Source organism: Balaenoptera acutorostrata, chromosome 9, assembly GCF_949987535.1.
Source record: "Balaenoptera acutorostrata chromosome 9, mBalAcu1.1, whole genome shotgun sequence".
Lineage (NCBI taxonomy): Eukaryota > Metazoa > Chordata > Mammalia > Artiodactyla > Balaenopteridae > Balaenoptera > Balaenoptera acutorostrata.
Genome location: NC_080072.1, coordinates 72,602,572 through 72,746,750, shown reverse-complemented (window position 1 = coordinate 72,746,750; position 144,179 = coordinate 72,602,572). Strand labels below are relative to the sequence as shown.

At 38.8% G+C, this 144,179-nt stretch overlaps 5 protein-coding genes across 7 annotated transcripts in view; 4 read left to right on the top strand and 1 right to left on the bottom strand.

Annotated features, from left to right (window-relative positions):
- LOC130708880 (lysine-specific demethylase 4D-like) overlaps positions 1-206 on the top strand; it is a 1,566-nt gene extending 1,360 nt beyond the window's left edge. Inside the window, exon 1 of the mRNA XM_057553275.1 lies at positions 1-206. This exon is cut by the window's left edge and continues 1,360 nt beyond it. Coding sequence (XP_057409258.1) covers positions 1-206 — 206 coding nt within the window.
- A 15,493-nt stretch (positions 207-15,699) lies between these two features.
- On the top strand, positions 15,700-16,623 carry LOC130708879 (lysine-specific demethylase 4D-like). Its single transcript, XM_057553273.1, is given in 1 exon segment — positions 15,700-16,623. A coding segment is annotated over 1 exon segment (921 nt). The 5' UTR covers positions 15,700-15,702.
- Positions 16,624-44,339: 27,716 nt separating this feature from the next.
- Positions 44,340-45,905, top strand: LOC130708878 (lysine-specific demethylase 4D-like). Its single transcript, XM_057553272.1, has one exon. The coding sequence runs from the start codon at positions 44,340-44,342 to the stop codon at positions 45,903-45,905; it is 1,566 nt and encodes a 521-aa protein (XP_057409255.1).
- Positions 45,906-67,498: 21,593 nt separating this feature from the next.
- On the bottom strand, positions 67,499-73,343 carry ANKRD49 (ankyrin repeat domain 49). The gene is made up of 4 exons (XM_007189815.2): positions 73,278-73,343; positions 71,406-71,526; positions 70,431-70,785; positions 67,499-69,013 (listed from the first exon to the last, which is right to left on the bottom strand). The coding sequence occupies exons 3-4, from the start codon at positions 70,686-70,688 to the stop codon at positions 68,552-68,554; spliced, it is 720 nt and encodes a 239-aa protein (XP_007189877.1). The 5' UTR covers positions 70,689-70,785; positions 71,406-71,526; positions 73,278-73,343; the 3' UTR covers positions 67,499-68,551.
- A 115-nt stretch (positions 73,344-73,458) lies between these two features.
- Positions 73,459-142,384, top strand: MRE11 (MRE11 homolog, double strand break repair nuclease). 3 transcript variants are annotated; one of them, XM_007189812.3, is made up of 20 exons: positions 73,459-73,562; positions 74,293-74,410; positions 77,214-77,346; positions 82,218-82,378; positions 89,163-89,250; positions 90,571-90,712; positions 93,364-93,478; positions 97,791-97,976; positions 98,780-98,951; positions 100,570-100,650; positions 104,462-104,588; positions 107,169-107,269; positions 108,497-108,670; positions 114,431-114,487; positions 125,330-125,549; positions 126,451-126,534; positions 133,037-133,095; positions 134,951-135,018; positions 139,018-139,096; positions 141,555-142,380. In XM_007189812.3, exons 2-20 carry the CDS (start codon positions 74,391-74,393, stop codon positions 141,609-141,611), a joined length of 2,124 nt encoding a protein of 707 aa, XP_007189874.1. In that variant the 5' UTR covers positions 73,459-73,562; positions 74,293-74,390; the 3' UTR covers positions 141,612-142,380. The 3 variants fall into 3 exon arrangements, with proteins under 3 accessions (XP_007189874.1, XP_057409412.1, XP_007189876.1); XM_057553429.1 differs by lacking the exons at positions 133,037-133,095; positions 134,951-135,018; positions 139,018-139,096 and having other exon boundaries at positions 141,555-142,384; XM_007189814.2 differs by lacking the exons at positions 133,037-133,095; positions 134,951-135,018; positions 139,018-139,096; positions 141,555-142,380 and adding an exon at positions 126,642-126,921.
- Positions 142,385-144,179: the final 1,795 nt, after the last annotated feature.

Here is a 144,179-nt window from a genome sequence, read left to right as displayed (position 1 = left end):
CTCGTCGTCGTCCTTGGGAACAGGGCGCTCAGGAGCCAGCTGCTCCCCCCAGGGCTAAGAGGAGGCTTTCGTTAGACACAGATCAGGACCCAGAGGCTCAGCCCCTGCCTGTGGATGCACCCTCGCCGGACAGCGCCGCCCCGCTCAGCCCTGGGCTCCAGCATCCCGCCACGGCTTCTGGCTGTGGTTGTGGCCCCGTCCCCTAAGCCCAGGGGATGCCTTTCTACCCCACTGCTCCTGCGTGGGGATCCTTTGAGACTGGTCATATTTCCATTTCAGAGCTTTGGGTATTTGCAGGTCACTAGTCTTGCATGAGAGTGCCTCCTGTGCTGCCGCTGGATGTGCTCGGTCAGTGGTGTTTACCAAATTCTCCAAAGTTTGTTCTTCCTTCCAGACCCTGGAATCCTTGGACACTGCTAACTCCTGTGTCACAAACTGAGGTTTCATGCACTGGACACTCTAGTGTCTCTGGGAACTAGGTCCTGCTGAGGTCGCCAGAGCCCAATCTACCTCACACTCCCATCCTGTGGGCCAGCTCTGGATGCTGCTTAACTTCTAAAGAACCCTGGGCTTTGATTACTCTCCAGTCTCTCTCCTTTTCCTCTTCCCCCTTCTCTTCCCACTTTTCTTGCCAAACTAGGTCCTTTTGACCAATTAGGTCAGTAGAGACTCAGATAATAATTGATAATCTTTCTGAGTCTTTGATGTATTGAAAATGTGTTCTCTGCCAGTATGGTAACTAGAATGTTAAAATCTGAGTTTATTAAATATATTAAAGGTAACCAGAATGTTAAAATCTGACTTTATTTTTTGTGTTGTTCAGTCAGTCAACTGACAGGTGGTCGTTTTTTCTGCACTTTTCTTAATAATTATACCAAAACATTTCAAGCAAATCTTATTTTTATGAGCTGGTTGCTTTGTGTGATGTTGGTGAGTGAGTTTGGGGTTGATTGTTGGGTTCCAGCTGGCGGGCTCGGTTAGGGGGTTTGGTTTGCAGGCTTATCTGAAGGATGACTTGGTGGGAATCACCTGGCACTTGGCTGATCCAAGTTGCTAGGAGGGATGAGCAAACATAGGACAAAAAGTGCCGGCCTGTGAAAATCTTCTCTCCAAGTCTCCACTGCCTTCTCAATGCTGTATGTATATTTCACATGGTTAAGTCATTGATACATCCCAATAAACAAATCCACCAATAAAGGAACAAGACAATTTCAAGTGGGCATATGTTCTGTGAAGAGATGAAAGGGGATGGGATGAGAGTGCCGAATGGGCAGTGTGGTTCAGTGGTCAGGGAATACTTCATAGAGCAGGAGACCTTTCTGAGTCCCAAATGACAAGAAGGAACGTCCAGAGCTGATTTCCACTAGGATGAAACAGCAAGTGTAACAGCCCTAACATAGAGCTTGGTGTTTTTGTGTGTAGAGAGAGGAAGCTCATTTGTGTCTGGGGCACTGAGAAGGGTGAGGCAGGGTCCAGGGTATGCAGGACCCTGTAGCTCATGTGAAATATTTGAGTTTTTTTCAACTTGAAATGAGAAGGCATTGGAAGTTTAAAACAGCACTTGACATGATATACTTTACATATTTAACTAATCACCTTAATTGTTCTGTGGACCCCTTGGGGGCAGGAGAAGTAGTTAGAACATCTAAGTAATGCAGGTGAGAATTGATGGTTACTGACTTAGGCCATAGTGTTGAAGATGCACAGAAGTGGCCAAACTCAGAATAAATTCTGGAAATTGAAAATGATAGTTTGGATGCAGAAGGGAACATTTTAGAGAATCAAACCACATCTCTCTTCTCTCCAGCTCTCCCCTACAGAAGTTCAGTAAGATTCTGGAATTTTGAAGCACCACGTAAAACTAAAGGCAGGAGTAATGAAAAAGTAAGGCTTGTTTGAAGGTCTGATTGAGGAGTAGCAAAAGCCCATGTCTCATCCCTATCACCATGCAGCGAGGCAACTGTGTGGTAGTATATTCTGTGGGAAACTGAAGCTGAGAGACTGAACTCAGGATCCGCAGTGGAGGATGGCAGTGAGATGCTTGGCCTGAAAGATGATTAAGCCCTGTATTGAGATAGTGGAACCGCATGATGGAAGCAGACTGGAATTACTGGGAAGGCAGCAGTCCTGGAGAGCAACTGGACCATAGTAGATCTCATATGAGCAAGGAGTAAACATTCACGTGATAAGTAACTGAGATCTTGAGGGCTTTTTGTCCATTCATTTAGGTCAGTTGTGGATATGGCAGTGCAGAGAAATAAGGGAACTCTGAAAAGTCTCTATGAAGACAGTATTCTGGCTCATATTGCTATTTTAAATTTTAGAAACTGAAATTTTCCTTGTTATATTTCAGGGATATCACAATCTCTTCCCGGCAGATACACGCTCCAAATAACCTAGGCTAACAAAATTGGGGGTTTTGAAGGTCATAAAAGAAAAATAAATTTCAGAAAATATTTCTTCCACTATACTCCTTATGTTTTCAGTCACCTTTATACTTGAAACAAAATTTCCTTTGCCCAATAAAGAGAAGCAATGTGAAAAATACAGTTTAGTTTTACCAGTATACTGGTTCCTAAATTAGTCTTCTTGACCTAAGTAGGCATTTCTCAACAGAAGATATACAAATGGCCAACAGGCCCATGAAAAGATGCTCAACATCGCTAATTATTAGAGAAATGCAAATCAAAACCACAGAGGGGTATCACCTCACACCTGTCAAAATGGCCATCATCAAAAAGTGTACAAATAATAAATGCTGGAGAGGGTGTGGATGAAAGGGAACCCTCTTACATTTTCGGTGGGAATGCAAATTGGTTCAGCCACTATGGAAAACTGTATGGAGGTTGCTTAAAAAAACTAAAAATAGAGCTACCATATGATCCAACAATCCCATTCCTAGGCGTATATCCGGAAAAGACGAAAACTCTAATTCGAAAAGATACATGCACCCTAGTGTTCACAGCAGCCCTATTAACAATAACCAAGACATGGAAACAAACAAAGTGCCCATCAACAGATGATTAGTTTAAGAAGAAGTGGTATATACCTACCATGGAATATTACTCAACCACAAAAAGATGAAATATTGCCACTTGCAGCAGCATAGATGGACCTAGAGAATATCATACTAAGTGAAGTAAGACAGAAAAAGACAAATATATCACTTATCTGTGTAATCTAAAAAACAATACAAGTGAATCTATATACAGAACAGAAACAGACTCACAGACATAGAAAACAAACTTGTGGTTAGCTAAGGGGAAAGGGAACAGGGGAGGGATAAATTAGGGGTATGGGATTAACAGATACACACGACTGTACAGAAAACAGATAAGCAACAAGGATTTGCCCAAAAAAACAAAACAAACAAAAACAAAACAAAAAAAACCTCAAGGATTTTCTATATAGCACAGGGAACTGTATTCAATATCTTGAAATAACCTATTGTGAAAAATAATCTGAAAAAATATGTATATAACAATCACTTTTCTGTACACCTGCGACTAACACAATATTGCAAATCAACTATACTTCCATTAAAAAAAAATTAGTCTTCTTGAAAGGATCAGGAGCTGGGGGTGGTAATGAAGGGGGTTCATCAAGAAATTCTATTGAAAATTCTATTTTATTTCAAGTCAACCGGCACACTCAATTTGGATACTCACAACCTGGACCACTCTTCTCAGGAAAAGATGCCCAGATCCAGCTGTTCTTCCATGTCCAGTAAGTTGTTGCTATACTTAATCTTGGAAAAGCACGGGACATTGACAATGACAATTACATAAAGGCAAGGATAGAGCCACGTTTGTTCTCACTGCCACGATCTCCTCTAGGCCTCTCTCCACTTCTGAGAAATAACAATCTGGAGTCCAGTGTATATTCATCAAGTTTGTAGACAAAAGGCTACGAAACCGAAAGTAGTATGTCGTGTGGTTTTAACAACTTACCCCACCATCACCTTTTAAAAAAGTCAATATTACAGTTACAAGATCTAAAGACTTTCCTATCTATAGTCCCTAGTTAGTTCAGCAAAGTCCACTAGATCTGTGGAATTTATTTTATTTTATTCGTTCTGCTGCTGATGGACAATAGGGTTATTTCCAAATCTTTATTCTTTCAAACAATGCTTTACAGAACAGCTTTGTATATAGGATTACTGGGTTATGTTTATGTTCACTTTTAACTTTTTAGGAAAAGCCAGCTTGCCCTCCAATTTCCACCTCTATTGGCAGTGTGGGAGAGTTCTGCTTTCTCCATATCTCGACCCACTTTTTTATATTGTCAGACCTAATCAAAATGGGCAGAGAACAGCTTCTCTGATTGCTAGTGATCCTGCACATCTTATTGTATTTATTGGCCATTTGGATTTCCTCTTTTCTGAATTACCTCTTCTGAAGCTCTGCCTACTTTTTTTGGTTTGACTATTTTTTGTTGTTGTTATGTGGAAGTTATGTGATATTCAGGATACTAATTGTCTATTTCATGTATGATGACAAACTTCTCCTAGACTGTAATTCCTTTTAATTTTTTACGTCATTGTATGAGTCAGGATTCTTCAGAGTAATAGAACCGATAGGAGATATATGTATAGCTCTTAGTAGAGGAACTCACTCATTTGGCTATGGAGGCTGAGGAATCCCACAATCTGTCAGGTGGGCTGTCTGCAAGATGGAGAATGGGGAATATGGTTGAGTCTGGGTTCGAAAGCCTGGGAACCAGGAGTGCCCATGTCAGATGTCCCAAAGCAAGAGAAGACGGATGCGTCTGCTCAAGCAGAGAGAGTAAATTCACCCCTACTCTGCTCTTTTGTTGAATATGGGCTCTCAGTGATTTGGGTGATCCCACCTGCAGTGGTGAAGGCGCTCTTTACTCAGTCTAATGATGCAAGTGCTAATCTCTTCCCTGAAGAGCCACGCAGAACACACAGAAATGATGCTTTACCAGCTATCTGGGCATCTCTTAGCCCAGTCTACATGTGAAATTAACCATCACAGTCATTAGTTTGGAATCATTTAAATATATCAGACGTTCCCATCATGGTGCTTTTGGTTCTTTAAGCCATTGTTCCACCCTGAGTTCATAAAGACATTCTTCAATATTTTCTCTTAAAATTCTGTATTTTATCCATCTGTAATGCACCTCAAATTTATTTATGTAAGTGGTATGAGGTCAAGCTCCAATTCCACTCCGTGCACAAAATAGTGCCAATGCCACTACCACATATTGAATAGCCCATCCTTCCCCATTGGTTTGGTATGCTACCTCCATCATAGGCAGACTCCCACATATCCATGTGTCTGTGTCTGGCCTCTCTATTCTGTACGCAGATACATTTGTCCATTGCAGCTCAAATACCACAGTTCGGTAGAGGAGAAGTCACCCCTCTATGTTCTTCTTTTTTTTTTTTTTTTTTGTTCTTCTTTTAAGGAATCATCTTGGAGATTCTTGCTTGAATACTTCCCTACTTACTAGATCTGTCACCTTGAGCAAGTTTCTTAATATCTCCTTGATGCGGTTTCCTCATATGAGAAATAGGGTTCATAGGATTTCCCTTATAGGGTCATTATGAAGATAAGGCATAAATAAATTATTCTATGCAGAGTGCATTGCACAGTGTCTGGCATTAGATAGTCACCATATATTAGCTATTTTTAATAATATTTGTTCTGTTAGAGGTACAGAGAAACTTCTGTGGATCAAAAACAATGAAAAAGAGAGAGAAAAGACAAATCAAAGAGTGAGAACAGATATCGTGTTACTCATAGCCAGTAAAGAAGTAATAAGCAGAACATATAACTACTACCAAGACAGACAACCCAGCAGAAAAATGGACAAAATACTTGATGAGGCACTTCCTGAAGGAGCACCTCCAATCAGCCAATAATCATCAGAAAATTGGTTCACTCCTATTAGGAACCAAGTAAATGCAAATCATTATGAGCTACCCCTATGCCCTCACCTGATCGGCTAAAACTAAAAAGGCAGAAAATCACCAAAGGTTTGCAAAAGTGAAGGGTGATGAGCACCCTTGCATGCAGCTAGTGCGTAAACTGGTAAAATGTGTTGAAATAATTTGGCAAGTTGAAGTTTACATATTCTATGGCCAGTATACACGTCAGAGAAGTTTCAGAGCAACGCTGTTTGTAAGAGACCAAAAGTGGAAACAACCCAAAGCCCCATCAACAGTAGAAAGTTTATATGGTTGAATACTTTACAGCCCTGAAACAGAAAATTCCAGCTGCATGTAACGGTGTAAATGATGAAAAAATACACCAAAAATACACTAAAGTACATAAATACAGTTGTGTTTCTTCAAGGTTATATAAAGTTTTCAAAAATGGACAGAGTTTTAATTTTATAATGTTTACCAAAATTACTACGTGAATAGTTAGGATAAGGTCAGTGTAGGAGGCAGAAGGGGCTGTAATCTGGGAAAAAGAGCACAAGTCAGGCAGCCAGGTGCCTGGCAATGTTGCATTTCTTGACCTGAGTAGTGGTTCCACTTCTGTTCACTCTATAGTGATTTGCTGAAGTGTACATATATGCTTTACAGATTTCTGTGAACAGTTTTTATTTCATAATTTAAAATATTTTTAAAAGTGCTCTAAAAAATTGTCACATAGTGGTTCATAGAATCATTTGGTTTATAGTGTGTTGTATTGTAGACTGTTTCCAAAACTCAGATTATGTTTCTAATCTTTTTCATTCTAATATTATTTATTGATGCCTTCTACTGTTTATTTATTATTTACCATATTATATTTAGTAATACCTAATTTTTGGACAGTTTTAGACTTACAAAAATTTGAGCACGTGGATCAGGGAGTATTGACCCGACTCCACTCACATGTCCCCCTATTAGTAACATCTTACTTCCCATGGTGTATTGATTACAATTAATGAACCAATGTCAACATGTTATTGTCTACTAAAGGCTGTCATTTGTTCAGATTTCCTTGCCTTTTACCCAACGTCCTTTTTCTGTTCAAAGATCTCATCTAAAATGTCAAATTACATTTAGTTTTCATGTCTCCTTAGGTTTCTCTTGGCTGTAACAGATTCTCAGACTTTCCTCGTTTTTGACCAAAAGTTTGTATAGAAACCTGACAGTTTGGGGGAATACTGGTCAGGTATATTGTAGGATGCCCCTCTATTGGAATTTGATGCTTTTCTTATGATTATCTTGGGTTTCTGTATGTTTTTGGAGGAAGATTACGGAGGGAATTTTATCACATTTTAATCACATCATATCAAGGACATATACTATCAAAGTAATTTATGACTTTTTTTTTTTTTGGCCACGTCTCGCAGTTTGTGGGATCTTAGTTCCCTAGCCAGGGATCGAACCTGGGCCCTAGGCAGTGAAAGCTCGGAGTCCTAACCACTGTACTGCTGGGGAATTCCCAGTTTATGACTCTTGATGTTGACCTGGTAAAAATGGTGTTTGGCAGGGTCCTCCTCTATAAAATCACTGCCCCTCCCCGACTCCCATCCCCGATTGCCACTCTGCACCTGCTTCTCACGCTCAGGGAGCACTCCTTTCCTGTAGCAGGGAGGACTATATAATTTATTAACCAGTTCTTTATTTTTTACGTAACAGACTTCTATTTTATTAATCATTTATATTTTTGTATATGGTTGTTTCCCTTTTGTTTTTTGAATTGTTCTATCATTTTTATCTTTTTTTTCTTTCAAATAATTCGGAGGTATTTTGGTTTAGTTCTTACTAACTACTTGCGTACAACTAAAAATCAATAGATTTTTAGCTCTTATATGGATATTGTTGTATATGTTATGTGGATATTCATTTTTAAATAAATATGGTTGTGTTTAGTTTTTTGATTATTGACTTTCAATTTTAATTTCATGATTGAAATAAAAGATTGATCAAGATGGTACTCAATATGTTGATTCTATGGAATTTTTATTGAGATTTATTATGTGGTCTTACAGTGGTAAATTTTTGTAAATGTTTTATATGTGTTGAAAAACATTTTGCTATGTGGTTGCTGCAGGTAATATAATCAAACTTGTTAAATTTATTGTTTAAACTTTTATAACATTATTAATTTTCTTCTCTCCATGTCTATCAGTTTCTGGGAGAACGGTGTTTGAAAAAACAAACCTCCCACCATGATTGCAAATATGTCAGTTTTACCTTATAATTCTCAGTCTTTGTGTTCTATATCTCAGTGCTGTGTGTCTAGGTGCGTAAAGTGCATCACTGTAATCTTTCCCGTGAGATTTTCTTTTTGATAACTATAAGCTGTCCTTCTTTTACCTTATAAATACATTCGATATTAATTGCTGCTAGACCAGGTTTCTTTTGTTTAATATTTGCTTGGTTTGACTTTCCCACTCCTTTTATTTTCAACCTCTTAGCTCGCTGTAAGGTTGGTTTAAAAAATCAAAAGGGCTCAGACAAAGTGGGCTGACCAAGCAGAGCAATTACCCATGATTGGTGCTGATCAAATTATACCTTTGCCCCGGTAGAAAGCCAGAGCCATCAGGATATGGGTCTGCATTTGGAGGCCAGCTGCCCAGAGAACACTGTCTCTCTCTCTGGGTCCTTGAATATCTCCAACTGGAATCAGGATTTTGTTGGTAGAAGGTAGGTCACTTTATTTCTGTAATTTGTGCTTATGAGCAAAAGAGTTATTTTCCTACCAGAAGTTTTAAAAAATGACACTATTTATGCATAGAGAGAGAGAGAGAGAGAGAGAGAGAGAGAGGGAACTATACATTGGGATATCCTTTTGAGTTTTTTTGTTTTTTTGTTTTTTTACAATTCAGTAGCATTTAATACGTTCACAGCGTTGTGCAACCATCAACATTCTCTAGTTCCAGAACATTTTCATCATCCCAAAAGGAAACCCACACCCATTAGCAGTCACTCCCTATTCCCCCCAGCCCCTGGCAACCAATAATCTACTTTCTGTTCCTGTGAATTTGCCTATTCTGGACATTTCACTTAGATGCAATCATACAATGTGTGGTCTTTGTGTTTGGCTTTCGCTCAGCACAATGTTTCTAAAGTTCATCCATGTTGTAGCAGGTATTTAGTACTTAATTCATCTTTATGGCCAAATAATATTCCATTGTGTTGATAGTCCGCATTTTGTGTATCCATTCAGCTGTTTATGAGCACTTGGGCTGTTTTCACATTTTGGTGATTGTGAACAGAAGCACATGTACCTTTACATCTGCATCTTGTTGTCATCTGTGGGCCCCTCTGAGGGCAGCTCTCTGCGAATGTTGGGCTGTGAGCAGGTCTTCCGGCATCTACCACACCTCCCAACCCACCTCAGCCCAGGGGACCTTTGTGTGGTCTGGGGGGGCTTGGACTCATCAGTCACCACCTCAAACAGAGAGGATCCACTGGAGTTATTTTGTTTCCTCTCAGGGGCTAGGCATTTACAACTCAGACACCAGAATCTGCTCCTTTGTCTCTGTTTTCTGCTAATACATCCGTAAGGCAGAGAACAAGACTGGTCTGGTTGCTGCCACGATGAGAGGCTGGACGAGCCAGGGACGACGGAAGACACTAGAAGATGGGGGACATGAGGGAACAAAGGTGACAGTTCGAAAATATGAGCCTACATACTTTCATTTTTACTTATTCTCTTGATGACAACTTGTACACATGATTGGAGGGTGGGACAACGTGGGACATGGAAGCCACGGCCCAGGAAAATGCGGAGGGGAGATCGGGAGGGGCCCTCTTCCCCCTCCTCAGGGCCAGTCTGCCCAGGCCCTGATACGAAGCAGGAAGGGGGGAGGCAGTGTGTGTATGTGGAGCAGGGGGGAAATCCTGCTTAGACAAGCAGACCCAGGTGGTCCTTCTTTACCAAGGGAGATGGGCAAATTGTGATCGCCAGTTCTGGAAAAGGTAGCCAGTGGGCCTTGGCAGGGGAAATCTCTCCCCAAATCCACAAAAATCCACATGGAGGGAATCCTCCATAAGCCTGTGGATCAATGAACAAACTACATCAAGGTAGGATTTTAATGGCCTGGGATCCTTTGATCCATCGAGTCCTCTAGTTACAGAAAAGAAACCCTCCGCTCTCCTCTCTGACCCACCCTGCCCTTTGCTAGAGTCTAAATCGGCTGTTCCAGTGAACACAAGCAGCCCCACACAACTCATCGCATTTGGGATTCAGCATTTACTGAGATGTCCTGGATGAGCTGCTCTCAGATTCCCAGATTTCACTTCTTTTTTTTTTTTTTTTCACACACACACACACACACTGTATTTTATTTTTACAAGAGATAAATAGACTGACATCAAGCATTGTACATGGATGACCACAACAAAAGCAACAATGATTGCAATTACCAAACACGAAACACACTCATACTATGTCATAATATTGACATTCAGTCCAGTAATCCTCCACTGTAGCAGCTCCTTTACTTTGCAGTGAAAATTGATTTGTATATTCTTTGCCTCTGAGTCCTTGTAGGATTTTTTTTTTAATTCAAACAGAAAGTCACAAAAATTATACTTATCCTCATCAGTTCACTCAGTCCCATGTAATTAATTTTTTTTTTCATCTTGATCTTTTGTTAGCACTTTTATGAGTTCATCAGTTTTTCATTAGAGTTCTGAAAATGCTTATTCATTCAGTTCAGCAGTACAGTCAGTTACCAGAAACCTGTACTTGTCAGAGTCTTTTCCATGAATTTCTTGAAGATGAAACCCTTTTATAGGAACATATTTGCAAAAGCATCAGAGTACACCCAGAACTGTCTGTAAATGACAAAAGACTTAAAAATGACCACGGTTAAAGATTTGATGAAAGTTCATAATAATGTAGTTGACAAGAAAATTAGTTATTTCTGAGATATACATTTTAAATAACTAGGATTATGACTTATAACATTATACCAGAAGATATAAGATTTTTAGAAATTTCATGTAATGTCTGAAACATTTATGTTAACATATTTCCATACAAATAACCCAATAAAAGTTTAGTATTAGTTGTTTTGTTCGTTTGTTTTTTTATACTGCAGGTTCTTATTAGTCATCAATTTTACACACATCAGTGTATACATGTCAATCCCAATCGCCCAATTCAGCACACCACCATCCCCACCCCACTGCAGTTTTCCCCCCTTGGTGTCCATATGTTTGTTCTCTACATCTGTGTCTCAACTTCTGCCCTGCAAACCGGCTCATCTGTACCATTTCTCTAGGTTCCACATACATGCGTTAATATACGATATTTGTTTTTCTCTTTCTGACTTACTTCACTCTGTATGACAGTCTCTAGATCCATCCACTTCTCAACAAATGACTCAATTTCGTTCCTTTTTATGGCTGAGTAATATTCCATTGTATATATGTACCACTACTTCTTTATCCATTCGTCTGTTGATGGGCATTTAGGTTGCTTCCATGACCTGGCTAATGTAAATAGTGCTGCAATGAACATTCGGGTTCTTGTGTCTTTTTGAATTATGGTTTTCTCTGAGTATATGCCCAGTAGTGGGATTGCTGGGTCATATGGTAATTCTATTTTTAGTTTTTTAAGGAACCTCCATATTGTTCTCCATAGTGGCTGTATCAATTTACATTCCCACCAACAGTGCAAGAGGGTTCCCTTTTCTCCACACCCTCTCCAGCATTTGTCGTTTGTAGATTTTCTGATGATGCCCATTCTAACTGGTGTGAGGTGATACCTCATTGTAGTTTTGATTTGCATTTCTCTAATAATTAGTGATGTTGAGCATCTTTTCATGTGCTACGTGGCCATCTGTAGGTCTTCTTTGGAGAAATGTCTATTTAGGTCTTCTGCCCATTTTTGGATTGGGGTGTTTTTTTCTTTAATATTGAGCTGAATGAGCTGTTTATATATTTTGGAGATTAATCCTTTGTCCGTTGATTCGTTTGCAAATATTTTCTCCCATTCTGAGGGTTGTCTTTTCGTCTTGTTTATGGTTTCCTTTGCTGTGCAAAAGCTTTGAAGTTTCATTAGGTCCCATTTGTTTATTTTTGTTTTTATTTCCATTACTCTAGGAGGTGGATCAAAAAAGATTTTGCTGTGATTTATGTCAAAGAGTGTTCTTCCTATGTTTTCCTCTAAGAGTTTTATAGTGTCCACTCTTACAGTTAGGTCTCTAATCCATTTTGAGTTTATTTTTGTGTATGGTGTTAGGGAGTATTCTAATTTCATTCTTTTACATGTAGCTGTCCAGTTTTCCCAGAACCACTTACTGAAGAGACTGTCTTTTCTCCATTGTATATCTTTGCCTCCTTTGTCATAGATTAGTTGACCATAGGTGCGTGGGTTTATCTCTGGGCTTTCTATCTTGTTCCATTGATCTATGTTTCTGTTTTTGTGCCAGTACCATGTTGTCATGATTACTGTAGCTTTGGCCTTTTTTTTTTTTTCCTTTAAAGCATAAAGGTGAAAAGGATGACATTTTATATCAGAAAGCAACATTTTTTCCCTGGTAAAATTCTCATTTATTTATGCATTTAAAGTACAAGCATTGCATGCATATCATTTTTAGATTTCTTCACTGGGGCCATGTATTTCTGTTATTAAATGAATTAAAACCTTTTTACTCTTTTTTTTTTTTTGAAGATATATTCTCTTTATTATAGTTACTCATCACTATCATATGTGCCTTCTGGGTCACTTTGGTAGTTCATGTTACATTTTTCCACTTGTAAATTATTTTTATCATTTTACATGATGGGGAAGAAAATACACAGATGTGTATCCATTCAGAAAAATAATTCATAATGCACAGATTATAAGAGCAGACAGAATTGAAATTAAAATTCCTTATAGAATACAGATACAGATTTCCTTTTTTTTTTTATTGGAGTATAATTGCTTTACAATGGTGTGTTAGTTTCTGCTTTATAACAAAGTGAATCAGTTATACATATACATATGTCCCCATATCTATTCCCTCTTGCATCTCCCTCCCTCCCACCCTCCCTATCCCACCCCTCTAGGTGGTCACAAAGCTCTGAGCTGATCTCCCTGTGCTATGCAGCTGCTGCCCACTAGCTATCTATTTTATGTTTGGTAGTGTATATATGTCCATGCCACTCTCTCACCTTGTCCCAGCCCCCCCTTCCCCCTCCCCATATCCTCAAGTCCATTCTCTAGTAGGTCTGCATCTTTATTCCCATCTTGCCCCTAGGTTCTTCATGACCATTTTTTTTTTTTTAGATTCCATATATATGTGTTAGCATACGGTAGTTGTTTTTCTCTTTCTGACTTACTTCACTCAGTATGACAGTCTCTAGGTCCATCCACCTCACTACAAATAACTCAATTTCATTCCTTTTTATGGCTGAGTAATATTCCATTGTATATATGTGCCACATCTTCTTTATCCATTCATCTGTTGATGGACACTTTGGTTGCTTCCATGTCCTGGCTATTGTAAATAGAGCTGCAATGAACATTTTGGTACATGACTCGTTTTGAATTATGGTTTTCTCAGGGTATATGCCCAGTAGTGGGATTGCTGGGTCGTATGGTAGTTCTATTTTTAGTTTTTTAAGGAACCTCCATACAGTACTCCATAATGGCTGTATCAATTTACATTCTCACCAACATTGCAAGAGGGTTCCCTTTTCTCCACACCCTCTCCAGCATTTATTGCTTGTAGATTTTTTGATGATGGCCATTCTGACCGGTGTGAGATGATATCTCATTGTAGTTTTGATTTGCATTTCTCTAATGATTAACGATGTTGAGCATTCTTTCCTGTGTCTGTTGGCAATCTGTATATCTTCTTTGGAGAAATGTCTATTTAGGTCTTCTGCCCATTTTTGGATTGGGTTGTTTGTTTTTTTAATGTTGAGCTGCATGAGCTGCTTGTAAATTTTGGAGATTAATCCTTTGTCAGTTGCCTCATTTGCAAATATTTTCTCGTATTCTGAGTGAACGCTATATTTCTAATAATTTGTCTATCAATGAAAAGTAATGATTAGATTTTAATTAGAATGTTTCAAGTATTTACACATTAAGGATAATGCTTGTTAAGGATGTGTACATTTGTGTTCTGTACTTTTTTCCTGCTTTTGTTTACATAGGCACTCTTTCTATAATGGTAGATTTTTATCTGTGTTCCCTTATTTTATTATAATGTGATTTGCTTGTCCTTTTCTCTCTTTTCTCTTATGCTTATGTTTTTACACTTTTAGTGGTCTACAAATTGCATTTTGGTTTCAGTCATCATTTCTATTGGGTGTTATGTTTTCTTTTGTAATTGTTTCAGCTTATATCATTGTTTTCCTTTCACTAATTTATCTTTTGGGTTAAGCCATCCAATTTCTTGAGTTGAGTGCTTAACTCCTTTATTTTCAAGCTTGCTTAATGTCCTTACACTTCAGTTAGATAGTCCTCTTTTTCTGTCTTATGATTTGCCCTAATTTTTTATTTTTACATTTCAGCTTTATTGCTGTATAATTGACGTGGAAAATTGTAAAATATTCAGTGAACTTTGTAGTGATTTGATATATATTGTGAAATGATTCCCCCCATCTAGTTAATTAAAACAGTTACTTCATAGATTTACTTTTTTTGGTAAGAACATTTAAATCCTACCCTTCTAGAAAATTTCAACTATATATCACAGTGTTATCAACTATAATCACCATGGTTAACATTAGCTCCTGAGACTTTCTTCACTGTGTACCCTTTTACCCTCCTTTCCCTGCCCTCCCCTGCAACCACTTTTCTACTGTGGTTCTGTAAGTTTTACTTTTTTTTTTTTTTTTAAGATTCCACATATAAGTGATGCCATGCCATATTTGTCTTTCTCTGTCTTATTTCACTGGGCATAGTACCCTCCAAGACCATCCATGTTGTTGCAAAGGGCAAAATTTCATTGTTTTTATGGCTGAGTATTATTCCATTGTATATATATACCACATCTTCTGTAACCATTCAAGCATCGCTGGACATGTTCGTTGTTTCCATATATTATCCATTGTGAATAATACCTCAGAGAATGAGGGAGGACAGATATCTCCTTGATATTCTGTTTTTATTTCCTTTGGATATATACCCAGAAGTGAGACTGCAGCATCATATGTTGCTTATATTTAAAATTTTTGAGGAACTGCCATACTGTTTTCCATAGTATGCACCATAGCTGCACCAGTTTACATGCCTACCAAAAGAGTGTACTTTTTGCCCTTAAATTCAAACTTTGAAATTAAGATTGCTATACAATTTTCTTTAACTTGATGTTAAATCACTTTGTTTTGTCATCCACTTATTTTCAATATTTTGTACTTTCTGTAGGTTTGGCTTGGAAACTTCCATGAAGAGACTTTCTGCTACAGTGAGGTGAGAAGCCACCCATGCACTCAAGCCTGGGAAACTGGAGAGGCCTCAGGCACTTATATCCCTAACAGAGGAAACTCACAGAGCTGCAGGCTGAGGCAGGACTTGGCTCAGAGAGCCCTCTCCTCTATGAAATACTCTATTACCTTTGGCTCCAAAATGCTGACAAGAGCGGAGTCCTTCTGGTGGATTGACAAGCCTGGAGAAGATACCACCTCGTTTGTTTAAAAGTTCAAGTCTGAGTTCCTGCCTCTCAGATATATCTAAACTTCTTTAAAAATAAAGAAAGTATAGGGAAGGGGTTACTCCCCAGCATTCTCAGGTATCCAAAGCATACCTAAGAAGCTGGGAGTCCGTTGCTTATTCTATTGCCGCCATGCAGTCTAAGCACTTTGGTAGCCAGAACCCAAGTTGGAAGATTATGATCTTCCACCCAACCGTGGAAGAATTTGAAGATTTCAACAAATATATTGTTTACATGGCGTCGCAAGGTGCACACTGAGCTGGCCTAGCCAAGGTAATTCGACCGAAAGGATGGAAAGCCGGACAGACGTACAATGATGTCGATGACATCTTAATAGCCACTCCCCTCCAGCAGGTGACTTCTGGGCAGGCAGGTGTGTTTACTCAATACCACAAAAAGAAAAAAGCCATGACCGTGGGTGAATACCACCACTTAGCAAAGAGTGAAAAATATCGGACTCCAGCACACTTTGATTTTAAGGACCTGGAGCGAAAATATTGGAAAACACGCCTCTATGATTCACCAGTATATGGTGCGGACGTGAGTGGCTCCTTATTCGATCAAAACACGGAGCAGTGGAACCTTGGACACCTGGGAACCATTCAGGACCTGCTGGAGCAGGAGTGCGGAGTGGTCATCGAAGGCGTCAACACCCCGTACCTGTACTTCGGCATGTGGAAGACCGCCTTCGCCTGGCACACGGAGGACATGGACCTTTACAGCATCAACTACCTGCACTTCGGGGAGCCCAAGACGTGGTACGCGGTGCCCCTGGAGCACGGCCGGCGCCTGGAACGCCTGGCCAGGGAGCTTTTCCCGGGCAGCGTGCGGGGCTGTGAGGCCTTCCTGCGGCACAAGGTGGCTCTCATCTCGCCCACGGTCCTCAAGGACAACGGCATCCCCTTCGATCGGGTCACTCAGGAGGCTGGAGAGTTCATGGTGACCTTTCCCTATGGCTACCACTCTGGCTTCAACCATGGCTTCAACTGCGCGGAAGCCATCAATTTCGCCTCCCCGCGCTGGACCGATTATGGCAAAGTGGCCTGGGAATAGGGCTCTGCATGACTTTTGGAAAAATCTGGGTCAGAATAAGGGAGATTTCAGGTGAGCACCCTTAGGAGATTAAAAGTCGGTGGCTGGGTGGGGGCTCTAAAGGGGACCTATAATTACCAGCTGGGAAGGGAGTTGGAGGGTAGAATAGTAGCATTAAGACCAGAGATTTATAAGGTACTGAAACTGTGTGTGTGTGTTTGTGTGTGTGTGTGTGTGTGTGTGTGTGTGTTGCCTCCTGTTTTCCTGAAGCAATATGGAATGAAGACATTGTTTTCTTGGAGCAGGCTTGGAGATGGAAGAATAAGATGAGTGTGGCCATGAAGAGGTGAGGAAGATGAGCTTTGTCTCTGGCATGCACTGCAGAGAAGAAAGGAGACTTGGGGAGGTCTGCATTGTCACCAGACTGTGAGGCCACCTTCCCTGGCCTCTCTCCAGAGCTGCAGAAGCTTTCCTTCCTCATCATGGCAGAGAGGGTGACTCCCAGGAGAACCTGACTCTGCCCATTATGAAATTTTGTCCTTGGTATGGGAAATTCCAGAAAGGCTATTACTCTGGATAGTAATAATGATTCTCTATTCAGTACTCCTTCCCTATCGCCTCCCCTGCAGCCTCTTCTTTTTCTTTTAATGGTGAAGTAAATAAATGTGATGCTGTTGATGTGGTTTTGTGTTTTCCCTCCATCCACAAACTCAGTCCATCCATGCACCCACTCTGTATGCATAGGTGCAAAGTTGAATCTGAAGCATGTTGTCTTTCGTAAAGCAAACTTTTCCGCAGTCACTGCTTTGACCTTTCCGACAGTTACTTAGAGGGGAGAACTGGACTTAGAGTCAGCAGAAATGGCATTCAAACCTGCGCTTTGCTACTTTCTAGTCGTGGGACCTTCAGCAAAAAAATCATTGATTTTCTCTGAGCCAGAATTACAGTGCGAGAGTTTTGTGAAGATACTGGGGATGTAAATGTGACAGGCATGTAGGAGGTGCTCAGTTAATTTGATGTGCATTCATACACTCTCCTGGCCTCTAGGGCCAGCCCAAGGCCAAGGACATCCGCTCATATTCTTTCTCTGATGCTCAGTTCTTCTGTTGTTTTCCTCACCACCCCCCAGGCTTACACGTTACTTTTCTTTAATTAATAGACTTTATTTTTTCAGAGTAGTTCACAACAAAATTAAGTGGAAAATACAGAGGATTCCCACATACTCCTTCCCAGGCTCCTCCACCATCATCCACAGCAGAAAGGAACATTTGTTACAATCGATGAACCTGCCCTGACACCTCATTATCACCCAGAGTCCGTAATTTAATTTATGGTTCACTCTTGGTGTTGTACAGTCTATGGATTTGACCAATGTATAATGACGTGTATCTACACTTATAATACCATACAGAATAGTTTCATTGCCTAAAACTCCTCTGTGCTCTGCCTATTCATCTCCCCTTCCCCCCTCCCTCGACAACCCCTGATCATTTTACTGCTTCCATAGTTTTGTTTTTCCAAATGACTTCTTTCACGTAATAATATGCCTTTAACTTTCCTCCACGTTTAGTGGTTTTATAGCTCATTTCCTTCTGTTGCTGAATAATTTTCCATTGTATGGTGTACCACCCTTTATTTATCCACTCACCTGCTGAAGGACATCTTGGATGCTTCCAAGTTTTTCTGCAATTATGAATAAAACTACTATAAACATTTGTGTGCAGGTTTTGGTGTGGATGTAAGTTTTCAGCTCATCTGAGTAAATACCAAAGAGTGCAATCTCTGGATTGTATGGTGAGACTATATTTAGTTTTGTAAGAAACTGCCAATTATTCTTACCGGTAGAAAACTGATCTTTTTTTTTTTTTTTTTGCTCCTGATCTACCTCATGTTTGCACAAAAGGTCACACATACCCATTTGCAAATTCCACTCCTTGGGGTATTTCTCCTTGTTACAGTGTTACAAAGGCAAGGTAAAGATTTCACAATCAGTCAAGAGCCAGAGGACCCAGCCTATTCAGACTCCTACACCAACTTGTTTAGTAGTCCTTCAACAAATCAGGTTTCGATGGCTCTCCACTTGCCAGTTTAGGCAAAATGAGCTCTTACCCACATTGCACCTCTGAGAGAGTTTGCACATAACAAGTTCAGATCCGGGCAAACATAATTTGTGCTAACTAAATATTACCTATTATCACTATTACTTAGGACCCAAAGTTGTAAGATGAACATTAGAACCTGTATTTAAACGTAACTTGTAGAGGTTGGAGTTCGGGTCTTGGGACTCCTCTAAGATTTATAAAAAGCATCAGTTATGGATTTGTCTGACTACCTGGCCACAATGAATTATTCAAAGAGATTAACCATTACACCAATTCAGTTTCCGTGTGAGTAAGGACTCCTTTCCAGATATTTAGAAATAACTTCACCATGATATTTATGTCGTTAGATGGTGACCATATATGGGTTTGTTTTTTTTTTGTTTTTTTTAATAAATTTATTTATTACTTTATTTTATTTTTGGCTGCATTGGGTCTTCGTTGCTGCACGTGGACTTTCTCTAGTTGTGGCGATCGGGGGGCTACTCTTCGTTGTGGTGTGCGGGCCTCTCATTGCAGTGGCTTCTCTTGTTGCAGAGCATGGGCTCTAGGCGTGCAGGCTTCAGTAGTTGCAGCACGCAGGCTCAGTAGCTGTGGCTCGCGGGCTGTAGAGCGCTGGCTCAGTAGCCGTGGCGCATGGGCTCAGTTGCTCCACGGCAGTGGGATCTTCCCGGACCAGGGCCCGAACCCGTGTCCCCTGCATTGGCAGGCAGACTCTCAACTACTGCGCCACCAGGGAAGCCCCATATATGGGTTTTGAAGTTGCTTTTTCCCCCAATGTTTGTGTTACCTTTCATCACTTTAAATAGGAAACCACAAACAGATGCTAGGAATTGGCTACCGAGATAAGTGGAATGGACGCTGAGCTGAGTTGAACAGATCCTGGTGAGGAACAGCCCTTGCCCATCCCGCTCTGCTCACCAGCCTCTCAAACTGAAATGCCTCACAAGCTCCTTGTCATTGACCTGCAGTGATTACAGGGTAATAATGAGACCCTTCTCACGGTTCCTCAGCAAGTGGCGGGTGTTAGGGGGATAAGCAATTTCAGGGAGGACAGAGGAAGGGCACAACTGAGCCCTGTTGGACATGGGTAACATGATGGAGGTGCCACTCTATGAAAATGCAACATTTGTGTGGCCAGGTTTCTGGATTTTTCTAGGATCCTGGCATCCAGTATCCTCGTGCCCTAAATGTTCAGGCCCCTCTACCTAACACAGAGCTACGTCTAGGCCTGTAGACTTCAGAGAGCAGCTTTTCTCTGTCCCATCTCTCAGAGAGCCTCTTCTCAAAAGATTCACATGGTGCCTATATATTTCAGGGCCCGTTCACTCACTCACTTATTCATTCATTCATTCAGCACGTGTTTACTAAGCACTTACCGTGTACCAGGCACTGTTTGTGGAATTGGGGCACAACAGTGAAAAAGGCAAAGTTTCAGTTCTCCTGGATCTTATATTCCCATTATAAAGAGACACATAACAAGTCAAGCAGTCATAAGGGCTAGGAGAAAAAATAAAGCAGAGTAAGGGGTTAGAGAGTGACAAGACTGCTATGTCGGAGAGGGTGGTCTCTTGGGAGTGTGGTCTTCGAGTGTGCCCTGTGGACAAGGGAGTGAGAGCATCATTCTAGGCAGAGGGACAACACATGCAAATACCTGCGGTGGGGGCAGCCTTAAGGTGCTCACAGATTAGCAACGTGGCTGGAGAGCAGGACAGAGGCGGCGGGAGCTGAGGCGGGGGGAAGGCACAGTATGTCATAACTCAGTTAATGCAAACTCCTCCCACTGAGTGATCGGGGCCATTGGTGTTTTAGGTGAGCTGGGGATGGAGGAATTTGGGGGCCACAGAGTCTTTGAAAGCACTGATAATTCACAGCCATCCCTGGAAATGGCTCTATCTTTCCTCCCAGAGGCAAATCCTGAGAGCAGAAGGTCTGTAGGTTCTGGTTTCCTGCTGTATCAGCTGACATGTCACGTTTCTGACTCGTATTGAATTAGGTGGGACTTTAACAGACCCAGCAGATCACTGGCATTCATTAAATTGACAACAGCCATCCCAGCTACTTATGAGCAACTCCAAATCAATGCAGTCAATATTTTGGAATTGTGCTGAGGCCCATATTCAAATAATGTGGAGAGCAGTGAACGAAGCTCCTCAGGAGACTTCAGGAGAAATTCTCTGGAAAAACGGCTACCAGGTGAGAGATCAGGTGTCAGAGTTGAACGGGCTATAGATTTAGAATTTGAGGCTATGCGCGGGAAATCCTGGCTCCAGATAAGGATAATTTTTAGGAAAGAGCTAGGATTAAGAATTTGCAAAGAAAGAGCTCAGGATCCATTCCCTGGGAATGTCAAGGGTCTATTGCATAAGTTTCTTTTTCCGGAGAAACTCCTTAGTAACCAGGTGACCTAACCTCACCTCTCCTGTGGTATATCACCTTGACTGTACTTACACATGACCGTCTAGGACCCTGAGAACTTTATTAACCTATGGTTTAGCTCATGGATTGAACCAGATTAATACAGTTGATAATTACCTTTCTTGGCTTTCTCTGTTTAGTGAAGACTCAATGAAAATTGTCGACTAAGTGAATGACTTGAAACCACCAATAGAAATGAAACAAGAGCTAGCATCATAAGAAACACCTAAAATAAATAAATAATTCCTATTATAGTATAATTGCTTCCATGTTAAATGTCTTTTAAAATAAGATATACAGTTCTAAGATGGGGGTTGAAATAACTTACAGAGCCAGAGAATAAACTCTGTTTCTCTTTTCTGATATGAGATCTTCATTCATTGACACAACAAATATTGTTAAGCCCCCTCACCGTGCCAGTCTAGTACTACATGCTAAGGGAACATACTATGAAGTTTATGACCTGCTTGGAAACAGACAGGCAATTAGGCAGTTTCACCACGCCACAGCTTCTTCCCAGCTACCATAACCATAGGCAGGCTCTCCCCCAAACTGCTGGTTTTAGAGCCTGTGAAGAAAGGTATCTTTTACTGGGAACAGTCAGCCTCAAGTTCAGGGCCAAAGCCTCTTGGGGCTCTCAGACGTGTTTCAGTCTGTTCTCGGGCTCATGGCAGCTCTCTTGTTCACTTTTCTCAATCGTACCTGACAAATGGGCACAAGTCACATTTTGGGGAGAATGATGGCTGTTCCAGGTATTCTTTTCTTACCAGGGCTGCAGGGGGATGGGACTGGCTTTGAATGCCCCCACTGGCTGCTTCACTCTAGGAATGAGTGTGGCTTATTGTCAAATCCCCCCCTTCCTCCGCCCATGACATTGACATTCCTTGGCTCTTTTAGGGAGCCGGGTCATTTCAATCCCATTTCTTGTGTTTCATTCCGATTTCCCACTCTCTCCCCCCTTGCTATGGACCGAATGTGTCTTCCTAAAATTCATATGTTGACACCTTAATCTCCAATTAGGGATTTGCAGGTGGGGCCATTGGGAAGTCATTAGATCATGAGGGTTGAGCCCTCATGAATGAGATTATTGCCCTTCTAAAAAGAGAGATGATTATTCTCTTCACCATGTGAGGATGCAGCAAGAAGGTGGCTGTCTGTAAAGCAGGAAGAGAGCCCTCACCAAGAAGCTGACCATGCTGGCACCCTAGGCTTGGACTTCGGCCTTCAGAACCGTGAAAAAAAAATGTTGTTCAATCCCCCCAGTTTATGGTACCTTGTGATAGCAGCCCAAATGGATAAAGACACCCTCGTAACTGCTTGTCTACAGTTCACACTGGCTACTCTAGGAGAAAGGTAAAAACAAGTAGGCTAGAGACAGGAAACGTGGTTATCATATTATGAGTGTCTACAATGTGCCAAGAACCCTGACTCCCAATTTGTATACATCGTTCACTTTTCTTTCCAAGAGCTCAGTCTGTAGAGTCGGGCAGATGGAGATTGGAAGCCCAGCTCTGCCTTTTGCTAGGGCGACGGGCAAGTGACTCGGCACTCCTAGGCCCCTGCTCCTGGGAGAGCCAGTGGGGCCCAGCACACACCCTGTGTCCAAACACCAGGGCTGCGCTCATAAAACCGTGTGACCTCAGCGGGCTGCTTCTGGACATGATAATAACAGTACTCACAGCAATAGGATGGTTGTGAAGCTCAACTGACTTAATATAAGTAAGAGACTTAGAGTAGTAACCAGCTTGAAGTAAAAATAAGCTATTATTTCACATCTAGTTGAAGATTTTGTTTAAAAAAGTGTGATTTCAGCACAGTGTTCGACAAGAAGCACACAACAAAGTCTAGCTATTATTGAAGTTATTATTATTACTTATTTTGTATTACTTTAATAATATTATTCATTACTATTATTACTTTCAGACTTAGAGGTGACAGACCTGGGGTTGTCCCTGCTAAAGTACTTGAAAGGAGAATGAAAAAGGAAATGGCTATAGCTTTTTCTTCTTCCTTTTTTTTAACTTTTTATTTTATATTGGAGTATAGGTGAACAGCAATGTTGTGTTAGTTTCAGGTGCACAGCAAAGTGATTCATTTATACATATACATGTATCTACTCTTTTTCAAATTCTTTTCCCATTAAGTTGTTAGGTAATATTGAGCAGAGTTCCCTGTGCTATGCAGTAGGTCCTTGTTGGTTATCCATTTTAAATATAGCAGTGTGTACATGTTAATCCCAAACTCCCTAACTATCCCTTCCCATCTTCCTGCGAATAACAGTAAGTTTTTTCTGTAAGTCTGTCTATTTCTGTTTTGTAAATATGTTCATGTGTATCATTTTTTTTAGATTCCACATATAAGCGATATCATAAAATACTTGTCTTTGTCTGACTTACTTCACTCAGTATGACAAACTCTAGGTCCATCCATGTTGCTGCAAATGGCATTATTTCATTCTTTTTAATGGCTGAGTAATATTCCATTGTATATATGTACCACTTCTTCTTTAGCCATTCCCCTGTCGATGGACATTTACGTTGCTTCCATGTCTTGGCTATTGTAAACAGTGTTGCAATGAACATTGGGGTGCATGTATCCTTTCAGACCATGTTTTTCTCCGGATATATGCCCAGTACTGTGATTGTGGGATCATATGGTAGCTCTATTTTTAGTTTTTTAAGGAACCTCCATACTGTTCTCCACAGTGGCTATACCAATTTACTTTCCCACCAACAGTGTAGGAGAGTTCCCTTTCCTTCATACCCTCTTCAGCCTTTATTAATTGTGGATTTTTTGATGATAGCCTTTCTGACTGGTGTGATGTAATATCTCACTGCAGTTTTGATTTGCATTTCTCTAATAATTAGCGATGTTGAACATCTTTTCCTGTGCCTCTTGGAAAAGGCTGTAGATTCTTATCACTCAAAGTGAGGCCGGGATCCACAGCACGGACATCGCCTTTGACTTTGGTGGAGTTCAGGAGCTCAGACTTCGGCCGCAGACCTACCACTCAGAATCTGCATTTTAAACTAGATCCCAGGTGAGTCAGGGGCATGTTCAAGGTGGACAGGCACCGCTGCAGTGCGCTGGTCCTCAACCCACTGGAATCACACTTGAAACACACTGATGTCTAGACCCTCCCCCCATCCCCTCACCACCCCAAAATTTCGGCTGCATTGGCTGCAGTACAAATGTTACAACTGCTGTGCAGTCATGGTTGACACCCACCTATCTAACTTTTGGTCCATGGGGAGTCAGGCTGCAGGGGTGGATGGGAGTTTAGATTCTTCAGCAAGCGCCAGTGAGAAGGTTTGTTTTTTTCCTCGTCAGGCCCAGTGGAAGGATGGAGGGACACGGAGAGAACACATTCTTCTCTCCCACCCTCGGCATTCCCCATCTTCATTCCAACTATGGACACGTGACAAGGCTCTGTGCAGGCTTCTTGGCCAATGTTTCTGTGTCTCTGGTTGTGGGTCACAGTGTCCAGGCTGGGCTGGCTGGCAGTCTCTCTGTCAGGCCCGTGTACCTGGGCCTTGGCTTTTGGGCGCTGGGAGTTTGTATTTCCTTGAGATGGGGTTCATCTCCTTCCTTCATCCACTCCTGCCCACTGCTCACCTTTCCTGTGAGACCCTTGACCCCTGGTAGAAAATTCCCTTTCCCACCCGGCTCAGGCCGGTTATCTAAGTGACTGTTGCTGTGAGGGGGGAGGCTCATGCCCCATCGTAATGCCAAGGAGTCTCCTGGGGGCCAGTGTACTATTATTTTGTGGGAATGAGGGTCATGGGGTTGTCATTTTCTGAATTTTCCAGAGAAGCTAACAACTTGGGATTGTATGAAAAAAAAAAAATGTAAATGTTGACAGCTAGTTAAAAAAACACTTCCAAGTCCTGGTAGCCAAATAAAACATTTCTAGAGCTCAGACTTGCCCCCTGTTCTAAACAGCCCATTGGGATTGCAGAGAGTCCACAAGCCATGGAGGCTAATCCAAATGATCTCGCTGGACCTTTGGAGCTGCTAGAAAAGGGGAGACACCCGGCGTCCCCTAAGCCACGTGGCCAAGGGTCTTTAATCCAGTGACTTGTTAGTTTGGTAGCCCCTCTGCTGAAGGCACACCTTCCAGAGGCCTAAGCATGGCTGTTTCTGACACTCACCATCTAAGACCTCTGGATGTCCTCCTAGGGGGACAGGGGACCTCTCTGCCTGACCTGGGCCCAGATATGGTAGGACTTGTGCAGGGCAGTCGTATTTCCCTAGGACAGCAGAACGGAAGGAAAGAAAGGACGGTTTACACTCTCCAATCTTCTCCCTGCCCTCTTTTCTGCCCTCCCTGAATGACAGACAGCCCCAGCGTTTGACACAGCCCCTTGTTTAACGCTGCCACGTCTCTGCTAGTGACCGAATGTTTCTCCCTCATTATTTTCTTTATACAAGATGACGTGACTTGTGTCTGTTGCTAATACTAGATCTGTAACAGATGCCCTCATTGTTGGGCCCTGGGTCCATGTGGAGCAGATTAATAAAGCAAAGACAAAGGCCTCAAATACTCAGTGACTTGAAGAGCAGAATTTGTTGCAAGGGACAGGGGCCTTACACTGTGTTGGGCAAGGTGAGGGGACAGGCCTGGGAGAGACCAGGAATTGAGACCACAGTCTAAACACCATTGGAATTGTAGGCAGAGCTCTTGGGGTAAACGGGCAGGGAGCATAAAGCATCAAGAAGAGGCATCTTCATGAGGAGACAGACAGTAATGTGGTTAAAATGACAGGTCATCTAGTCACCACTGGTGGACAAAATTAGGAGCTGGGGAACCAGGTAGCAAGTCTAGGGAGACAGTAGATGGTTCAGTGAACATGGCCAAAGTCGTGGTTCTTTTGGCTCCTTTCCATTTTTCTCAATAAAGCCTTTTAAGACAGATCAGAGGAGGGTGGTTACCTACCATGTACCTCCTGGGTCTTAGCATGGACCACTGGGACTTTCTTTGCCGCTCCCTCATCTTCTTATTGCACGATAATTTGTGTTTGTGTTTTATCTTTAATTTATTTTATTGAAGTATGTTGATTTATCAATACAATGTTGTGTTAATTTCTGCTGTACAGAAAGGTGATTCAGTTTTATATATATATATATATATATATATATATATATATATATATATATATACACACATTCTTTTTCATGTTCTTTTCCATTATGGTTTATCCCAGGGTATTGAATATAGATCCCTGTGCTATACAGTAGGACCTTGCTGTTGATCCATTCTATACATAATAGTTAGCATCTGCTAATCCCAAACTCCCAATCCATCCTTCCCTCACCCTGTGTTGTGTTTTTCAATATCTGCTGATCGTGGTTTTTTTTTCCATATTTTTATTTAGTTGCCTGAACCTTGGTGAAGTTCCTGCTGCACAGAGAGGCGGAGATCGCATCTGACTGTCTCGCCTGCTACGTGGACCCACACACAGCAGGCTTTGTCCTAATGAGCACTTTCTGCCCACAGTGATCCCAGCGCTAGTGCCTCGGAAGGCTACCTGAGACTTGGTCAAGGCCAGTGGATCAAGGGTTTTTTTGGTCTCTGGAGGGTTGTGCTGCAAAGGTTCTGTGCTATCTTGATTAGGAATTGGATTGTCAAGGTGAATCCTGCAGCTAACCTGTTTATAATCTGAATTTAATCTTTCTGAGAAGAACACCAGAGCCCTAAAAAAATACCTGTCTTGTACATTCCAGATTTTTGTAATTGCATTTTTTTCCCCCTAAAGGAAAGACTGGCCACCTACCTATAGTGAAACTATATGGAAGAAACAAACTAGCGTTTGTTCAGTTTTGCTATAGGTTAAGTGCTTCACATTATTTAGTTCATTTCATTCTCATGTCAAAAATGTGAGGTAGGTATTATTATTCCCATTTTACAAATGAGGGATTTAAGGCTCAGAGAGCTCCAAAAGCTGATAAATGGCAGAGCTTAGATTTAAATCAAAGTCTCCTGATACCCAGACCTCTGCTTTTTCCATTTATATGCACTTCTGGAGTTCTTTTGAAATTGCCAGATGCTGTTCTATTCAGACTAAGACAGACACATATAGACAAAGATAGGACTGAATGTTTTCCTTAATATATTTTGCAGTGATAAAAATAAACAGCAATTATTTTAAATTCATAAGTAGTTATAATGGAATAGATACATAGGCAAATAGATTTCTGAAATAAATGTTTAAAGTTCCGTGTTGAAAATCAAGATGACCTGGTAGAAAGCTGAGATTGTGAGTTCCAGGACAGCTGAGACCATGTTTTATACACTCTGTGTCTCCAGCAATTAGCACTGAGCCTAGCCCACAGTGGGGAGGAAGGCACTCAGTGTTTGCTGAATGAATAAATAAGTGTCTCCTCTATCCACATCAATATTTGGAAAAGAAGAGACCATCTACTTAAGTTAAATGGTCCTCCTTCACCCACTGAACAGACTGTTCTCTTCAACATTACTGCCACAAACTGAATGTTTGTCTCCCTCCAAAGTTTATGCGTTGAAACTTATGTGATGGTATTTGGAAGTGGAGCTTTTGGGAGGTGATTAGGTCATGAGAGTAGATCCCTCATGAAAGGGATTAGTGCCTCTAGAAAGAGACCACAGAGAGCTTGCTTGCCCCTTCTGCCATATGGGTATACAGCAAAAAGACGGCCATCTATGAACCAGGAAGTTGGTTCGCACCAGACACTGACTCTGCTGGCCCCTCCATCTTTGACTTCCTGGCCTCCAGAACAGTGAGAAATAAATGCTTGTTTCTAAGCCACTATGATATTTTGTTATATCATCCTGAAAGGACTATGAAAATACTGAATAATATTAACAGGGGTTAGGCAAGAGAGCCAAGCCAAGCAGTTTATCCATATCTGGAGAAAGTGGATTTTGGTCACCTTGCTTCATCAGAACCTCCATTTCCTGTTTGTATTATAAAATGACTCAGTGCCTTGGTGATCTAGGAACAGATAGTGAAAATGAAATACTCCTGTAACTTTTTTAAAAATGTATATTTACGAAACCTACAGTGGTTTCCAAACTTCAACTGAATTTAATACTATTTGCTTTGAAAAAGAATTTCATTTTTTCTCTTGTAAGATAGTTTTTCTGTATAAAATTTTAAATACACAAAAATAAAACAAAATAATTGTACTTACTTATCGTGCAAAGGCAATTACTGAGCTTCCCTCAGTCTTTTATTATCCTTTGCGTATGTTGACACACTGTGATCATACCGTGCATAAGTTTTTTATTCTACTTTTCTAATTATTCTTTCTATTAGAAACATACTGATAGAACTTCATTTTCCTTTTTTCCAGCAAAGTAAAATAAACTTTCATAATACAAAGGCAATATATGTTTTTTCCAGTTAAATAAAACAATACAGATGAAAGAAACACAGATTATTCAAAATGCAGAAAATTTAAAATGTGGAAGTTTAAAACAGAATGCTCTGCTTTCTCCCATTGAGTGTCGAATACATTTTAAAAGGGAACACGCAATCAGCAAGAAACAAAAGGCCAGGGAAGCTCCTTTTGATGCCCTGTCTAAATATATAACATTCACTCATGTCTGCGTGTCTGCCATCTGAATAAACTCCTTTTGGGGCCCAGAGTTGAGCTGAATTAAAGTTGGTAGGGGAGGCTTAGGAGTTGCTTATAGAACCAGTCTCCAAGGTTCACTAGATCATCACTGGAAATTTGCTGGTATTTAGAAAATGTGTTTATTGTATCTTCTCTTAGGGATAGCGGGGTCTGTAATTGGAGAACAAGACTCTCATTAGTCACTTGGGGAATGGTAGTCCAATGATCACTATCCTCCTAAGAAGAGCAGTTGGGTAACTTAGGGCTTTGGATTTGTTCCCTGGTGTGTGCAGCTTTGGGGTGAGAGCTGGATTTCTGAGCCTCACTGTCAGAGATCCTACTTCTCTGCTGAGTCTCAGAGTACCAGTCGCTCTAATAAATGATTAGGAAAAGAATGTTGATCTAAAGAGGCATCAAATTTTTACCTGTCCAAGGTATCCACATCTCAGTGGGTCTCAGTTATATCACCTTTCTGAGATCTTGGGTAAGATAAAGGGATGGGTACCAGATGCTTCCACCAACTCCAGGCCAAGTATGAAGAGCAGCTTCTCTCTTTCCTGGGAAATGGGTCAGTCATGTTATCATTTGCCATTGCGATATTGGACATTTGTTTAAAAATGAGCTATATAGGTTGGCTCTGATGAAGTTAGAAGAACTATATATATTTTATATCTATATCATCTATTAAATATTCATTTAGTACTGTTTCTGTGCTATGTATTTTTCTAAGCTCTTTGTATCCTCAATTTCATCACATCTAAGATGCCACTGATTATAAGCTACACCATGATTTTTCATACCACTGAGGCAACTAAACTATGCTATGCTATTGACAGTAAATTGCACCTCAATTTCAGACATGTTAAAATGTGAAAAATGCATGTCTCAGAATCAATGAAACATGGTATATTAATGCACATTGTCATAATTAAAACAACTCTAGGAGGTAGGTTCTATCCTTATCCTCATTTTGTAGATGAGAAAACTGAGGCATAGACAGGTTCCACAATGTGCCCAGGATCACACTGCATTTGCACCCAGACAGTCGAACTCCAGGGCCCAACTCATAACCACTACACTCTTCTCCCTGCAGATAAGGAAAGCCGAAAACAAATGTTTCAGAAAAGTTACTTTAAATACTTCTCTGCATGAGGAGACTCAAAGTTATACCTGTCCGCAGTTGTCCCCTAACATCTGGACCAATATTGCAAAGCTGAGCAATCCGGAAGTGCTCAGGAGTTCTATGGAGCGTATGTCTGTTTTAGTGCAAGCTCCTGGGGTGAGAGCATGCCTGTGGACACATGGCTCCTTCTATGAGGACTGCGGTTGTCTAGCGTTACTTCTAGACACCATCGAGGGTGTAGCTTTGCTAGAAAGAAGACAGTTCTGTCCACAGTTTCAGGAGAGCGTGATTCAGTCTCCTGTTGGCTTGGATGTCAACCACCACTTTTGACTCTGAGGCCTTCTGCTTCTCACTTGAGGGTTGAGCCTGGTATGCTTTCTTAGGGTAGTCATGATTAGGAAAATAAATCAGACATCCTCACCCAAATAGGAGCTACTCCTCAGCCTCCTTGCCTCTCCTCATAATCCAAATGGGGTTAATTTCCTCCTTACCTGTCAATTTCATACAAGCGTTTGACAATCAACAGAGAGGAGTGACAAAGAAGTAGCTTCAGGGACCTAGAAATTTAATCATTATTCCAGTATACAAGCCACAGTTTCACCATATCTCATTATTAAGTATGATTTTACCAATTGCTACTGTCTTTCCAGAGCTACTTCTCCCCAGAGTAGCTTCAGGGACCCTTCCCTGCCCTCATAGCACATAGCTCTCTTAAAGAGCACTTCTCACACTGTATCGGAACTCCTTGTCTGTCTGTCTGTCTGTCTTCCCTACCTACTTCAACTTCTGAGGTACAGAGTTCTGTATCTGTCTTGCCCTGGGCTAGAGGTGACACAGCATGAAGTCTACGTTACAGAACTCACTCGTGGTGTGGAAGTTCCCCAGCGTTGCCCTTCCCTGTCTAAGGCAGAGCATCAGTTAACTTCTGCTTTCTTTTCTGGTTACCCATGGAGCCCTGCGAGGTGCTGGCATGAGAGCAGGGACCAAGTCTAACCTCGTTCCTCCCTGAACACTCGGCATGTAGCCAGTGCTCATGGTAGATGTTTTAAAAACATTTTGAAAATGAATGAATGAACTAGAGCCATGAGACTCCAAATGAAATTTCACGGAAGGGTTTTTTTCCCTTTCTTTTTTTCATTTCTTTACTCAATGTATTGAATACTCACTGTATAGCAGGCACGATGTTTATATGAGGGGGAAGGTAGCAATTAGATACAGGGGAAATACTGGGATTAATAGGCACGATCAGGGAATTCCCTGGTGTCCAGTGATTAGGACTCCGTGCTTCCACTGTAGGGGTACTGGGTTCGATCCCTGGTCAGGGAACTGAGATCCCACAAGCTGCAAAAAAAACCCGGCACAATCAGAAAGGGCCCTTAATGTCACGTAGGGCAGGAGGAGGGCAAGTGGTGAGTGAGGACACGCTTGTTAGGAAGATGGATGACTTGAGGAACTAATGTTTAGCTGGATTGTGTTTAAAAAAAAAAAAAAAAAAAGCTAAAGAAGACATGAAGAGATGGGATTACAAGGTGAGAATTCCAGGCCAAGGGAAGTATTTTATGATGCAAAGTCTCAGGGACAAGAGAGAGCACTGTCTGTGGTAGAAACAGCAAGAAGTTAAATAGCACTGCTCAGAGCATAGACGGCCAGGTGGCACAGGCCAGAGGTGAGGCCCAAGAGGGAGGGATCAGATCTCAGTGGTTTTGGGGGTCAGGTAGGGAGCAGGGTTTCATCCTAAGGCAAATGGGGAGTGATTGACGGGCTGTAAGAGTAAGATGATGTTCTCAGATTTATTTTAGGAAGTCACTGCAGCTGCAGAATTGATTGGCTGGGATGAAGGGATGAAAAACTCGGTATGAGAGATGATGTGGTGCGGACTGCAGGGCTGGAGAAGGGTCGAGTTTGACTCATGTCTTCAAACACCTTGGAACAGAATCAACCAAAACCCTGAAATCCAAGTAGAATGTCATTTTATTCCACATCAGCCATTATTCTTCCCCTTCAGGTCTTTGCTCACAGGTACCGACAGATGTTGGATTAGCATGGGTGTGAGTGCAGAGGTGTAAGAGGATCTGGTTTGAAACCTCGTCCCCAGGAGAAGAGAGTCAGTGGCAAAGAAAAGGGACCAGAGGTGATCCAATGGAGACAGTGAATTATCGCTCATAAAGATGCTGTGAAATATAGGCTTCCCCTGGAATGAGCTGTCAGTAAAAACTTGAATTAGATCAAGGTACTCCCATGACGTACTGTGTTCTAGAATCTTGGGGTGAGGACCTTTGTAATTTGCAAAAGTGAACTCAATATCATCATATAATTTTTCTTTGGAAAGCAGGCAAACAAAAAGGAGCTCTCTTGTTTGTACTATAAACTAAAAGGAACTAAATTAGACAAAATCGCCCTGGCTGTGAGATTTGTAAATGTTCTGTGTTATGTGAGTGATGGTCACAGACAGGGGTCTGGGGAAAAACTAGAATTTGCCAGAGGGGGTGGGGGAGTAGTGGCAGAGATAGTTATGCTTATCAAAGGAGAGGGGGGTAGGGATCAAGATAGTTTGAAAAACAGTGAATGAAAATCATATAAATGCTTTAGTCATAAAAACTGAGAATTTATTTTTATATTCTGCATTTTTTCAAACACAACATAATTATCAAATTTGACATCTATTACTGCAGAGTCTGTGGTAGCCAATGGGACCCAGATACTAAGAAGGGACCACCCTGTCCCGCGAAGTAAATGATCTAGTAGAGAAGAGAGACAGAGGAGTGATTAATACCCCTACATGACAAGCAGCATAATAGAGCATGTATAAAGAACATGAGAAAGAGAGGGATTGATTTCTAGTTGTTTAATTGTGTTTAGAGTTGACAACATGATTCGACATTGGGGAACATGTATAATCCTAGATAGTTATATAAATATTAAAAAATCCCATGAAAACCATAATCCTCACAGCCTCCCATGGAGGACATGGCAGAGGTGTACAAGGGTAAGGATGACCTGGCAGAGGGACAAGTACCTCGTGACCAGGGTCATCAACTCCAGATCAAAGGGGACTCCAAATCTAGTTGTTACTGTGACATCACACTGTATGTGTCTTGTTTATTTTTTTAATTAAGAAATAAATTTAGGTTTCATTTCAGGGGCCAAACATAGTCAAACTTTTCAGGTATTGAAGCCTCCAAGGAATTGGTTCTTAAGCTCTAAAATGTGCTCTTCTGACAATTTCTCTCCTATTATATAGGCTCACCTCATGGATTTGCTGTGACTTAGAGGAAAGGCCAGGCTTAGGAAGCAGACGGGCCTGGCTCAAGTCTGGCTCAGGACTCACTGATTATGCCATCTTGGACAAGCATCTGAACGCTCTGGTCCAGTTCCCCACGTGGCACACTGAGGATGTAAGATTAAATAATAAGATGTGAGTGAAGGCACCCTAGGAGGCACTCTGCTTCTGTCTCAACCACCACTCCAGTCCAAGCTACCATCTCTCATCTGGATCTTTCTACATGTTTTTCTTCATTCATTCTGGGACACTCCAGTCTGCCCATTTCTGCCCAGAAAGCAAATGTGATTGTGTCTCGACCATTGAAAGATCAAAAGCCTCAACATGATTTATATAATATTTCTTTCCAACTGCAGGACATGAGCCATTAGTGGGTCATAGAAACAACTTTGTGGGTTACCAGCAGCATATTTTTTAAAGGGGAACAAAATAGAACACAACAGAAACACTAGATTGCAATGTCAATTTTAAACATAAAGATTATTACATGAAGCTTGCTTTCTCAATATGGGTCTGGGTTTTAGTATTTTCTGAGAGATGAAATAAGTGCACCTGTGAAACAAAAATAAGACAATGTTGAGGAGCAGAAAAGGAAGCTATGTACACTTGAAAAAGCTAAGGGGACAGAAATGAGCTGTTAAAATTAGAAGTTTGATAGGAGAAATGAAAAAGACAATAGAAGCAGGTTTACAAGATAAAGATGAGAAAAAATTTCAGAAGGTAAAGCACAGTGATAAAGGGAGAGAAAATTGGAAGAAGAAAAGTCACATAAATTGGAGGTCCGGTCCATGAGTTCTGATATCCAAATACAGGAGTTAATGTACAGAGGGAAAAACTAGAGGAAGTTGTCAAAGAAGTAACTAAAAGGTTTTCGTAAAACTAAAGAACCAGAATTTTAAGACGGAAAAAATTTAAGAGCACTGGGACAAAGAAAAACTCCTATAAACTATTAGAGAGGAACACAGCACACTAGGCCTAGAAATCATACTTACATCTCCCTTATTCCTCGTACCACACTCACAAAACAATAAAACAAGTTAATAAAACAAACCCAAAACCCCAGTTAGAATTAAAGGTATAATTAAAATCAAAATTAAAAGTACAATTAACATATAAAAAGGAAAAACCCCATAAGATAATATTTATCTGTCTCTGGATGGGCAAATAACTTTCTAACGTTCTAAACATAAAGGCCATGAAAGGCATTACAAAGGAAAAGGCCAACTCAACATTTTAATATATTAAACTGAAATATATGTGAAAAACATTTAAAATTAAAATTAAATATAAATTAAAGAAATAGCAAACTGGGAAAACTCTATGAACGGATTAAACAAAGGGTTTAATATGGAAAATATTCACATGACAAGTAAAATGTTCATATACTGTGTAAAATATAAAGAATAGTCACATAATATATAAAATGTTCATGTAAGTAGATGAGAAAAAACACTAGAACCATATTGGAGAAAAATGGGCAAAGGTTATGAACCAATACAAATGGCTAGCATTCATTGAAGAAAAACAAGTCAATCTTAGTTGTAATCTAAGAAGTATAAATTAAAACTTGAGCTACACTTTTTCACCAAAATTTTTCACAATAATTTTCTTACCAAATTATTAAAGATTTTTTTTCAGAGCAAAGTTAATGGTGAGGATGTAAAGTGATATGTTTCTGGAAAGTTTTGGCAATACATGTTAAGGATTTTAAATGTTTAACTCTTGCAATGCAGTAATTCCATATCTAGTTATCTAATCCAAGGAATTTCATTATTTCACTAATATTTTACCAAATATACTGATCTAGGTACTGAAATATAGGATATTTATAAGGGATTAGTAAAACTTGTGGAAAAGTAAAAACCAAAATAACTGTCCAATAATAGGGGGAAAGTTGAGTCACATATCTCCATCCAATAGAATTTATTTAGCCATCAAATATGATGGTTATAATTATTTTCAATAATCGGTAAGTAGACTTTCTAATGTGAGAAGAAATTTATTAAACACAGCATTTAGATATTGGCTGTCAGAGGAAACAATGGCTAACGTCTGAGGCATTCTGTCAACAATCCTCATTTGAAAGAATAGCTTTGAAATATGCACGGAACATGAAATACAAGAAGGCTTTCCTGCTGTCCTGAAATTGTTGAGCAATCTGTACAATAAGCAATCTGGACAATGGCCACAGTGAGAGGACTTATTAAACTTACTTCACTTCTTACCTTCCCCAGTTTAAAACACACACACACACACACACACACACACACACACACACACACACACACACACACACACACACACACCCCAGGAAAGCTTAGTGGAATTATTTTTGAAAGACTCCTAATATCCAGAAATCCATCAAGTCTAATCATTCTGATAAAAATTCTTTTCTTCAATTGTCAGAATTGTCAAGTTTCCTTAGAGGAAGAATTTCTGTGTTACTGGGGATACCAAGAATAAGGGTAAAATGGAAGAGTAACTGAAATGTAAGGGTGCTTATTCTCAGCTAGTACCCGTGGCTCCAATTGAAAGAAACACGGAGGCGGTTTCACAGTAAAAGCAACCATCTGAGACCCGGAGAGAAGACATTTGTCTGGAGCACTGAAGGAGCACCGTAATTGTACCCAGCAAATTCTGAGAAGTTTTGATTTGAGCACAGAGTTACACTTACAGAATCAGAGTGTTTCCTTTGGATGCTCAATATCTGAAGATTAATGTGTATCTAGATTATTTATTTTATATAGATGCTAGCCCGGCCGCACACCTCCTAGGATCCTTAGAAATGTAAAAAGGAAATAATTTAGTTTATAAAACAAATACAGGGGACTTCCCTGGCACCCAGTGGTTGGGACTCTGTGCTTCCACTGCAGGGGGATGGGTTTGATCCCTGGTCAGGGAACGAAGATCCCACATGCCACGTGGCAAAGCCAACAAAAAGAAAAACAAAAGCAAATACTCAACTCAAGGCTTCTTTTAGTTGTCTATTAAGAATTCAATAAGAAATGAGGGCCTCTGTGATATTCATAATCAGCATTTTAGGGTTTATTAGGGGAAAGACCCTTAGCATGGTATTTAAATTTTTGACATTAATTTTCCTTGTAAATTGTTTCACTCTTCTCTTTTCATTTCTCTAGAGGAAGTTTTCATATAGAATGAAAAATTTGATTATATATTTATATAGTTTTAAATAAAATCCTTATAGAAGAATTTTTAAGATTAAAAATTACAGTGAGATGGGGAGATTATCACATGATACAGGTGACGGGTACTTGTAGATCCTCAGGGTCTAGCTTGAGTGGTGACAGCTCTAAGGAGGAGAGGTAGGCAAGCTGGATCCTTGGGTCCTTATAGAAGGAAGGAGAGCACAGGAAGCCTCCCTGGGGTAACCAGGTGTCCCTGGGGCCTCACAGTAGACTGTCGTGGGATCCCCTGACATCACCGACTATATGTCTAGGGAGACGGAGCTGTAATAGCCAACGGTAACTAGGATACTGTATTCCCATCCTTAGAAAAAAAGATTTCTAAAGGACGAAGTTAATTTCAGGAGAGAGATGATCAATTTGTACTAAACAAGTTGGTTTTCAGGGGCTCAGTGGCCAGTCAAGAAGGAAAAGCAAATCACAAGCGCAGGAGAAAGTCAGTGCTATTAGAGAAAGCTATGGCAATAAATAATATCTTTAAAGAGAGAGAGTGTGATACTAAAGAAAGCCATGAACAGAAAAGGGAGATTGAAAGGGAGAAATCAAAAGAGTTAAAAGAGAGATGAGAATTGAGCTTTGAAATAAGACTGCATTTGTATAGTGGAAAAAGAAGTGGAACCAAGGAGAAAGAAAAGAACGGAGAAGACTATCAGTACCCTAGAGGTCAGAGACATTTTAGGAGGAAGGAGGTGTTCCATCAATCAATGATGTAGAGAGATAAAGTGTAACCCCTGGAGGCGCACTTGGGAGACAATGTGATGATTGACAGAGATCAATTTCAGTGGAGAAGTGGGGTCAGAATCAGAAGACGAGAGAGATGAGGAAATGTTTTTGTAAAGGTAGATTATTTTTGTTTCTGTTTTGACATGTTCGGTATTGAAAGGAAGGTAAGAGACAGGATGTAACTTAAATCAGGAAACAGACTGATGACTGATGATTTAAGTCTTTACAGAGGCGATAGTGATCATTTAATTGACCGTAGTTTTGGAATTCACGGGAGGTGTCAATTTAAGGAGTTTCTATGGCAAGATTAGCTCTGGAGAGCTCTGGAGAGAAGGTAAGAGACAGGATGTAACTTAAATCAGGAAACAGACTGATGACTGATGATTTAAGTCTTTACAGAGGCGATAGTGATCATTTAATTGACCGTAGTTTGGAATTCACGGGAGGTGTCAATTTAAGGAGTTTATATGGCAAGATTAGCTCTGGAGAGGGGGAGTATCTTCTCTTCCCCTGAGATAGGAGGGTAGGGAGAAAGATGGGGTGTAACCAAGAGGAGAGAGACTGCAGTGTGTGCCAAATGATTTTAGTTACTTATTTTTTTTATTTTTTTTTATTTTTTTATTTTTTATAGCTACTTTATTTATTTATTTATTTATTTTTGGCTGTGTTGGGTCTTCGGTTCGTGCGAGGGCCCTCTCCGGTTACGGCAAGTGGGGGCCACTCTTCATCGCGGTGCGCAGGCCTTTCACTATCGCGGCCCCTCCCGTTGCGGGGCACAGGCTCCAGACGCGCAGGCTCAGTAGTTGTGGCTCACGGGCCCCGCTGCTCCGTGGCATGTGGGATCTTCCCAGACCAGGGCTCGAACCCGTGTCCCCTGCATTAGCAGGCAGATTCTCAACCACTGCGCCACCAGGGAAGCCCGTTACTTATTTTTTTAATAAAAATTTTTGGAGTGTGCACCATATAGAGTACCAAGATCCCCTGGAAAATTTGATGATGAACAAGACCTAGACAATGCTCTCAAAGTAGTTTTATATGGAAGATAAGACAAGCACAAAAGTAACTCTAGAGATTGAGAACACAAGCTATGAAGTTAAATATAAATTTTTCTACACCTGTTTCTTCCTCCATAAAATGGGAATAATGATAGTACCAGCTATGTTTCAAGCATCCCATTCTCTTTCTAGCTTACATTTCCTAGTGTTCTAATAGAAGTATTTGACCTAATGGAGACATTCAGCCCATGAATCAGGCACTGTTTCATTCTCCATCATTGCCCTCATGTTCTCATTTCCTTTTTCACCCAGGATAAATTTACTGGTCCATCATTTTAATCACTCTTATCCCTCCATCCAATCCATCAAGACACTTGTTCCTCTCTCCTTGAGATGCACATGGCTGGAAAACCCTAACCCTGATGAAACCTTACTATTTGCTTTCTTCCCATCTTTTGGGTCCCCTTGTCAATGGTGGACAGTTACACAGAGTCATACAATATGAGTTCAGGAAACACATCAAGACCAAGGCACACATCGGCTCTGCATTTCCTCAGCGTCTACATGGAGAGGCTGCCCATGTTGAGGAGGGTTTTGTTCTAGTGGAGGCCCCTTCCCCAGTGCTCTTCCTTCATATAGGGCTTTGAAGACAGCAACCTTATTAGGAAAGGGAGCTTCAGACTGCTTGAGGAATTAAGCGGCCTAGATATCATGCCAGCCATTTACAGGAGCTGTCCGGGAAAGCCAGCAGCCCTGTATGTTAGGAGGCACCTGGGGACCTTGGGCCCTTTTGGATGCTATAGCCCTCCAGTCATGGAAGGAGTCTAGGCTAGCCTATTGCTCAGGCATCTTAGGACGAACATCTAGGGTCATGTTTGAACAATGCTTCTCCTTCATAACAATCTATCCCCAAGACCCTTGAGTGCTCATCAGCTGTTTCTGGAATAGGAAGAGAGAGATTATTTGACTTCCACCCAATCTTTAGAGGCTAAGTGAACTGCATTTGTCACACTCCCTCAAGGATGAACTAGATTGTCAACCACTTCCCCGCTCCACCATTTATTACCAACAAATTCTATAGAAACCTCGAGATTGTTTCTTTTATCCTTTGACATTAAAGTTGGAAAAAGAGAAGAGAGTTTTAATCCTCCCTTACCTACCTTCTGCCTGTTCCATGGTGCATGAGGCTCCAGGGCAGAGGTACACAGAGCTACTACCGCTCACTCAAAGGGCCCCTGCCACCACTATTCGGGTCTGCAGCAAACATTCCTTTGATGCACTCTTACAAAAGCTACCAGCAGGGGTCACAGAGAGCAAGCCCTTCCTTGGCTATTTTTTTGTCCCTGATCCCAGATCCAAAGGAGAAATGTTTTATGTTGAAGCCCAATTGTGCTGACCTCTTTGGGGAGAGGGGTGGTAGAGGATTGGGCCCCAGCCCCAGCTTCCTCTTGTCTTGAATGGACCCCAGATAAGATATAGGGACCTCTGGCACCTCTTGCAGACCATAGGAGATGTGGGGAGTTTCTATTACTTGGAACAATGGCAGGCAAGCTGATCTTTCGAAGTCTTATTGGGGAGACTACAGGGTGAGGAAGATGAAATGCCTTTGTTCTCTAAAGGCATTTGATCTCTTCCTCACCGATTTCTTTAGCATGGTTTTCTTCTCCTCTCCCTGGTTCTTGTGCTGACCCAATACTAGTGGTGTTTAATGCCCTGACAACTGTGCTAGCTCCTCCCATTCTGGCAGCTTTCCCAGGGAAATCCCTCTGGACCTAAAAGGACCCTGAAATTTGTATAATATTTAGATCTCATTTATTTTCTTGTAAGAAATCTTAAAGGAAAAATTTCAGGTAAAATACCTGTGTTTTGTGGGCTGATAACTTTAAAAAGGAGGCCTTTTAGTAGACAGTTGGAAGAGGCAGTTGGATTCCACTGTGATGCAATCAGGAATGTTGGAGTTACCATGGGGCTGATGTCAGTATATCTGGAAGAGATACATGGGTACTGACCATCAGTTCAAGTTTCATTTGGAAACGTTTTGTTGAGAGAGTACCTGTTTTCCTGGAAGGAAAATCGTCTCTACTTTTATCCAAAGCAAGACAATCAGAGGAGAGTTCCCTGAAAAGGTGATGTTTGGGCTGAGGCTTGAGAGTTGCCTGGGTGCAAAGACCATCAGACAAGAGTATACCGGCCTTTTTTGAGACACAGCCAGGAATGTGTTTGGAATGAGAGAGCAAGGAGCAGGGTCGAAAGGGGTGAGGTCAAGAGGTGATGGTGGGCCAGATCACTTAGGGACTTTTTGGACATTCGGAGGATTCTAAGTGGGGTGCAATAGGGGCGCCTGAAGTTTGAGGACAGGGGAAAGTGAGAGAGAATATTTGAATGGTGGAAATTAGGGGAGCTTAAGAGGATTAGGAAACAGTAATAAGGGAGCACTTGAAATTGGGTTAATGAGATAGTTTGCTTTGGTTATTTTTGTGTTTTCTTATTTGTACACATATATTTTCTGTCCTAAATCATAACTATTACATTTGCTCTACACAGTTCAAGTGGAAAGTGGAGTGTACATGGTGAGATTTATTTTTCACATTGTTTTCAATATGTTTTTTTCTTTTCACACACACACACTGTATTTTATTTTTATAAGGGATAAATAAACTGACACCAAGCATTGTAAATGGATGACCACAACAAAAGCAACGATTGCAATTACCCAACACGAAACTCACTCATACTATGTCATAATATTGACATTCAGTCCAGTAATCCTCCACTGTAACAACTCCTTTACTTTGCAGTGGAAATTGATTTGTATATTTTTTGCCTCTGAGTCCTTGTGGGATTTCTTTTTTTTTTTATTCAAACAGAAAGTCACAAAAATGAAATCATCCTCATAAGTTGACTCAGTCCCACCTAATTAATTTTTTTTTCATCTTGATCTTTTGTTAGCACTTTTATGAATTCATCAGTTTTCCATTAGTGTTCTGAACATGCTTATTCATTCAGTTCAGCAGTATAGTCAGTTACCAGAAACCTGTACTTGTCAGAGTCTTTTCCATGAATTTCTTGAAGATGAAACCCTTTTATAGGAACATTTTGGCAAAAGCATCAGAGTACACCCAGAACTGTCTGTAAATGACAAAAGACTTGAAAATGAGCACGGTTAAAGATTGGATGAAAGTTCATAATAATGCAATTGACAAGGAAATTTTGTTATTTCTGAGATCTACATTTTAAAGTAATAACTAGAATTATGACTTATAACATTAGATCAGAAGATATAAGATTTCTGGAAATTTCATGTAATGTCTGAAACCTTTATATTAACATATTTCCATACAAATAACCCAAAAAAAGTTTAGTATTAGTTGTTTTTTGTTTGTTTGTTTGTTTTTTTATACTGCAGGTTCTAATTAGTCATCAATTTTATACACATCAGTGCATACATGTCAATCCCAATCGCCCAATTCAGCACACCACCACCCACACCCCACCGCGGTTTTTCCCCCTTGGTGTCCATACGCTTGTTCTCTACATCTGTGTCTCAACTTCTGCCCTGCAAACCGGTTCATCTGTACCATTTCTCTAGATTCCACATACATGCGTTAATATATGATATTTGTTTTTCTCTTTCTGACTTACTTCACTCTGTATGACAGTCTCTAGATCCATCCACGTCTCAACAAATGCCTCAATTTCGTTCCTTTTTATGGCTGAGTGATATTCTATTGTATATATGTACCACCACTTCTTTATCCATTTGTCTGTCGATGGGCATTGAGGTTGCTTCTGTGACCTGGCTATTGTAAATAGTGCTGCAATGAACATTGGGGTGCATGTATTTTTTCAATTATGGTTTTCTCTGTGTATATGCCCAGTAGTGGGATTGCTGGATCATATGGTAATTCTATTTTTAGCTTCTTAAGGAACCTCTATACTCTTCTCCATAGTGGCTCTATCTATTTACATTCCCACCAACAGTGCAAGCGGGTTCCCTTTTCTCCACACCCTCTCCAGCATTTGTTGTTTGTAGATTTTCTAATGATGCCTATTCTAACTGGTGTGAGGTGATACCTCATTGTAGTTTTGATTTGCATTTCTCTAATAATTAGTGATATTGAGCAGCTTTTCATGCTGATGCATCTCTTTTTCCTAACTTTAATGAGAATGTTACTTTTATTTCACTGTTAAGAATGATCATTGCTATTTTTTACCTTGAAATTCTTTATCTTACAAAAAAAAGTTTCTCTTGATGCTTTGCAAGTAAGAGTTTTAAAATCATGAATGGATTTTCCATTTCATCAAATGCTTTTTTGGTACCTATAAGATGATGATATTTTTCATTTACTTTGTTAATATTCTGAATTATATCATTAAATTTTCCAATGTTCAATCATACTTGCTTTCGATTTGGTCATGATGTATTATTCTTTTACTATATTGCTGCATTTCATTGGATAACATTCCATTTTATGCTTTCCTCTATGCTTATAAACAAAAATGGCCTGTAGCTTTATTTTTTATTGTCCTTTTTTCGTTTGGCTATCAGAGAGCAGAATAGCCTCATCTGAGTAGTTTTCTAACTTTTTCTATACTCTGAAGCAATTTGCACAATAAGAGTTAACTGTTTCTTGAAAGTTTTCTAGATTCACATGCAAAATGCTGTGTCTCCTGGACTCTCAGGGGTCATACTTTGAACCAGCTTCTTATACTGGGGTGTTATTCAAGCTTTCTGGTGTTTCTTGCATCCATTTTGGATAAGTTTCCTCTCCAGAAATTTATTCTTTTCTCTTATCTTTTGAAAATGTTGCTGTCAAGTTTCTCCTAAGATTCTCTTTTGAGCTTTTAAAAATTCTTTTGTGCACTATTTCATTCCTAGTGGTTTATTTTCCCCTTCTTTCTTATGCTCAGTTATGCCCATGCTTTATTGCTATCATTAATTTCTTCCAAGAATATTTTTGGTCATCAGTGTTCTGTCTTGTATGTGTTTTCTTTCATTAATTTTGTCTTTATTCTTTGTTATTTTTTTACGCCTACCCCTTCTTTCTCTTCTTCTATTTTATCGTTCCTTCAATTAATGTTTAGTTCATATATTTTCAATCACCCTTCTTTTTCCTTTTGGTACAATGAAAGATATCATTCTGTTTTAATGCTTTTCACCCTAAACTATAATTTTAAATTTATTTAAGTAATTTAAATAAATTTTAAAAAATTTATTTCATAGAAATTTGTGAAAATCATCATAACTTGAAGAATTATGACAATGAGTCGCTCTGATGGCTGTGTAACCAGTACCTGGGTTCAGAACAGAATATTCACATTATTCTAGAGACTTCCTCACACCCCCACTCACAACCTCTCTCTTTCACAAAGGTAACCACTACTCTGACTTCTAACATAGATTACGTTGCCTCCTTTTTATGTTTATATAAATAGAAGCATAGAATAGGTATTCTTTTAAGTCTAGATAATTTTGCTCAATATTATGTTTATAGAGTTATTTCTATATTTTCATGTAGTTCTTGTTTATCTTCATTGCTGTATTGTATTCCATTGTGTCAATATACTAAAATGTACTTATCCATTCTAATGTTGACTGGCATTTCAGTTGTTTCCAGTGTTTGGCTACTGAAATCATGTTTTTCTGAACGTTCTTGGACTTGACTTTCATTGCACAGACATACACATATCCTAGGCATGAATCATAGCACATGGGTAAGTTCAATTTTAGTGGATACTGTCCAAATAGTTTTTCAAAGTGAAGGTAATGATTTCCATTCTCCTTACCAGAGTACAAGAATTTCCATTGTTCACAACAACACCATTTCTTGTATTGTCAATCTTATGAAATTTTAGCCTTTATTTGAATATGCAATTAAAGTCCATGGTGGTGTTTTACTTGTAGTTCCCTAGTAACTATTTCCAAACATTAGTTTTCAACCTGTCTCTATTCTTTTCTTTTTTTAGGTTTTGTTTTCAATTCTGCCCTGAAGACATTACATTTGGGATACCCAGCCAGGGCTGGGTGATTCACTAGATCTCAAGAGGACAGAGCCAAGTGTCAACCAAGGACATCACAGACTTGCAGGCTCAGCCGGCATCAGTCCTGAGCAAGGCTTCTGCCCAGCGTGGAGTCCCCTGGAGAATCAGCAAGCCTTAGAAATATTATCAACTCATTGCATTAAAGTCTACTGGGGGTTCCTGCTGATATACTCCAACCCATTTTTGAAAAAGTAGTGTTTTCCAGCATCCTCACCTGCCCAGAACATACATCAGAACTTGGGAGTTGCCTGCTTATTAATGAAAGCTATGAAGTCTAAGTCCAACTGGGCCCGGAACCCAAGTTGTAGAATAATGGTATTTCATCCAACCAAAGAAGAGTTTAATGATTTCGATAAATACATTGCTTATATGGAATCCCAAGGTGCACACCGAGCAGGCGTGGCGAAGATCATTCCACCCAAGGACTGGAAAGCCAGACAGACCTATGATGATATCAATGACATCTTAATAGCTGCTCCCCTCCAGCAGGTGACTTCTGGGCAGGCAGGTGTGTTTACTCAATACCACAAAAAGAAGAAAGCCATGACCGTGGGTGAGTACCAACACTTAGCAAATAGTGCAAAATACCGGACTCCAGCACACTTTGATTTTAAGGAGCTGGAGCGAAAATATTGGAAAACACGCCTCCATGATTCACCAGTATATGGTGCGGACGTGAGTGGCTCCTTATTCGATCAAAACACGGAGCAGTGGAACCTTGGACACCTGGGAACCATTCAGGACCTGCTGGAGCAGGAGTGCGGAGTGGTCATCGAAGGCGTCAACACCCCCTTCCTGTACTTCGGCATGTGGAAGACCGCCTTCGCCTGGCACACGGAGGACATGGACCTTTACAGCATCAACTACCTGCACTTCGGGGAGCCCAAGACGTGGTACGCGGTGCCCCCGGAGCACGGCCGGCGCCTGGAACGCCTGGCCAGGGAGCTGTTCCCGGGCAGCGCGCGGGGCTGTGAGGCCTTCCTGCGGCACAAGATGGCTCTCATCTCGCCCACGGTCCTCAAGGACAATGGCATCCCCTTCGATCAGGTCACTCAGGAGGCTGGAGAGTTCATGGTGACCTTTCCCTATGGCTACCACTCTGGCTTCAACCATGGCTTCAACTGCGCGGAAGCCATCAATTTCGCCTCCCCGCGCTGGATCGATTATGGCAAAGTGGCCTCGCAGTGCAGCTGCGGGGAGGCCCGGGTCGCCTTCTCCATGGACGCCTTCGTGCGCATCCTGCAACCGGAGCGCTACGAGCTGTGGAAACGCGGGCAGGACCGGACCGTGGTGGACCACACGCAGCCCACGGCGCCGGACAGCCAGATCCTGAACGCCTGGAGGGAGGTCCGAGCGCCCGCGGGAGCCGCTCTCGGCCAGAGGCACCACCTGCCCCGCCGCGCTCTGCGCCCCCCTAGGGCTGTAGCCGCGGGCGGTGGGACCAGCCACCGAGTCCCTGTGCGTGCTGTGTCCCGGCGCCCCTCGGCGACCCGGGGTTCTTGCTCTGCTGCCCAGTTCAGGGATGCGGCCACCAGCACCTCCCGGGAGCCCAGTCCGACCCAGCCGCCGACCCCAGGTCCATCCGCCCCGGATCGCCACCCAGCTGGAAGATGTGGCCCTCGTCGTCGTCCTTGGGAACAGGGCGCTCAGGAGCCAGCTGCTCCCCCCAGGGCTAAGAGGAGGCTTTCGTTAGACACAGATCAGGACCCAGAGGCTCAGCCCCTGCCTGTGGATGCACCCTCGCCGGACAGCGCCGCCCCGCTCAGCCCTGGGCTCCAGCATCCCGCCACGGCTTCTGGCTGTGGTTGTGGCCCCGTCCCCTAAGCCCAGGGGATGCCTTTCTACCCCACTGCTCCTGCGTGGGGATCCTTTGAGACTGGTCATATTTCCATTTCAGAGCTTTGGGTATTTGCAGGTCACTAGTCTTGCATGAGAGTGCCTCCTGTGCTGCCGCTGGATGTGCTCGGTCAGTGGTGTTTACCAAATTCTCCAAAGTTTGTTCTTCCTTCCAGACCCTGGAATCCTTGGACACTGCTAACTCCTGTGTCACAAACTGAGGTTTCATGCACTGGACACTCTAGTGTCTCTGGGAACTAGGTCCTGCTGAGGTCGCCAGAGCCCAATCTACCTCACACTCCCATCCTGTGGGCCAGCTCTGGATGCTGCTTAACTTCTAAAGAACCCTGGGCTTTGATTACTCTCCAGTCTCTCTCCTTTTCCTCTTCCCCCTTCTCTTCCCACTTTTCTTGCCAAACTAGGTCCTTTTGACCAATTAGGTCAGTAGAGACTCAGATAATAATTGATAATCTTTCTGAGTCTTTGATGTATTGAAAATGTGTTCTCTGCCAGTATGGTAACTAGAATGTTAAAATCTGAGTTTATTAAATATATTAAAGGTAACCAGAATGTTAAAATCTGACTTTATTTTTTGTGTTGTTCAGTCAGTCAACTGAGAGGTGGTCGTTTTTTCTGCACTTTTCTTAATAATTATACCAAAACATTTCAACCAAAACTTATTTTTATGAGCTTCTTCCATTGTGTGATGTTGGTGAGTGAGTTTGGGGTTGATGTTGGGTTCCAGCTGGCTGGCTGGGTTGGGGTATTTGGTTTGCAGCCCGATCTGAAGGATGACTTGGTGGGAATCACCTGGCACTTGGCTGATCCAAGTTGCTAGGAGAGATGAGCAAACAGAGGACAAAAATGCCAGCCTGTGAAAATCTTCTCTCCAAGTCTCCACTGCCTTCTCAATGCTGTATGTATATTTCACATGGTTAAGTCATTGACACATCCCAATAAACCAATCCACAAATAAAGGAACAAGACAATTTCAAGTGGGCATATGTTCTGTGAAGAGATTAAAGGGGATGGGATGCTAGTGCAGAATGGGCAGTGTGGTTTGGTGGGCAGGGCACACTTCATAGAGCAGGAGACCTTTCTGAGTCCCAAATGACAAGAAGGAACGTCCAGAGCTGATTTCCACTAGGATGAAACAGCAAGTGTAACAGCCCTAACATAGAGCTTGGTGTTATTGTGTGGAGAGAGAGGAAGCTCATTTGTGTCTGGGGCACTGAGAAGGGAGAGGCAGGGTCCAGGGTATGCAGGACCTTGCAGCTCATGTGAAATATTTGAGTTTTTTTCAACTTGAAATGAGAAGGCATTGGAAGTTTAAAACAGCACTTGACATGATATACTTTACATATTTAACTAATCACCTTAATTGTTCTGTGGACCCCTTGGGGGCAGGAGAAGTAGTTAGAACATCTAAGTAATGCAGGTGAGAATTGATGGTTACTGACTTAGGCCATAGTGTTGAAGATGCACAGAAGTGGCCAAACTCAGAATAAATTTTGGAAATTGAAAATGATAGTTTGGATGCAGAAGGAAACATTTCAGAGAATCAAACCACATCTCTCTTCCCTCCAGCTCTCCCCTACAGAAGTTCAGTAAGATTCTGGAATTTGAAGCACCATGTAAAATTAAAGGCAGGAGTAATGAAAAAGTTAGGCTTGTTTGAAGTTCTGATTGAGGAGTAGCAAAAGCCCACATCTCATCCCTATCACCATGCAGCTAGGCAACTGTGTGGTAGTATATTCTGTGGGAAACTGAAGCTGAGAGACTGAACTCAGGATCCTCAGTGGAGGGTGGCAGTGAGATGCTTGGCCTGAAAGATGATTAAGCCCTGTATTCAGACGGTGGAACCACATGATGGAAGCAGATTGGAATTACTGGGAAGGCAGCAGCCCTGGAGAGCAACTAGACCATAGTAGATCTCATATGAGCAAGGAGTAAACTTTCATGTGATAAGTAACTGAGATCTTGAGGGCTTTTGCTCCTTTCATTTAGGTCAGTTGTTGATATGGCAGTGCAGACAAATAAGGGAACTCTGAAAAATCTCTATGAAGACAGTAGCCTGGCTCATATTGCTATTTTAAATTTTAGAATCTGAAATTTTCCTTGTTATATTTCAGGGATAGAACAACCTCTTCCTGGCAGATACACGCTCCAAATAGCCTAGGATAACAAAATTGGGGGTTTTGAAGGCCAAGAAACAAAAATAAATTTCAGAAAATATTTCTTCCACTATACTCCTTATGTTTTCACTCACTTTTATACTTGAAACAAAATTTCCTTTGCCCAATAAAGAGAAGCAATATTAAAAATACAGTTTAGTTTTACCAGTATACTGGTTCCTAAATTAGTCTTCTTGACCTAAGTAGGCATTTCTCAAAAGAAGATATACAAATGGCCAACAGACCCATGAAAAGATGCTCAACATCGCTAATTATTAGAGAAAGGCAAATCAAAACCACAAAGAGGTATCACCTCACACCTGTCAGAATGGCCATCATCAAAAAGTGTACAAATAATAAATGCTGGAGAGGGTGTGGATGAAAGGGAACCCTCTTACACTTTCGGTGGGAATGCAAATTGGTTCAGGCACTATGGAAAACTGTATGGAGGTTGCTTTAAAAAACTAAAAATAGAGCTACCATATGGTCCAACAATCCCATTCCTAGGCGTATATCCGGAAAAGACGAAAAGTCTAATTCGAAAAGATACATGCACCCCAGTGTTCACAGCAGCCCTATTTACAATAGCCAAGACATGGAAACAAGCCAAGTGCCCATCAACAGATGATTGGTTTAAGAAGTGGTATATACATACCATGGAATATTACTCAGCCACAAAAAGATGAAATATTGCCACTTGCAGCAGCATAGATGGACCTACAGAATATCATACTAAGTGAAGTAAGCAAGACAGAAAAAGACAAATATATCACTTATATGTGTAATCTAAAAAACAATACAAGTGAATCTATATACAAAACAGAAACAGAGTCACAGACATAGAAAACAAACTTGTGGTTAGCTAAGGGGAAAGGGAGCAGGGGAGGGATAAATTAGGGGTATGGGATTAACAGATACGACTGTACAGAAAACAGATAAGCAACAAAGATTTGCACAAAAAAACAAAACAAACAAAAACAAAACAAAAAAAATCCAAGGATTTGCTATATAGCACAGGGAACTGTATTCAATTTCTTGTAATAACCTATTATGAAAAATAATCTGAAAAAATATATATATAACAGTCACTTTTCTGTACACCTGCGACTAACACAATATTGCAAATGAACTATACTTCCATTAAAAAAAAATTAGTCTTCTTGAAAGGATCAGGAGCCGGGGGTGGTAATGAAGGGGGTTCATCAAGCAATTGTATTGAAAATTCTATTTTATTTCAAGTCACTCAATTTGGATACTCAGAATCTGGACCACTCTTCTCAAGAAAAGATGCCCAGATCCAGCTGTTCTTCCATGTCCAGTAAGTTGTTGCTATACTTAATCTTGGAAAAGCAAGGGACATTGACAATGACAATTACATAAAGGCAAGGATAGAGCCACCTTTGTTCTCACTGCCACGATCTACCCTAGGCCTCTCTCCACTTCTGAGAAATAACAATCACGAGTCCAGTGTATATTCATCTAGTTTGTAGACAAAAGGCTACGAAACCGAAATTAGTATGTTACCCCCACCATCACCTTTTAAAAAAATCAATATTACAGTTACAAGATCTAAAGACTTTCCTATCTATAGTCCCTAGTTATTTCAGCAAAGTCCACTAGATCTGTGTAATTTGTTTTATTTTATTCGTTCTGCTGCTGATGGACAATAGGGTTATTTGCAAATCTTTGTTATTTCAAAGTATGCTTTACAGAACAGCTTTGTATATAGGATACCTGGGTTGTATTTTTGTTCACTTTTAACTTTTTAGGAAAAGCCAGCTTGCCCTCCAATTTCCAGCTCTATTGGCAGTGTGGGAGACTTTTGGTTTCTCCATATCTTGACCCACTTTTTATATTGTCAGACCTAATCAAAATGGGCAGAGAACAGCTTCTCTGATTGCTAGTGATCCTGCACATCTTATTGTATTTATTGGCCATTTGGATTTCCTCTTTTCTGAATTACCTCTTCTGAAGCTCTGCCTACTTTTTTTGGTTTGACTATTTTTTGTTGTTGTTATGTAGAAGTTATGTGATATTCAGGATACTAATTCATTGTCTATTTCATGTATGATGACAAACTTCTCCTAGACTGTAATTTCTTTTAATTTTTTATGTCATTGCATTAGTCAGGGTTCTTCAGACTAATAGAACCGATAGGAGATATATGGATAGCTCTTATTAGAGGAACTCATTCATTTGGCTATGGAGGCTGAGGAATCCCACAATCTGTCAGGTGGGCTGTCTGCAAGATGGAGAATGGGGAATATGGTTGAGTCTGGGTTCGAAAGCCTGGGAACCAGGAGTGCCCATGTCAGATGTCCCAAAGCAAGAGAAGACGGATGCGTCTGCTCAAGCAGAGAGAGTAAATTCACCCCTACTCTGCTCTTTTGTTGAATATGGGCTCTCAGTGGTTTGGGTGATCCCACCTGCAGTGGTGAAGGCGCTCTTTACTCAGTCTAATGATGCAAGTGCTAATCTCTTCCCTGAAGAGCCATGCAAAACACACAGAAATGATGCTTTACCAGCTATCTGGGCATCTCTTAGCCCAGTGTACATGTGACATTAACCAGCACAGTCATTAGTTTGGAATCATTTAAATATATCAGACATTCCCATCATGGTGCTTTTGGTTCTTTAAGCCATTGTTCCACCCTGAGTTCATAAAGACATTCTTCAATATTTTCTCTTAAAATTCTGTGTTTTATCCATTTGTAATGCACCTCAAATTTATTTATGTAAGTAGTATGAGGTCAAGCTCCAATTCCACCCCCCCCCCAATATAGTGCCAATGCCACTACCACATATTGAATAGCCCATCCTTCCCCATTGGTTTGGTATGCTACCTCCATCATAGGCAGACTCCCACATATCCATGTGTCTGTGTCTGGCCTCTCTATTCTGTACGCAGATACATTTGTCCATTGCAGCTCAAATACCAGAGTTTGGTAGAGGAGAAGTCACCCCTCTTTGTTCTTCTTTTAAGGAATCATCTTGGAGATTCTTGTTTGAATAATTCTCTACTTACTAGATCTGTTCCCTTGAGCAAGTTTCTTAATATCTCCTTGATGCGGTTTCCTCATATGAGAAATAAGGTTCATAGGATTTCCCTTATAGGGTCATTATGAAGATAAGGCGTAAATAAATTATTCTATGCAGAGTGCATTGAATAGTGTCTGGCATTAGATAGTCACCATATATTAGCTGTTTTTTTTTTTTTTTTTTTTTTTTTTTTTTTAATGAGGATCTTGAATCAGATGCGTATGTTTGATTGATTGATTGATTGATTGATTTTTAGCTGTGTTGGGTCTTCGTTTCTGTGCGAGGGCTTTCTCCAGTTGTGGCAAGCGGGGGCCACTCTTCATCGCGATGCGCGGGCCTCTCACCGTCGCGGCCTCTCTCGTTGCGGAGCACAGGCTCCAGACGCGCAGGCTCAGCAGTTGTGGCTCACGGGCCCAGCCGCTCTGCGGCATGTGGGATCTTCCCAGGCCAGGGCTCGAACCCGTGTCCCCTGCATCAGCAGGCAGACTCTCAACCACTGCGCCACCTGGGAAGCCATATTAGCTGTTTTTAATAATATTTGTTCTGTTAGAGGTACAGAGAAACTTCTGTGGATCAAAAACAATGAAAAAGAGAGGGAAAAGACAAATCAAAGAGTGAGAACAGATATCGTGTTACTCATACCCAGTAAAGAACTAATAAGCAGAACATGTAACTACTACCAAGATAGACAACCCAGCAGAAAAATGGACAAAATACTTGATGAGGCACTTCCTGAAGGAGCACCTCCAATCAGCCAATAATCATCAGAAAAATTGGTTCACCTCTATTAGGAACCAAGTAAATGCAAATCATTATGAGGTACCCCTGTGCCCTCACCTGAACGGCTAAAACTAAAAAGGCAGAAAATCACCAAAGGTCTGCAAAAGTGAAGGCCGATGATCACCCTTGCATGCAGCTAGTGCGTAAACTGGTAAAATGTGTTGAAAACATTTGGCAAGTTGCAGTTTACATATTCTATGGCCAGTATACACGTCAGAGAATTTTCAGAGCAACGCTGTTTGTAAGAGGCCAAAAGTGGAAACAACCCAAAGCCCCACCAACAGTAGAAAGTTTATATAGTTGAATACTTTACAGCCCTGAATCAGAAAAGTCCAGCTGCATGCAACGGTGTAAATGATGAAAAAATACACCAAAAATACACTAAAGTACATAAATACAGTTGTGTTTCTTCAAGGTTATATGAAGTTTTCAAAAATGGACAGAGTTTTAATTTTATAATGTTTACCAAAATTACTACGTGAATAGTTAGGATAAGGTCAGTGTAGGAGGCAGAAGGGGCTGTAATCTGGGAAAAAGAGCACAAGTCAGGCAGCCAGGTGCCTGGCAATGTTGCATTTCTTGACCTGGGTAGTGGCTCCACTTCTGTTCACTCTATAGTCATTTGTTGAACTGTACATATATGCTCTACAGATGTCTGTGAACACTTTATATTTCATAATTTAAAATATTTTTTAAAGTGCTCTAAAAAATTAAGTCACATAGTGGTTCATAGAATTATTTGGTTTGTAGTGTGTTGTATTGTAGACTGTTTCCAAAATTCAGATTACGTTTCTAATCTTTTTCATTCTAATATTGTTTATTGATGCCTTCTCCTGTTTATTTGTTATCTACAATATTATATTTAGTAATACGTAAGTTTTTGGACAGTTTTAGACTTACAAAACATTGAGCACGTGGATCAGGGAGTGTTGACCCGACCCCACTCACATGTCCCCCTATTAGTAACATCTTACTTCCCATGGTATATTGATTACAATTAATGAACCAATGTCAATATGTTATTGTCTACTAAAGGCTATCATTGGTTCAGATTTCCTCGCCTTTTACCCAACGTCCTTTTTCTGTTCCAAGATCTCATCTAAAATATCAAATTACATTTAGTTTTCATGTCTCCTTAGGTTTCTCTTGGCTGTAACAGATTCTCAGGCTTTCCTCGTTTTTGACCAAAAGTTTGTATAGAAACCTGACAGTTTGGGGAAATACTGGTCCGGTATATTGTAGGATGCCCCTCTATTGGAATTTGATGCTTTTCTTATGATTATCTTAGGTTTCTGTATTTTTTTGGAGGAAGATTACAGAGGGAATTTTATCACATTTTAATCACATCATATCAAGGACATATACTATCAAAGTAATTTATGACTTTTTTTTTTTGGCCACGTCTCGCAGTTTGTGGGATCTTAGTTCCCTAGCCAGGGATCGAACCTGGGCCCTAGGCAGTGAAAGCTCGGAGTCCTAACCACTGGACTGCTGGGGAATTCCCAGTTTATGACTCTTGATGTTGACCTGGTTAAAATGGTGTTTGGCAGGGTCCTCCTCTATAAAATCACTGCCCCTCCCCGACTCCCATCCCCGATTGCCACTCTGCACCTGCTTTTCATGCTCAGAGAGCACTCCCTTCCTTTAGCAGGGAGGACTATATAATTTATTAACGAGTTCTTTATTTTATTTTTTACGTAACAGACTTCTAGTTTATTAATCATTTATATTTTTGTATATGGTTGTTTCCCTTTTGTTTTTTGAATTGTTCTATCATTTTTATCTTTTTTTTCTGTCAAATAATTCTGACGTATTTTGGTTTAGTTCTTACTAACTACTTGCGTACAACAAAAAATCAATACATTTTTAGCTCTTATATGGAAATTGTTGTAGATGTTATGTGGATAATCATTTTTAAATAAATATGGTTGTGTTCAGTTTTTTGATTATTGACTTTCAATTTTATTTTATGATTGAAATAAAAGATTGATCAAGATGGTACTCAATATGTTGATTCTATGGAATTTTTATTGAGATTTATTATGTGGTCTTACAGTGGTAAATTTTTGTAAATGTTTTATATGCGTTGAAAAACATTTTGCTATGTGGTCGCTGCAGGTAATATAATCAAAGTTGTTAAATTTATTGTTTAAACTTTTGTAACATTAAATTTTCTTCCGTCCTCATCTATCAGTTTCTGAGAGAACAGTGTTTGAAAAAAAAAATCTCCCACCATGATTGCAAATATGTCAGTTTTACCTTATAATTCTCAGTCTTTGTGTTCTATGTCTCATTGCTGTGTGTCTAGGTGCGTAAAGTGCAGCACTGTAATCTTTCCCATGAGTTTTTCTTTTTGATAACTATAGGCTGTCCTTCTTATACCTTATAAATACATTCGATATTAATTGCTGCTAGACCAGGTTTCTTTTGTTTAATATTTGCTTGGTTTGACTTTCCCACTCCTTTTATTTTCAACCTCTTAGCTCGCTGTAAGATTGGTTTAAAAAATCAAAAGGGCGCAGACAAAGTGGGTGACCAAGCAGAGCAATTACCGTTGATTGGTGCTTATCAAATTATACCTTTGCCCCGGTAGAAAGCCAGAGCCATCAGGACATAGGTCTGCATTTGGAGGCCAGCTGCCCAGAGAACACTGTCTCTCTCTCTGGGTCCTTGAATATCTCCAACTGGAATCAGGATTTTGTTGGTAGAAGGTAGGTCACTTTATTTCTGTAATTTGTGCTTATGAGCAAAAAAGTTATTTTCCTACCAGAAGTTTTAAAAAATGACACTATTTATGCATATATATAGAGACAGAGCGAGAGAGAGGGAACTATACATTGGGATATCCTTTCCTTGAGTTTTTATTTTTAAACTATTTTCCAACTTAAGTTATTTTTTTCTTAATATTTTCTTGGTAAAAATCACAAAGATTTTCAGGAAAAAGCACCTCATTGAGTGAACTGAGATCTAATGGGAACGAGAGGGTTTCTAGAACTGGGTAAGGAGTGTGTCAAATGGAAGGGACTTGAAAAATATGTGGGATCAAATAAGAGATTTTGATTGGATATGAGGGTATTAGAATTGGGGTGGTACCGATTGAACTGAAATTGCTCTGGGACATATATAGCCAGACGTTGAGCACAGCCTGTTTCATTCAGAAGCTGAATCCTTCAAGGAAACCATTTTCTGGGTCCTAGTGTATCATCATTTGGAATTAAGATTTTAGACTAGCAGAAGGCAAGCACATTTTTGGCCTTTTTTTTTTTTTCCTTTAAAGCATAAAGATGAAAAGGATGATATTTTATATCAGAAAGCAACTTTTTTTCCCTGGTAAAGTTCTCATTTATTTATGCATTTAAAGTACAAGCATTGCATGCATATCATTTTTATATTTCTTCATTGGGGCCATGTATTTCTGTTATTAAAGGGATTAAAACCTTTTTACTCTTTCACTTTATAATTGATTGTTAACTGGTGTATGGGATCTATAGATTTAGCATGCTAATCAGTGTCTAGAAACTTGGTTGAACCCTATAATTCTTTTTTTTTAAAATATCTTTATTGGAGTATAATTGCTTTACAATCGTGTGTTCATTTCTGCTTTATAACAAAGTGAATCAGTTATACATATACACATGTCCCCATATCTATTCCCTGTTGCATCTGCCTCCCTCCCACCCTTCCTATCCCACCCCTCTAGGTGGTCACAAAGCAACGAACTGATCTCCCTGTGCTATGCGGCTGCTTCCCACTAGCTATCTATTTTACTTTTGGTAGCATATATATGTCCATGCCACTCTCTCACTTTGTCCCAGCTTACCCTTCCCCCTCCCCGTATCCTCAAGTCCATTCTCAGTACGTCTGCATCTTTATTCCCATCTTGCCCCTAGGTTCTTCATGACCATTTTTTTTTTTTTTAGATTCCATATATATGTGTTAGCATACGGTATTTGTTTATCTCTTTCTGACTTACTTCACTCTGTATGACAGTCTCTAGGTCCATCCACCTCACTACAAATAACTCAATTTCATTCCTTTCTATGGCTGAGTAATATTCCATTGTATATATGTGCCACATCTTCTTTATCCATTCATCTGTTGATGAACACTTCAGTTGCTTCCCTTTCCTGGCTATTGTAAATAGAGCTGCAATGAACATTTTGGTACATGACTCTTTTTGAATTATGGTTTTCCCATTAGTGGGATTGCTGGGTCATATGGGAGTTCTATTTTTAGTTTTTTAAGGAACCTCCATACTGTTCTCCATAGTGGCTGTATCAATTTACATTTCCACCAACAGTACAAGAGGGTTCCCTTTTCTCCACACCCTCTCCAGCATTTATTGTTTGTAGATTTTTTGATGATGGCCATTCTGACCGGTGTGAGATGATATCTTATTGTAGTTTTAATTTGCATTTCTCTAATGATTAACAGTGTTGAGCATTCTTTCATGTGTCTGTTGGCAATCTGTATATCTTCTTTGGAGAAATGTCTGTTTAGGTTTTCTGCCCATTTTTGGATTGGGTTGTTTGTTTTTTTAATGTGGAGCTGCATGAGCTGCTTGTAAATTTTGGAGATTAATCCTTTGTCAGTTGCTTCATTTGCAACTATTTTCTCGCATTCTGAGTGAACCCTATATTTCTAATAATTTGCCTATCAATGCAAATTAATGATTAGATTTTAATTAGAATGTTTCAAGTATTTACACATTAAGGGTAATGCTTGTTAAGGATGTGTACATTTGTGTTCTGTACTTTTTTCCTGCTTTTGTTTACATAGGCACTCTTTCTATAATGGTAGATTGTTATGTGTCCCCTATTTTATTATAACATGATTTGCTTGTATTTTTCTCTCTTTTCTCTTATGCTTATACATTTACACTTTTAATGGTCTACAAATTGCATTTTGGTTTCTACAGACCAAGAAAACTGCAGACCAATATTACTGATGAACTTAGCTGCAAAAATCCTCAACAAAATACTAGCAAACAGAATCTAGCAGCACATTAAAAGGATCATACACCATGATCAAGTGGGGCTTATCCCAGGAATGCATTGATTCTTCAATATATGCAAATCAATCAATGTGATAAACCATATTAACAAACTGAAGGAGAAAAACCATATGATCATCTCAATAGATGCAGAAAAAGCTTTTGACAAAATTCAACTCTCATTTATGATAAAAACCCACCAGAAAGTAGGCATAGAGGGAACTTACCTCAACATAATAAAGGCCATATATGACAAACCCACAGCCAACATCGTTCTCAATGGTGAAAAACTGAAACCATTTCCACTAAGATCAGGAACAAGACAAGGTTGCCCACTCTCACCACTATTACTCAACATAGTTTTGGAAGTTTTAGCCACAGCAATCAGAGAAGAAAAAGAAATAAAAGGAATCCAAATTGGAAAAGAAGTAAAACTGTCACTGTTTGCAGATGACATGATATTATACACAGAGAATCCCAAAGATGCTACCAGAAAACTACTAGAGCTAATCAATGAATTTGATAAAGTAGCAGGACATAAAATTAATGCACAGAAATCCCTTGCATTCCTATACACTAATGATGAAAAATCTGACAGAGAAATTAAGGAAACTCCCATTTACCATTGCAACAAAAAGAATAAAATACCTAGGAATAAACCTACCTAAGGAGGTAAAAGACCTGTACTCAGAAAACTATAAGACACTGATGAAAGAAATTAAAGATGATACAAACAGATGGAGAGATATACCATGTTCTTGGATTGGAAGAATCAGCATTGTGAAAATGACTAAATTACCCAAAGCAATCTACAGATTCAATGCAATCCTTATCAAACTACCATTGGCATTTTTCACAGAACTAGAACAAAAAATTTCATAATTTGTATGGAAACACAAAAGAGCCTGAAGAGCCAAAGCAATCTTGAGAAAGAAAAACAGAGCTGGAGGAATCAGGCTCCCGGACTTCAGACTATACTACAAAGCTACAGTAATCAAGACAGTATGGTGCTGGCACAAAAACAGAAATATAGATCAATGGAACAGGATAGAAAGCCCAGAGATAAACCCACACACGTATGGTCACCTTATCTTTGATAAAGGAGGCAAGAACATACACTGGAGAAAAGACAGCCTTTTCAATAAATTGTGCTGGGAAAACTGGACAGCTACATGTAAAAGAATGAAATTAGAACACTCCCTAACACCATACACAAAAATAAACTCAAAATGGATTAAAGACCTAAATGTAAGGCCAGACATTATAAAACTCTTAGAGGAAAACATAGGCAGAACACTCTATGACATACATCACAGCAAGATCCTTTTTAACCCACCTTCTAGAGAAATGGAAATAAAAACAAAAATAAACAAATGGGACCTAGTGAAACTTAAAAACTTTTGCACAGCAAAGGAAACCATAAATAAGACGAAAAGACAACCCTCAGAATGAGAGAAAATAGTTGCAAATGAAGCAACTGACAAAGGATTAATCTCCAAAATATACAGGCCGCTCATGAAGCTCAATATCAAAAAAAAAAACCCAATCCAAAAATGTGCAGAAGATCTAAATAGACATTTCTCCAAAGAAGATATACAGATTGCCAACAAACACATGAAAGGATGCTCAACATCACTAATCATTAGAGAAATGCAAATCAAAACTACAATGAGGTATCACCTCACAACCGTCAGAATGGCCATCATCAAAATATCTACAAACAATAAATGCTGGAGAGGGTGTGGAGAAAAGGGAACCCTTTGCCCTCTTGGTGGGATAAATTGATACAGCCACTATGGAGAATAGTATGTAGCTTCCTTAAAAAACTAGAAATAGAACTACCATACGGCCCAGCAATCCCACTACTGGGCATATACCCTGAGAAAACCGTAATTCAAAATGAGTCATGTACCACAATGTTCATTGCAGCTCTATTTACAATAGCCAGGAAAGGGAAGCAACTGAAGTGTTCATCAACAGATGAATGGATAAAGAAGATGTGGCACATATCTACAATGGAATATTACTCAGCCATAAAAAAAAAGAAATTAAGTTATTTGTAGTGAGGTGGATGGACCTAGAGACTGTCATACAGAGTGAAGTAAGTCAGAAAGAGAAAAACAAATACCGTATGCTAACACATATATATGAAAAAAAAAGGGGGGGTTTCTGAAGAACCTAGGGTCAGGACAGGAATAAAGACACAGACATAGAGAACGGACTTGAGGATATGGGGAGGGGGAAGGGTAAGCTAGGATGAAGTGAGAGAGTGACATGGACATATATACACTACCAAATGTAAAATAGATAGCTAGTGGGAAGCAGCCACATAGCACAGGGAGATCAGCTCGGTGTTTTGTGTCCACCGAGAGGCGTGGGATAGAGAGGGTGGGAGGGAGATGAAGAGGGAGGAGATATGGGGATATATGTTTATGTATAGCTGATTTACTTGGTTATACAGCAGAAACTAACACGCCGTTGTAAAGCAATTATACTCCAATAAAGATGTTAAAAAAAAATGGGTGTGTTCATTCTGCAGAATTAATTGATTTATGCACTTTTGTAGAGGTTTGCTATACCTCTACAAAATTATACAAAAATTAAGCATATTTTAGTTAGGAAAAAATTAGTCTGAAAATATTTTTACTCAGAAAAACCCAATGTGGTTTAGTTTGATCAAATAATAAAGAATCATGCAATTATTGTTTTTCTTTTATCTCCAATACCAAAAACCTTGGAGATAATTTAATTGTTAATTGTGGTAACTCTATTAACTTAGGTGGTATATTTCCTTCTTTCTCCTAAATGGCTTTTGGTTTTCTATTTCCAATTAGTGCATGCATGCCACTAATTATACACCATCTCAAATCTTCTTGGGAGTAAATATTGATAAAAGTAAGTATAAAATGTACTGTTTTATCCATGAATTGTGGTTACCACTTTTTTATTTTTTTATTCCAAAAAACTAAAAATGAACAACAAAAACATAGTGGCTTATCCTTTTTCATTTTAGTTAAATGAAAAAGACCAAAATATCCACTAGATGGAGGCAAAACCCAAGACTAAATTTTTCTGGTAATAAGTTAAAAATTATTTTTAATGTAAAAACATGAAGTCTTTATCAAAGAAATAAAACTTAATATATTGCCAAAGTTTATATATTACTTTGTGTTACTTAATGGTATATCAGTAAAATTCTGAGTGGATAAATTTTACATTCTGTATTTAAGCCTAGAGACATCAAACACGTCTCCAGAAGTCATCTCAGTCTTTCTTCTGCTTAGTAATAAGGCAATTAAATAAACAATGGGATATTTAATGTTATTGTTTATTCTTCAGAGAAGTAGATGCTATAAACACTTTGGTATGCTATTCTAGATTCTAACAGTCCTCATCTAAATTATTTTAAAAGCCAACAGAATCCTTCTTATTCTAAGTAAACCATCTTCTCAAATTTGTTGAATGCTGTCAAATAGACTAATTATTTTAGGGCAAATATTTTGTTTACTACTGTATCATTTAATGGAGAAACTTCTCCTTGCAATTACAAAGGGCTTTTTGCTTGGAATTTTAAAAATTCCAGTGAATTGGCGAAATGTATATTTTTTGGATAACTCATAAGACTTTGCAGGTCCCCAGGAAGATATACCCCTAGAATTTGGGGAGGAGGTCCTCATATTCCTCATTGCTAGTGAAAATAACAAAAGGATGAAATTAATCATCTCTGGCTGACTACTTTTAAAAATCAACCTTAAGTATAACTTATGCATAAAAACTGCATTCCAGGGACTTCCCTGGTGGTGCAGTGGTTAAGAATCCGCCTGCCAGTGCAGGGGACATGGGTTCAAGCCCTGGTCCGGGAAGATCCCACATGCCGCAGAGCAACTAAGCCAGTGCGCCACAACTACTGAGCCTGCACTCCAGAGCCTGTGAGCCACAACTACTGAGCCCGTGTGCCACAACTACTGAAGCCCGCGCCCCTAGAGCCAGTGCTCTGCAGCAAGAGAAGCCACCGCAGTGAGAAGCCCCCGCAGTGAGAAGCCCACGCACCGCAACAAAGAGTAGTCCCTGCTTGCAGCAATGATGACCCAATGCAGCCCCCCCAAAAATTAATTTTAAAAACCTGCATTCCATTTAAAGTATAGAATCAACGACTTTGGACAGCTTTATATACCTGCAAAACCACCACCACAATCAAGATACAGAACATTTCCACCACTTTCAAGAGACTCTTCCTGACCCTTTGCAATCAAACTTCTGTCTCTCACCAGGCAACCACTGCTCTGAGGTATATAAATTAGTTAATTTTTTGCCCAAATGGCTATTCAGTTTTTCCAGCACTAATTCTTTAAGAGAACTTCCCATTGCATTCCTCAGAATCTTTGTCAAAAATCAAGTGACTAGTGTATATCTGGATCTATTTCTAGACTCTGTTCTATTGTTCTATATTTCTATCCACCAATACCATACTGTCTTGATACTGCTCTTTCATAACTTTTTTTTTTTTTTGGCCGTGCCGCGCGGCATGAGTGATCTTAGTTCCCCAACCAGGGATCAAACGGGTGCCCCCTGCAGTGGAAGCTCAGAGTCTTAACCACTGGACTGCCAGGGAAGTCCCTGCTTTTTATAATTTTGAAATTAGGTTGTATAAATCCCCCAACTTTTTTTTAAATTGCTTTGGCTGTTTGCTCGTTTCCGCAGCACATATACCTGCCACCTATCAAGCTTTGGCTCTTATGATTTTCAACTAATGGAATTTTTGCCCATTTATGTTTTCATGCCACAAAATGCAACTTCCTCCTAATAACAGTGATTTCTGTGTCCTCAAACACTACAATAAATAAACTACATAAAAATAATATTAAAGAAAATGGAATTTTTGTTGTTATGATTATTTGATAGCCTAACTGGTGTTACGTAGATATTAACATTCATAGGTGAAAATCTATAACATTTGAACAAAGCTTTCTGGAAACAGTTCAAAGAAAATAAACTAAATGTGCACCAAGCAATGTCTTCTTTAATCAACTTTACAAATAGATATCGGATCAAAGGTGGTGGAATCACAAAGACAGGTTTGAAAGTTATCTCCCACTCTCACTGACTGCATGACAATTAACCTCCATAAGCCCACTTTCCTGTTTATACAATGACATCTTATATCATAGGGTTACTGTGAAGCTCACATGAGATAATGTATGTGAGCATCTACAGCACATCTGGCACCCAATAAACAGGTGTTAGCTATTATCACAGTGGTTCAGGGTAGCACATTTTGGATATATAAAAACTTTCATAAAGAAGATCAGATGAGACTATTCCATTTGTGCATTACATAAAAAATGACTGGGGAAGGCTGATAAACAGATACAGAATTTTTTTTTTTTTTTTACATTATGACTTTGATATATTTTACCTTGGGATTCATTTTTAAAGTGAAAGTCATCTCTGTTGGTTCGCGATCTCACGAGTTTCCTGGGCGAAATCTAAGATTGGCCCCCACGCATGGAGGATGAGGAGAGACCAAAGAAAGAGGCAGACAGCTCCAGCTCAATAGGTGGCAGGTTTAATAAGCAAGGGAACTTATATAGGAAGCTTGTCTACGGAGGTTGCAAGATGAATAGATCTCCATACCTGCCTGCCAGAATCTTAAAATTTTACATAGAGGCCTTAACTGGGTTCAGTCATGTATTCAGTCCAGATGGTCTCAACAACACATTGCTCTCTCAAGGTCACGTCCTTGAAAGGGCTCCCATGGTGGGAACAGTAGGAAGAACATACATTCCAAGGACAAGAGAGGGGGTGAAGAGCTTTCATTGCCCGGGTCCACATCCTCTCGATGACCTCCTCCAACAATTGCCAAAATAAATTATACTGCATGATTTTTATATTTAATAACAAACTAAAAGAGTTCTAGATTGGTAATGATATTAAGAGATTGTCTTCTATTTCCACAGTTATTGACACTTGGAAGCTGCCAGCTCCCTCCCCATTTCCCTCTTCTCTACAGAGGAGGTTGGCTTCTCTTAACACAATTTCTTTTAGATGGGAAAAGATTGTGCATCAATTTCATTGCATTTTACCCAAGAATGCAATAAAAATTTTACATTTATAATGGTGCAACCTATTAAAAATCAGGCTTTGGTTATGATCTCCCTTAATACCCAGAAGTTAGAATTTCTCTAAATTCTCTAGAATTTCTCATCTCAGTTAAGGGATAAATTTCCTAGAGGCCAAATCTGGGAACAGGAGTGAGTTTTTCTGACACATGAAACTCAGTATGAAAGAGTTCTCTTTTTCTAATTGTATGTTTTAGCCCAATTTTTGAAAGTGTTTGAAAGATCTCATTAACAAAATACTAAACATTTCAAATAGAATCAACGATTATCTAATTTTTGAATGTACGCTGATGAATATTTGGAATGCCTAAACAAAATCTAAGGAAAACACACAATATGAATAAAATTTACCTGCATGCTAATAAAACAGCTCTGTGACTAGCCAAATTCTGAAATCTCCTGCCTTAGAGACTTCTGATGACATACAGCAGGAAACACTTGGCAATGTCTGGAGACATTATCGATGGTCACAACTGGGAAGGGGGGAGGGGGAGACGGAGGGGGAGGTGCTGCTGTCATCTAGTGAGTAGAGCCAAGAATGCTGCTAAACACCGGATAATACACAGGATGCCCCCCAAAACACAGAATTATCTGGCCCCAATGTCAATAGAGTGAGGAACCGTGACACACAATTACTTTTCTAGATGGACTCCAGAACCACTTCATTGTCCAAGGGTGCAGACTGAAATCAAAAGAATGGATGAAAGGATCCTAATACCCTTTTCTTCCTTTTGATTCTTCTTGAAAGCTTTGCATATCTTCAAATAAGAAATACACAAAAGCACATGGAAGCAAATCTGAACTCGAGTGCTTTTTCTAGTACGTGTCATGAAGGATCTGATTCATATATTAAATCTTAATATTTTTACAGCAGAGCTATGTCTTGCTCCTAGATTTGGTTCCTTTAATTGGGATATATTTTCTTCATGAGTTATTATATTTGGGTTTAGAAAAACCTTATAGACACCTGATTTTTTAATAATGGCAGGCTCACCTTTTTTTTTTTTATTATTGCTAAAAATTGCCTTGTTTAAGCAGCTGTGTCTGGAAAAGGAACTCCAATGACTACACAGGAGACAGTGCATCTTATGAACTCACATTAATTCTCCAATGATGTTTTCCTAATTTTCAAGTACTGTCTAGCAGAGATGAAATGTTGAATATATTATAGTAGAAAGGGAAGGGACAAAACAAATTAGGTAGTAGTTTGCTTTTAGATTTTATAAGCTATTTCTTTCATTAAGCACATTTTCAGGCCTACAAATTTCTGCAACTCTGAGATCCACTGGCAGATGGGGCCATGTCATTAAATTCATGGTGACCACTATTAGATGTTCCTGAGTTTCAATTGAATAATTATAGTGATTAAGCAAATATGAGTGTTTTTATATTTTTGTTCCATTTGCTCAGCATTACAAAACCCATCCTGAAAAGGGAAAAAAATTAGGCATGAATTTAAAGAGCCACTCATTTGGTAAGTACCAAGAAGCCGCACACAGAATGAGCAGTAAAACATTGAGTTTCAAGGCCCTGGGTTCACAATGGAAATACATTTTCTGTCAGAATCTCATTTCCTTCAAGTCCTTGTAATTATCTGCTGAAATTCTTTTGCTTTATTTTGCTTATTCCTTGAACTTTTCTTCTGTTGGAGACCTTTGACACCTCACAAGGCCTTTGAAGATGGGGTAGGCATTTTTTCTAGGAGTGGAAGTGTTTGGATTCTTGAAAGAAGCTCCCTGCTGCGTATTTTACTAAAAAGTCATGAGAGAGGACTATAGGAATATAAAGGGAGAGCTTTGGGATCTTCAAGGATCCAAATACCTAAAATAGGAAGGGCATTTCTGTTTGAAATGCTGGAGAAAGGAACCACTCAATAGCATTTTTTGAGTACCTGAATTCTTTGAGTACCTGAGATGTAATGTAGATAGGTAGCCTATCCACATTACATCTCATTTATTCCTTACAAAATTGTAAAAAGATAGATACTATCTCCATCTTACACGTGAGAAAACTGAAGTTATTTACCAAAAGGCACACATAGGTGGCAATCATGATTTGCACCCAGATTTATCTGCCTCAAAGTTCCCTGCTCCTCCTCTTAACCATTCTGGTTTGTCTTCAGGGAATATTTCAGGCCTCTAGACCTGCACTGTTCAACACAGTAGCCACTAGTCAAATGGGGCTAGTCTGAATTGAGATGTGCTGTAAAATACACATGATTTTGAAGACTTACTACAAAAAAAGGTAAAATCAATTTTTAAAATATTTATGTCATGTTGGAATATTTTGGATGTATTAAATAATATGTATTATTAAAATTAATTTCATCTGTTTTCATTTTAATGTGGCTACTAGAAAAAAATTTAACATTACATATGTAGCTCACATTACGTTTCTACGTGATAGCACTGATTTAGATAATTTCCACTTAGGTTCCCAGAAGTGAAATTGTAGGATTTCAAAGGGAAATTTTCAGGAATTTAGAACATTAATAGGCTAATTCAATCTTTCTTAGTTTACTGCCTTTGGAACTTAGCAAACATAGATTTTAAATTCCCTTTAGAGAATGCCCTTCATATTGCACAAGTTGAGTGGTCATCTGGTCATCCTACGGAGGGACTAGAGTATCCCATGGTAACTAATTACAGTAAAGCCATCAATGATGCCATCATGGCTGGTACCTCTCAGAGCCAAAGCAGCTCATAAATTCCTAGAGCCATTTTAGGTAGGGTGAAGATGGCATATGTATTCATCAGGAACGGAGAATTGATACAGAGGTTTCATTTTGGTTTGGGACATAAGTCTCAGAGCAAGTGTTACTTCTCTGGGCCTCTTTTGGTCATGATTTTCTAGCATAGTGGTGGATGTAATAACAGATGCCAATGAACAGAAATAAATGGATGCTGTCACATCTATAGTATAAAAACGCTAAGAAGTCCCATCAATGTGTTAGGTTGTGAGCCAGAAAGCTCCCTGGAGAAGCATATTTAAGATTTATAAAAGCAAAGCCAGCTAACTTCACTGTGGGCCAATGGATTATGATGTGTCCCTTGAACAATGACAAAAAAGTCACCTCTTCCTCAAGCATATAAGTTAATCACAATTAAACCTTAGTTATGAAAAACATGGATTTTATTTTTTTTAAAAGTCTTTGGATAAACTCAAGACTAGAGAAAATTTTGTTTGCACACATAGCTATTCAGCCTTCTTAAAGAAAACTGGAAAGCACAGGTAATACCGTTGACCCTTAAAAACAAAGGTTAGGGGTGCTGACCCTCCACGCAATCAAAAACCAAACTTTATCATCGGCCCCCATATCTGCGGTTCTGCATTTGCGGAACCAACTGCATGGGTTGTGTAGTACTGCCTTTAAGTGTACCCACGCAGTTCAAACCAGTGTTGTTCAAGGGTCCACTGAGTAGTCAAAAGCATGATTAGTGCATGTCTTCTGTGGACAGAGGAGTCTACTAAATACTAAGAAGAGTATCAAATCGCTTTGTTATACACCTGAAACATATAAAATTGTACGTCAACTACACTTCAGTTAAAGAAGAAAAAAATAATTAAAAAATGAAATTTAAAAAAACACTAAGGAAAGTATAAAGGAAGCAAACAATACAAATTCTGCCCTCAGGGATGGAAGGGATTTCTCTAACGTGGAGAATTTGCTCCCTAGCACTGGCTGAGTGTTGAAGCCTGAAAAAAAGGGAGAAGTCACATCTCAGCTTCTTAGAAACAAAGCAGCTCCTTTGGAGCCATACTCAAAGGGAAAACTTACATAAAATCATGGATGCAACTCATTCCCAAGTAAGAAAGAAGCCATGGGATCTGTGACTTTCAGATAACTAGGCAGCCTCGTTTAGCAGTCTAAGGGGGTAGTTGGGGTCTTATTCTACTGTCACTGTCTACCAGCTGTACCTCGTCATTTGGTATCATTAATTAGGGCAGATTAAACAGAAAGCAACCTCTCACTTTCTGCCAAAACCCTGATATCGAAGATACTGATATTGATACTCTGAAACGCAGGCATCTCCTAGCCAGAGATCCAAAATAATTGAAGCACTCCTAAGTCTTAAGATACTGTTTGTCACAAAGATTCAGTTCATGTGTTATCTTTAACTTTTCTGAGATGATCCAATTTTGTTCTAACCTAAAAATTGCCACACATATCTGATTAAATAACATTATTACTTAATCTAAGGTGACTGGGTCACATGGGCTAAGTCAAAAGAGACAAACCTTGGTGGACATTTAAAAAATATAACCGAAGAAAAGGGCCATTGGTTTAGTTCCCTTTGCCCAGTGTGTTAGTCCTGGTGTGAAGAAGTTAAGAGAAAACCCCTGTGTTTTAGTCACAGAGGTGTTATGTAGTCAACAAGAAACTGCTACTGGCGAGATGGAGAGAGTACCTGATAAATAAATGTATGCTGGATGAATAAATATGTTATGGACCCAAGGAAGATACACAGGTAAAAAAAGAATTCATGCTTTTTTCTGGTTGTTCAAAACTTTTATTTTTGGAATATTTATATTTATGCTTTTGTCACTATCCACAATGTGGCTTTTAAAAAAGGCCTGAGCCACTTTGTGTTCTCACCCCAATATAATCATCATCCCCTCATTCTTAGAATTCCTTTTCCCTGTCACTTTGTCTTTGTGTGGCTTGTATAAAATGAGGACCCTAGAAAAGAACACTTCCTGTGAACTTGAGAGACTAGATGAGCAGTGCCCAGCTCAGCAGGACCAGGGAGGTAAAACTAGCTGGAGAGCAGATACGTTACGATCTGAACCAAGGTATAGTTGTGCGCATGTCTGAAGGGTCGTGCTGACTCACCAGCAGCATAAGGAATATGCAGGTTGACCAGGGTGAGGTAGGATGGTCCACAGGATTGTGTGGATTGCAGGAGGGGGCAGTATATAAAATTCGTGGATTAAACACCTAGCTATTTCCTGAAAATGGCCTAGGTTCTAGAAAACAAAGATCTAGGTGTCTTGATTTTTTTTTTAATTTACAAAGATTCAAGACACTAATATGTTCATTCTTATGGTTTACAATGAAAGCAAATGGCTATGGTGATGCAGAGAAGACAGCTGAACTGCACCAGTATATTAAGACTTTTAAACGAAATTCTGAGTTACCTGACCTTATAAAAATACACATTAATATACTAAATACTGCACAAAGATCTAGGATGGGGGAATATTTAAAAATACATTTCTCTTGGATCAGCACCAAAAATATCATTAGTTTTCTGTACAACTTGTGACAAGTTTTTCAGTATAGGTTAAGTTAAAATGATTTGATAAAAATCACAAACACCACGGAAATCATTAAAGATATATCCAATCAACTTTCAAATACATTTTGACATCAAGGTCAGGCAATTCACTTGGAAGGATATTATTGTGAGTACCACTGAATTACTGTCGTTAAGACTTTTGATGTCAACTTTGTATGATGGGGACATTTCACATCTCACACTAAAGGAGGCACTGGGACTTAGAAACTTAAGAAAATTATTAGAACCATTAAGACTGAGGTGAAGAATTTGTGCAGCCTTCCACAATTTCAAAGAGGTAGTGATAGATGCTTGTCCTCCTGGCGATGTCAAATGCAGTTTCCTCCAGGTTGTTCTTCAGACCTGCTTTGATGTAGCGGTTCATCAGGAGGAGTTCGAGGGTATCTTTGCTGTCTCTGTTCCCAGCAGCAAGATGTAAGGGGGTCAAGAGGCCTTTTGTTTGGGCGTTGATATCTGCATCATGCTGCAGTAAGAAAGAAGCCACTCTGGTGTTATTCCACTTACAGGCACTGTGCAGGGGTGTCCAGCCATCCACAGTCACCGCACGAACATCTGCCCTGTGTGCAATCAGCTCCCGGACCACGTCTAAGTGCCCGCTGTAGGCTGCTCGATGGAGCGGGGTGTACCCATCTTCATCTCGAGTGTTCACGTGGGTGGCCTTTTCTGAAAGCAGTCTTCGCACTGTGGTCAGCTGAGAAGAAGACAGATCTTTTACAAACCCAATTCGAAATGAAACAATAGGCAAAGAAAATTAAACCCTCTAGTGGTGTTAGATTTAATTAAGTTAAATAAAAACTTCCTTGTTAGCAGATGACTGTAAAATAAAAAAATAAGATTTTTTTTTTTTGCGGGGGGAACTGATTTAACAATGAACAGGTCAGTGTTAATCATAAACTGTTGATTCTAAGAACATGATTCTCTGAATACCAAACCATACATTTATTCCTGGTCCAATGAAGGCTTATTGTATAAAAGCTATAGTCCTAGATGAATAATACAGGCTAGAACTGTATTAATATTTTATATTTCATCTGCGAAGAAAACATAGTAATGGAACAGACTGATCTTTCTGTAGTAGGATTATCACACCAATATACATACTGTATAAAACTTTAAAAAATACCTACTGTATAGCACAGGGAACTCTACTCAATATTCTGTGATAACCTAAATGAGAAAAGAATCTAAAAAAGAATGAATATATGTATATGTATAACTGAATCACTTTGCTGTACATCTGAAACCAACACAACGTTGTAAATCAACTACACTCCAATTAAAAAAAAAACAACTTCTTTTAACAGTAGAATACAATGGTAACAAGGAAGTCGAGATTAAGGAGCTCAATTCCTTCTAACTAAAACAACCTCAGATACATGTTTTCAGGAAGTGATTTTCAGTTTGGTCTGAGGACCTCTGGTGGGATGCAGTCTGCTCTCGGCTTAAAAAGTTATCCAAAAATGTAAGACCATTTAAGTTATAAGTTTATTAATACAGACATGGGGGAACTTAGTAAAACAAGATACAAGTGGCTAAGTGGGAAGAACAGACTTTGGCTGTTAAGCAGAGTCATCCTACTTGGACAATCCTGGGCAAATTAATGTTCCTGAATCTCAACTTCTTAATCTGTAAAAGGGGAAGAATATAACATATCTTATAGGGATATATGAGGATTAAATCAATAATGTAGTAAGGCACATGGTATAGTTGGTATTTAATAAATGTTAATTCCCATCCTCTCTTTACTAAATGATACTTGTCTTTAGGATGATCCTAATGACTTAATATGAATGATTTAAAAATATAGATGATTGCTTGCTCTCTTTATAGTTAATTATTCTTAAAGCGCCCCAAAATACCCAAATGACACTTTGTAGCTTACTATGTATTTTCACCTACATTGCCTCTGCATAAAACCTTGTATGAAAGAGGCAGGTGTTATGGTGGCCATTTTTACAGATAAGAAAATAGAGGTGCAGAAACAGTAGGATTTGCCCAAAGTTACAGACCAAAGCGAGATTCAGGACAGGTCTTCTGGCTTCCAATCTAATACTTTTCCTACTAAATTAAGGTTTCCTCTGTAACTGTTCTTTTTTTTTTTTTTTTACCCGATTTTTTTCAGCAGCCCAAAGAAGCAATTTGCTTGGATCTTTTTCCATTTTTTTTTCTTGCAATTGATACCACTCTTCAGTTTTTTCATCTTGCTCTTCATCTTCATCAGAATTCCCTACCCAGAGACTTTGGGTGCCAGTGGGAATAAGGTGTCCATGTGTTTCTAATAATTCAAGTTGGTTAAAGTGTTCAGAAAAGTCCAAGGAGTTCTCTGGGTCTGGTTTTCCATCATCATTTACTTTCTCTTTTTCCATTTTTACTACTATTCTAAATACAAAGCATTTCAAATGCCAGAGTATAAATAATCTTTCCAGAGATGAATTATGTCTGCTTTATTTTATTCATCAAGATCTGAAACACAAACACAAAAATTAGGAGCAAAATGGTTATTGAGGCTTTATCAATAGCATAGATAAGTCTTGCAAATATACACAAATAAACCCTGCCTAAACTTTTTTGGTGTTTATTAATACCCTTCACATTCATTAAATATTGGAACTGACAGATTTCAGTTATCTTTACTTTTAATATTGTTTTTTCTACTAAGTCAGTGGTTATAACTATTTATTTTGAATCTATTGATTCACATACTATATTGTATTATGCTAACAGTGATGAATGCTTGAAGCTTTGAAATTATAACTAATAAAGATAAGCACATTCACGATTTTTATAGACTAGACACACAGAAGCTATAAAGCAGGAGCAAAAATTTGTAGTTCCTAAAAAAAACTACTTCCGAGACTCAGAGATTCTTAGAGATGGAAGAGCCCCCAAAGGACATGTGTCCCAATCTCTCACCAATGCAGATATCTTTTATCATGACATCTGTAATAATCAACCTATTTCTACTTTAACAATTTCAGGCTTAGGAAAATTCACTGCTTTAGAAAGTAGCCCTATTCATTGACAGACAACTATAGTTCTCAGTTGGCTTCTTGTTCTGAAACAGAACTTTGGCTGTCACTTACTCCTTCATTCAACAAAGATGACTAGAACGCCTGGTACGTGCCAGTCTCTGGGTACTGGGATTCAATAATGAACAAGATCCACGTCTTGACCTCAAGAAGCTTCCTGTCTCGTCAGGGAGATCTGCAAAGACAGTGTTTAAGTACTATGATAAGACCATATCTAGATATGATGAATATACAGGAAGGTCATAATTAACCCAGTCCTCAGGGAGTAGAGAAGGCTTCCTGAAGGAAATGATATTTATTCTGCTAGGCTGCCATAATAATTTATAAACCAATATCAGCTTAAAGAGTTATGCAGCATATTAAACTTTAACCAATTAAACGAAATGAGAATAATAGATATTTTAAAAATATTTCTCAGCTTCCCAACTATATTTGTTGAAATCTTACCAGTCTTTCATGACTCTTCTCAGATGTTGCCTCCTTCATTAAGTCTTTCTTGAGCCTCCAAATTAGATCTGTCTCTAGTTTCTACTTTTTTGTGTGCTACATACTGTTTTATTTCACCACTAATTTTGTTCTTGTTTTAGTCTCTTAAAAGATTGTAAGCTTAAAGATAGGGACTATATTTAACTTACATTTATGTCCCACTTATATACAGCAAACATTAAGAAATATTTGTAGAATTAAACAGAATTAAAGCCCTATCACTTGATTTTGCTTGGAATGGATTCTGAGAAATTTGAGAGTTAGTCATGTACCCCTAAGATACTGATTTCTTTCTACCTAGTTTTCACGAGTTTTAATTGATACAATCCTAATGCATCATTAGATTTTATTACTACTGCCAAGAACATTAAAGTCAAGTTTAAATTTATCACTCATGACCAGTACCTTCTCTGGACCTGTTACTGTGTTGCACAATGAAAGGATTGTACTAAAGGATTTCCAAAGACTGTCCAACTTTACAGAGTCAATCGAGAGACCCTATCAGAAAGGCTTTATGTTCTAATATTTTCACTTTTCTCAAACTATTCTCTGAACCTTGCAATACAAAAGTGATCACAAATCTACTCATTAAACACTTTATTAAATAAATACCAGTAAATACTGTATAGTTCATTTGTCATTTGTATCAACCACAGTAACATTATAGCACAGATCTTATAACCTCCCTTTCCTTTTCATAAAAACTCTTTTTATAATTTAAATTTATTGTTCCAGGTAAAATAAATTACATATAAAAATTTCTTAGTGGATTTAATTTAAAAAGTCAACCCCAGGTGCATCTCCCTGATTCAGGACTTAAAAAGCCGATCAAGATACCTACTTGATGATACTCTACCAAGAACTAGGGTATGTTTTTTAAAGACCACATTCCATAAGAGATCTAAACTATGTCAACTCTTAACAACTCAGTGACAGGTGGGGCCGTAAACCCCATTTTACAGGTGAAGGCGCTGAGGTTCAGATAGATTAAAACAACTTTCAATGGAACTAAAAGCCCAAATTTTCTAATTCAAAAGTTTCACATTGTTTTTTAATGCACTCTATTTTACTGCTGTCAGCACAAAGCAATGCAGATGTGCTGAACCCGGGATCCAGGCAGACAATAAGGGGACGCAGGGAAAGGATTGTAAACTGGAGTCCGAATGCTCAGTCTCTGGGGAGTGGAGGTGAGGGAGAAGACCACCAGTCCCGGCCCTCCAGCACCGGCTGGTCACTTCACAGGCCCGGGAGTCGCGTCTGCGGCCTTCCGAACTTCTACGAGCGAAGGAGCCGCTCCAGCCCTACTTAGGACCCACCACGCGGCCCGATTCGCAGGGCTCGGCAGGGGTCGACAGGGGACCCGCCCCTTTGGGACCAGGAGTTCTTAGGTGGCGCCAGGCGACCAGGAAGCGTGGCCCCGGACGAGAAAGACCTACCCACCTTAGAGAGTGGAAAATCGCCGCCGGGAAGCTCGCTTCCGGGGTTCGTCCCCCGGGCTACTCAGGATTGGCTCCTGTATGGGGGCGGGTCCTCGCTGCAACTTTTCCTGCTACCTTACGGCAGTCGGCAGCCAATGAGAGGAGTTGAAGCGCCTACGTCATTAATGAGGTATCGCGAGAGAAGGAGGTGCTTTTTCCTCTCCCGCTTAATTCAGGTTTACGGTCGAGCGGCTTCACAGGCGGTGCTGTTGCTTTTCTTCTCAGGAATCTCCGTCCTTCTTTCCGGGTAAAAGACAGCCTCGGGTCCCAGGGTGGGGCTTTGGAGAGTCCAGATGTGGGGTAGTTTAGGAGTCGCTTTCTGTATCTGCAGGATCTCGGGCGGAAGCCCAGAGAGGATTGACTCTGGGCCGAGTAGGCTCGGGAGGAGCCTGGGAGGTTTCCGCGTTCTGGTTTCTGAGGGTCCGGTGCTGCGGGGCTGCTGAGGCTTAGAATCCACACCGAACCAGGAATCCGGACGTGGGAGGGGTCGTTCCGCGGTGGCAGCCACTCCTCCCCAAAGATCCTGGCCATTTTCCTTGAACCACGTGTTTCTGCTTATTTACACTACCTTTAAACGTGGACCCCCTATCTTTTCAAAACAAGCCCATGCCTTTAAAAAAAATTTTTGTGTTTAAGCAGGAAATACGGGGTCGCCTCATGCTCCAGAGTAACCCATGCATGCAACTTAAACATTTCTGCACATCCAGAGTTGGTGTGCTAAACCAGAACTATTGGGTGTGACCCTTTTTGCCCATTCATTTAACAAACATTAGCTTCCCGTGGGACATGGAAAGGGAAACAGGAGAGGAGCTTAATCATAATGGTGAAACTAGAGTGTCACTGGAGATATGTTTTTTGGGGGTTTTTTTAAGCTCTGAAAATAAAAGTATAGTAGTGCTTAATTGAAAATGAGACAATTCCAAAATTGCCAGTCTGCTTTTTAAAAATGTGTTTTGAATAATATAATTTTGTTTTAGAATTTGGAATCGAGTGAGTTTTCTGACGTGTTTGAGCACAGGACCCAGGGGTACTTGGAGAGAGAACTGGTCCTGGAGGAGCTGGACTGATCATAGAAATGAGTCCTGCAGATGCTCTGTAAGCACCTATCTTCCGAAGTCTTCTTTGTTGCTTTGGGTTTCTACAGTCTATCAACTATGATCACCATAAAAGAAAACTTATTTAATAAATTATGAGTAAATAAAGACCTTGCCTCTGAATACAAGTGTTAGTCATCAAAAAGAATATTTGGAATGGTTAACAATTCATACTATATGTTTATTAACTAAAGATAATATGCAGCTATAGATTGGGGTTTTGCAGTAGGTTGGCATATTGCTATATAAGTTTATGTTCTTAGGTTTTGTCTTAAACTATTGAAGCTATAAATATACTTGAACTAAGTCTTACTAGCTAATGCAAGTCTTTTTTCCCTTAATTATTTTTGGCTGCGTTGGGTCTTCATTGTTGCGGTGGGCTTTCTCTACTTGCGGCGACTGGGGTTGCGGTGTGCGGGCTTCTCATTGCGGTGGCTTCTCTTGTTGCAGAGCTCAGGGCTCTAGGCGCGCAGGCTTCAGTAGTTGTGGCACGTGGGCTTAGTTGCTCTGCAGCATGTGGGACCTTCCCGGACCAGGGATCAAACCTGTGTCCCCTGCATTGGCAGGTGGATTCTTAACCACTGAGCCACCAGGGAGGCCCTGATGCAAGTCTTTTAAAGCAGATTTTTAAAGAAGTAAATTGCTTTAGTACTGAATAAATTGGAAATGAATCTGACTAAAATGAAAATAAATAAAAGGACTAGAAAAAGTTATGTGGAAAAAGCTTCAAACTTGGAATCTTTCACCCTTCTTTTAATTTCTTTTTATCTATCTATCTCATCTATCTAGGCTGCACTGGGTCTTTGTGGCAGCGCACCCGGTCTTCCTTGCAGTGCACAGGCTTCTCTAGTTGCGGGCTCTAGAGCGCGTGGGTGTAGTAGTTCCGGTATGCGGGCTTAGTTGCGGCATGTGCGGTCTTAGTTCCCCAACCAGGGATTGAAGCCGGGCCCCCTGCATTGGGAGCGCAGAGTCTTAACCACTGGACTACCAGGGAAGTCCCCTTAATTTCTTAATTAGTATTGTGTAACCTTGGACAAATTAGCAAGCGTCTAAACTTTGTCTCAATTTCTTCATTTGTATAATTGGATTACAAATGACTCTGAGGGCTTCCCTGGTGGTGGCGCAGTGGTTAGGAATCCGCCTGCCAATGCAGGGGTCACGGGTTTGAGCCCTGGTTGGGGAAGATCCCACATGCCACCGAGCAACTAAGCCCGCGTGCCACAACTACTGAAGCCCGTGCGCCTAGATCCTGTGCTCCGCAACAAGAGAAGCCACTGCAATGAGAAGCCCGTGCACCGCAACGAAGAGTAGACCCCGCTCTCCGCAACTAGAGAAAGCCGGCACACAGCAATGAAGACCCAATGCAGCCAAAAATAAATAAATAAAATAAATAAATTTTTTTAAAAAATGACTCTCAGATTAATTCTCATATTTAAGTAAGAGACCTCAAGGGAAAATACCTTACAAATTGCTATGGAAGTCTGGGTAGTAATGTGATCTGAAAGTATTCTGACTTACCTGTATGTATATAGCAATCAGAACTGTGCATATCATTTTGAAGTTTCTGAAGAGAAATCTTTTCTGGAAAATTCTCTTATGTATAAAGATTTGAATTTTGGAGATATATATAAAATTTTTTTGAAGTTCGTATGGTTTTGTGAAAACAGCCTGAGTTTTTTTTTTTTTTTTTTTTTTTAATTAATTTATTTATTTATTTTTGGCCGTGTTGGGTCTTCGTTTCTGTGCGAGGGCTTTCTCTAGTTGCGGCGAGCGGGGGCCACTCTTCATCGCGGTGCGCGGGCCTCTCACTATCGCGGCCTCTCTTGTTGCGGAGCACAGGCTCCAGACGCGCAGGCTCAGTAGTTGTGGCTCACGGGCCCAGTTGCTCCGCGGCATGTGGGATCTTCCCAGACCAGGGCTCGAACCCGTGTCCCCTGCACCGGCAGGCAGATTCTCAACCACTGCGCCACCAGGGAAGCCCCAGCCTGAGTTTTAATACCGGGTTTTAGTTCCATTTCTACCATTTTGTTTCATGATAAATCAGTTAATTTCTCTGTGTATAGCTTTCTAGTTTTTCAGAGATAATAATACTTAACCTGTTTACATGTGGGAGTTGAGATGAGATCAGGGATACCAAAATATTTTAAAGACAATTAAAATTTATATTAAGTTTAAGAGAGAATAACTATCATATTGCTGCTTCATATGAAAGTACTTTTGAATACTACCAAATTTAAATGGCATTGTAAATTAGTTTTGTTACTTGGCCAAAGTCATTAATGAAAAACTAACTTTGTATGGAGAGCAAGCCTCTTCAGGGCCCTGGATGTAAGTTACTAGTTTATTAGGATAAAAATCTACTTATAAAGTAAGGAGAAGGGCTTTTTAAATTAACCAGTTAATTCTATAATTTTCTTGGGAAAGTGCAAAGTAGATAAATAATAAGTTTAGATACTGGGATCAAATCCTCTTGCATTTTTGCTGTGGAACAGAGCAGGAAAACAACCAAGCTTTCAAATCCAGGTTACATATCAGTTTATGAAACTGGCTGTAATGAGGCTATACATTTCTGAAGCAGTTACAGAACCTTTTAAAAATGTGTGTACATTTGTTCTGCTTTGTCTTAGTGGTAAGAAAACAGTGACGTTAATGGTCTGTTGAATGCTTCAAATTTTTGGACCTAGTTTAGGGCTGGAAAAATGATTTTACGTCATAACTGCTATTATTTTATAGATTTAGGTTTCAGTTTGCTTGAACATCCTTTTAATGAATTATATTGACGTGCTTCTTCTTTTCTAATACAGCGATGATGAAAATACATTTAAAATCTTAGTTGCAACAGATATTCATCTGGGATATATGGAAAAAGATGCAGTCAGAGGAAATGATACGTTTGTAACACTTGATGAAATTTTAAGACTTGCCCAGGAAAATGATGTGAGTTTAGTTTGCATTTTTGCAATTTCTACCAAGTTCCCTTACTCAACTTGCTCTTTTTCCTTTTAAAGATAGAGGTTTGTTTTATAGGCCCATGTGCTGAAAGCCCAAAGGAGATTTTGTGTTCTTTATTCCCTGAATTCAAGTAGGAGCTACTTTTGTAAATAGTCTGTAAAAATTTACAAATATTTACAGTGTTTACTGAGTGCAGTATCCTGTGGCAGTTTCTATTTGAAATCTAAAGATTTCATAGACAAGACTGTCATAGTTTCTGCTTTCAAAGAACATGCAGCAAGCAAATCAGTATGTGAGATATGGTAAATGTCAAAAATGCTCAGGTGCAAGAGCCATAAGATCATAAACAGCATTTCCTGGGAGTTTGGAGGTAGAAGAGATCACATTTAGATGAGGATAGCAAGATGAGGTGAATGAAGTGGCATTTAACTTGGGCTTAGAAGGATGGTAGGCTTTTAATGAGTGAAAAGCAAAGAGAGTGTACACCTCCCGTGAAGCAGTAGGAAGGGCACAGAGGTGAGACGATTGGTCCATTAGGGGTACAGCAGCTGTTTGGCTCACTGGTAGGTCGCGTGTGAGAAAGCGCGCTGAAAGACGAGAAATGTGGTTTGAGCTGCATCAAGAGCTTCAAATACCAGATTGAGGAGTTTGTACCCAGTTTAATAGAAAGTCTTCTGGCAACAGAGTACAGCATGAAGGCAAGATAAGTTGGAGGCTTTTTAAAAGTGGTACCATGGAATGGAAAAGAGGAAGTGAATGCAGGAGATAATACAAAGAGAGGATTTGGATACTTTGATTGGTTAGTCAGTCGTAGGGGGTGGGGATGAGGGAGGAGGGGATGACGGTGACTCTGGAGTGTATTACGTTTGGGTGGATGGTGTTACCAATAATAGAAGTAGGTTTTAAATAAGAAAGATTTCTTCCTTATTTTCATACTTCCTTATAACATACTTCTTTATGTGGGAAGGTGATGAATTCTGATTGAGACCATTTGAGTTGGAGATTCCAATAGGACATTCAAGGAAACATTCCAGCAGACAGTTGAAATGTCCATCTCGAGCCCAAAAGACAGCTGGGGAATAAACATAAATTCTAGGGACTTGCAAACTTCAACCTTGACTTTTCCTCAGAGTTCTCTTCAGTTCTTCTGCAAGTCCTTTGGTTCTTATTCCCAAATGTACACAAGTGGAACCTCTCTACTGTTTTCTACCTTCATGTCTGTAAACTTAGTCCAAAACTTTTGTCATATTTTGCTGGACTACAGTAGCTCCCCTTAGGTTTTTTTACTTCCATTCTTTCCCCCTACAGTATGCAGCATAGCAGCCAAAGTTAACTTACAAAAATCATGTCAGATCATGTCACTCTGCTGCTTATAATCTTCTAAGTGGCCTTCCACTGAATCTAGAATAAAAATTAGACTCCAAGGTTCAGTGTGATCTGGCCCCTGCCAGGAGACTTCATCTTCTTCCACTCTGCCAGGTTGGTTTGTGTTTCATCCATACAGAGATGTTTGTTCTACTCTGGTACCTCTGCATGTCTGGTTCTCGTCCTGCTCAGAGCACCTTGATCTTGCCAGGTTTGACTTCTCAGTTCTCAATTCAAGTTTTACCTTTTTTGGGGAGGTCTTCCCTGATGTCTCCAAACACTCTTATCACATTACTCATTTATTTTTTTTTATAGCACCATCTGAAATAATTTTTTGAATTATTTACGTGTTTATTATCTTCTCCACTAAAAGGTGAACTCCATGAGAATGAAAAATCTTTTTTGTTTGCTCATGTGTATCCTAGCACCTAGAAAGGATCTGGCAAGCAGTAGGCACTCTTATAAATGTGTTCATGAATGGGAGAATGTCTAGGACTGTCTCCTTTTACCCTGAGGGCAGAGAAATTTGCAGTCAAAGAAGGTCTGTTTCCTGCCAGAGAATCCTCTGTTCTTTCTTTTCTAACTCTTAGGTGCTGAAGTATTTCTTTCCCTGAGCACGAGCTGTTTTTTTTTCTTTACCTTGTCCTTTCCTTCCCTTCCATTTCCTCCTGTTTCTCCTCCCTGCATCCTTTAATCTTAACTGCCCCCTCCCACCTACAGCCCCATGCTGGTACTTCCAAATGCATGTTTACTTCCCCCCATCATTTGTGTTTATTATTTCTTCTTATTGAAATCTAAATTCTTCCCAATTTTTAAGTCCTCTATTTTGTGGGCCTGTGCCATCTAACCAGCCTTATTTCTACTCTCTAGTTCTTTGGAATCTTTTTTTATTTTTATTTTTTGACTTTTAATTTTGAAACAATATCAATCTTACATAAACATTGCAAGAATAGTACAAATAATTCCTTACCCTTCACCGAGATTTTCCTACACTTTACCACATTTGATTTATCCTCTTCATAAACACACACACACACACTTTTTCTGGACCATTTGAGAGTAAATTACATAAGTAACCACAGTGCACTTATCAAAACCAGGGAATTATGTTGATTCAGTACGATTATGTAATTCTAAGATGCCGCCAGTTGTCCCGACAAAGTCTGTCATAGCAGTTTGGGGGCAGGTCAGTGGTGTGCAGATCCCAATCCAGGATTACATTTTGCATTTAGTTGTCACGTCTCTTTAGTCTCTTGTAATCTGGGATGTTTCCTCAGTCTGCCTTGTCTTTCATGACCCTGACATTTTTGAAGAGTCCAGGGGAGTTACTTTTGCAGAATATTCCTCAGTTGGATATGTCTGACGTTTCCTCATGAGTAGATTCACTTTGGGCAGGAATACCACAGAAGCAAGTTGTGTTCTCAGTGATCCCTGGAGTCACAAACCAGTTTTTAAAAATATTAAAAAAAATTTTTTTTTGCTTGTGTTAAAATACGCATACCATAAAACTTCCCATCCTAACCATTTTTAAGGGTACAGTTGAGTAGTGTTAAGCACATTTGCATGGTTGAGTGACCAATCTCCAGAACTCTTTTCGTCTGGTAAAAGTGAAACTATATCATTTAAACAACTATTTCTCTTTCCCCTCCCCTGTAAAAATGTTTGTTTGCTTTGTTGTTTTTGTTTTGTTTCTTCTATGCCTTGGATTATGATCATTTTCTCCCTTTACTCAAATCATGTTTAGTTTTTTGGGTTTTTTAAAAATTTTTTATTTATTATTATTTATTTATTGTTTATTCTTGGCTGTGTTGGGTCTTCGTTTCTGTGCGAGGGCTTTCTCTAGTTGCGGCGAGCGGGGGCCACTCTTCATCGTGGTGCGCGGGCCTCTCACTGTCGCGGCCTCTCTTGCTGTGGAGCACAGGCTCCAGACGCGCAGGCTCAGTAGTTGTGGCTCACGGGCCCAGTTGCTCCACGGCATGTGGGATCTTCCCAGACCAGGGCTCGAACCCGTGTCCCCTGCATTGGCAGGCAGATTCTCAACCACTGCGCCACCAGGGAAGCCCCATGTTAATTTTGAAGACCTGGCTTAAATCCCACATTTTTATTGAAGTCTCTCTGACTCTTGTTGGGGTTGGGGCAGAAATCTTTTCCTTCTTCCCTTCTAAGTTCCCTGGCTGGTCTAATAATTAAGTTGACGTAAGACAGATTAACAGGGTAAAAACAAATTTCATACGTATGGGAGCCCCACAAAAATACGAGACTCCTCAGCAGTGAAGTAGTTGAGGCTTATCTGCCATCCTGAGCTAAGGAGAAGGGGAAAGGAGTTTGGGGCTTTAAAGGGGAGGAAGACAGTGCACAGGAAGATGAGACGATCAGATGTTTGGTAAACAGGTGTTTGCCATGCCATGCGATGTCTTTCTGATATCAGAAATTACCTCTGGTAATAGCTCTCTTCCTGGTACATGCCCCCTATCCAAAATCTTTTAGGCAGTTTAGAGCGAGGTAAAACAGCTTTTCCTGATTCTGCTGGGTCTTAATTGCCTTCAGGTCAAAACAGTCCACATTGCCAAAGTGGTCCATTTTGTGGTGACATATTCTGCTGCCCTCACTACTGTAGCCCGTGGTGATCTGTATTGCTGGGTTCTTTTGTATAATTAAGAACTTAATCAAGTTTCTTTACGTAGATTGTACACTTCTGAAAGTGTGTTGGACTCTCTTCCTTTGTGATTTGCCTTCTCTCTGGTTGTTCCTGAATGCTCTTCCTCAAAATCTCGTTCATCCTTCATGGTGCAACTCAGATGCCACCATGTTAGCCCATTCTTCCCAGACGTTGTCCTCAGATGAATTTCCTCCTCTCAGTTGGAATTAATTGTAATGTCATCTCTACTCCTGGTTTGTTTATATATCTGTTCTAGTGCGTGTCAGTCTGACTTACGTTTAGATGCTTAGCAGTTTGTCTCTCCCATTAGATTTTGAACATATTTAGGATAGGGATCGTATTTAATTCATTACACTCAGTATAGGGTATGACACGTTGTCTGTGTTTAATGAGGGCAGGGACATCCTATATTTTGTAGATTGCCATTTCCTTAGCTGCCAGTGCCTGTAAGGACTCTAAATAATTGTTGAATGAATCAAGTGAATAATTTGGATTGAATCTGCTATCCCTTCCATAAGCTTTATTAAAGTGCCAAGTTTATGTTTGATTTGGATAACTTTAAAGAAAGAAGTATGATCACTTTGGGTAATGTGAGTTAGAAACTTGGTGTAGTAATTTGAAGATGGCCTTTTTGAAGGTGACCTAGGAACCTAAGCTGAAGTCAGATTAATAACCAGATTGAAAGGCCCTTTGACTAAACAAAATATGAAACTTTAAATCTCCACACATAATAGTATCTTTTACAAGATTTTTTTCCTATCTCTTTGTGCTATAGTTTTAAAATTTTTATCTATAAAACATACTAATTTTCACACTATTTTCTGTTGATTAGGTGGATTTCATTTTGTTAGGGGGTGATCTTTTTCATGAAAATAAACCCTCAAGAAAAACAGTACATAACTGCCTCGAGTTATTAAGAAAATATTGCATGGGGGATCGTCCTGTACAGTTTGAAATTATCAGCGATCAGTCAGTCAACTTCGGTTTTAGTAAGTAAGTATATTTAAATGCTTAAATGAGTGTTTCCTTATGATAGTTAATATTACATGTATGTATAATATATAATATTTTCTGTATAAGACACATGAACACGGTAACAATTAGCCATTTTACCTTCACTATAAGCTATTTCCTTGGTAAATGTAGTTCTTTGAATTTTCTGTACATTGTTGTATTAAATTCTATTTCCCTAATTAATAGTGAGACTGAGTAACTTCTCAAATTTTTTGTGTACATTTGGTATCTCTTCTGTTCATATCCTTTGTCCATTTTAAAAATTGGGATATTTTTGTCTTTTCCTATTGAATTTGCAGGAGTTATTTCTAGATATTAAGCCTTTGTTAGGCATGTATTTTTTCCCAATCAGTGGATTGTCTTTCGACTTTGTTTGCAGGGCCTTTTGATGACAGAAATATTTAATTTTGATGTTCATAGTCAAACACGTTATTTTTTTCCTTTAATATTTGTGCTTTTGGGACTTATTTACAATATTCACCTAGAACCCCATGTCATAAAGGTACTCTGTTTTTTCTTAAACATTGTACAGGATACCACATTGCATTTAGTTGAAATGGTCTCAAAATCTCCTTTCGACTATGCCAGTCTTTTCCAGACAGACACTGACAATTTTGAAGTGTACTGGTCAGATATTTTGTAGAATGTCTCTCAACTTGGGTTCTTCTCGTGATTAGACTAGGGTTATTGGTTTGGGGGAAAGAATATTCCTTATACGTGAAGTGTCCTTCTCAGTATGTAAGGAGTACATGCTATCAACATGGCCTGCACTGGTGAGGTTAACCTTGGTCTCTTGGTTAAGATGGTGTCTTGCAGGTTTCTCCACTGTCAAGTTACTATTTTTCCCATTCCATATACTGTTTGTAAGAAGTGAGTAGCTAAGTCCAGCCCACACTCGAAGAGAGGGCGTTACGTTTCACTTCCTGGAGAGAGGAAAGAGTATCAAAGAATTTATGGGCGTGTTAAAACCACTACAGTAACTAGTAAATATTTTAGGGGAGGCTATGCAACTATTCTGTTTCTCTTTAAAGTTTGTCCAATAATTTTAGCATTCGTCAGTGGCTCTTGCCTACAGCAGTTGTAACCGCGGTGTCCTAATGGTGATTTTCTAAATATTTCCCACATTCTTTTTGCATTTATTAATTGGAATAGTTCTGTAAAGATTTGTCCCTTCTCCCGCATTTGTTTATTTATTTATTCAGTTGTCTATATCAGTAGGAATTTATTCAATTGTTTACATCAGTATAAACTCATTTTTTTTTCCTTTGGATTGTAATTTAATACTATTATTATCTATTTTGTTGCTCCAATAAATTGTTCCAGCTTTAGCCATTGGGCACTCTTTCAGACCACCTCTTGGGTCCTTTCAACATGCCGTCATCTTTTTTCCCCCCTTTTTGGCACTGTAAGATGCTCCAGGCTAATTTTGTATTTTCTTTTCCCTAGCCCTAGACTCATCCATTTCTTCAAGGAGTCTTGGTTCCTTTTGGAATGGTATTTGGAAGAGAGAATCTGGATGCTAGGCATGCACATGGCTATTGTCTTATCACTGCTTCTAGGCTCTCTCAGTGCACAGAGCTTAAATATATACACACACACATACACACACATATATACACATATTATACATACATGTATACATGTAAATGTAAAAAGAAAATATATATATATATATATATATATATATATATAAAGTAACCCCTGAAAACAGACATAGCTATATTTATTTCTTATCTATTTGTGTATATATATTTTAAAAATGAGTTTATATTGGGAGTTAAATTTTTGGAGATTTTTTATGTAAGAAAATGGCTATTTTTAACTTCGGATTGATAATTTGGCTGAGTATAGAATTGGATTTTAAAAGATTCTTGTAAGTTTTAACATATGTCCTTGTTTTTAAGAATTCTGATCAGTCTTTACCCATCTTCTATTCAAATCTAAAACTTTATTATTTTTAGACTGCTTCACCCACCCCATAGATGTGTTTACCTATTTCTTTGCTTACTATTGCTGTTTCTTATGTTTCCTTCCTTTTGTCTAGATTCAGTTTCCTTTCCGAAGTACAGTTTTTAGTAGTTTTTCACTGCCTGTCAGTAAACTCTTATTTTTTGGTGCTTTTGAGGAGTCCTGCTATCATTTTAGTTGCTGCAAAAGCAGTATAACATAGTGCTTAAAAGCATGGATTCTGGTATAAGACTGTCTGAGGTCAAATCCTGGATCTGCCCTACCTTAGTTTCATTATTGTAAGATGGGAAAAGAATAGTGCTAATCTTACAGAATTGTTGTTAGGAGTAGTTAATAAGAAAATTGCTTAGAATAGTAGCTGGCCTAAAGAAAACACTCAGGTAACCATTAAGTTTTTCTCATTGCCCTTAGCATTTTTCAGTCTTACTGTGACATATTTAGTTGTGGATTTAGTTCTATTTATCCTGCTTGGGCTACATGCATTTCAAACTAAGAATTATTTTTGCAGCAATTTTGGAAAATTCTTATCCAGTATGTTTTCTGTTTCCTATTCTTTTTCTTTCTGAAAATTCTTTATATTTTACCCACTTTTTAATATTCCCTATAACTTTATCTCTTTGTACTATATTTTGGATAATTTTCCCTCTGGTTTACTAGTTCATGTAAAAAATAGACCAAAAAAAAAAAAAAGATAGGGAAACTCTGAAAAAAGAAGACTACTAAGTAGTGACTAGCTCAATTCAATCCCTATCAAAATTCCAATGGCATTTTTGACAAAAATAGAACAACCAACAGGTACATGAAAACGTGCTCAACATCACTAATCATCAGGGAAATGCATATCAAAACCACAATGAGATATCAACTCACACCTGTTAGGATGTCTATCATCAAAAAGATAAGAGAGAACAAGTGTTGGAGAGGGTGTGGAGAAAAGGGAACCCTTGTGCACTGTTGGTGGGAATGTAAATTTGTGCAGCCACTATGGAGAACACTGTGGAGGTTCCCCCCCAAATTAAAGATAGAATTATTATGTGATCCAGCAATCCTACCTCTGGGTGTATATCCAAAGGAAATGAAAATGGGATCTCAAAGAGATAATCTGCACTCCCACATTCATTGCAGCATTATTCACAATGGCCAAGATATGGCAACAACATAAGTGTCCATCAGTGGAAGAAGGGATAAAGATGTGATATATGTGTGTGTGTGTGCAGATATATATGCACACACACGGCCATGTATATATATATATTCAGCCATGAGAAAGGACATCCTTTCATTTGAGACAACATGGATGGACCTTGAGGGCTTTATGCTAAGTAAAATAAGTCACTCAAAGAGACAAATACTGTGTGATATCACTTATACAGTATATGGAATCTGAAAAAGCTGAACTCATGTAAATGGAGACTAGAATGGTGGTTACCAGGAACAGGGAGTTGGGGGAAAAGGGGAGATGTTGATCAAAAAAATATATAATTTTCAGTTTAAAAATGAATAAGTTCTGAGGATCTAATGTACAGCATAGTGGTTATAGTTAGTAATATTGTATTTTATACTTGAAAGTTTCCAAGAGAGTAGATCTTAAATATTCTCATTACGAAAAAGAAATGGCAATTATGTGACATGATGCAGCTGTTAAGCTAGGTGTGTGTGCAGCTTAAAGTGGTAAGTAAGCTATAGTGGTTATCATTTTGCAATATATGAGTGTATCAAGTCAACACATTGTATACCTTAAAGTTATACAATGTTACATGTCAATTATATCACAATAAAGCTGGAAAAAAGATAGTATATTATAATGCTACAATAATTTAAAAAGTGGTATGACTCATGAATTGATAGGCAGATAAGTGGAAGAGTATAGAAATTCCAGAAATAGCCTCAGTACATGTGGGAATTTAGTATTTGATAAAGGTGGTATCTCATATCTCCACAAAAAATATAGCTTATTCAATAAAAGAACTAGAAGAAACTGTTAGACATTTTTAAAAAAGATCTGGATGTGGAAAAGACTTTTCTAAGTATTACACAAACCCAGAATCTATAAAAAAAAAGATTGATATGTTTGTCTTTGTAAAAGTAAATTTCTGCATGGCAAGAGCCGCCCAAAGCGAAGTCAAAAGTCTGGATTCAACCAGGAAGAATATTTGCAACTCATGGCAAATTACGGTCTAATTTTCCCAGTAGTTAATAGTTAAGTAGTTCTTTCAAGCCAATTAAAAAAAAAATCCATGACTTAATAAAAAATAGGTAAAGAATATGGACATAGTTCATAGAAAAGGAAATAAAGTAGCATTTAAACATATTAAAAGAATATGAAAGATGCAAAATGAAGTATACTGATATATTTTTCTCCTATAAGATTGATATAGATCAGTAATTCTCAGTCCTGGGTGCACATTATCATTACCTAAGAATCTTAAAAAATACTGATGCCCTGTCTCCAGGTCAGTTAATCTTTCTGAGTGTGTCTTGGACATTGGTGGATCTTCAAAGATTCCTAGAAAAATCTAACATGCAGCTAGGGTTTAGAACCACTGGCATAGATTGAAAAAGCTTGATAATGTATTGGGTTGGCCAAAAAGTGCCTTTGGTTTTTAAGTAAAAATAAAAGACACATTTTTCATTTTCACCAAGAACTTTATTGAACAATGTATTCACCCTTTTGTTCCACTACCTTCTGCCGTTTTTCAGGCAACTTCATAATTCCATCTTCCAAAAACTTTTTATCTTTCTGAGCAAAGAACTGTTCCAGGTGCCTTTTACAGTCTTCCAGGGAATTGAAATTTTTTCCATTAAGAGAATTTTGTAAAGACCTAAATAAATGGAAATCCAAAGGTGCAATGTCTGGTGAATGTGGCAGATGAATCAGAACTTCCAAGCTCTAACAGTTTTTGCCTGGTCATCAAAGAAACATGCGGTCTTGTGTTATCTTGATGGAAGATTATGCATTTTCTGTTGACTAAATCTGGATGCTTTTCGTCCAGTGCCACTTTCAGTTGGTCCAGTTGGGAGTAGTACTTGTTGGAATTAATCGTTTGGTTTTCCAGAAGGAGCTCATAATAGAGGACTCCCTTCCAATCCCACCATACACACATCACCTTTGGATGAAGACCAGCCTTTGGTGTGGTTGGTGATGGTTCATTTCGCTTGCCCCACGATCTCTTCTGTTCCACATGATTGTACAGTATCCATTTTTCATCGCCCATCACAATTTGTTTTAAAAATGGAACTTTTCATTACATTTAAATAGAGAATCACATGCGGAAATACGGTCAAGAAGGTTTTTTTCGCTTAACTTATGTGGACCCTAAACATCAAAGTGATGAACATAACCAAGCTGGTGCAAATGATTTTCATTGCTTGTTTTGGATATTTTGAGTATGTCGGCTATCTCCCACGTGGTATAACGTTGATTGTTCCCAGTTAATGTCTCTATTTAATCGCTCTCAACTTCAGCTGGTCTACCTGACCAGGGAGCATCGTCCAGTGAGAAATCTCCAGCACGAAACATCGCAGACCACTTTTGACACGTTCGATCAGTCACAGCACCTTCTCCACACACTGCACAAATCTTTTGTTTTGCATTTCGGTTGCATTTTTACCTTTCTTGAAATAATAAAGCATAATATGCCGAAAATGTTGCTTTTTTTCTTCCATCTTCAGTATTAAAATGGCTACATAAACCTTCACCAATTTTCATAAGTCTTTTTTTTTAAATGCACGCTGATATGACAGCTGTCACATACAATCTAACAAAATTGTTTCAAATGAAGTTAAAGACAATTAAGCACTACTAGAGCCATCTTAGGGAAAAAACCGAATGAACCTTTTTGGCCCACCCAGTATGTTGGTGGAGTAGGAGGAATTAGTCTCATGGATTGCAATTGTACTATGAGTAAATCATACAACCTCTGTGGAGGGGAATTGGCAGTAGTTATCAAATTTACAGATACACTCGTTCCTTTTGACCTGACAGTTTCCTTCTAGATATTTTCCTATACTCTCACAAGGGCAACTTTGTACAAGATTACTCACTGTAACAATATTTGTAAAACAAAAGGCTGGAAATAGTCTAAATGTCCATTGATAGGTAACTACTTAAACACATTATAATAATCCATGCAGTGTACAGCTAAAAAAATCACAAGGAAGCTCTTTATGTACTGATATGGAATGATTTATAAAGTATGTTAAGTGATAAAGTCGGGGCAGAAATCTATATTGTGCTACCATTTGTTTAAGAAGGAAGATGTATTTATTTGCTTTACAGGTATAAGATATTTTTGCACAGATACACTAGAAATTCCTAATGTTATTTGCCTCTGAGAAGAGGAGCTTGGTGACTAGGGGCAGGAGTGGGTGGGAACTTTAAGTCATCCAAGTAGTAAGTGATAGAGCTGGAATTTTTAATCTAGGTCTTTTGGATTCCAGAGTAGATGTATTTCTTCCCCTCCCGCTTCTACAAATAAAAACCTTTTATAAAGGCTTTCAAAATTTTGAAAGCCTATTTCCTATTAATCAGATATTCAAATCTTTCATACAATTCATAAGCATCATATATTTGTATGGTTTTCTTTTAAAGTGTAGTACTTTGAGACCTTTTGAAACTTGAAATGAACTGCTGCCTAGGATTTTATTTTTTTAAAGCTCCAAACTAGCGGTCATTTGCCAGCTTAGATCATCCAGTTTGCCTATAACTGTATTAATTTTTTGGAGGAGAATAATGGGGGAAACAGCTTTTGTCTCTTATAGAAACTTTTCTCTCTTTCTTTCTTTCTTTTTTAAGGTTTCCATGGGTGAACTACGAAGATGGCAATCTCAACATTTCAATTCCTGTGTTTAGTATTCATGGCAATCATGATGATCCTACGGGGGTAATTATTGGGTTCTTAGTTTGTTGAAATTTTAGAAACTATCAGTTTAGTTTGTCTTTGGAAAGCATTCTTTCACTTCTTCCCAGCAATTTGTAGTCAAATTGAGTCAAAAGTTCAAATTGACTTTTTATCATTCATATAAGCTTTTATACTGCTTTTTAGATAATTTTTTAAAATCTGGAATAATAAATGGCATGTGACATACACATTTATTTCATAAGTGCCAAGGTTAACAATAAGTAACCAGGAGGAGGAATAAACACCTAACATTTATATAATGCTTTACAGTTTATCAAGGGCTTTTGTATCTCTTATCACATAAATCTCACCTGTAGGAAATGAGGGTTTCATGAACAGTTTTAAATCTAAATTAGATCATCTTATTTTCTGTTTGATATGAAAGTACAGACTGTCCCTAGTTTATGAGGGTTCGACCTTAGATTTTTCAACTCTGCAGTGGTGCGAAATGGATATACATTCAGTAGAAGTTGCACTTCGAAGTTTGAATTTTGAATATCTTTTTTGGGCTAACGATACGTGGGAAGATACTTTCGTGTGATGCTGGGCAAAGGCAGCGAGGCACAGCTCCCGATCAGCCACACGGTCACGAGGGTAAACAGCTGCTACACTTACAACCATTCTGTACTCATACAGCCGTTCTGTTTTTCACTTACAGTACATTATTCAGTAAATTACACAAGATACTCCATACTTTATTGTAAAAGTATTTATACTTTTGCCCAACTGTAGGCTAATGTACGTGTTCTGCGCATGTTTAAAGTAAGCTAGGCTAAGCTATAATTTTCGGTAGGTTAGGTGCTTTAACTTCATTTTCGACTTAACGGTATTTTCAGTTTACGATGGATTTATTGGGACCTAAACCCATTGAAAGTCGAGGAAGATCTTTAATAATAGGGGTCCTAAAATAATCTCAAAATATCTTTTTGTTTTATCTGGTCATTAATGTATTATAAGTCACTACTTTGCTAGTCTTTTTTTTCTCACCTCTTAAGAGGTCTGCTTAATATGACAAGGCACTGATTACATGGCTGTTTTTTATTTTTCAGTGGACAAGACATCATAAGTTATGATGAAATGTTAACTTTGCATTTAGCATGTGATTCCAGTCGCAGTTGGTCACTTGTAATACAAAAAAGATAGCGAATACTTTTACTATTGTAATTTTGTTTTGAGAAGACATTATCCTAATCTAGGTTTTTGTAACTACTATATAAAATATACTTTTAATAAGTAATAATATGATATGCAGATTACTTATTTTAGGTATACATTTATATTATTTGAAAATATTTTGCATAGGCAGACGCACTCTGCGCCCTGGATATTTTAAGTTGTGCTGGATTTGTAAATCACTTTGGACGTTCAGTGTCTGTGGAGAAGATAGACATTAGTCCGGTTTTGCTTCAAAAAGGAAGCACAAAAATTGCTCTATATGGCTTAGGTAAGATGGTTTTATTTTACTATTTATGTCAATAAATGTTTAAATGTTTAAGCAGCTAGGAAATCAAATTCTGGAGTTAACTTTGCTGCTGTTTGCGGAAAAGTGAGGCAAATCTAATTATTCCTTATGGGTGACTTAAAAAAATGATAGAAGGTTTTGGTAGAAATTTTTTAGTATTTTATAAGCACCAATAGTCCTTGATACTTATTTTTAATAGCAGTTTTGGTGAAAAAATATTTTTCCTTTAGTATTTATTTATTGTTTATTTTTTCTTTCTTTTAGACTCAGATAACAATCCTGAACATTAGCATTTATAGAGTAATTAGAAAAACTGCATTTTGATATCTTGGAAGTCTTTGAAAGTTCTAAAGTTTCACTGTCCAATACAGTAATCATGTAGCTACTGGGCACTTGAAATGTGGCTAGTCTGAATTGAGATATGCTATAAGTATAAAATACACATCAGAGTTCAAAGACTTAGAAAAAAATGTAAACTACCTTTGGTATTTTGGGTTAAATAAAATATCTTAAAATTAATTTCACCTGTTTCTTTTACTTGTTTTAATATGGCTACTAGAAAATTAAAAATTACATATTTGGCCTGTTTTAGTGGCTCACATGATATTTTTATTAGACAGTGCTAATCTAGAGCTATCATCTACAATGCTCAGAAAATTTGCTTTATCAGCGTCACTATCTTCAGTTTATTTAGTGTCCAGTAGGTAAAAGCTTGTTTGCTAGGCTTTATTCCATATGAATGGAAGACTATTTTTAGAGTGCATTCAAAGGCTATTTTTTGTGTCTTCCTTGGATTAAGTTCAGTTTGATTTGTTTTATGGATACAATAGTTTTATTGATTTTGTTGTGTATAGAGTATTATAAAAATTATACTTCATGTTAAACCAACCTTAAAGTACCCCAAGAGAAATTGAGAAAAAATTTCACGCTGTAGCCTCTACCTAGTTTTTACTATTTTTTGAGTGACTTTTGTATAATAGAAGCCTTAGAAAATCTTATTTACTTCATTTCTCTTTGTGTATGTTTTTAAAAGAATAATTACGATGGATGGTTTATCTAAATACTTTCTCTAGGAAGCTTCTCTAGGAAGCTTATAGTCTTTGCCCAATTTACATAATTTCGCCAACAAGTAGAAAAGCATCGTGGTTATCTATATTTTAGAGATATGGAAAAGGGGATCGAGGTATTATGTCTGATTTTGCAAGTGATAGAGCAGGAAGTGGAATATGCTTTTTTAAAAAACTACTAACAGGTATTTTAATCACTGTAACGTTAGGGATCATATCTGCAGAAAATGGTTGATCCTCCTACTTTCAGACTAACAACACATCCCATTATGCCTCAGTCACTGCCAGAAGCAAACTGCTCCAGTCATCCATTTTCTCCCAAACTCTCATCTCATCCTGTTCTGTTTTCCTTAACTGGACTCTGTCTCTACCCTCCACCCACTCCTCTCACCCCAGCTCTGTATACTCTAGAGCTCTTTTTAGTTAGCAAACTCCCTCATTTCATCAGTCTCTGAATGCTGCCTGTACTCTCCAACCCTCAGTGAAACTGACTGGCCCCTGAGGTTACTGTGTCCCACGTAGTTCTCTCATGGCCTCTTATGGGCTTTAGGGCAGAAGGGGTGGAGGGCAAGTCACTGTTCTCCTTGCTTCCTACTGACACCTCCTTTCCTGCCTGCAAACACCCTTGAAGCTAATTGCCAACTGGCTAAACTGCCTTCTCCATTCCCTCAATTTTCTTACTTGCCTACCTTCCAATTTTGTCAGTGTTCTCAGTGCTTTGACACCCAAGTAGATCAACCTTCTAATGCCCTGGATTTTTTTATGTCTTGGCTTTTTTGTTGCAGTTGTATGTTCTGCATGCCACCATTTATTTCATTGACCACACTAGGAATTCTCTTTAGAAGCTAGACCTCTTCTAGCTCTTATTCTTATGTGGTGTTGGCTTTTCTTCCCAGGCCTTCCCTAATCACTCCGTAAAGTAGCAACCTTGTCCTCCCAGTAATAATTCCCATCTTAGCATCCTGACTTTTTTCCCTTTTATAATATTTAAAATTGCAATTTTCATGTTTAATTGTTTTTGTTGGCCTCCTTCACTAGACTAAGGTGATCCTTTGGGGAATAGGAAGAGTTATTTAAAAGTCATTAAATTATTAAAAAGCACAGTATTTTTATTTAAAAGCATAATATACATAAGACTATTATTTTTAAATACATTTTTAATCTCATCCCATTTAATATCTCCTCCTGTGTATTTTACAATGTATATGTTAAATCAAAAGTACATATATACTTAGAATAAATAAAGGGAGAGTGGAAAACAATATTATTAGAAATTTTAATAAGAATTTGAGCATAGAAAACTCAAATTTTTATTCCATATTTTCCAGATCTTGAAAGTATATATGCTTGACCTGGAAAACATTCTTCAAATGCAACTAACTGCTTAGCAGCTGTCAGGCATGAACCTGGAACATGTTCATTTGTAAATAATGATATCAGATTTCAAATATCTCTCTAATAGGAAAATGAAGTACTCAGAGAAGCACATAATTTAGAAGCAAAACATATTCATTTTTTAAAACCGAGTAAGAAACCACTTTTAAAATAATGTAATATCCATTTCAGGATCCATTCCAGATGAAAGGCTCTATCGAATGTTCGTCAACAAAAAAGTAACAATGTTGAGACCAAAAGAAGATGGGAACTCTTGGTTTAACTTATTTGTGATTCATCAGAACAGGTAAAAGTAGTCTCTGAAAATTTTTGAGTCAAGTATTGAGGTTCCCCAAATCTCTGTTTCCAAGCTTACCTATTTCAGTAAAATGCTCCTTATGCTTTGGAAGTTGTCAGTGCAGGATCAGGCAAGACTTCGATATGCATTGTGTGACTGCATCTTGAAATTGTTTTCAGTATATATTCATACTTACAAAGAATATTTCTAGCATATGGATAAGGTATACGAAGAACCATAAAATGAATAATCCTAAATTCAGAAAGAAGTGGAACATTACCAGTACCCTACCCCATGCCCTTCCCTGACCACATCTTTTTCCACCAACTCCAGAGGAAGCACTATCTTCAATTTTTATTTATATATCCATAGCTTTTCTTTATTGTTTAATCACATACACATTCATTATGAGTATTTTTTATTTAGTTTTGGTATAACTGGAACACCATACTTTATATTTTGCAGTTGGCTTATTTTGTTCAACATTATGTTACTAAGATTCATCCATTTTGATGCTTAAAAGTGTAATTCATTTTCACTGATGTATACAGTTCAGCTTTCTCTCCTGTTAGTGAGTGTTTTGTGTTATTTCCAGATTTTTGCTTTTTTAAACCTTTTTGTTAGGAACATTCTTATAGATTTTTCCTGGTACATATATACAGGTGTTTTTCCAGAATATTAAATATAGCTAGATCAACTTTCTTTTGTTAGTAGTTTTAAGAAATTTAATCTGTTGGCAGGGTGTAGGTTTGATTGAAAGGAATAGAGATTTGAAGAAGCAAGATTTATTATGTGATCATTATAGTAAAAAAAAGTGTGAAATGGTAACAGTGATGGTAGTGAGAATGATAATGTAAGGGACAAAGCTGAGAAGTTATTAAGGAAGAATCTACAGGGATTTGGGGGCTGATTATATAATTTATTATTTATTGAACAGATACTTATTGACAGCAAAATACTCTTGTACTTACCCATCACTGGTACTCTGTGAAAGAAAGGCTTTAGGGGGCAGTCGTATGTTGCCTTATATGTATATTCTTGAATAAACAGTGTGAGTTAAAGGAGGAGCAGTCCAGGGTTTTGATATGTGTGGTCTCCATATAACAAACTGGGAGTTTGTTCCTTCTCTTGCTGAGGGCTTTCCAGTTCTGCTACACTTTGTACTTTCCCAAGGTAGGGATAAGTCAGAAGGAACAATTATCAGCGATTCCAAGCCAGAATGAAAGTTTGGAATGGCAGCATTGGTAAGGGGAATGGGTAGTATAATGTTGGTATGGCTGGTTACTGGTGATGTTAATAATCTTGATCATTCAATTAAGGTGGTGTAGACCAGGTTTCTCCCCTGTAAAGGTCCCATTTTCTACTTTGTAATTAATAAATATTTTGGGAAAAATACATTGAGGCTATGTGAACATCCTGTTTCAACTTAAACTTTTGCCCACAAATTTTAGCATCCATTGGTGGATCTTGTTTCCAGCAATTAATACTGTGGTGTTGTTTCTGATTTTTTTTTTCCCTCATTCTTTTTATAATTATTAATTGAAATTCTTCTGTTAGGAAATTTTGTCCCTTCTCATTTATTTACTTATTCATTCAATCATTTATTTATGTTACTGTGGACTCAAGGATATTTATTTAATTCTTTGAGTTATAATCCAATACTTTAATCTTTTGATGTTGTTGTTTTTGTTGCTCAGGTTGTTTCAACTCTGACCGTTGGGAGCTTTTTTACATTGGCTTCTATGTCCTTTCAACATGCCCTCTTCATTTTTGTTTTTTCCTTTTTTTTTTTTAATTTTTATTTATTTATTTATTTATTTATGGCTGTGTTGGGTCTTCGTTTCTGTGCGAGGGCTTTCTCCAGTTGTGGCAAACGGGGGCCACTCTTCACTGTGGTGCGCGGGCCTCTCACCATCGCGGCCTCTCTTGTTGTGGAGCACAGGCTCCAGACGCGAAGGCTCAGTAATTGTGGCTCACGGGCCTAGTTGCTCCGCAGCATGTGGGATCTTCCCAGACCAGGGCTCGAACCCTTGTCCCCTGCATTGGCAGGCAGATTCTCAACCACTGTGCCACCAGGGAAGCCCTTCCTTTTTGTTTTTTGAGCATGTCCTTAACCTTCTAGTACCACAAGATGCTCCAGGCTCATCTTGTATTTTTCTCCTCAAGCCCTGGAATCAACCACTTCTCCAAGGAGCCCTAATTGCTTTTATTGGAGAGTGGTATTTAGAAACCCAGATATGACCACTAATTGTGCTTATTGCTACTGTGGGTCTCTTAGCCCTCATGACTAGAGTTAAAGAAATATATGTATATTCACTAATCCGTGCATACATGTCTGTATGTATACATGTGTTAAAAAAAAAACAAACAAGCACGAGTTCATATTGATTCAAATCCAGCCCTACAGGATTCATTTTTGTCTTTTCTTATTTGTGACTTCTTTCTCTAACAGTTAGAAACCTCGACTGTATTATTTATGGTATGTTTACTTATTTTTTTCAATACTGGTTGACATAACAAAGTAATTTCAAAATTGCTGACCCATAGCCCTGTGAGAAACAAATTTGCCAGCTAGGGTACAGTGTTTGTATGTCATTTTAGTCCTTAGCCTTACTATATCTAGTCAAAAACACCACTTTCTAAAGTTACTTCAGTCAGTTCCTTTTCCCTTACCCCTTCATTGTAGTTATAATAGTTTTTTTGTAATGCTGTTAGGTTCATTTGTCATCCTCTGCATTCTTAGGTACTTGTTTTGTTACTGTTTTCAGGGTCTTATAAAAAACAGGTTTGCTCATATTAAGCGAGAATTCTGGAGCCTTTTACATTTTACTTTATTTTCCATTTGTTTCTATACGTGGACCAGTTTCTTTCTCTTTCTCCTGAGCGATTTTGTCATGCAAAATATTTCCACAAAGATGTTTTGATCAGCTTCTAGGTCACAAATCAGAGTCAGCCCACCAGCATAATCTTCCCTTTTCCAGTGCTCCATTAAAGCATAGTTACATCATGTCATATTTGAGTTATTCTGCATTTCTTCAGTAATTGTGATAGGATCATAACGTTTTTTACATAAAAATGTTTTTTACATAAATATTCCTAGATACATGAGCTTCTCTGATTTCACTTCCTGCTCTTCCTCGCATTCATTCTGCTTAGCCACGCTGGTCTCCTTGCTGTTCTTGAACTCACTGAATACATTCCCACGTCAGCACCTCTGCCATCAGCTCATCCCTCTGCCTAGGACTTTCTTCCCATGCACTCCTGGTCCCTCCTCTAAGTTCTCTGCTCATTTGTCTCCTGTCAGAGATGCCTTCCCTGACCACCCTTTGTATAGTAGCCTCCCTTTTCCATGTAATTTTTCCCTTTATTTTTCTTTATAGCATCTGTCACTACCTGACAAATTATATATACATATATGTATATATGTGTGTGTGTGTGTGTGTGTGTGTATGCGTGTATGCATATATGTAAACATATTGTATTATTGCTAATTTCCCCCGCTAGAGCAAGGACTTTGTTCACTGCTATGTCTTCAGTCTCTAGAAGAGACCTGGGAAACCTGACACATAGTAGACACACAGTAAATACTTGTTCAATGAATGAATGTCAGTTTGCCTTAAGTGAATGCTGGTTGAAGTATTTGAACACTTTTAACTTAAATTCTCAGTGATATAAATCAGTATTAGGGAAAACTTTTTTTTTTTGTCTTCCTCTTTGGGTTTTCACATATCTTTTAATAATAGCAGCTAATCTAGGTATAAAATGAGAGTTTGAAAATCACATATTCATACAATATTTTATTTAATATTGAAAACTCTTATCTCTGTGTAAGACTGACATTCTCATTATTTTTATAGTCAGTAAAAGAAACATGTTAAAAAAATGATGGGACATATTTAGAGTTTTGACTTTATTTTACAAAGCTTAGACTAAACTCACTTCCCATTTTCTGTACTCTGGTATACACTCAGACCAATTTATAGGTTTTTACTATTTTTAGAGCTCATGCTTTTCAGACTTTCCCGTAGGGGGAGTTATTCCTCTCTAAAGCCTTTCGTGATCTGCCTCTGTATGTAGAATTGACTGCTTTCTCTTTTGAGGCTTCTACTTGTCTGTGTCCTGCAAGTTTGTAAACCCTTTGAGGGCAGGAATTAGATACTGTCTTTGCATCCCCAATCCCTTGAACGTTTCTGGCATATAGAAGGGATGTAATAAATCTTTAGTTAATGGAGAAAGAAAGATCTATACAGACTTACTTATTATGAAGTTTTTCTGTATCTCTGGACATTTATAATATTTATTTTTAAAAATCTTGGCATAGGAGTAAACATGGAAGTACTAACTTCATTCCAGAACAGTTTTTGGATGACTTCATTGATCTTGTTATCTGGGGCCATGAACATGAGTGTAAAATAGCTCCAACCAAAAATGAACAACAGCTCTTTTACGTATCACAACCTGGAAGCTCAGTGGTCACTTCTCTTTCCCCAGGAGAAGCTGTAAAGAAGTGAGTAATTATTATAGTTTTTAAATCAATTTAAAAAAATGTGCTATGATAGTCTAACCATCTCATAGGCTCAAGGTACTGATGATGCTGTTATTTATATGATAGATTTATTCATAAAGATTGATCATTCAATACAGTGTTACTGTTTGCCCAGACTTTAAGCTATTTTCAACAGGAGAAGATCCCAATGGTATTAATGATTTTGCTGCTCATTAGGCCAATTCAAGGCTAATATTTTTATTAATTAAATTTTAAGTTAGAGTGCTGTCGGAAAAATGATTTATGAATGGATTTTATTTTGGGGAAGAAGAATGTTTAAGTTTTTTCCTGTGATACAACATTAAGATTAAATTACTAAAAACACTTTTTAAGGGTGTGATTTTATAAATTGTGGAAATTTAGAAATATGATAGTGTTTTTTGTTTTTAATTTTTATTTATTCATTTATTTTTATTTATGGCTGTGTTGGGTCTTCGTTTCTGTGCAAGGGCTTTCTCTAGTTGCGGCAAGTGGGGGCCGCTCTTCATCGCGGTGCGCGGGCCTCTCATTATCGCGGCCTCTCTTGTTGCGGAGCACAGGCTCCAGACGCGCAGGCTCAGTAATTGCGGCTCACGGGCCCAGTTGCTCCGCGGCACATGGGATCTTCCCAGACCAGGGCTTGAACCCGTGTCCCCTGCATTGGCAGGCAGATTCTCAACCACTGCGCCACCAGGGAAGCGCAAGAAATATGATAGTTTTGATGTGCACATTTTCCTGAGGAAGTTTACAAGATGACTATGCTTTCATTTCCCTCCTCATTTCAGACACGTTGGTTTGCTGCGTATTAAAGAAAGGAAGATGAACATGCAGAAAATTCCTCTCCACACAGTGCGGCAGTTTTTCATGGAAGATGTTGTTCTGGCTGATCATCCAGACATTTTTAACCCCGATAATCCTAAAGTAACCCAAGTCATACAAAGCTTCTGCTTGGAGAAGGTAATTCTTCTAGATAAAGGTCAGTGAGATCTACTTTAGTTGAGAGGTTATTTAGCTTGAATTAAATACTTCAGTAGAGTAGAGGGAAGTCATTGTATTTGTTACATTCTCATGAAGCCTGTAAGGAACCACTGTTGTTTTATAAATGAGTTCAGTTGTATCAAATTTTTTTCTTTTTTTTTTTTTTTTAAATAGGGACTTACCTGGCAGTCCAGTGGTTAAGACTTTGCCTTCCAGGGCAGGGGGAGTGGGTTCGATCCCTGGTCAGGGCGCTGAGATCCCACATACCTGGTGGCCAAAAAACCAAAAACATAGAACAGAAGCAGTATTGTAGCAAATTCAATAAAGACTTTAAGGATGGTCCACATCAAAAAAAAAACAAAAAAAACCGAAAACCTAACGTCTTCCAGAGGGAGGAATGTTATAAATAGAAGAAACTTTGTTTAATTAAGCCCCTCTCCCAGATCCTTTCCTCCTCCTCAAAAACATACGTTATCTTTTCTCTCTTTTTATCCTGATTCGATAATTTGTTCATTTTATTAATGAAAGCAGGCAGTGGCTTTGACTGGAGAATGGCAGGATGTTATGGTAGATGAGGAGAGCCTTAGCCTCTCTAATAATCTCCATTACGCTAATAATCTCTATCACACATCCCTTTCATCCTGAAATCTCCCTCCAAATAAAATCTTAAAATGTGTGCTATGCACCTTGTCACTTCAGTATAAGTCCCATACCTCCCACCATGCAGATTGCCATCCCTAAACCACTGCGGAGATTCTAGAGCCACTATGAAGTTGGGTGAATGCATTTAGTAATATGGAACTTGACAGCTTAATAACATTAATTACTGACACTTATTCAGTTCTTATGCTGTGTAGGCTCTTCTGCTTTGCATTTTATTCTTACAAAAATCATGATAATGATAATGATAATTATCACTGATATTCATGGGCGGCGTATATATTCTGGACACTGTTGACAGCATTTTGCATTTAATCCACTGAATGATGCTATAGGTAGGTAGAGTCTACCATACACATTTTATAGAAAGAGGAGCTGAACCTTAGATAAAGTAACTCGCCCAGTGTCACAGCTTACTGGCAACATGTAACTCATATAACTGGAAAGTTCAAGAGTTTACTGGTTTCAGAATGACTAGATCCAGAAACTCAAATTAAGACTGTAGTTTTTTCTGTTTCTGTGTCTGGTCCTGTGCCACCCAGTCTGATGTTTTCTGTCTTAAGCTTCGCTATAAGGAAGGCATTTTCACGTGGTGGCCCACAGACTTACATTGTCCTTACAGCTGAAAGAATCATTTTTTCCCAGTAGTTCCAGATAAACCCCTAGCATTGAGTTTCCCTGGACTGAGGTCGTGTCCTTGTCCCTGAACCCAATCTCTGAGGCCAGGGAGATGGAAAATGAATGGATTGTCTTGCCCTAGTCAGGGAGCCCAGGGTCTCTCAATCTTGGCACAATTGACACTTTACTGGGTAACACTTTGTTGTGGGAGCTTGTTCTGTGCATGGTAGGATTTTTACAAGTCCTCTCTGACCTCAACCACTAGATGCCAGCCGGTAGTACCTCTTCCCCCTAGACATGACAATATCTTTATTTTGAGATTGAAGAAATGCTTGAAAATGCAGAACGGGAACGTCTGGGAAATTCTCGACAGCCAGAGAAGCCTCTTATACGACTGCGAGTAAGTCCTCTTTAGATAAATTCAACTTTATTGATTTTCAGAGGAGAGTATTGTACAGTTTACATGGATTTTTTGGGAAAAGTACCAAAGAGAGTACGTACAGTAAAAATAGCAGTCATCATTGGTGGAAAAAATAATAAAGCAGCCAGGATTTGATTTAATCATAGTTTCATTTTGATAGGTTTGGTTATTTTTTTTTTCTCTTATTTTTCTCATTTTCTAAATAGTCCATTGTATTTGATACGTTGGCTGTGCTCTCTGACTTCATCGTTTACTGTTCCCTTCTCTCCCTCCCTTCCAGACACTTGACCTTCTTGTAATTCCTCAGATGCATCAGACATGCTCTCACCTCCTCCAGATCTGCTCAGATGTCACCTCAGTGGTCACCTCAGTGGGCCCCAGCCTAATTAAGATTGCAACCCCCCTACCCTCTCTCAAACACTCCTGATTTCACTTCCCTTCTCTACTTTTTCTTTTCTTTTTTTCCCACAGCACATCCTCCTAACCTACGACACCCAATTTATTTATTTTGGTTATTGTTTGTCCTCAGTTACAAAACTATCAGCTCTGTAGAAGCACGGAACTTTGTGAATCTTCTTAACTAATGTATCCAAAGATCCCAGAACAGTTCCTGACACATAACAAGTGCTTGATAAATATGTGGAAAGAATTGATAAGTATTTGAGAGTATTAGAAAAGTCTAAGAAATTGAAGTGTTTCCTGTGCCTATAAGCCTGCGTATCTTTTCTATCATGATATATACAAACAAACAAATAACAACAGACTTTTTTTTTTTTGCCCCTCTGCCTTTCCCTTCTCCTAGCTCCTGCCCTTTCTGATTTTCTTTCAAAAAAATACATTGTCTATATTGCTCATGTAATATTCTCTTCCTCAATCCACTATAATCAAGGCTCTGACCCCACCATCTCAGGTGGAAAAGATGACCTTCAATTGTCAAATCCAGTAGATTTTTGTCATCTTACTGAATCACTCTTCGGCATTCTCTACTATAAATGATGTTTGTCCCTTCCTATCTTTCAGTTAGCCCTCTGTTCAGTCGAGGCATATGGTCACCTATAGAATGACGACTCCCAAATTTTGACCTCCAGCTTAGACCTCCTTGTTGAGGTCCAAGAGTCCTTCTAAAGCCTTGTACTTAAGGGGTGCGGCCCTCAAACCAGCAACATTGGCATCACCTGGAAAATTCTTAAAAATACAGAATCTCAGGCTCCACATTAACCGCACTGAATTACATTTTAAGAAGATTCCCCAAGAGGTTTATATGCACATTAAAATTTGAGAAGCCCTGGGACATAGAGTGTGAAGGTAAAGAGTACATTCTAGAACCAGACTGCTTGGGTTTGCTTCTGGCTTTGCCACTAGCTATATGACCTTGAGCCACTGGATCTCTTGTCCCTTGGTGGTACTTCATAGATTTACAAGATCTAAATTAATTTAGTAATCTGGCCCCTTCTCTCTATCCCGTTGTCATTGCTGTAGCTGCGGCCTGATTTTACTTGGCCTGTAGCCAACTGCCTGACTCTGCCTCCAGTTTCCCCCTCTCCCCACCTCTAGCCTCTCCACACTAATGCCAAGATCATCTTTGGAAAATACGATCTTGCATGTCTTTCCTGCTGAAAACAACTTAATGATTTCCTAGCTCTAACAGGAACAAGTCTAAATTCTTGCATGGCATTCAGAGGGTTTATATGACCTGGTCTAAACCCACCTCTTTGCTTCTACCTCATTTCCTGCCAGCGCCTCCTAAGCTCCAGTTATACTGGACTAAAAGTTGCTGTTTTCCTAGGCCCAGTGGAGTTTATTTCACTCTTTGGAACGTTTGCCCATGCTGATCCTGCTGCGTGGAATGCACTTCTCTTCTTCTTTTGTAATATCCCCTTTAACACCCACTTAAAGCTTCCCCTCTTCAAAAGAAGCCTTTCTTGACTTCCCTTCAGAGTCGTTCCTTCTTCCTTTGTGTCCTCAGTCTACTTTGTACATACTTCTTTTTTATTTTTTTTTTTGAGTTTGCCAAGAAAGAGAATGGCTTTATTATGTCTCACTATCAGAAGATGTAATAAAATGTTACATATACGTATATATATGTAATAATATTTTATTAAATATTTTTTTAAAGTTTTTTTTTTTTTTTGGCTGCACTGCACGGTGTACATACGTCTTACAGCACCATCACATTCTGCTTGCAATTACTTCTTTACATAGTTTATCTTCCCAGTCAGCTTGTGAATTTCTTCACAACCAACGTGCTGTTTTACTTACGGTGGTACCCCTGGCCCTTAGCAGAGTGCCTACACATTGTGGACACTCAGTAAAGTTTGCTTAGTGAATGAGTTTTGCGACTTTTAGGAGCAGAAGATTACAAATAAAACTAGGCTGGAGTACAGTTGTTAAAAATGTCTGAAGAGTTTTGGGGAGGCGCAATAGCTTGAGCATTTGGCATTTTCTGTTTTAGAACATGGCAGCAGCTGTAGAGATGGTCTGGGTGACAGAAACATAGTTGCTTTGTGGGAACCACATAGTTCTCTTTATCAGGGCAGAAGGTCCCATGTTCCTCATCTATGTCTGCCTGATACCATTAGAACCAACCAGACTTGAATTGAAAATTGGCATTCCTTTTTCTAAACACACTAAATTATTAATTCATTAAGGAAACAAAAGAACAAATATTTTCACGTAAGTAGTATTCCAGAAGTACATTGTGTTGGCTAGAGGACGCTCACTGATACACTAATGCAGTGAACAAATGTATGTTGAGTACCTTCTTTCTGCATGCTGGTGGGCGGGGAGGAGGGCCACAGTGATGGTAAAATAGACGAGGGTTACAGGAGGTGGAGGTGTGAGGAGAGACACAATAAACAAATAGCAAATACATGAACAAAATCTTAGCTAGTGCTAAGTGTGATGAAGAGTGTAAGTGGGGTGGAGGTTAGGAGTAATCTGGAAAGGCTGGTGATGTGGTACAATGCTGATTCCCAGAGCATACTTCGAGAACAGCTAGTTTAGGAGAACGATATATCTCTTAGAAAGAGATGTAGTATTTTTCTTTGTAAAGAGCTTGGTACCACTATAGACTTCTTTAGAAAGAGCCTGCCTTGAGAGCAATTATTAGTTCTTTTATAAATAGAAACAGTCGGCCCTCTGTACCTGCACTTCCACATCCACGGATATGGAGGGCTGATTGAACTCCACCATTTTATAATAAGGGACTTGAGCATCCACAGATTTTGGTGTTCTTAGGGATCCTGGAACCAATCCCCCGTGAACACCGAGGGATGACTGTACTGTGTTTTGAAGGAAGGTGATCATTTCTCAAAGCTCACAGACTAGCTTCTTTTCCTCCATGGATTTTCCCAGCATTTATTTTTGTCTAGTGTAAAAGCTTATCCCTACATGATAGACCAATTAACAAATGCATCTGGGGCCAGCATTTTGTTTTGGTAGAGAATCTCCTTCTGTTTTAAAAGTTTAAAAAAATTTGTTTAGAAATTTCACATCCTTTTCAGATGCTATTCCTGGTACCTAGACTGCTAGTTTTATCATGAGGAGATGTAATTTTCTGACGTTGTGGGAATCCTTACTGTATCTTGATTCCATCAAACAATGTTCTGCATAAGCGTAAACCTTTGAAGTTTTATTTTCTCAGTAGAATAAATGGTATAACATCATCATGATCTTTAAAATGAATTGTGGAACATGAACATATTAACTTAAAAGTATTACACATAAACATGAATACTAAAGTTGGTGATCTGTTGTTTCCTAGCCTTCATAGCTTATTCTGTATTTCCAGGTGGACTATAGTGGAGGCTTTGAACCATTCAGTGTTCTTCGCTTTAGCCAGAAATTTGTGGACCGGGTAGCTAATCCAAAAGATGTCATCCATTTTTTCAGGCGTAGAGAGCAAAAGGAAGACACGGGTAAGCTAGTTATCTTTACAAATTAAAAAATGCTCTTATAGGCGTCACATAAATCAATCTCTAGTAAAAGTATAAAACAGTAATGGAAAATGTTTTATTATGATTCTTTCTAATATCTCAGACAAATAAACTGATAGTTGGAATAATTAAATCTCTTCTGAAAATTAGATAGCAATCATTTGTAAACTTGTGGATATCAATAAAGAAATGAAGCCTTTCGTAGTTTTTTTAAAACGTGCTGCCGATTAACAACACACTTGAGAGATAAAGTGTTTAAATATCTATTATTTACTATACATTATTAATGTTCAGAGAACATACTCTCAAATTTTGCAGGGCTAAATATTTCAACTTTACAGTGTGCAGTGATTTAAGAAGATTCCAGTCTTTTGAAATAAGAGGTGTCCCAGAATATTAAAAAGATATGTACTTAAGGGCTTAAGTTTGATGTTTCTGATGATCAGATAATTTCCAATTAAAGTTCATAAAAACTAATTGCCCTTATTTTAGCATTTATCAAAAACAGGTCATCTGACTGAAACAGTGCTTTTTCTTAAGAAGTATTGGTCCTTTTAAATACAGAGGCTCATCTCCTTAGAGCGATCGAGTCAGAATTTTCATAGAAAAATATGGCCCTTGTTTACATGTACGCTACCTTGATTTTTATTAACTGCGATTTAATGGGCTTCTGTTTTTTCGTAGTGAAATTGTGATCACAATGGTGTGTGCTGTTAATTCAGCCTGAAACAGTCATTTGGGTATTTAAATGGAGCTCATAGAATGCTGTTTTAGGGGGGGAAAATCCATATCAGTGAATGATATTTTTATGCTGTGAATTTTAGCTAGTTACTTACTGATGGTGATTTACTTTAATTGTTCATCCTTATCAATTCCTTGAATTTTTTGGGTGTAGCATTTGTGAGAATGTGGAGTATAGAACCTAGTACCTTATGTTACTTGAGTTTCATCCATTGTCAGTTTTGTTCTGATGATCCCTTTTTTGTTTATACATTAATTGTTGAATGGAAACAATGACCCTTTTGTATATCTTATTGAAAGCATGAAATTGTTTGTTGTTTTGGCCAACTCTGCTACTTTAACTACATGTGTGACATCATGCAAATTACTTAATCTCTGATGTTTTGTTTTCTTGTCTACAAAATCAGGATAATAACTGTGCCTGCCTCACGGGATTGTTGTGAGGATCAGATGATATACTGTGTGTAAATGGTCTTAACATAGTGTCTGGCATAGTAAAATATAGTAATCATATTTATGAAGTAATATTAATTCTTCTGTCTTGAAATTCAAAAAAGATTTCTATTCACTTGTCCTCACCACTTTGTAAGAGGCACACTGAACTTTGTGCCTCTTTACCCTCTAAGCCATTGCCTAAACTTTTCCCTTTGCCTAAAATACTTTTTCTTTTTCCTTTTTTGTTTAGTAAGTCTTATTCATTCTGCAAGTCTTTTTTTTTTTTAATTTATTTATTTATTTGTTTTTATTTTTGGCTGTGCCGGGTCCTAGCCATGGCACGCGGGATCTTTGTTGCAGCATGCAGGATCTTCAGTTGCGGCATGCAGACTTCTTAGTTGCAGTGCAGGTCTTGAGTCAAATGATAACTGCGTTTGCTATCTGCATGTTATTTTCAGCCTTCTTTGAGACGAATTAATTTATTTCTTCTCTGTGTGTCATATTTTCTGTTCTTACCTCTGTTGTAGCACTTACCATCTTGTATTGTGATCAATTGCTATTATGGGCGGCATCCTGTCGTTTTATCATTGTGTTTTCCACACCAGGTCACACACGTGCTAGACAGTTAATATTCATTTCCCTGACAAAGGTTATGAGCAGAGCACCTACTGGACCCTATGCTTTTTGACTTCTTGCCCAGTATTCTTTTTATTCTGTACCTGCTGTTTTTTGAGACAGCCATCCTGCCTAGGAATACAGCAAATGTGCTTGAAACCTACTTCCCATTTGTCTCACAGAATATTAAAAAGATACGTGTTTAATGGCCAAGATTTAATTAAATTAATAATTTTTGCTGTTTCATCAAGGACATTGATGAAACAATGATGTGTGAAACTGGCTTTTTGTTTTGTCTTGGTTTGAACTGTGAGTACGAAGTGATGACTCTCAGTAGAACTCAGACACTGTTTTGACTCATCCCAAGGCACCGGCAGTTTTACCCATGACTGCTTGTGTATCATCGGTGCAAATGTCAATACGGTGGAAGAGATAAATAACGTCTTAGTCTTATTATGAAATTACATTTGACCTTAAGCCCCCTGAACCAGTATGGGGGGCTCCCAGAGATCTGTGGACCACTCTGTGAGAACAGGTCCAAGAGACATACTACTTGGAGATTTGGAGAAGAAATACAGACTTTGGGGAAATGACTCTATATATTAGCAAAAATGACATGTTTTTGCCTCAAAATTTACTGCGTTGAGCAAACTGATAGTTGATAAAGTTTGGCCATACCTCCTTCACTGACAGCAACCTTCAGTGAGTTTGGGCACGTTAACATTAAAAGAGAAACTGCTACTTTTTTTTTCATGGACTTCTTTTTTCTAGGAGAAGAGATCAACTTTGGGAAGTTCATCACAAAACCCTCAGAAGGAACAACTCTAAGGGTAGAAGACCTTGTGAAACAGTATTTTCAAACCGCAGAGAAGGTAATTTCTTAGTTACAGTTCTCAGTTTGGATAATGGCTATCTTATAATAACAGATTTTAATTTAAGATATGTGTAATTGATAGTTTAAACAAAGTGAATCCTCAGAATGTCTCCATGAAGTAAGCAAGGTGACAGTTACATTCATTTATAGTTATTATGTATCAAGAAAAATAAGTGCTTAATTAATGTCAGTCATTAATATCGTTATTATTGTGTCTATTATTGTCAATGTTGTTATCCTCTTTCTTTTTATCGCTACTACCCAAGTCTGAATCCAGGATTTAATTTTCTTGCATCTGGATGTAATTTCAGAGTTACTTTATTAATAAGCCACTGGATGGTGAAGCTATTCTTATTTTTGTGGGTATATGCCACTTTGAGATCCTCTGGTTGTATTAGCTTCTTATAGCTGCTGGAATAAATGTCCACAAACTTAGTGGTTTAAAACAACACAGGTTTATTACCTTACAGTTTTGTAGATCAGAAACCAGACACTGGTCTCACTGGACAAAAACTGAGGTGTTGTCAAGGCTGTGTTCCTTTCTGGAAGCTGTAGGGAAGATTCCATTTCCTCATCTTCTCCAGCTTCTGGAGGTACCCGTGTTTCTTGGCTCCGGGCCCCCTTCTTGCATATTCAAAGCAAGCAACGCTGGATCTGTCTGGCCATCGTTTCCCCGGATACTTCTCTGTGACTCCCTTCTTCGGTCTCCCTCTTCTATTTTCAAGGATGCTTGTGATTACACTGGGCCCACCTGGATAGTCCCTGATAATCTCCCAGTTTTGTAGCCAGCTGCTTAGCAACCTTAATTCCATCTGTAACCTTAATTCTCCTTTGCCATGTAACATATTCACAGTTCCCAGAGATTAGGATGTGGTCATCTTTAGGGGCCATTTTTCTGCCTACCACACTGGTTAACCTGCTCTCTTAGTCATCAGCTGCTATTTCTGGACTCTTATGTCCCAGCCTCTCAGGCCTCTGCATTTTCACAAGTCCTGTACTCTACTCCTGTTTCTTGTTTTTACTTTGCTTTTTCTGGCCCTTAGTATTTATCAATAGGCTTAATTACCATCCATTGATTTATTTTACTTTGCTGTGTTTTCCCTCCGATAACTAGATAACTTTTTTGTCTTTTTCTCTGGTAAAATTATTCTGTAATTTTCCTTGCTTATACAGAATTGTTTTGTAAGGAAGATGCTGCAACCAGTAATTTATATGTCTCTTACAGAACGTGCAGCTCTCACTTCTAACAGAAAGGGGAATGGGTGAAGCAGTACAAGAATTTGTGGACAAGGAAGAAAAAGATGCCATAGAGGAATTAGTGAAATATCAGTTGGAAAAAACACAGCGATTTCTTAAAGAACGTCATACTGATGCCCTAGAAGATAAAATCGATGAAGAGGTGAGTAACTAATTTGGGGTGGAAAATCTATTATTTAGATAGTCTCTCCTTAAGAGTAGCTCTAAGTTTCTTTCTGGTAAATCACTAATTAACTTCACTGATTTGTTTAGTTTCCTCATCTATAAATTGAGATCATAAAGTGAGGATTAAATTAGAAAATGTCTAATAAGTGTCTAGAACACAGTCTCAAATATGATTGATACCCAGTGAATGTTAGTTTTGTTCTCTGTAGCTAGTATCGTCTCTTGAAGATCATGAAAGTGCTTTAAAATGAACCTCATAGGGCGAAAATGTCTGCTTATTTCAATTTTTTATTAAGTTTTGATTGAGATTTTGAATTTCACCTAGGAAATGCAGTCCCTCTGTGCATAAAAGCAGAGGAAAAGCTCTTTAGATTTGACTACATAAAATTTTTTAAAGTTTGTATGTCAAATTGTCAAAAAACAAAATTAGAAGGTATTGACATGGAGAAAATATTTGTATGTGGGCAGAATAAAAGGTTAATATTCTTACTACATTAAAGGGCTCTTTTGAATCTTAAGAACATTAAACATTTCAATAGAATAATGAACAGAGGACCTGAATAGGTGGTTCACAAAAGAAATATAAATGGCTAATAGGCATATGAAACTGGTATTTAACCTAGGATAATCAAAGAAGGTCAAATTAAATGTATTTTTTATCTGTCAAAGTGACAACAATTTGAGAAAGATATTTAGTACTCTGCTGGTAGGCGTATCAGAGTTTGAATAGCTGCACTGAAAAGCATTTTTGCCTTCTTAAGCATGTCAAGAAGCTTAAGATTTGTCCTTTAACTCAGCCCTGGGAGATTTTCCTAAGACAATAATGAAATAGCGATTAGAATGGGGAGTAATTTATGTCAGTGTTATCTGCAGTGGGGAAAAGTTGGAAATGTTTTGGTAAAATAAATATTGGCACATACATAGTATGGAATACTATGCAGCTATTAAAAATTACACTTTTGAAGAACATGGAAAAAGTATTTTCAGTGTTAAGTGGGAAAAGAATTCCAAAGAGGTAAAACTATACACAATGTGATCCCAGTTATTTTTATTTTATATGTGAGTGGGTGCGTGTATGCAAAGAATGGAAGAAGATATTCCAAACATTATCAGTGGTTATGCTCAGGCAGTGGGATTTTAGGGGATCATTTTCTGTATTTTCCAAATTCCCTCTAAGCAGAAGAACAAAATGTTATTTTTAAAACTCATTCCCTTTTACTTTTATTTTTGTGCTTTTAGTTATTTAACATGATTCTTTTAAAGCCTTATGGTGTCAACTAATGTACAACCAGTAATATTAAATGCCAGGTGCTTTCACAGGGAAGGCAGATAATCCACACTCTAAAACTACTTACTCTGTGGCTCTGGATGTGTTAGGTTTGTAAATTTTTAGCATGGGTGGATTTGTCAGTCAAGTGCCATAAGTATAACATGACCATACCCCCTAAATGTAAAATGCAAAACTGTAAGACTCCTAGGAGATAACATAGGAGAAAACCTAGATGACCTTGTATATGGTGATGACTTTTTAGATTCAACATCAAAAGCACGATTCATGAAAGAAGTAACTGATAAGCTAGACTACATAGAAATTAAAAACTTTTGCTCTGCAAAAGACAACGTGAAGAGAATGAGAAGACACGCCACAGACTGGGAGAAGATAGTTGCAAAAGACACGTTTGATGAGGGATTATTATCTAAAATATACAAAAACTCTTAAAATTCAACAATAAGAAAATTTAAAGATCCAATTAAAAAAATGGGCAAAAGACCTTACCAGACCAAGGAAGGTAGTCAGTTGGCAAGTAAGCATATGAAAAGATGCTCTACATCTTATGTCATTAGGGAAATGCAAATTAAAACAAGGAGATATGCCACTACATACCTGTCAGAACGGCCAAATTCCAGAGCACCGACAACACCACATGCTGGTGAGGGTGTGGTGCAGCAGGAACTCTTAGATTGCGAGTGGGTATGCAAAGTGGTGCAGTCACTTTGAAAGGCAGTTTGTCAGTTTCTTATAAAAGTAAACATACTCTTCCCATACTCTCCAGCAGTCGTGCTCCTTGGTATCTACCCAAGGAGTTGAAAACTTATGTCTAAACACAAACCTGCACATGATATTTATAGCAGCTTTATTCATAATTGCCAAAACTTGGAAGCAACACAGATGTACTTCAGTAGGTAAATGAATAAGTAAACTGTGAAACATCTAGACAAGGGAATATTATTCTGTGCTAAAAAGAAATGACCTATCAAGCCATTAAAAGACATGGAGGAACCTTAAGTGACTATCACCAACTGAAAGAAGCCAATCTGAAAAAGTAACTTAATGTATGATTCCTGCTATGTAACATTCTAGAAAAGGTAAAACTATGGACATAGTACAAAAATCAGTAGTTGTCAGTGGTTGGGCAGGGATGGGATAAGGGGATGAAAAAGATGGATTCACAGAGGATTTTTAGAACAGTAAAACTACTCTGTATCAAACTGTAATGGTGGGTTATACATGTATACATGTCATTATACATTTGTCCAGACTCATAGAATGTACAACACCAAGAGTGAACCTTAAGGAGTTTAGGTGATATGGAGTATGGAGTGTCAGTATCGGTTCATCAGTTATAACAACTGTACAGTTCTGGTGGGGGATGTTGATATTAATAGGGGAGGCTGTGCATGTATGGGACAGGGCTATATGGGAAATCTCTGTGCCTTCCTTTTAATTTTGCTGTGAACCCAAGCTGCTCTAAAAAAGTAAATAAATAAAACAAACAAACCCTCCTTCCCACCCTCCACTCCCCAAAATGATCATCCACACCTGGAGTGACATCATGACTTTTGAGAGAGAGAGTGTGTGTGGAGGTGTGGGTGTGTGTGTGTGTGTGTGTGTGTGTGTGTAGCATGGTGGCTAAGAGTATGGACTATAGACCAGATGACCTTACTCGCTCTGGAACCGTCAGTGAAGTATTTAACCTCTCTGTGCCTCAGTTTCCTCATCTATGAAATGGGGATAATAGAACCTCATTCAAGGTTGTTGCGAGGATTAAAATACATGTAAGCCCTCAGTACACTGGCACATAATGCCTGCTCGGTATTTTTACTCTGACGCTCATTTCTCTTCTGTGAATGACTCAGTGCTTTTGATATATCATGTGCCACCTCGAGCACTGTTACTTGCTATGCCGTCTTTTAAAAAAAATATTATTCCTGTATTTTTCCCCTTCTACTGAATCTTAACAAACATGCTGCTATTTCTTTCAACAAAATTCTGGAGCCTAGATCCTATTTCCCTTTCGCTGTTATTCTATTTCTTTTTTCCTCTTTTATAGCAGAATTGCTTCACAGAGTTTTCTGTATTTGCTGCCCAGATTCTTCACCTTCATTTTTCTCTTAAATCCATCTATTCAGGGGTTTCGACCCCCTCATTCCAGTGAATTTACTCTTGTCAAAGCACCAGTGACCTCCAGTGCTAAATCCATTGTCCGTTCTCCATCTTAAATCTCACTTGACCTCTTCTTAAAACCTTTTTTCCATTGGCTTTTAGGGCTCCACACTCTTCTGGTTTTCTTCCCAGCTCATTGTATGTGTATTCTCAGTCTCTGTTGTTGATTCCTCTCACCTCTCCAGCCTCTTAAGTTGGAGTCTCCAGAACTCAGTCCTTGGACCCCTTCTTCATCTACATATTCCTTTTGTATTGTCACCCAGCTTCCTGGCTTTAAATACTGTCATCTGGTGATGACTTTTCAAAAGTCTAGCCCAAACCTCTCCTCTCAACTCAAGACTTTTGTAGCCAGCAACCTGCTAGACCTTCCACTTGGATGTTTAATAGACCTCTCCAACTTCCAACATTCCCAGTCTGAATTGCTGAACCTTAGCCCCTGCTCTACCTGTAGGGTTCTAGTGGAAGCACTAGTCTTTCATTTGCTCAAGCGATACACCTTGAAGTTATCCTTGACTCCTCTTTTTCTGTCACCTATATCCTGTCTGGAAATCCTTTAACTCTGCCTTCAGAATATATTACAGAATGTGACTATTTCTCACCACCTTCATCTCTATCAGTGGTCCAAGGCCTGGCCATTTCTCACCTAGATTACTCCTGTGGCCTCCAAACTGGTCTCCCTGTTTCTGTCTGAGCTTTTCCTCCACACTCTGTTCTGTCCTCAACTCAGCTGGGCTGTTGGTGATCCTAACATAGTTTAGATGAAGTCACTCCTGCCTAAAAACAAAAGTCCTTACAGTTGCTCCCAAGGCCTTACTCAGTGTGGTTCCTGTTACTTCTTCATCCTTATGTCTGCTTCAGCCCAGCAACGTCCTTGCTGTTTCTTAAACATACCATGCTTCTGCCCCAGTGCCTTTGCATATATTCTCTCCTTTGACTGGAATGATTTTCCCCAGTTATTTGCAAGGTTCACTCCCTACCTTTTAAAATCTTTGCTACCTTCTTGCTTTGCTACTTTCTCCGTGAGGCCTTTGATGATCATCCTGTAGCCTCTCCTCAGCACTCTCTGTCCCTCTTCCTGCATTACTTTTCTCTGAGCACTTAACACCTTTTGCAAAGATTTCACAGGTTCACATATTTGAAAGGACTCATAAGACTCCACTGAACATACTCACTTAAAGTTTTTATTTAAAGGCAACTGATAACAGTACAGCAAGAGAAGACGTATAGGCAGGCATTAGGGATCTGAGAGATGCCAGGTGTCTGTTTCTCATGTCCTTATATGCACACAGCAAACCCGGGACAGAACACCAAGATCTGTGCAGAAGTTTCCAGGGAGTCTTTTATGCCTCTCTGGTCACATAATCAAACCATGCTGTCTAACTACTCATGCAGGTTGAAATCCATCAGTAAATAATTTGGCCCTGGGAATGCCAGAGGCTCCTCAGAGGTAAGGATGGAGCTTTCTCAGTCTAGCTGTAAATTAACTTGATCCTATACACTTTCTAAAATACAACATAACTTTTTATTTTGTGTCTTACTTTGTAACACACACACACACATGCACACGCACACACTGATTGTAAGCTCCATGGAGGGCAGAATTCTTGACCATTTTGTTCACTATTCTCAGTTCCTACAATAGCACCTGGCACATAGTAGCTTGGCTCAGTAAATATGTTGCCGAGTAAATTATTAAATAAATGGAGTTTATTTCTAGCTACATAACTATATTATAAGAGCTTTGCGAGCAGGAACCAGTAAAAAAGGAAGCTTTGTATCCTTCACGGCACCAGGACCAGGGTTGACAGACGGCAAACATTTGGTGGTTGACTGTTAGCAAAATGGATCTTCAGGGGCCCACCCACTTCAGATACCATTTCAGGGAGCCTCCTGGATGACTTGCAGCCAGGTGCCCAAGAACGATTTGAGCAATGTAATAATTCAAACCTATTAAAAGAGAGGTTTTTGTTTTTAGCTCTTTTACTGACGTATAACACCCATAGGACATCAGAATTTTTTCCTCTGCAGTCGAACAGGCTGTTTTTCAATGACTTGGAACATTTGGTCAGCAGGTAATATCATTTTGCTTAGGGCCAGTTTTTCTTAGAGTACATTTCTGAATTTTTAATGTAAGTCACTGGGGAAATATGACTTCTTTAATCTTTTGTGAAACAAAACTATATTTGAATTTCCGAGTTTTATGTTGTAATGGAAAACATCAGTTAATCAGTTTTATATTTACATAACAGACACGTTTGTAACACGTTTGTGATTTATTCTGTTGCAATCCAGGTGCGTCGTTTCAGAGAAAGCAGACAGAAGAATGAAGAAGATGATGAAGTTCGAGAGGTAATTTTTCTGAAAATTCCTTTATTATATGTCAGCTTGTTAAATCAGAATAACTAGTAGGTTTATTCAGAGTAGTCAGTCAGTCCACAGGATCTCTGTTGGGTGGGTAGGACTGAGCAGGGGTTGGCTGAGGACTGCTGCCTTTGACTTATTCCAATTCGGCCTACGAGTATTCTGCTTGCTGATATTCTCTTTTTTTCCTTTTGCTCTTGTCGAAAACTTACTTAATTGTGCATGTGTGTATGTGGTGGGTGCGGGCATGGAGGTGAGGCGCAGGAATAGTAGCCCGAAGAGCTCTTTTTAATGAAAATATTTCCCAACTGCTATTAGAGCATCTTATCAGTATAAAATCTTACCCTACTGAGCTGATATTGTTCGGGGCAAAAGGAAAGAAACTTAGTGTTTTGGTCAGCAGTGTCATCATAGGTAAATACACAGTGTCCACTGGCCTTTCTAAAATGTTGAAATTAGCCTGTTCACCCTTATCACTGTCTTTTCAGTCACTTTGGAGATTAGGGACTTGAGGTTAGCAACCATTAACTTAAACTTTGGGCCTCTTTCTGATACTTGGTGAATTCATGATTGAAATATATTTTCCTGTTTTCTAATTGTCCTTAGTGTTTGATGATTGCTGTCTAGTACTTAAAAATTATGTTACCAATTATTTACTTTTGGGCTTTTGTCTTGATTGCTTTCCTTCGGCATTTTGTATAGTACCTGTTGTGGGTAGCCATTCTGTTTTTTATTAGGAATATAAATATGAAAAAGGTATAGTCTGTGTCCACCAGAGATTCTCAATTTAGTAGGTGAGACAGATATATGTAGAAAGAAAATTTTAAACGTTATGACCTGAAGTTTCATCCTCACTGAATTCATACAACTGTCCATTTTCGTTCCCTAAATATTTCAGAACTGTAGCTGACAGGCGGTGAATTGGAAAGAGTTGAAACGTGACATATCCCTCAGATTAACTTTGACAGGTCCCACTGTCTTCTCTGCTACAATAAAAAGGGGATAAATAGGAGCCCCCTCCCCCCTTTTTAAATAATATTTTTTGCCTTATTTTAAGCACACTCCTTAGGCAAAAGTCAAGACCTGAGTCACTAAGGAGAGAAGGAAAAGCACCCTGCTTAAGGAGAGGGAGACTCAATTTACTCTTTTCCCCCCTGAATTCTTCCAAAGGAATCCTGTTTAGTAGTTGACTACTAGGTAATACCACAGCCTTTAAGGTCAAGCAGTTTTAGACTCTGATAGGAAAAATCGATTTTCAAATAATTCTTCTGTACCATCTTTAGCGGTCATAAGATAGACTCTAGGTTTTTGTGGGGTTTTTTTCTTTTAATGAAACTTCCAAGTCTAAATCTGATTTACTTCATCATCTGACATTCCATACTTGCTATTTAGGATTTTTAACTGATCCAGTAATGCCACTTACCTGGAATTTTAGGGAATAGGAAAGTGACACTTTTGGTGTTGTGGGTTTTTTCTTTTCTCTGTCTTACTATAGAGGTTTGATATTCTGGGACACTCCTCCCCTCCAAGTTGTGTCCCACTTCATTAGAATATGAAGAAATATGAACAGTACAGTAACTCAGTTAATAACCTGTCTTTAAAAAGAATATGCTAGGATAACCTTCTAAATGTCTAGTTGTAATAGGTTTCACAGATCTCTTTCCCTTATACCACTTAACACTATCTATTCAGTAAGATAGGAAATTTTGCAACATAAGCTAACATTACCAGCAATAGTACCAGTATTGACTGCAGTGTTTTCCCACACCGTGTCTTTCATTAATAGCCTTCAGTAATTGATTACAGAACTAAAAGCTATCACCATCCACTAAATTTCACACTCAACATTCCCAATATCAAGGTCACTCTCCTAAATAAATGTATTGGGAAAAAATAGAACTGGTTACCTATTTGACTTTATTCATTACTGTTTTCAAGGGGAAAAGGGAAATGGTATTTATTAAATTTTTGCTATGTGCATTACTTATACTAATCTCAGTTTCCATTTTACAAATGAGGAACCTGAGACCAGACTTCAGGTCACATGGTGGGGCTGGATTTTGAACCTATTCTACCTCCGAGTCTGGACTTTTTCACCATACTTTGTCCTTTCAGGGCTTTATATTATAATAACATTAATACAAGGTATGGCCAATGAATGGCTAAAAATTTAAGACTTCTAAAATCATGCAGCACGTGAAGATCACTTTATAATAAGCATAGAATCAATTGCTTTTTAAATTTTTTTACAAGGTGATTTTTGGAAACTAAGAGGAGAAAGCTATAGATTAGGGATCCCCTACCACATTTATTATATATGTATTCATCTTATATAGAGTGCCCTTAAAGTAGAAAAGGAAGTTTGCCAAATGGTAAGAATGAATGCTAGAAAGAAATGATTCTTGGTTCTTGGATTATTTGACTTAAACTTGATTAACTTTTTCTTTTTTGTTTTGTTTTGTTTTTTAGGCCGCACTCTGCGGCATGCGGGATCTTAGTTCCCCGACCAGGGATTGAACCCGTGCCCCCTGCATTGGGAGCACAGAATCTTAACCACTGAACTGCCAGGGAAGTCCCTTGATTAACTTTTTCAATTTCACAGATTATAGAAATATTTCTTTATAATGGATCCTTTGTGTTTGAAATCACTAATCTCAGTTTTTCATTAGTCTTTTAAAGAGTAAGAGTGAACATTTTATTCAAGGATGGTAAGGAGAGGGTATGAGAAATTTCATATGGGAGTTTTTCAGAAGAAAGAACTTTGGAGTTCAGATTTTCAGCTATATTTTAAGACTGTAACAGGTAATCAGGGCTTCTTAGGTAATTTTTTAGTATGCCATAGGGTATTATAAATTTTTTCATTCTCAACATTCTATTTTGAACTTGACTAATAGAGTTTGAGACTTTCCCAAGCTGTGGTTCACAGTTTTGCAGAATTATTTAGCTCAGAATATGAATCCCAGTTATCATACTTAAATTATTTAAACAGACAAACAAAAGCATTAGTCCTTCCAGTAGAGAAAAAACATGATTTAATGTCTTTTTGTTCACATAGAAACACTCTCAAGTATTTTCTTTAATTATAAGTTCATATTTAAATAAAAGGCCAAATAGTAAATATTTTAGGCTTTGCAAGCCATATATGGTGTCTGTCACATTTTTTTTTTTTTACAGTCCTTTAAAAATGTAAAAACTCTTCTTAGTCTGATCCATAGTCCATAGTTGGACTGGGCCTCTGATTTCTTTCTTATGTTCTATCTGAATTTGAGGCAGGGTTGATACCCTCTTTTAAACTGTAATACCAAGTGCTATTAACAGAGTGAAGAGGCAACCAATAGCATGGGAGAAAATATTTGCAAATCATATATCTGATAAAGGATTAATAACCAGAATATATAAAGAGCTCCTAAAATTCAACACAAAACAACCTAATTTAAAAATGAACAAAGGGCTTGAATAGATATTTCTCTAAAGAAGAAATACAAGTAACCAAAAAGCACATGAAATGATGCTCAACATCACTAATCACTAGGAGATTCTAATCAAAACCATGAGATACAATTCACACCCCTTTGGATGGCTATTATCCAAAAATTAGAAAGTAACAAGTATTGGCAAGAAAATAGAGAAATTGGAACCCTTGTGCATTGCTGGTGGGAAGATAAAAGCTACTGTGGAAAACAGTATGATGGTTCCTCAGAAAATTAAACATAGAATTGCCATATGATCTAGTGATTCCACTTCTGTGTACTTACCAAAAAAAATTGAAAGCAGGGACTTGAACATGTATTTGTACACCAATGTTCATAACATTATTTACAATAGCCCACAGGTAGTAACGATCCAAAGTCTATCAAAAGATGAATGGGTAAACAAGATGTGATACATACATCCATTGGAATATTCTTTAGCCTTAAAAGGAATGAAATTGAAGTATAGAATGGTACATACTATATCATGGATAAACCTTCAAAACATTATACTAAGTGAAGTAAGTTAGACATAAAAGAACAAATACTGTATGATTCCACTTACATGAGATACCTAGAGTAGTCAAATTCATACAGACAGAAAGTAGAAGAGTGATTATCGGGGTTTGTGGGGAGCGGTTAGGGAATGAAGGGTTATTTAATGGGTATGGAGTTTCAGTTTGGGATTATGAAAAAGTTGTGGCAATGGATGATGGCAGTGGTTTTACAACAATATGAATGTACTTAATGCCACTGAAATACACACTTAAAAATGGTTAAAATGGTAAATTTTTATGTTACATATATATTACTACAAAAAAGTGCAATAATTACTAGGGTAGTATATTTTTAAATCTCACAAAAAGTATATGGAAGCATTGTCTTGCCATTGGCCCTATGCCTCCACTCATGAGGTAAATTCATAGAAGTAATGTAGTTCAAAGATATCAGTAAAGTCCACAGTCTGTTGTACAGAAAGATAAAGTATTATCTGAGTATAATGTTTGAGATGCTAAAATGAAGATGTAGTATTTAGACAAAGGCAAAGTATGAAATTTGGCAATGATGATAATTCATTCAAAGAAGTAATAATCATAAAAAGGCATATGTGTTTTAAATTTTGCTAGATTCTGCCAAATCACTCCAAATATGTTACACCAGTTCCTCTGCCGACCGATAGTATTAGGGAGTGCTTATTTCTCTGCATCCTTGCGGTCATGACATATTACTACATCTTTTGATCTTTACAAATCTAAGTGGTGAGAAATTATTTCTTACTGTTGCTTTTAACTCATACTACTTGTATTACTAGTGAGTCTGAGCAATTTTTATGTTTATAAGTTATATTTATATGAAACACCTGATCATGTTCTTTGCATAGAATATTCTTTTCTTTTGGCTAGGGCATTGGTCTTTCTGTAATTGGTTTATAAGAGCACTCGGGTGAAAGTGTGTGCACACTCTGTATGTGTGTTTGTGTAGTAGCAGAGTTAGGGTTTTTGTTATGTAAAAGAAGTATCCAGTTGTTCCTGAGAGTTTTTTGTTTGCTTGTTTAAGTCCAGAATGGGTAATGAATTAAGAGCTTTTTTGGCATCTGTGAAGATAAGCATGCAGGGTTCTTCCTCCTATGTTCTGTTAATATGGTGAATTATATTATTTCCTATCCTATTATTGACCCAACCTTAGTATCATTTTGTGAAGCCCCTGATAATAGGTGTACTGGTCTTTCCACGTGCCCTGGGATTCCTTTTGTTTGCTTTGATATTCATGAGTACTGTAATTTTCCTTCTGTGCATGCAGTCCTTTGTCAGTTTTTCAGTACCATGTTATGCTGGCGTTATAAAAACCAGCTGGAAGCTTTCTTTCTTTATGCTCTGTTCCTATTGAAATAGCCATGGAATCATCTGTTCTTTGAAGATTTGGTAGAATTTACCTGTGTAACTTTCTGGTTGTGATCCTTTTCGGGAGTGTAGTTCTTTTAAGAATTTTCTCAAAATGTTGTTAATTAGTCTGTTGAGACTGTCTATCTTTTCTTGATTCAGTTTAGGTCATTTATTTTCCAAATTACTTAGAACTGAGCAGAGTGTTTTATCATAATTCTTTTAATTTTCCTTAAATCTTTTTTCCCTCCATTCTCTTTTCTTTGCTTTAATTTAACAATTCATTTTTAAATTGTTTCATGTGTTCTGATATGCAGTATTTTTATTATCATTTTCTAGGTATTCTACAATTTTGTTTTGTTTTGCAGTTTGGAGTCCAGGCTTTTGTCTTATTAATTTCTAATTTTATTGCATGGTGATTAGAAAGTATGATAATATTCTTTTTAGAATTGATGTTTTTCTTAGCATCCCATTATATATCGGTTAAAACATTTCATGGGGTTTTGAAAAGAAGTATATTGTTTATTTTCAGAGTACAGAGTTCAACATGTATCAGTTAGGTCTACCTTATTATGTAATTCAGGTCTCCTTTTTTCTTTTAAATATATATATATTTTATTTATTTTATAAATTTATTTATTTATTTTTGGCTGCCTTGGGTCTTCGTTGCTGTGCACGGGCTTTCTCTAGTTGCGGCGAGCGGGGGCTACTCTTCGTTGTGGTGCGCGGGCTTCTCATTGCGGAGGCTTCTCTTGTTGCAGAGCATGGGCTCTAGGCGGATGGGCTTCAGTAGTTGTGGCACGTGGGCTCAGTAGTTGTGGCTCATGGGCTCTAGAGTGCAGGCTCAGTAGTTGTGGTGCACGGACTTAGTTGCTCCGCGGCACATGGGATCTTCCCAGACCAGGGCTGGAACCCGTGTCCCCTGCATTGGCAGGCGGATTCTTAACCACTGTGCCACCAGGGAAGTCCCTGTATATGTATATTTTAATGTAGAGCTAGTTCTCGTTTTTCATGGTAGTTGTATTCTATAAAGTCACTGTAAACACTGAGTGAACACTGAACTGTTGCTCCTAGGGGAAATACAGGAATAGGTTCCTGCCAGCCAGTGGTTACAACATTTTTGTTAACTGATTAATACATAACCCTTTCCACGTGTGTTTCTGTTTTAAGACCTTACTCAATATATATCATTGATTCATTAGCATTGGACTTGTGGCCCATTCAGCGCATGCCTTAATGAAGCGCATATGACGCATGTGTTTCCTCCATAAGGCACATCACAGCTTCTTGCACTTAGGAACCCTAGACAGCGCTTCAGCACTACACTGGGGGCCGTTCTAAAAGTAAAATCCCCTGCTGAAAGCACAAAATTGTGAACACGGCACTAAACGTACTATGAAAAGGATACTCGTTTAAAGAAGGCTGAGTGTCGCCTCGTTCGACCTCATCTGGGAAGGTGTGTGTCAGGCGATTCAGAATTTTCACCTCTCTGCACGTGTCCATGAGTGACCACAAACGCATCAGGAGTTAGAAATAAATTTTGGCAAGTAGGTGAATTTGCATATACGGAGTCTGAAAATTATGAGGATTGACTGTACTTCATCTGGGACAAGGAAGATGAATTGAAATCTTTTTCAGCTATTTTTTCTCTGTATCTTTTTGGTTGTATTCCCTAAAGTTTTGTTCTTTTGGAGTTGTAATGCCATGTTGAGCCGTTCCCGTAGTGACTTAGCTGTTGTTTCACTTCAGCAAGTTCATCAGCGTGAAGCTGGGTTACCTCCACCTCCCCCGACCTGCTACACTCCTGCTTCTGCCCTGCCTGCTCTGTGCTTATCTTCTCATCTAGCCCTGTCTCTCCATATTTCATGGCATCACACAGAGCTTAGAAAAGCTCTATGTGCCTATTCTTAGACCCAGAACTAGTCATTCCAAGCAAGAGAGACTGTTGTCATGGCCTCTTGGCATGGGTAGATCAATTTTGGAGCTCTCTGCACTGTCTGAAACTCTTCTCAACCTTCTCCCTTAGCCAGACCAAATATTCACTATACCCATTAACTCTTTCTCCTAGGTTTTGTGTTTTGTGGGTGGAACAATTTTCTAATTTTATTCAAAAAGGTATTTGTAAAATTTTTGTTCTCCTTCTTACATTTTGATAGGTTTAAAGGAAGAGATCAGGGCAGCATTGCTCTTATTCTGTTTTTAATCAGAAAATCTATATTCATTTCAGAGTTAGGATATTTCATTAAGTCTCAAACTTGTCTTTTCTAGACAGTTTCTTATCAAATTAAAATTTATTAAGTTAAAATCTTGGCCCTCAGGTTTTTATTATTTCCAGGCTTTCAATTGTTTTGTTCTACCTAATTCTTTTTACTATATATTTGTAAGAGATTATTGCTTATGTTTTTCTGATTATAAAAGTAATATTTTAGAAAACGTACATTGTAGCAAATTTGTAATATTCAAGAATAATGAAGAAAACAAAAAGCACCCTAAAATGTCATCACCCAGAGATAGCAGCTATTTTTGGTGAGTTTTTTTTTTCTTTTCTTTTTTTTTTAATTTCATGAAAAAAGAAATCACTGTCTTTTGTTTAAATCCATACACCTAAAACAAATATCATATAATATCGCTTATATGTGGAATCTAGAAAAATGGTACAGATGAACTTATTTGCAAAGCAGAAATAGAGACACAGATGTAGAGAACAAACATATGGATACCAAGGGGGGAAGGGAGGGTGAGATGAATTGGGAGATTAGGATTGACATATATACACTACTATATATAAAATAGATAACTAATGAGAACCTACTGTATAACACAGGGAGCTCTACTCAATGCTCTTTGGTGACCTAAATGGGAAGGAAATCTAAAAAAGAGGGGATATATGTATACATATAACTGATTCACTTTGCTGTACAGCAGAAACTAACACAACATTGTAAAGCAACTATACTCCAACAAAAATTAATTTAAAAAAATAAATCCAAACACCTATTCTCAGTCTTCATCTGGGTTGAACTCTCAGCATCTTTTAAAATAAAACTATTTTTCAAAAAAAAATTAAGAAAACAAATCCATTTACAAGAACATCAAAAAGAGTAAAATACTTAGGAATAAACCCAATAAAAGAAACATAAGGGGCTTCCCTGGTGGCGCAGTGGTTGAGAGTCTGCCTGCTAGTGCAGGGGACACGGGTTCGAGCCCTGGTCTGGGAAGATCCCACATGCCGCGGAGCGGCTGGGCCCGTGAGCCACAATTGCTGAGCCTGCGCGTCTGGAGCCTGTGCCCCGCGACGGGAGGGGCCGCGATAGAGAAAGGCCCGCGCACCGCGATGAAGAGCGGTCCCCGCACCGCGATGAAGAGTGGCCCCCGCTTGCCGCAACTGGAGAAAGCCCTCGCACGAACCGAAGACCCAACACAGCCAAAAATAAATAAATAAATAAATAAATAAGAAAATCCTTTTAAAAAAAAAAAAAAAAAAAAAGAAACATAAGACTTGCACAATAAAAATCATAAAATGTTGCTGAAAGTAATTTTAAAAGTCCTAAAAAAAAAAGTACTAAATAAATGAAATGATATCCCATGTTCATGAATTGGAAGACTTAGTACTGTTTAGATGACAGTAATCCCCAAACCCCATCTGCCTTTTCTTTTTTTTTTTTTTTGGCAGAAATTGACAAACTGATCCTAAAGTAATGGTAATTAAAATAGTGTGGTACTGGGATAAGGCTAGACAAATAGATCCATGAAAAAGAATCAAGAATCCCGAAATAAACTCTGACATTTATGGTTAATTGGTTTTCCAGAAGGGTGCCAAGATAATTCAGTGGGGGAAAGAACAGTCTTTTCAACAAATGGTGTAGGGACAACTGGATATCCGTATGCAAAAGAGGCTGGATCCCTGTATCACACAGTATAAAAAAATTAGCTCAAAATGGATCAAAGAAGGGAAAAAAAAGGATCAAAGACCTAAGTATATGCACTAAAACCATAAAACTCTTAGAAGAAAATATAGGAGTGGATCTTTGTGACTCTGGATTAAGCAATGGCTTCTTAGATATGACACCAAAAGCTCAAGCAACAAAAGAAAAAATAAACTGGAATTCATCAAAACTTAAAACTTTTGTGCTTCAAAGGATGCCATCAAAAAAGGAACAGACAACCCAAGAAATGGAGAAAATATCTGCAAATCATATATCTGATAAGGGTTCGATATTCAGAACAAATAGAGAACACTTATAACCCAACAATAAAAAGACAAATAGCCCACTTCAAAAATGGGCAAAGAATTTGAATAGACATTTCTCCAAAAAGATACACAAATGAAAAGATGCTCAACATGATTAGCCACGAAGGAAATGCAAACCAAACCCACACTAATACAGCACTTCATATCCATTTGATCTTTTGTTGGGTCTTCATTGCTGCACGTGGGCTTTCTCTAGTTGCATCGAGCAGGGGCTGCTCGTCACTGTTGTGCGCAGGCTTCTCATTGCGGTGGCTTCTCTTGTTATGGAGAACAGGCTCTAGGTGCATGGGCTTCAGTAGTTGTGGTGCGTGGGCTTCAGTAGTTGTGGTTCATGGGCTTAGTTGCTCCACAGCATGTGGGATCTTCCTGGACGAGGGCTCGAACCTGTGTCCCCTGCATTGGCAGGCAGAATCTTAACCACTGTGCCACCATGGAAGTCCACATCCATGTGATCTTGATGCTTGGAACATTCTTCTTGGGTGGCACGGGGTTCATGACACAAGATTATTTTTCTTTATAGATTCAGTTCCTTTAATTGGTTCTTCACTAGAGAAACAAGAATCTCATAATTGGTTCTCATTACTTACTTGTAAAGCTCCTTCTGCCATGCTTCTAGATTCCGCCATTCTCGCTCGGAGAAATAAACGGCCACATCCTTGAAAGTCAGAGGTAACGGAGCTGGCTCGGCCATGGGCCCTTGCGGTCCCACCCGGCCCCGGACGGGGTTACGGCCAAGCCGGGTGTCCCGGCTGCCCGCGGCACCTCCCCTGCGGCAGCCTCCTGCTCCCCACCGACCTCGAGTTTTTTTTCTTGTTATTTATCAAGAGCCCGTTGTATAAAGTAGCTCAAATGATGACAGTCTCTTACAAATGGTGGTGTTGCATTAGGGGCGATTGCCAACATTCCTCCCAGTTCTGAAACTTTTGATTCTGTGAAATTTTATGGTTCTTGATACACATTTTCAAAAGGTCTCATTTTATGCATTTTCAAAAGGTCTCATTTTACAGGTATCAGTGGTATTGTAAATTGATCTAACAAATTGTGGGCACTGAATTTGATTGATGGGGGAGAGAGCTTCTCCTGTTTTACATTTTTTAGCATGATTAGTGAAAAATAGTAGTTTAGACACTTTGACAATATGAAATGTCCATCTGAGTGACTGGATTAATGACTTTTAGGCTGCTGCATTGTCTACTGATGTGTATTTTCCTCTTGTCATCCCTCTTAGGCCATGAGTAGGGCCAGAGCCCTCAGATCTCAGTCAGAGGAAGCTGCTTCCGCCTTTAGTGCTGATGACCTTATGAGTATAGATTTGGCAGAACAGATGGCTGATGACCCTGATGACAGCATCACAGCAGCAGCCAACAAAGGAAGAGGCCGAGGAAGAGGCCGGAGAGGAGGAAGAGGGCAGAATCCAGTGTCAAGAGGAGGATCTCAGAGAGAAAGAGGTTAGCACTGAGTACAGTCTTTCTTACACATTCACACTTGGCAGTTGTGTGGGAAATTCAGAATTGTGTTCATCTTGGCAGAATTGAGTTACACAGTCCTTTAAAAATTTATTTTTATAATACATAAAAACAGTCTTTAATGTAGTTCCAACATGTACATTTCATGTAAATAAACTCTGAATGGCCACATGCACATATAGTTTGAATAGTTCTTAACACGTTTTTTTTTTTAAGAGAATTTCATAGTGCTTCTCACACATTGGGAACATTTAATAGACATGTTTACTCTCACATGTACAAAGTAATAGTGAGGCAAACACTTCAGGAAGATGTCTAGCTAATGCCCACTAACAGCAGGAAGAAAACTCCAGATTATAAAAATCATTATTTTTGAAAACTGCCCCTACACAATTTGATTTTTTAAAGCAGTCATTAAATTAATTGCCATCATTGTGTCTAATGTGGTACTATTGTCATTGAATAGTCCAAATAATAGAAGATAGTCATCCAGTGACTTCCTGATGCATTATAGAAATCCATCCCTGGGAATATTTTTTTATTAAATATTTATCTGTCGGAATTTTAAGCTGTTAAAATGGGTAGTACTTTCGTTAAAAATCTCCCAGGAGAGAAATCCCCATCTTCTAATGATAATTGTTTTCATTATCCTTACATTTATAAATGTTTTCCTTACATTGTAATTGGAACAATATGAACCAAGTGTGGCCTAAGAATGGTCTCTGAAAATTGATTGATCAGACTCTTTCTTCTTATATATATCTTTGACATTTTACACATAAACTATGTTTTGACATAACTATTTAGTGGTGTTTTTTTAAAAAAACAAAAAAAACCTTAGCTACTGATGGACTTGTATACTGACCACTCATTATTCTAACAGCAGGCGCTGCTCTGGAGACTTCTACTCGAGGCAGAAGTTCAAAGGCCACTATGTCAACATCTAGAAATATGTCTATTATAGATGGTGAGTATAGACTGCAAAAGATCACCTAGCAGGTACTTATAAATTCCAACACAGGAAGACTTAGGAAACCCCATGAGTAAACCTTACTGGTTTGTGTTGAATCACAGGATAAATTATGCTGATTTAAAAGACCTTTGCCAGGCTTCCCTGGTGGTGCAGTGGTTGAGAATCTGCCTGCCAATGCAGGGGACACGCATTCGAGCCCTGGTCTGGGAAGATCCCACATGCCGCGGAACAACTAGGCCCATGAGCCACAACTACTGAGCCTGCGCGTCTGGAGCCTGTGCTCCGCAACAAGAGAGGCCGCGATAGTGAGAGGCCCGCGCATCGCGATGAATAGTGGCCCCCGCTTGCCGCAACTACAGAAAGCCCTCGCACAGAAACGAAGACCCAATACAGCCAAAAATAAATAATAAATAAATAATAAATAAATTTTTTAAAAAATAAAATAAAAGACCTTTGCCATTCATGGAGGCTATTGAAGAGGGTGGGCTCTAAAAATTAATTTTTATATCCTACTTTAGACAAATTTGATTATTTCCTTTTTATAGAGGGATCACTAAGACATGGAAAAGGCAGTTGGTCAGTGTATCAACAATGATTAAGAGAGAAGGAACTGCTCCTTAATGTACTGTAAACTTTCTTTCCTCATGCTGCTTTTGTCCATCTCTACTGTTAGTATAGAGTCATGTGAGCTGCATTTAAGGGAAATTATAGTTAGAATTCTTTGAATTGATTTTGTGTATGTGCTGTGGTCTAAAAATTAGCCTCAAACTAAGGTAACCTATTTTTATAAACTTTTAATAATAATTTAATATAAAAATTTAATAAACTATTTTTAATATTACGGTGTATGAGATCAGAGGAAGTTGTAAGTCAGATCTATGAAAATATATGTTAAAATAGGTGGTGATATTTTTTTCTCCCTACCATTCAGAGTATATCCATATGTATTTTATTTATATTATCTTATTATTTGAGATTAATTTTTGACAGATTGGAGAGTTGGACTAAATCTCACAAGATGAAATTTATCAAGGGTAAATATAAACTGTATTTATGTCCAAAAGGACAGCTGCACAGAGAAGTATATGATATTAGCAGGGAACCAAGTAAGAAAGACTTAGGTCACTAAGGTTGTGCAGGTTGATCTAACTGTCCAAATCTAATGGTGCCTTAAGCACTATTAATAGAAGTAATGCTTCCCTACAGCAAGGAAGTTCTCCCTCGTACTGATTGTATGTATCATGCCAAGAATACTATGCTCATCTTTTGGAACCATATTTCAAGAAAGATGTCAACTTTATATGATCATTCAGAAGAGAAACCATATAATATAAAAAATTTGATAGAAGGAACTTAGGATATCTAACCTGGGAAAAATTCAAGTCTTTACAGAAATTAAGTTCTGTTATGTCAAAGATCGAATAGATTTGATTTGTATAGTCCTAAAGACAGTGGTTTTAAGTCTATTATTAAGTTATGGATTCTGAAAGCTATGTCTCCTACCTTTAAATAAGTACTCATATGCAATTGTACTCCATTTCAAAGGGCTCAGGGACACCCATGAAGCCTATCCATGGGCTCCAGATTAAGAACTACCAACCCAATGAGGATAGATGGGAAAAGCTAATCACACACAGATTGAAGTTTATTATGTGATAAAGTGGACCTGGAAGGCTTAAGAACAATTTCACCTACTCCCTCTTTTATACACGAGGGAATTGAGCAAAGTAATTTGCCCTAGGTTGATAAAACCACTAATAGTACTAATAATAGCTAATACTTATGAGACGATTACTGCAGGCCTCTCAACAGCTCAGTGGGATAGGCACTTATTATTTCTCTGTTTCACAGAAAAGGGAACTGAGGCTTTGAAAAGATAGGCAACTTACCCAAGGTCTCACAACTAGTAAATTCTAGAGCTTGAATTGATCCCACATTCTCTGGCCTTCAGAGTGAGTAGGTAACCACTCTACTGTTAGTTTCCAGAGCAAGAGAAGATTAGAGATTGAGCTACTGGCTCTCAGTAGAGAAGTCTTTGCATTATACGGAATAATCTATCAACCAACATAAAGACGGTGTAAGCTGCCTCAGAAGGAAGTGAGTTGTGACTCCATCAGAGGAAGTTTTCAATATTTTCTGGATGACAGATGACATTGGAGAAAGGATAAAGCCATCAGCTCTATTAAATGATTCTTAAAGAACCTTCTTATCAGAAGTTCTGCTGCTATGTTTTTATTCAAGGATTATTCAGTACTTGAGTAGGGCCAGCTGAGATCCTTATCTTTTGACTTTAGAAGTATATTGTCTCTGTTCCCGTTTAGAAAATGGCATTTAGAAAGATGCTGTGACATTCTTGGAAGGTGTAAGGTAAAAGCAGAGAAGGGAAAAGGAAGTGAAAAAAGACAGCACGGGGCTTCCCTGGTGGCGCAGTGGTTGAGAGTCTGCCTGCTAGTGCAGGGGACACGGGTTCGAGCCCTGGTCTGGGAAGATCCCACATGCCACGGAGCGACTAGGCCCGTGAGCCACAACTGCTGAGCCTGCGCGTCTGGAGCCTGTGCCCCGCGACAAGAGAGGCCGCGACAGTGAAAGGCCCACGCACCGCGATGAAGAGTGGCCCCCGCTTGCCGCAGCTGGAGAGGGCCCTCACGCAGAAACGAAGACCCAACACAGCCAAAAATAAATAAATAAATTAATTAATTTTTAAAAAAAAAGCACAGTAAACGATCTGGGATGAGTTCAACGTGTAAAAAGCTTTGTGACTTTGGACAAGTGACTCACTCTCCTAGTTTGTTTACAGGTGCATTGGGAATAATCTTGCCATATTGGATTACTTTGAAGATTAAAAGCAAAAAGGCTTGGAATTCGCTGGTGGTCCAGTGGTTAGGACTCCACCGAGGGCCCGGGTTCAATCCGTGGCTGGGGAACTAAGATCCTGCAGGCCGTGCAGTACAGCCAAAAAAAAAAAAAAAAAAGCCAAAAGCCTGGCACATAGTAGGCTTTTGTGAAATGTTATATATATATATATATATATATATATATATATATATATATATATATATATATATATATATATATATATATATATATATATATATATATATAAAAGAGCTATTATAAAAAAGAGAAAACAGGGAGTTAGAAAAGGATCGTGAGTAAAATACGAACACTTCCATGTTAAACTACCAAAAGTTGGTCAGCGTGCAACACAGAGGCATAGACTTTGTAAATTACCTGCCTTTCCCTTAGCCCAAACTGCCTTTTATCATCATGGCTTTGTTGTTTTATGTGAAACTTTCCTTGACACCAGTGGGCAGAATTAATCACTCAGATTGAGTCTTCAGGTTTCCATTGTTGTCATTAAGAAATCAGCTATTAGTTTAGCTTGTTGCTTTTTTTAAAGTAGTCTATTTTTCCTCTGGCTGGCCGTCTTTGGTGTTCTACACTTTCACTATGATGAATCTAGATATGTGATTCTTTTTTTATCCTGCTTAGGATTGATTGGGTTTCATGAAACTGTGAATTGGTGCCTTTTATCATTTCTAGAAATCCTTTGCTTTTATCCCTTCAGATATTACCTGTGTGCTATTCTTTTTCTTTCCTTCTAAGACTTCAATTAAATAAATGTATGACCTATTCACTGTGTCCTCCCACTGGAGGAGGAGTATTAACTTCCCAGAGTAGTTATAAGTGTTAAATGAACTATGCATAACCATTACTGAGCACAGCACTTAGAAAGAATCCAATAAATGACTGCTGCTGTTAGTATTAGTGACAGCGTTTACAATTAACTCATGAAAATGGATGTTTCTATAAATCAGTCTAAATTTGTCTTTTATGCAGTTGATTTGGTCCAATGGTTTTGCAGTTTAACTCCAACATTGGCCTTTTTTTTGAAAAATGAAACTGACTTTTTAATACGGTCTCTGACAAAATAACCATGGAGTACTAACTATAGTTACTATAAGTTTGGGACAAAAGCAACCTTAAACTATAGCTTCTACGTTCGTATTATAAATGGAGGAATGAAGAGATAAATAAAGGTTCAATCCTATTATAACAAGCTCCATGGAGTGTAAAGATTTGTACAGTAGTACTGGAGTTTTATTGGGAAAGGTAGATACTACACTTATAGCCAGCAACGGTTGTGAATGAAAGTTAACAGCCCAGACTTTTCCACTGAAGTTTGTCTGCAGAGGATAGTGACTAAGTTAATAAAAGAAGCCTCTGTCTTTGCATTTAATTTACCGTGGTTACCACTGCGGCTACTCCATCCACTATTACTAGCGAAATCATTTGAACACCTACTACATCTAGGCGCTTGCCAAAACAATTTACGTTAACTACCTCTTTTTATCCTGTCAACAATTTTCAGCATGAAGTATTATTAACACTGTTTTATAGGTGGGGAAACCGAGACTTGAAGAAGCCAAGGAACTTGGCCACAGTCACCCAGCTAGTGAGTCCACATGGCTCTAACTCTAAAACCAGAGCTTTTAACCCCCAATACAGTATGTTTTGCCTTCCTAACAGAACCGAGTGCTTAGTTTTCTGATAATGTTAATTTATCACACAAATATTTATTGGGGATAAAAAGAAAGGAAGGCTCTTGTTTCTTCCAGGAGCCGAGAGTTTGAGGGGTCAATTAGTGAAAAACGATTGAGCAGAAATAGTTTTTGAAAGAGTCACGATTGCTGGCCTTTTCATTCCGTTGCCCTCTCCAGCCTTTTGAGTAGAGTAGGATGTGAGGCTAGTGATTGAGTAGGGTGGGTGAGAACTCTGCTTCTGCCTTTCCTTTCTCCTCTCAGGTGGACATCCTAAGATTGGGGATAGAACCTGGAATAGGAAAAATGAGTAAATCATAAATTTAGGCTAGGTGGAAAGATTCCTGAGTTTTCTGACTAGGAGAATTTTGGACTTTGTAGGATTCTTTGAGCATTTGACTTCTTCAAGTCCTCTGTCTTTTTATCTCCTCTTGCTCTGTTGTTTAGTTTGGGGGTTATCTTGGGGGAAACCTTTTTTTGTATTAGGAAACTGGTAAGGCGTAGGAGAAAATTAAACCTCTAATTGGCTGTTTAAATTTTATTCTAGGTTTTTAATAATATGCACTTAATTCCAGTGTAGGGGGCTGGGGTGGGGGGGGTGGTTACCCACACCACCAAGCAGTCCTCAGACACCTGCTGGGTGTCCTGCAAGTCAACTCAATTCTGACACTGCCTACCCAGAGACAGCATCAGACCCCACAGGAGAAGGACTCAGTTCCAGAAGACTGCCCCCCTCTACTTCAGATGCCAGTCACAAGTCCAGGTTGTTATCTGTACTTCTGACTAATAGGCTATCAATCAGAGGTCCCCATGACTCCCTACCTTGGATTCACTTAACTTGCTAGAGTGGCTCACAGAACTCAGGAAACTAGTTTACTCACTAGATTACTAGTTTATTACAAAAGATATGAAAGGATATGAATCAATAGCCAGATGAAGAGATGTATAGGGCAAAGTCCAGAACAAAGGAGCTTCTGTCCTCATTGAGTTTGGGGTCTAGGCATGTTGGCACGTGGAAGCATCTTGATTCACCACGTGGAACCCCCTCCTTTTGGGTTTTTATGGAGGCCCCACTACATAGGAATGATTGATTAAAGCATTGGCTGTTGGTGATTGATTCAACCTCTAGCTCCTCTTCCCTCCCCAGAAATCGGGGATGGGACTGAAAGTTCGAACCCTCTATTCCTGGTTGGTTCCCCTGGTAATCAGCCTCCCTCCTCAGTTGTGGTCCCAAAATTACCTCATTAACATAGCAAAAAGCACCTTGATGGCTCTCATTACTTTAGGAAATTAGGGTTTTAGGGGTTCTCTGCCAGAAATGTGGATGAAGACCAAACATATATTTCTTACTATAAAATCAAAATATTACAGTTTTGGTCTCGGGAAAAATAAAAATTAACTAAACTTCATGTTTCTAACCAAGTTTACAAAGCTGAAAATGTAAGGATTCATAGGAAGGTTATCATGGAATGAAAGGTAGGCTGTTTTCTAGCATTCCCTCTGGACTATTTCTTAGGTACTGAATACTTCTAACAAAGTAGAGGAGAATAAGGAAGCGCTTCCTGGAACCACGTGGCTCCCACAGGGAAAGAGATTGCTAACCATAAGAGAAGCAACACCTGAGGAGGGTTACTTTCACTGTATTTGGAGTTCAGTCCATTAGGTGATCAGATTTTATCCTTCAGGTATTTTTCTATAAAACATTTTTAGTGTAGGTGTATTTATGAACACTGCTTATTACTACTTTATTTGAGTAAACCGGGAAATCGTATGAGACTGGTAGTTAGACATATAATTCCATCTCCCGATTTTAAAGCACAGTAAGTGGTTTTATAATTAGTGATCATGGATTTTTGCAGATAGGACTTAGGAAACCTTCAGCTAAAGAAGTGTGCAAATTTTTCTTAAGCTTTTTTAAGAATAGCATAATGGATGTTTCATCTTTTTCATTATAGCCTTTAAAGCTGCAAGACAGCAGCCCTCCCAAAATGTTGCTACTAAGAATTATTCAGAGGTAAGAAAAAAAGTTTTGTAATTGTGTACCAATTTATGTTTCCTACATTATGATTGTCAATTCTTTGGTCTACAAAGTAAATGAAAGAAGAAAAAATGTGGAACGTTAAAACTGCAGAGAACTTTACTGATTATCTAGACTGAGGGCTTCTAGGGTTTTTGCGTGGGAGGAGGGTTTCTCTTTTTCTTTCTTTAATAATGGATCGCATGATTGGACACCCATAAATGTATGTACCCAGTAATATTTTTAAGGATAATAACGTTGAACCAAAAGAGTCCATGCATGGAAAACTATGATTGAAGATGGGTGTTCAGTGCGTAGAGAGGTCTTATTTATTGCTGGCTTCCTTTTGTTACTTATACTCTCATAATACTCTGGCTTGTGTCTTAATGGCTGAAGGCAGACTCAAGACAAGCTACAAGGTCTGACTCTATGGACCTCTGTGTTCAGCTCTAGATTTAACATGAAACTTCTGCTCTTCCTTTGGATTCCAAGAAGAGTCCAGAATGGGCTTGATTCTCCTGTTACCCCTCTTTCAAAACACATGTGTCTTACTTCCCAGGCACCATCCCTGGCCTCTACCTACTAGATGCCTGGGGTGTCCCCCCTAGTTATGATAATCAAAATGTCTCCAGACATGTCCAGATGTTTCTGGGATGGGAGGGGGGGTTAAAAATCACACCTAGTTGAGAATCGTTGCTCTATATCATACTGCCCCACCAGCATTTTCTCAAATTTCACTCCTTCTTGATCTCTTGAGTATGTGACACAATTGACCACCTCCTCTTCCAGAAAACTTCTCTGTTTGTTTTTTTTTTCCTCTCATTATTATACAATTATATATGGGTATACTGGTGCTAACTTTTATCCTGAGCTCCATTTCATTATTCCTATTCAACTATTGCCTGCTATCGCTTCAAGATCGTATCTGAAAACAAAATTATCATCATGTCCACAAGGTAGCTTCCCTTCTAGATTTTTCTTTTATAATGCAAGAACATGAGTTCAGAAAGAACAAGTCATGGTAACTTTTTCTTTCGTTTTTTTGATTGAGGTGACATAGTGGTAGATAAGGGGAATGCCGAAGGCATTTGATTCCTTCAAGGCACTTAAGACAATCTCCTGATAGTTTCATGGACAAAATGCAGAAATATTGGCTGGATTCATAGCTATTTAGACAACTTCATTTAACGGTTTTTGATTAATAGTTCAATGTCAGCCTTGGGTGGAGGGGGGGTCTCAAGTGCTGCTTTTTTCACTATTTTTTCTTTGGCTTTATCAGTTGGATGAAGACATGGCAAATGTGTGTATTAAGTGTCAAGATAACACAAAATGTAGAGGAATAGGTAGTAATTTGGATGATAGAATGAAGAATCACAAGTATCTTTCATGGGGCTTAAAAGCAGCAAGTGGTATTTAACAGGGATAAATGTAAGAGAAAAACAGATATCCGGTACTTCCTACACAGTCTTACACCTCATTTAAAATTGGAGATGAAGCACCGATGGCCTAGTTCCTCATTAGAACCCAAGAAAATCACAGGGCACTGTCCACACATGACCCAATGTGAGTCATTCACCAATCTAAGTGCATGTTTAGGTACCCAGGCTGCCGTGGTAGCAGGAGAGAAGTGAGCTCACACATGTTGTATAAAAAAACCATTTATAAATGAAGAGTGACATTAGTGGGGAGGTTAGGCAGAGCTTTAGTTTTCATGGTTATTGCTTACATGGTATCTGCCTCCTTTTTTGTAACTTTTTGTAAAAATATATATTTTTTGACGTTAGTTAATGCATTTTTATTCAGATTTTCCATTCCCACAAAGACTATTTGCTGTTTTGTTTCTCCCCCTTAGGTAATTGTGGTAGATGAGTCAGATACGGAAGAAGACATTTTTCCTACCACTTCCAAAGCTGATCAAAGGTCGGTGCAGTGACTTCCTGCAAAAAGGAATATCTGAAAAAATTAAAAATTATCCAGAATTCAACATATACATTTCTCTATGCTACGGAAGTCTGATTTTTAAAAGAATTTTATTTATGTATGTATGTATGTATGTATGTATGGCTGTGTTGGGTCTTCATTCCTGCACACAGGCTTTGTCTAGTTGCGGCAAACGGGGGCTACTCTTCATTGCGGTGTGTGGGCTTCTCATTGTGGTGGCTTTTCTTATTACGGAGCACGGGCTCTAGGCGTGCAGGCTTCAGTAGTTGTGGCTCGCAGGCTCAGTAGTTGTGGCACACGGGCTTAGTTGTTCTGTGGCATGTGGGATCTTCCCAGACCAGGGTTCAAACCCATGTCCCCTGCATTGGCAGGCAAATCTTAACCATTGTGCCACCAGGGAAGCCCTGGCAGTCTAACATTTATTTTCAGCTAGTCACGTACGTACAAACGTGAAAAATAGACCAAGGGGTAGTTCGTGGAGTCAATGCAGCATTATTACAAGTATTTTCACTGAAAATTTGAATAACTTGTCATTCATTTCCTTTTGTCTTTATTACCCAGTGATTTTCTTGCTGGAGTACTATGTCCTCTCCAATTAACAGAAAATAGCTTTGTATTTTGTTAATATTCTGTTTCAGCTTTTAGCACTTCCTATGTATCAGGTAGCATTCTGATCCTTTGCATATGAATTAGCTTATTTGCATATGAATTAGCTCATTTGCTGCTCACAGTCACTCCAGGAGGTAAATATACTCATAACTCTATTTTCCCCCTTTTACCTTTGAAGAAAGTGAGGCGTGGTAGTCTAAGTAACTTACCTAAGGTCACACAGCCAGTCACGGAGCCAAGCATTCTGCTCCAGGACTCGTCTCTGCTGTTGCTGCTGCTTCTTCTTTTTTTTTTTTTTTAATTTTATTGAAGTATAGTTGATTTACAATGTTGTGTTAATCTCTGCTGTACAGCAAAATGAATCAGTTGTACATATACATATTCTTTTTCATATTCTTTTCCATTATGGTTTATCACAGGATACTGAATATGGTTCCCTATGCTATGCAGTAGGACCTTGTTGTTTGTCCATCGTGTGTATCAATATAATAATTTGCATCTGCTAACCCCAAACTCCCACTCCATCCCTCCCCCACCTGCCTCCCCCTTGGCAGCTACAAGTCTATCCTCTATGTCTGTGAGTCTGTTTCTGTTTTGTAGATAAGTTCATTTGTGTCGTATTTTGGATTCCACATGTAAGTGATATCATGTGATCTTTGTCTTTCTCTTTCTGACTTACTTCGCTTAGTACAATAATCTCTAGGTCCATCCTTTGCTCTTGCTTCTTCACATAATAGATTAAGCTCTCAGACCTCTGCATGTAATAAGAATCATTTAATTGACGAGAGGAGATTTAGAAACGAACGTTTTGGCAAGAAATCTGAAATCAGCCTTGGCAGATTTGTGTTCCTGATGACAGCAGCTGGGTGACACAAGTTATGCTGTCTTTGAGGAATTGTTTAGTAATGGCATGGTTTGTATAGTTATTTCACTCATCATTTAAAGTATTTAAGCTCTACCACTTACTGAGTGTGGACCTTGTGCAAGTTTTTTTGACTTCTGTGCCTCAGTATCCTCATTTGTAAGATGAAGATAATAATATTTACTTCCAAGTGTTGTTATGAGGCTTTAAAGTGAGTTAATATTTGTGAAGTGCTAAGTACAGTACTTAACACATAGTAACACCTCTAGAAGGGCTTATTGAAGAAATAACAGGCTAGGGAAATAGAACAAGAATAATGGGAAGAATGGTAAGCAGTAAAAGCACTAATATTCTGGTAGTTGACTTTAAAAAGGAAAGAACTTCCAACTGTAAAACTCCTTTCTGCTGGATGGGCAGTGGAAATCCACCCACTTTTCCCTGGAAAAACTGCACCAAACTCTACATGGTTGTACTGGGGATAAAAGGACCCTTCCAGATTTGATAGAGCTGGTGGCAACCCTCCCCCCACCACCGACCTTAAAGCAGTGAGCCAGAGAAGACCTGGCCCCATCAGGCCAGGTAGAGGAGGAGAGATGGAGGGGATTCTATTAAACCTTGCAGTGGGGGGAGCCAACATTTTGGTGGCAACTTTTATGTACCAAGGCCAATTTAACATGTTCTCTTATGCTTGTGATACTGCTACAACTGACATAATTGGCTGAACATCTCTAGGTAGGAATTCTGACTTGTGCCTCCAAGTTATATCTGTACAAAAATGGAGAAGACTTACAGCTCGTGGCACTCAATGTAATACACCCTGTCTGCCTTATTTTTGAGCCATCCACAGGAAACTAATCCAATTAAACATTTTTTGACATCCAGGACAATAGCGCATTTATTTGACCCAGCAGTCAAAACTGTATAACCATTCTTCCCTTCCTGCCACTGCTTTCTAAGGATAGGGGACCTCTCATAGACTGGATCTGTAGGTGTGTGAGGTCCTCTGGTGCAGAATTAGGGGTTCCTGCTATGATCAGATGAGCCAGCATCTGGTGTAGAATGCCTGGCTTGTTTCTGGACACCACTGGTTATTTGTCTGGGGAGACATCAGCAAGCAGAGTCAGGCCTCAGCGGGTGCTTCTTCCTATAACCTCCGTCTTTCCCCAGCTCTCACAGCAACAATGTCTCACCTGCTGTGGCTAGCCTTGGCACTGTGGCTTCATGCTTTTGATCTGCTTCTTCCTGTCACAGATGATGGAAACAAGTCAACAATGCTCAGTTCCTGCTTAGGTCAAGTACAGAGAGTTGGGGACTTCCCAGGTAGACTGGTTGATAGATTCCTTGATCCTCTACCTCCAAAGCTATGTTGCTCTTCAAGTTTGCTCGGCAAATCCTCCTGTCCTTTACGTTTGTGCCTAAGAGCCTGTGGATTTTTCTGTCTCCTTCTGACGCATAGACCTCTTGACTCTCAACAATTTGTCCAGACAAGACCTTTAGATATATTTTGTTTGCTATAGTAACATCCCAAAGCATGGTAATAAATTTTTGGCTAAGAGTTCACAAACACTGCTTTTATTTAAGACAGGAGCCGGCAGACTTTTTTCTTAAAGGGCCAGGTAGTAAATATGTTAGGCTTTGCGGGCCAAGAGGCAAAACTGGGGATATTATGTAGGTGCTTATATAGCCATTTAAATATACCCATTTCAAAATGTGAAGACCATTCTTAGCTGATAGGCTGTAAGGAACAGGTAGGCTGGATTTGGTCTGCTAGCCAAGTTTGCTGGCCCCTGTCCTAAGATGACTTAAAATTTTTGTTAGTAAAAATACATAGGAATATGAGTTCCATCACTACAAGTTAAGCTTCATAAAAGTAGATTCCTGATTATCTTGCTTACTGATGTTTCCCAGGGCCTATCATAGTACCTGGCAGCGGTCAAGCACTAAGTAAATATTTGTTATTCGGACTGGACACAAATAATATTAACAGTGAGGCAACCCTAGAAAGTGGTGAGCCTCCTAAGATCCTTTTATCCTGTTACAGAAACGTAACTGAGATTTGATTTAAAATATTTCAGTATTGCCATAATTTTCAGGAGTAGAGGATGGTAGTAGATACGTGTTAATATATGCTAAGAACTATGACGTCAGCAAACATCTGTGGCGTGCTTCATGTGTGTCAGGCACTGATCCAAGTGTTTAAGTATATAAACACATTTAATCTTTAAAAAGTTCTTATCATCCTCGTTTTACAGGTGAGGAAATTGCGGCACAGAGAGGCTAAGCTGCTTGAAGCCATGTAGCCCCTAAATGGCAGAACTGGAATTCAGACCCTGACATCAGAGTCCTTTTCATTGCCACTAAGCTCCTACTGCCTCTAATGTAGCTCGAAGGGAATGTGTTAGTTATTTTTATTCATGGCTGCTACTAAAATGAAAAGCTTAGCTAGAAAGGCCTCTGTGATGAATTCTGTGGTTCATTTTCTCTGTTTTTGTCATGTTTTGCCTCAGGTGGTTGAGCACTTCATCATCGAGCAAACACATGTCCCGGAGTCACAACACTAAAGGGGTTGACTTTGAATCAGATGAGGTAATAGCGTAATACGTTAAGTCTTAAATACTTCTTAAATGTTTATAAAATCTGAATAGGGACTGCTACGCTAGTTGCCGAAAACTATTTCTAAAAATAGTTTCATTGATCACCTTCCTTTGAACCATAGTTAACATTGAGTCAGTGAGCGGCCTCTGCTGAGTGCTCATCGATGGAAATACCTCAGATGTGAAAGGCCTGCAGATCCTTAACATATAATATTCACTCAGCTCTTATTTAACTTGCCCAGTTAACAGTAGGATCAGAATAGTTTTTTCAGCTTCTGGTGTTTATGTTTGGAGAAATAGTGGTGATGATATCGTGAAAGCCTTTGATGTTACTTTACAACAGAATGTTTATTAAATGTTCACTATATGCTCTACACATTTCCCGTATATTTAAGGTGGTACATGATGGTGTTTTTCAGTTGTGGTAGAAACACACAACATAAAACTTACCATCTTAACCAGTTTTTTTTTTTTTTTAAATTTATTTATTTATTTATTTATGGCTGTGTTGGGTCTTCGTTTCTGTGCGAGGGCTTTCTCTAGTTGCGGCAAGCGGGGGCCACTCTTCATCGCGGTGGGCGGGCCTCTCACTATCGCGGCCTCTCTTGTTGCAGAGCACAGGCTCCAGACGCGCAGGCTCAGTAATTGTGGCTCACGGGCCCAGTTGCTCCACGGCATGTGGGATCTTCCCAGACCAGGGCTCGAACCCGTGTCCCCTGCATTGGCAGGCAGATTCTCAACCACTGCGCCACCAGGGAAGCCCCATCTTAACCAGTTTTAAGTGTACAGTTTGTTCACTAATATTAAGTATATTCACACTGTTGTACAACGATCTCCAGAACCTTTTCATATTCCAAAACGAAAAATCTATACCCATTGAACCACATCTCCTCATTTTCCCCTCTCCTCAGCCCCTGGCAAGGGGCTCTTCTACTTTGTGTCATTATGATTTTGACTACTCTGATACTTCATATAAGTGGAATTATACAGCATTTGTCTTTTTGAGCCTGGCTCATTTCACTGAGCATAGTGTCCTCCAGGTTCATCCCTGTTGTACCACATGACTCACGCCTTTCATTTCGAGCTTCGCCTGCTGCCGTCATGTTCCCTGTGTCTCAGCTGTGGTTTTGAAACAGCTTGAAGAGAAGACTCCCCAGAACTCAGGCTGCAAAGAAAAATGTCACCATGAGCTCAGTCTGCCTATTAAATACTAGCATGTTGCCTCCAGGAGAGAAGTGGGCAGTGGTTGACCCGTTCGTTAATTCCAAAGCATCTAGATATACATGTGGTTATATGTTACTTACAGAAATTCACATAGTTCATGTTAGCTGCAAAGGAGAACTATTAGCAAATTCTCTACTATGGTTTGGATTTATCTCTGATTTATTAACGAGTTCTGCCTTTTATGGTAGCAGAAAATGAATCAATAAGTGAGAGCGAATTTGTGTTTCTCAAGGCATCCATATCTCACTAGAGATAGCTAATTTAGCGAACACTGGGACATGTTAATATCACCAGCAGAGCCTAACACCAAATAATTATCCCTTTTTATTCATGTCTTAAAAGAAACATAAATCAAAACTTTACAAATTTGCTTTCTCTTTTGAATAGTTAGTTATAGAATGTATATCATTGATTTTATGTTAACCTCATCAAATTATGTATTTGGGGCTTATCGAAGGTTAAGTTTTCATTCTCTCTAATTAAATTCTTAGTTAATATCTGATATTCCTGCCTATTCTTACTATGCATATAATCTACGTCCCAGCAGCATGGGAACTCTTTGAAACTAAATAGTTCCTCTACTTATTTTTCCAAAAAAAAATATTTGAAAGGTTGCTTTCCTAGGTTGCTTCTTGTACCAGTCTGAGAGTCGCTGTCTATTTCTAGCATTAAATGGGTAATGGAAATAAAAATTACAGCTATTTCTGAATTAGGTCATGTGGCTTCATTATTTTTTTCGCTCTGAATTTCCAGAACATCAGATATGCCAGTTATAAAATGTAAGTGAAAAAAAAAAAAAAAACCTATTTAAAAACCTAATAGAAATGACTTGAAGAGTTTTTTTTGGTTTTTTTTTTTTTTGTCTTGCCCATGCCTTATTTGCTTTTATTAAGGTGAATAGTTGAGAGAAATATATATGATATATATTGTGGGCTTATATATATACACACATATAGAGCAGGATAAATTTTTATTTTTAATGCTTGCTAAGAATTTAGCTGGACTTTCATTGTTTTAACAATGAAATAGCTACTAAGGAAGGAAGGAAGGAAGAGAAAAAAATTGACAAACTATTCATATTTATAAAGGAAATAGAAAAATGAAAGTCTACCCCATGTGAAAGGAGAAAATGGCTCTTACTGGTATTGTTTTGCCCATAAGAACTTCTGTCTTGTTTCAGTGAAGCATGGAACAGTCACTAATTTTACATTTGGATGTCATTCCAGGATGATGATGATGATCCTTTTATGAACATTAGTTCTTTAAGAAGAAACAGAAGATAATATATTTAATGGCAGTTTGAAGTTTTCAAGATTCAGGAAAAATCGAAACGTTGTAAACTACAAGTTTACCGGTTGAAGATTTGAAGATTTTTTGAGTATTGCTGTTAACTGAAGAATTTGAATGATTCTTACTTAACAGAGAAACTAATGTATAAAAATTTATGTTTTTGAATATCATTTCCTGAACATGACTTCATTATTTGAGAAACTTCCCAGCTCAAGGGTATATAGTATAGCATTGGTTTTCCTTATTTTTTAATCTGGTTGTTAACATTACCTGTTCTGTAAATGCTCCATAAAACTTAGAATGTTGTTTTCTGACATCAGTATATGTCTTACCGAGTGAGAGCTTTGCTTAAATACAGTCTTGAGTAAGGACTAAAATAAATCTACCATTGTACGTTTCTGCTTTATAATCAAAGACTGTCAGTATTTTAAGGTTATTATATTTAGCCAAAGTTGAGGAAAAGAGCTTATAGAATCTAGCCCTTTTTATAATTTTTGTAACTTCTAGACATCCTAGATTTCCTGCAGGTAAAACAATTTATATGAAACAGTACCTAAGCTCACTGTCTGTTACTCAGTATATGCTCTTTTTCTAATGCTTGTGATAGTATCAGCCAGAAACTTTGAATGATTACATATACCCTATACTTTGAATAACTAGATATAAGTTTGTATCAGAAAATAAAGTCTGTCAGAATTATTGAGTTTTTTATTCCAGTTGTAGCAAAGATTCCAGAGGATTATGTTCCCATTGAATGGTAGTAATTTTCTCCATTATTTTCTATTATTAATGGTTCTCTCTCTCTCTCTCTCTCTCTCTCACCTGTTTCTAGGAGGAAAGGGTTAAAATAATTTAACCATATCTTCTTAGAAGCTATTGAAGAGTTTTTTGGTTTTTTTTTTTTTAAGATAGAGTGGTCACTTGAACCTTATGGTTATATTAGATAAACATATTGAAATATAACTTCTGTGGAATATCAATGCCAAGGTTTCTCATTAATAATATTTTATCTTAACATTGAGCATGGGCAATTCCAAAATCTTAGAGAAGCAGCTCCTGTTACATTTTCTTATTTGTATTCGGGGGACCTAAGAATTTGACCTCTTCAGATTGAAGTTCCATAATCCCATTCTCCTTTTTAAGACTCTGTTAAAAGACTCCCTGAGAGTATTCCTTCTTTTCATCTTACAGTACAGCTATATATTCAAGACTCCTTAAGGAAGTTATAGATCTTGGTGGTACAACAGCCTGACATTTCTTTATATGTAGAAACAAACGCTAGACTGAGCGATATTCCTGATTATTGGCATATTCATACCTAGAATGTGTCAAACTATAAAAGGCAGCATTTGCTTAGTGGCTGCCTCTATATCATAGCCCTTTTAATGGGTCTAAGTCAAGAATTGCGATGTAGCCTTCGTTTCTTTAAAAATGTTTTCTGTGCCTCACTTGAGCGTGAGGATTATTCTAGCAGGTTGCATTAACTCAGCAGAAGGCCTTGTCCTGTGAAATATTCTCAGGCACGTCTGCTCCCTCTTTAATATTCCCAGTATTTGAATGAAGCAAAGATGAAATCAAGAGTTGCTCTCCATGGTGGGATGGAAGCTGGTTTGGGTGGCTGTCTGGGAAGACCCAGCCAATGGCTCTTCTCACCTGCCAATGAGATGTCACCTGCTGGGGTGAGGGTCATAGTGAGGGAGATGGTCACTAATGCGTCCTGACAGGTTCCTGAGAAAAAAAGAGTAAGGCTTTCTCCCTTCCTACAAACTGCTCTACGGTATGAAAGAGGTACTAAATGTGATTCTGTTAGCTCCTAGGAAAAGTGATTCCATGGCAGTGAGAGAGGGTGAAACTCTCAGCCAATTCAGGTCATTTTGTGAATAGCGTGTGTCACTTCCTAGAAATACAGTAAATAGGAAAGAAAAGCCTTTTTGATGAATATTGCTGCATAGTTAAATATGCCACATATCCTTGATATTCTGTATTGATGCAGTGAAGTCTAGGGTTTTTTGGGCAGTTTTCAGACACGTTGGGATAGGTGTGTAGCGGTGATTTCCAGATGACTGCAAAGCCCCAAGAGTTGCTCTGGAGGCTGAGAGAGGGCCTCAGTGAGAACCTTTTTTTTTTTTTTTTTTTTAATAATTTGGACAGACCATGAGAATAATTCCTTTTATTTATTTATTTATTTTTGGCTGTGTTGGGTCCTCGGTCCGTGCGAGGGCCCTCTCCAGCTGCGGCAAGCGGGGGCCACTCCTCATCGCGGTGTGGGGACCGCTCTTCATCACGGTGCGCAGGCCTCTCACCATCGCGGCCCCTCCCGCCGCGGGGCACAGGCTCCAGACGCGCAGGCTCAGTAATTGTGGCTCACGGGCCCAGTCGCTCCGCGGCATGCGGGATCCTCCCAGACCAGGACCCGAACCCGTGTCCCCTGCACTAGCAGGCAGACCCTCAACCACTGCGCCACCAGGGAAGCCCTCAGTGAAAACATTTTGAGGAAAAAAATCCTTCCATCGTTTACCAAAGAATATCCCTCTTTCTGGCATTTTGTTGTGTATCAAAAA

What these genes read in the sequence shown, in the direction of transcription:
- ANKRD49 (XM_007189815.2), bottom strand. Translation starts at nt 70,688, where the DNA reads ATGGAAAAAGAGAAAGTAAATGATGATGGAAAACCAGACCCAGAGAAC. An exon ending in GGGCTGCTGAAAAAAATCGG is followed by an intron (nt 69,014 to 70,430) that starts GTAAAAAAAAAA and finishes TCTTCTTCTCAG; the next exon opens with CTGACCACAGTGCGAAGACT.
- LOC130708878 (XM_057553272.1), top strand. Translation starts at nt 44,340, where the DNA reads ATGAAAGCTATGAAGTCTAAGTCCAACTGGGCCCGGAACCCAAGTTGT.
- MRE11 (XM_007189812.3), top strand. Translation starts at nt 74,391, where the DNA reads ATGAGTCCTGCAGATGCTCT. An exon ending in CCAGGAGAAGCTGTAAAGAA is followed by an intron (nt 97,977 to 98,779) that starts GTGAGTAATTAT and finishes TCCTCATTTCAG; the next exon opens with ACACGTTGGTTTGCTGCGTA. An exon ending in ATTTTCAAACCGCAGAGAAG is followed by an intron (nt 107,270 to 108,496) that starts GTAATTTCTTAG and finishes TGTCTCTTACAG; the next exon opens with AACGTGCAGCTCTCACTTCT.